The sequence below is a fragment of the Hordeum vulgare genome, chromosome 6H, assembly GCF_904849725.1.
Source record: "Hordeum vulgare subsp. vulgare chromosome 6H, MorexV3_pseudomolecules_assembly, whole genome shotgun sequence".
Lineage (NCBI taxonomy): Eukaryota > Viridiplantae > Streptophyta > Magnoliopsida > Poales > Poaceae > Hordeum > Hordeum vulgare.
The window spans coordinates 413,306,310-413,450,488 of record NC_058523.1 but is presented as its reverse complement, the minus strand read 5'-3'; the positions used below and the strand labels follow the sequence as shown (position 1 = coordinate 413,450,488).

The following is a 144,179-nucleotide window of genomic DNA, read 5'->3' as shown; positions in this document are numbered from 1 at the left end:
CTCGCCCAGGCCAGGAGCACCCCGACCCGAGGCCCACCAACAGCGCCCGACCAGCTCCAGCTTCGCCCCAAGCCTCGGCCCACTCCTCTCCTCCAGATCCGGCCCGAGGTGAGAACCGAGAACTATTCCTCGCCCCAGGCGAATGTTAGCTATGCTGCGCCTAGTTAGTTCGGCCCGTTAGCCTTTTTTCTATTTTTCCACGATACAATTAATTCCAGATTAATGCTAGATATTCAATCGTCCGTAGTTTTTAATACGTATGTCGGATCAGAGCGAGTTGTATATAGATCTTGTGTAGGTTTTCGTGTAGATTACGAATTTGTAACTTGCATGCATGTTTGACGTAGTTTGACCCTCCAACTGCCTAGTTTGGCGTGCTGTGTCAATAGGATAATTGCCCGTATTTATTTTCCGTGCGTGTACGGATTGCCCGAACTCCGTAGATAAAATGCTCATGTTTTAGGAACCCTTTTGCCATGTATTTTAGAGTAGTCGTTGGTATTTTTGCATGTAGGATTCCGTAGCTAGTTCGCTATACCGTGTTTAGGACATTATCTCACATATACGTGTGGCGATATTCTTGTGTTGCAACCCAACATGTTATAGATGTTTTCGGGGTAGAAAAATCCATAGGATTAAACTATGAATTTAGTTTTAGCTTTTGAGCAAGTTAGTTCGCGTGATATTTTGCAATGTTGCCCTTTTGTTTATTTTGTGGGATTTATTCCGTGCTTGATATGATTAAGTTGTCAACTAGAGAGTTGCTCTTGGATGTTTAGTCTAGCCCGTGGTAATGTTGGTTGCATAGAAATCCATGTTTAGGTGTGGTTTGTTTGTTCTTTACTTGCTAGGAAATAATGTTGTTTTAGAGATGCTGAAATATTTCTAAGTCTGAATCTGTTATATTTTGTTGCTGTCTTGTCTTGAGTTTATCTGGTGATCTATAGCTCTTTTGAGGTTGGTGCAATGGAGTTAGTTGTAGACTTTAGGATTCTCTAGCATGCCGTGAATTTTCATGCCATTCAGAGTCCTATAGTTTGTGGTTTTGCTGCTGTCAATATGCCTTCAGATCGAAAACTGCAGTTTCATAAACTATTATTTTCACTAAGTCTGAAATTGTGTGTGAGATGCCCTTTTGTGAGTTCTTTTCCTAGCGTTCCATGCTTCCATGCTAGGTGTTATTAGTTGTATGTGGTAGTGCTTCTTGTCCTCTATCGTCTCGTGCCTTGGTTGAGCATATTGGTTTTGTGTAGCTCGTAGTTGTGGTGTGTAGAAAATGCTATGTGGCTGATTTTGGCAGATTGTAGTGATTTCTTGTTTAGCTCGTAGTTGTTGAACCGTTGCTCCGTTTTGATCGTGTTCTATATGAAACTTGCTTAGAATCTCGTGTAGTTTCATATTTTCTTGCTGGTTGTGTGTTTTGAAATGCTTGTGACTATCGTTGCACACATATTGCATTCATATCATCATATCTTGCGGTGTCCGTATCTTTTGAACCGTAGCTCCGTTGGGGACGTTCTCTATGTGTAAATTGCTTGTAACGACGCGTAGAATCATGTGAACCCATTTATTTTGCTGGTTAACAACTATTTAAATGTGTTAGTTCAGATCTGGACAGAATTGTAAATTAACATGTGAGGTCGTTTCGGAGATGCTATATGTCATTTCCGACCTCATTTAAAATGTGTAGATAGGTAGTTTAATTACGCTTCACCTCTTACCATGTGTAACCACATTTAATATTGCCGTGTACCTAATCGGGATAGAACTAAATAACTCGTATGTGGAGTTTTTGCATATTGAACTTCATTTAATGTGTAGTATTTGGTTGTTGTGAATTGACATGCCGTGACTTGCATGTATTCAGATGATCATGCATTATATGTGGATTGCATCTTGTTGTGCATATGCCGTGGTGAACATCGTGTGTTGATGCTTATTTCCGGTTTCCTCCGTCTCGATAGAGTTCCGCAAGCGTGTTGGAAGTGAGGACCCGTTCGACTACATCGGTTCGTTTGCTTCACGGAATCATTCTTCTTCCAAGCAGGATCTTAGGCAAGATGACCATTTCCCCAGATACCAGTACTATCATTTCCATGCTAGTATTACCGTTTCTATCGATTATGTCTTGTTGCCTACCACATGTTAAATATCAGCCTCCCAACATTACCATGAAAACCTTCAACCTGTTCACAACCTAGCAAACCACTGATTGACTATGTTATCGCTTGCTTAACCATGTGTTAGCGTTGCTAGTTGCAGGTGCAGTTGCTTCCATGTGAAAACATGGGTTCCTTGTTATATCACCCTATTAAATGCTATCTAATTTAATGCACCTATATACTTGGTAAAAGGTGGAAGGATTGGCCTTTCTAGCTTGGTGTTTTGTTCCACCTTTGCCCCCTTAGTTTCGGCTACTGGTGTTATGTTGCATAATTGAGCGCTCCTAACACGATCGGGGTTGCTATGGGGACCCCCTTGATAATTCGTTTTAGATTAAAGCTGGTCTGGCAAGGCCCAACATTGGTACTACATTTGCCCAACATAATAATTTTGATAATACTGAAAGCATAGGGCGTCATGAACCCGAGGAGTAATTTTACATAATACAGGGAGGGCCAGTGCTGATGGTGCTGGTCCAAAATAGAGCAGCTTACTAACGCTACCCGGGGCAAATCGGCGTCTGGCGTGGTAACCATCGCTCATTCGTCGTGTTGTGAGAACAAGACACGCGGCTCCTATCGGGATCATCGACACACCGGGCGGCCTTGCTGGAGTAGTTTTACCTTTGACGAATGTCTTGTGCATCGGGATTCCGGTGATGCTTTGGGTAATCTCAGAGTTGAGGTTTCCCACTAAGGAGTCCGACGAGATCGCGAGCTTCGTGATCAAGGATTTCTATGCGGCTTGTGGTAATTTGTGATGGATTAGTTGGAGCACCCCTGCAGGGTTAAATCTTTCGGAAAGCCGTGCCCGCGGTTATGTGGCAACGTGGAAACTTTGTTTAACACTGGTTCTAGATAACTTGAAGTCAACTTAATTAAAATATGCCAACTGAGTGCGTAATCGTGACTGTCTCTTTTGCGAGTTCCTTCTCCGATTGAGGACACGGTGCGGTTATGTTTGACGTAAGTAGGTGTTCAGGATCATTCATTTGATCATCAGTAGATCACGTCCGCTATGCGTAGATCACCCCCCTCTTATTCTTGTACTCGTAAGTTAGCCACCTCATATATGCTTAGTCACTTGCTGCATCCTCACTAATTAACCATACCTCACCTATTAAGCTTTGCTAGTCTTGATACCTTTGGAAATGAGATTGTTCAGTCCCCTGTGGCTCACAGATTACTACAACACCAGTTGCAGGTACAGGTAAAGGTTACTTGACGCGAGCGCGTTGATTGTTCATTTGGAGTTGCCTCTTCTTCTTCTTCATCGATCTAGGATGGGTTCCAGGCCGGCGGCCTGGGATAGCAAGGATGTACGTCGTTCTTCTTTTCTCATTTGTTTTCGTCCGTAGTCGGACCCTGCTCTTCTTCGTGTTATTATGTATTGTACTGCTGTTACTCTGATGTAGCTTATGGTGAGTGTAAGCCAATTCTATATATATCTCTTCTTTTCAGTACGTGTACTTGTAACGATATCCATTCTTGCGAAACGACGAGATGCGCTTGTATCCCTGACGAGGCCCTCGTGCCAAATTGAGGATAGGATCGCATCTTGGGCGTTACAAGTTGGTATCACAGAACTACCGACCTAGGAGCCCCCTTGATTGATTGAACTTGGATGAGTCGAGTGATACGTCTCCAACGTATCTACTTTTCCAAACTCTTTTGCCCTTGTTTTGGACTATAATTTGCATGATTTGGATGGAACTAACCTGGACTGACGCTGTTTTCAGCAGAATTGCCTTGGTGTTATTTTTGTGCAGAAATCAAAGTTCTCCAAACGTCCTGAAAATTTACGGGGAGGAATTTTGGAAAATATCAAAAATACCTGCGCCAGAATCCACCTGAGGGGGTGGGCCAGTGGGCCACAAGCCCCTGCTCCGCCACCACCCCCTGGTGGCAGTGGACAGGCTTGTGGGGCCCACAGGCCTGTGCTGCCCCCAACTCCAGCTCTATAAGTTGTATTTCGTCCTAGCAAAAATAAAAAGAGAAGTTTTCGTCGCATTTTTGATACGGAGGCGCCGCCACCACGTGTTCTTCATCTGGAGGGCAGATCTGGAGTCCGTCTTGGGCTCCAGAGAGGGGAAATCGTCGCCATCGTCATCATCAACCTTCTTCCTTCTCCAATTCCGTGAAGCTCTTCGTCGTTCGTGAGTAATCTATTCGTAGGCTCGCTGGGCGGTGATGAGTAGGATGAGATCTATCATGTAATCGAGTTAGTTTTGATGGGGATTGATCCCTAGTATCCACTATGTTCTGAGATTGATGTTGCTACTACTTTGCCATGCTTAATGCTTGTCACTAGGGCCCGAGTGCCATGATTGCAGATCTGAAATTATTATGTTGTCACCAATATATGTGTGTTTTAGATCCGATCTTGCAAGTTGTGGTTACCTACTATGTGTTATGATCCGGCAACCCCGGAGTGACAATAACCGGAACCACTCCCGGTGATGACCATAGTTTGAGGAGTTCATGTGTTCACCAAGTGCTAATGCGTTGGTCCGGTTCTTTATTAAAAGGAGAACCTTAATATCCCGTAGTTTCCTTTTGGACACCGCTGCCACGGGAGGGATGGACAATAGATGTCATGCAAGTATTTTCCCTAAGCATGTATGACGACACACGGAATGCATGCCTACATCACATTGACGAACGGGACCTAGCCACTTATCTCTCCGTGTTAGAGCTGTTGCATGATGAATATCATCCAAACAAATCACCGACCCAATGCATATGAGTTTGTCCTACTGTTGCTACTGCCGTTACTTGTCTTGCTCTGCTGCTACTACTGTTGCTACTGCTGTTACTTGTTTTGCTCTGCTGCTACTGTTGCTACTACTGTCGCTTGCTACTGTTGCTACTTGCTACCGCTGTCACTACTGCTGTTCCTTGCCACTGCTATTGCTCGTTCCACTGCCGATACCCGTTACTCCGCTGTTACTACTTCGCTGTTACTATTGTGCTTGCAGATACTAATCTTTCAGCTGTGGTTGAATCTGACAAATTCAGCTGCTAATACTTGAGAGTATACTCTCACCTCCTGTGTGGCGTACCTACAAATTGGGTCGAATACTCTACCCTCGAAAACTGCTGCGAACCCACGCGCTGGTGGGCCATCAACAACATTCTTCCATTTTCATTGTCGGGGAGTGCTATCAGCATTCTTCTGGTGCCGTTGCAGGAGAAGGTTAGTTGTTTATAAGCATTCGTATAGCTAACACTAGAGATTGCAGGATCGGCCCTTTTCTGGAGCCATTGCTAGGGAAGCACAGCTGACGTCGGCATTTTTCTGGCGCTGTTGCCGGGGAGATATTGCTATATTCTCTGAGTTACTTGGGATTTATATCTGGTGATCACTATGAAGAATCTGAAGGATCCGAAGACCAAAGTCTTGCCCTCAACTATGAGGGGAGGTAAGGAATTGCCATCTAGCTCTGCACTTGATTCACCTTCAATTATGAGTAAGTTTGCGACATCACCTCCTGCTAGAAATCTTGATATGTCGCCTGTGCTTGATGATGCTTGTGATACTACTGCTAGAGATGCTATGCTTGATACTATGCCTGATACTATGCCTAATGATGCTATGTCTGATGATGCTATGCCTGATACTATGCTTGATGCTATGCTTGATACTGCTTTTCCTGATGATGTTAGAGATGCTATTTTGCCTGATGACGCTATGCTTGATACTGCTAGAGATACTCCTTTGCCTGATGTTCCACTGGGAGCGTTCCTTGATGCTCATATTGCTAGAGTTACTGCCAATGCTCGTGATGCTTCTGATACTGCCGATGCTATTGAGATAGAACCTGCTTTTGCTCCTGCTAGATCTAGCTCTCCTAGATATGAATTGCCTGATATACCTGAGGGTTACGTTATGGAGGGAGAGATAGCTGAGGATTTTCTTGCGTGTAAGGATGCCTATGATGCTGAGAAATTAGTTCTCAAGTGGAAGGAAAAATCTCGGGAAGTTAGGATGAAAAATGGTCCGAAGTTTGCCACTTCGCCTATCTTGGTCACCAATAAGGATTATGAATTCTCTGTCGACCCTGAGATAATCTCTCTAGTCGAATCTGATCCTTTTCACGGTTATGAGTCTGAGACGGTCATAGCCCATCTTGCCATACTATCCGAAATAGCCAACCTTTTCACTAATGAGGAGAAGATCCGCCACTACTATATCCTTAAGCTGTTTCCTTTCTCTCTAAAGGATAATGCTAAAGCCTGGTTCACCTCTCTTGCTCCTGGATGTGTGTGTAGTCCCCAGGAGATGGTCTATTACTTCTGTGAGAAATATTTCCCTGCCCATAAGAAGCAAGCTGCCTTGCAGGAAATATACAACTTTTCTCAACTCCAAGAAGAGAGTCTTCCACAAGCTTGGGGGAGGCTCGTCCAGCTACAGAATGATTTGCCTGATCACCCTCTCAAGAAGAACGATATACTTGATATACTCTATAAGGGACTTACTGATGCCTCTAGAGACCACCTAGATAGTTGTGCCGGTTGTGTTTTTAGGGAACGAACTGTAGAACAAGCTGAGACCTTGGTGAATAACCTCTTGATCAACGATAATGCTTGGGCTATTCCCGAACCACCTCCTAAGAAAAGAGGTATTCTATTCCCCAGTCCCGAAGATATGCAAGAAGCCAAGAAATCTATGCCAGAGAAAGGCATTAGATCTGAAGATGTAAAAAATCTACCACCTATCGAAGAGATCCACGGTCTCGATAACCCAATACAGGTAGTAGAAGTGAATTCTTTGCGTAGGTTTGACGAGAGTGATATTCCTTTTGATAAACTTGCTAGCCTATGCTTTGATGAATTTGACAACTTTGTTGCCAAACAATAGAGTTTCAATGATTATGTTAGCAGACATTTGGAACAAAGTGCTCGTATGCTTAGCCGTCTAAGTGCTTGTGTAGACAGAAATATCAATGCTCTGAAGCTTCTGAGTAAACATGCCTCTATGATTACTACTCAGGTAGAACAAGTACTTAAAGCTCAGAATGACCTTCTTAATGAATTAAATGACAACTTTGTCAAAGTCATTACTAGAGGAGGCAAAATGACTGAGGAACCTTTGTATCCTGAAGGTCATCCTAAGAGAATTGATCAAGATTCTCAAGGAATCAATGCTGATACACCTAGTCATCCTAAAGAGAAGAAGAAGGATGATAGAAACCTGCACGCCAGTTCACCAAATACTGTCACACCAGAAGAACCTAATGATATTTCTGCGTCTGATGCAGAAACACAATCTGGTGATGAACATGAACCTGGTGACAATGTGGACAACGATGTTCATAATAATGCTCAGCCTAGCAATGATGAGTATGTGGAGATTGAACCTACGGTTAATCCTGATAACCCACAACCTAAGAGATACGACAAGAATGACTTTACTGCTAGTAAGCATGGTAAAGATAGAGAGCCATGGGTTCAGAGGCCTATGCCCTTTCCTCCTAAGCCATCCAAGAAAAAAGATGATGAGGATTTTGAGCGCTTCGTTGAGATGATAAGACCCGTCTTTCTGCAGATGCGGTTAACTGATATGCTCAAGATGTCTCCGTATGCCAAGTACATGAAAGATATCGTGACTAATAAATGGAAGATACCAGATCTTGAGATCTCCACCGTGCTTGCCAATTACACTTTCAAGGGTGGAACTCCTAAGAAACTTGGTGATCCCGGAGTGCCCACTATACCTTGCTCCATTAAAGGAAACTACGTAAGAACTGCCTTATGTGACCTTGGAGCCGGTGTTAGTGTTATGCCACTCTCTCTTTATTGTAGACTTGAATTGGATAAGTTGACACCCACTGAAAGTTCTCTGCAAATGGCCGACAAATCAACTGCTTTCCCTATCGGCGTTTGCGAGGATGTGCCTGTTGTGGTTGCTAATACCACTATCTTAACAGACTTTGTTATCTTGGATGTTCCTGAGGATGATGCCATGGCTATCATCCTCGGAAGACCCTTTTTAAACACTGCAGGGGCTGTTATAGATTGCAACAAAGGCAATGTCACTTTCCATGTCAACGGTAATGAGCACACAGTGCACTTTTCGAAGAAACGATATCTAGTACATTGCATCAATGCTATCGAAAAGACTTCATCGATTCTCATTGGGAGCTTTGAATGCCCTATTCCTCATGTCAAGATGAAGTATGATTTGCTTGTCGGGGAGATACATATCCCCATTGAGGTGAGTTAGTGGCTATCCGAAAATTCTCCGTTCTCTCTTGCGATCCGAGAAGGTTTTGTCATAAGGACTTGATCAATCCCATTGACGGATTTCTTTCGATGACCAAGAAACGGATGAATCAGAGAGTCACATACCTCAGTTTTGAGTCTTCATTTTCTGTTGGTTAGAAGAAAAATGATAGAATTAGTTTAGTTTTTCCTGTTTCATGTTTTAGCGTCCCGGAGAAAAATACCTCGAAAATAAAAGTTCTCCGATGGTCCTGAAAATTTAGTATGATTTTTCTGGAATTTATGAAGATTTCTGAGCCTAAGAGCTGGTCAGGGGGCCTGACCAGTGGGCCACAAGCCCCCCCCCCCACCGCCACCTACCCCCTAGTGGCAGGGTGCAAGCTTGTGGGGCCCACAGGCACCCCCTCCTCTCATTGCAGCTCTCAGCCTCTTCTTCCACCTCCAGAAAAAATGTTTCGCAGCTCAAACCCGTGTTCTTGCTCATTTGGCTGTGATTTTCGATCTCCTTGCTCAAAGCACCATTCTCCGAACTGTTTTGGGGAAATTACTCCTTGGTAAGTGACTCCTCCATTGGTTCAATTAGTTTTTGCTCTAGTGCTTTATCCTTCGCGAATTCTTGCAACCTTGGTGACCCTGTTCTGGAGCTTAAAAGGTTGATTTTAGCTGGTCCCAAGTAGTTTTAGCGCGTGATATGGTCTCTAGGCACTAGTAGGAGTAGTTGCTACAAGTTGGGTTGATCCTTGTTCACTTTTCTTTCGAAGTCTCTAAAAATTTCAGAATTTTTTAGAGCTAGAAAAAGGAAAAGATGAGGAGGTTCTTGAGAGACTCTTCAAGCCGTAACCCCAAGAAGGATGAGAAGAACCACCCCAAGTACGCAGTCCCTCGAGTCACAGAAGTTCGAGCATGCGAGTGGCCAAGTGATGAATTTTTGCGGGCCGCCGGACTTTATGAAGACTTTTATTACTTGGTGGAGAATGCAGGTCTTACTGCGTTCGTTGAAGATAAGTGCCCACAATATCTCCTCCTCACCAACATTTTCGTTCAAAGCTTCAACTTTTATCTGAGGAAGAATCCTCCCATGGTTGAGTTCATGATATACGATGTCCCCAGTACATGACGCTGTAGGATTTTTGCAATGTATGCAAATTACCTTATGTTGGGGATATCCGTGACCCTCGTCCACGGGACTTGGAGGATTTCATTGGTTCTATTGCTATTGGAGAGGAGAGAGGAGTGTCTCGCGCTAGAATTGCTAGCATACATTTTCCTGTGCTTCGGTACTTCTCACTATTTGTGGGAAAATGTTTGATTGGCCGTGGGGAGGCTGGATCACTCAGTTCTCCAGACCTTGCGGTTTTACGCGAAGGCCTTTATAACGATAAGACTTATAGCTTGGGCGCTATAGTAGCTCAACGGTTGAACCTGAACCGTTCTAAAGGTATTGTCTATGGAGGTATCTACGCTACCCGTCTTGCCAGACACTTTGAGATACCCATTAGACTGGGAGAGGAAGGAGAGATTCTTCTTCCTGAGAGATATCTGGATTATGACAGCATGGTTCCCATGATTTTCTGGATAGAGCTGCTAGTAGACGGATGATTTATAACCTGGTGTTTAGTCAAGGTACTCGGGAGACTATTACTTTGCCTGCTCCTTCTTTGTTTGATCTTCATGCAGGCAGGTACACTATTATGCCCACGGACATCTACGCATATTGGGGCTTGGCCCAACCACAGGCGCCCGCGCCCGAGCCGCCAGTCGAGTACCAGACGCTAGTTTATCAGTGGGAGCCACAGGAGCTCACACAGCAGTGGCATCCACAGTCTGCTCCAGAGTATCCTGGAGCTGGTTATTTCCCACCTTGGGAGTAGACCAAGCTAGGCCAAAAGCCTAAGCTTGGGGGAGTACGTGTTCTCACCGACTTTACATTCATGCTTATGCTTTCACTTTGTTAGCCGGTGTTTACATTTTGCCAATGTATTATCCATGCTAGTTTCTTTTTGTTTTCTTGTTTTCTTGTTTTGTGTCCTTTTGAGAAAACCCAAAAAGATTTTCTTTCTTCTTTTGCTTGTTGGGAGCTTTCCCGTGTAAATAGTTTTCTTTTTCTTTGTGTCAAGGTAGCAGATATTGGTTACAATGCTTAGTGGTTCTTACATGCTTACCTGTTTAGCTTTCAAAGAGCTATATTATTTTGTCTTCTCCTTTGTGTTTGCTTGCAGATTCAGCTTAGTCCAATGCACTTATTATCGTTTTCATTGTTCGATCGTGCAAATAAAAGGCAACAATGATGATATATGATGAAGTGACTGAGACTGAAAAGCTGGTATGAACTCTATCTATTTTGTTTTTGTGAATATGACTAGCTTGTCGACCCAGATTTAGCTTTGTTGTGAGAGAACCATGTTTGCAATGACAACTTAGAGATCATAGTTTCTGATGCCATGCTTATTTAGTTGAGAGCTTATAATGGTTTGTCTTGAATGCCAACATAGATTTTGAGATGACTATGATGTAGTATGATAGGATGGTATTCTCCTTTGAATGTTTCAAGTGGCTTGACTTGGCGCATGTTCATGCATGTAGTTGAAACAAAATCAACATAGCCTCTATGATGTTCGTGTTCATAGTGATTTATATCCTGTTCATGCTTGCATTCAATGTTAGTCAAACCCATTGCATCTTGATGACTGTTGTCGCTCTCTAGTTGGTCGCTTCCCAGTCTTTTGCTAGCCTTCACTTGTACTAAGCGGGAATACTGCTTGTGCATCCACCTCCATAAACCCAAAAGTTTTTCCATGAGAGTCCACCATACCTACCTATTTGCGGTATCTACCTGCCGTTCCAAGTAAATCTGCAAGTGCTATTCTCTAAACCTTCAAGAAATAAATCTGTTTTGCATGCCCGAACCGCTCATGTGGTGACAGAGGGCTATTGGTATCTTCCATGCTAGGAGTGTTATCCTCGACATGTGTTTATTCACAGTCATTCAAGAGAAAGGGGTCGGTACTTGGGATGCCCAGTTCCATGCTTAAATCGAAAACATAACTGTAAAACAAGACTCCTCCTTGGATTGATGTTAGTATGGACGGTACGCGAGGATTCGTCTAGCCGTGGAGTGTGATTGATTGGTGGTGGGGGAGTTAAAACTTTACTTTTCTGTTTGGGAACCGCCTATAGCATGAGTAGCATGGGAGATATTGAGAACTCTTGGTCATTGCGTTGACAATGAAAGCATGCCACCCAAAATTATTATCTCTGTTTTCAAAGCTTGAGCTTTGGCACCTCTGCAAATCAATGCTTCCCTCTGCGAAGGGCCTGTCTATTTATTTTCCTGTCGAGTCATCCTCCTCTTATATAAGCACCAATTAGAGAGCACATGTGTCATTTTTATGCTTTGCTTTTGATTGATATTGAGTATGACTATGACTGGATCTTCGTTGCTATGAATTACAATGTTTAGTCAGCCCTTGATCTTTGAAAGTGCTCTGCATTTATGTTTTGCGGTCTCAGAAAGAGCTAGCGAGATACCACCTATTCATATTGCTTCATGCTTGTTTTGATTGAAGTGTTGGTATTTGAAACTCATTATTATTTGCTCGTTAGCTGATTATGCCATTGATATTAGTTTACCGTGAGACCTTTGTGTCATTTGCTTATGTGGTTAACTTGTGATCTTGCTGAAATTCTGGTTATGAGTTGGACATAGTTGCAACAACAAGATCAAACATAGTTTGTCAAAGTTTTTCTTTCTCTCTCAGTTTGTCAACTGAGTTGCTTGAGGACAAGCAAGGTTTTAAGCTTGGGGGAGTTGATACGTCTCCAACGTATCTACTTTTCCAAACTCTTTTGCCCTTGTCTTGGACTATAATTTGCATGATTTGAATGGAACTAACCTGGACTGACGCAGTTTTTAGCAGAATTGCCTTAGTGTTATTTTGGTGCAGAAATCAAAGTTCTCCAAACGTCCTGAAAATTTACGGGAAGCAATTTTGGAAAATATCAAAAATACCTGCGCCAGAATCCACCTGAGGGGGTGGGCCAGTGGGCCACAAGCCCCTGCTCCGCAACCACCCCCCTGGTGGTGGTGGGCAGGCTTGTGGGGCCCACAGGCCTCTGCCGCCCCCAACTCCAGCTCTATAAGTTGTCTTTCGTCCCAGAAAAAATAAAAAGAGAAGTTTTCGTCACGTTTTTGATACGGAGGCGCCGCCACCACGTGTTCATGTGGAGGGCAGATCTGGAGTCCGTCTTGGGCTCCGGAGAGGGGAAATCGTCGCCATCGTCATCATCAACCTTCTTCCCTCTCCAATTCCATGAAGCTCTTCGTCGTCCGTGAGTAATCTATTCGTAGGCTCGCTGGGCGGCGATGAGTAGGATGAGATCTATCATGTAATCGAGTTAGTTTTGATGGGGATTGATCCCTAGTATCCACTATGTTCTGAGATTGATGTTGCTACTACTTTGCCATGCTTAATGCTTGTCACTAGGACCCGAGTGCCATGGTTTCAGATCTGAAATTATTATGTTGTCACCAATATATGTGTGTTTTAGATCCGATCTTGCAAGTTGTAGTTACCTACTATGTGTTATGATCCGGCAACCCCGGAGTGACAATAACCGGAACCACTCCCGGTGATGACCATAGTTTGAGGAGTTCATGTGTTCACCAAGTGCTAATGCGTTGGTCCGGTTCTTTATTAAAAGGAGAACCTTAATATCCCGTAGTTTCCTTTTGGACCCCGCTGCCACGGGAGGGATGGACAATAGATGTCATGCAAGTTCTTTTCCCTAAGCACGTATGACGACACACAAAATGCATGCCTACATCACATTGACGAACGGGACCTAGCCACTTATCTCTCCGTGTTATAGCTGTTACATGATGAATATCATCCAAACAAATCACCGACCCAATGCCTACGAGTTTGTCCTAGTGTTGCTACTGCCGTTACTTGTCTTGCTCTGCTGCTACTACTGTTGCTACTGCTGTTACTTGTTTTGCTCTGCTGCTACTGTTGCTACTACTGTCGATTGCTACTGTTGCTACTTGCTACTGCTGTTGTCACTACTGCTGTTCCTTGCCGCTGCTATTGCTCGTTCCACTGCCAATACCCGTTACTCCGCTGTTACTACTTCGCTATTACTATTGTGCTTGCAGATACTAATCTTTCAGGTGTGGTTGAATTTGACAAATTCAGCTGCTAATACTTGAGAGTATACTCTCACCTCCTATCTGGCGTACCTACAAATTGGGTCGAATACTCTACCCTCAAAAACTGCTTCGAACCCACGCGCTGGTGGGCCATCAACAACATTCTTCCAGTTTCATTGCCGGGGAGTGCTATCAGCATTCTTCTGGTGCCGTTGCAGGAGAAGGTTAGTTGTTTATAAGAATTCGTCTAGCTAACACTAGAGATTGCAGGATCAACCCTTTTCTGGAGCCATTGCGAGGGAAGCACAGCTGACATCATCGAGTCTAGTGAAAAACTATTTGAGTCTAGTTATATAACGGAGAGTAGGATTCTTTTTTCTCCTCTTCTATGCTCTGGTGAGGAATCTTGACGTAATAATTTAATTCTACTCCTCTTCTCACTCATTTTTTTAGGATCACGCGGATATTTTTGGAATCTATATGATGTCAATGTGACGAAGTTCTTTCTTGGTGCCTCCTATCTGACTTGATTGCTTCTAGGGAGTTGAGCTCCAGGGGATTCTCGAGCACATCATTATCATTCAGATTTCTTAGTATCTCAGAACGAAGGATGTTCGTAATTGCTTCAATACTAGTAGTGGCGAGATAACCCCGATGTCCCTAGTACTGGTGCAGATTGTTCGGGAGTACTGCCATACTTTGTATCATTGTGATCACGAGGGTCTGTAGTAGATGAAGGTCCGATATTCTCGTTATGTGTTGACGGATGTGATATATTGGACGGGTTAGTATAGGAGTTGTGTGATATATTACTCCTTGTATCCGTGTACCAGATTGCATGACCAGAAATTTCAGGAGTTCTTAGGTGGGAATTCAAGTAGTTGCTTATATGAAAATCTTCCAACAAATGCATGATGTTAGGTTGGGGTTCGACATCTAGTTGATTCGTTTGTTCACGGTCGTCTTACAGCAGTTCTCGTTGTGTCTTAAAGATTCCTTGTAGCTTGCTACGACTCGGGGACGCTTCGTATGTCGTGTGCACTGCCTTGCACAGGATGGCTACTATAAGGATCGAGCCCGTGTGATCCTGTCCACGAAAACATCGAACGGAAATCTCTCTCATGAGTTTGTTCTGGCTTGTTTCATAAGTCTCACCCTTTGTTTTGTTAGAATATGGTAATTCGAGTTGCTTCGATGTCAAACGGTGAATTCGTATCCTTCCAAGAGGTGTTCTCATGTTTTATGGGAATGCTGATTCTTTTGCTCAATCAGGTGTCTTATCAGTTCTTGTCAACCGGAGTTGTCGTGTCAATTCTTTCCAACCGGTGTGTTTCTCTTCAAGTAATTCTATCCTCTCCAATTTTGCAAGATCGATCTCTCTAATCTTTCCGGAGTTGTCTCATCTATCCCAAGTTGTCTTTGTTTTTCCCGCCCTCCCGCCCTTTTCTTAAGTGTTTGGTTTTCATGCAAGTGCATTCCATTTCATTGTTACTTCCGCTATCTTTTATTCCGTGTCCTATCCGGTGGTTCGTTCTGAAGATTCTCATGAGCTTCATGTTCATCTTTATTTATTCTTATGGTTTTTTCCGGTGAATTCAATTTAGTTGTCCGTGTTCATCATATCCTTTTCATCCTTGTAATTCGTTCCCATGTTGAAAATTCTTATCAGCCATCGTGTTTATTCATTCCTCTCTCTTTCTATCCGGAGTGCTGAAGATGTCTCAGAGTCTCTTGTGTTCAATTCTTTTAATTATTTCGAGCTGCTAACCTCATCAAGTTTTCATTATAAAGGTGTAAAGGTGCATTCAATTCTTTTTTTCAATCTTTTCAACGGTGGCTTCTTTGAGTGGGCCCATAACCCACAGGTTTGTTCCAGGATCTTATCTGACTCCTATAGTTCTTCCGGAGTTATCTTGTTCTTTTCAACTATGACGTAAGTATGAATTTCACCAGTCATATTCTTTCTTCAAGATCCATTCGAATTAGTTCTCATATTTGGCTCAACCTTACATTCTTTGTTATTCCGGAGTGTCTCATTATTCTTGGTGTTGTTTCTCGTCATCATTCTGAGCTTGCAAATTCGAAGGAGTTTTCCTCATAAATCTTGGTCCATTCTCTTGAAGATTCATCATTTCATCTTTGTGGCATCATCTTGAATTGTTCCCAATCACGAGTGATTCATTTCTTGCTATTCGGTGCATTTTGAGTTGTTTTCATTCTTGATCCTCCGAAGGCCATCATTTCAGAAGACTTCTTCGTTCTCAGCTTTCAGCTTTCGTTCTCAAAATCTTCTCAATTGTTGCCTCTTCGTTCGTCTCTCGGTTATTCCGGCGCCTTGTTCAAAGTTTTCTCCCAGGTGGCTCATGATCTCTTCATTCTCATGTATCTCCATTAATTCGTGGTGTTCCCATTAAATTGTGAATTCTTACCGGCGCTTCCTTCAATTATGCTTCAAGTGGTGCTTATCTCTCTGTCTCTTCAAGATTCTTTCAAGAGGAATAAGTTGTATGCTAAATCCGTTGCTTGTCATCAATTTAATTTGATGAAGGATGAGCATAACATAATTCTTATTCTTGTTGCATCAAAGTGATCCCAATTCTTCTTCCGGAGTGGCTCATGATACCAATTCTTTTCTCAAGTGCTTATCTTTCTTTTACGAAGTTCCAAGTTCTATCAAGTATCTCTTTGAGTAGCTTCATCTAAATCATTGCAAGGCCTTTAATCTTATTCTTTCATCATTTCATTCCTGTGTTCCCCAAGAGGTTCGTCATGGTGCTGCATCAAGGTTTCAATTCTTTTTCTCAGGTGTTCTTGAAGATTTTGTGGTAGTAGTTCTCAATTTCTTCTTCGTTCATTTCTTCCAAGATCTAGTTCATATTCTCTTGTTCCAGAGTTGTGGTGATGTTGCTCATTTGGGTCAATCATGTTGTTCTGTCAAGATCATGGTGTTCTCTTGTTCTATTTAGTTGTTTGTTATGAATCTTGTCTAATTCTCCCATCTTATCAAATTTTTGTCCCCTTTTCCTACCGAAGTGCTGCCGAAATTTTCCGTGAATTCTTGCTTGTTTCTCATATCATTCCCATCGCTGTGCAACCTTCAAGGATCGTTGGTTTCACTCATTTGTCAAAGAAGCGATTAAGTTTTACCTCTTGCTTTCTCATCCTCTCCCCCTTTCATTCTTGGATCTCGGGTCGAGATCCTCTTGTAGTGTAGGAGAGTTGTGACAGCCCGAGACCGACGTTCCAGAACATTCCCCTTCTATTCCGTTTCCGTCGTGTGATTATTTTTATTTTTCGCATCATGCGCATCATCAGCATTCCATCGGCACCCTGTTGCCGCCAGTTTTCAAAAGTTGCATCCGTTGTTAGTTGTCGGTTCTCGTCGTTGTCCGTTCTGAGCCGACCACACACGCACGCGCCCGTGGCATCGTTTAAATCTTGTTTTTAAAAGTGCATGTAAAACTTTCTCTGATTGGGTTGGAATTTGACGCGCGGTCTTATTTAGATATAGGTAGGCCGCCTGTCAAATTTCGTCGCAATCGGAGTCCGTTTGGTACCCGAACGGTCGACCGTAGCAGCACCGTCGTCGGTCTACCGTTGGACGTTTTTCGGTGTTTTAAAATCGTGTTGCCGCGCCGCACCGGTTCCCTCTCTTCCCCAGCTAGCCTAATCTACACGACCACTTAGCCCGTCCCGCGTTCGGAATTGTTTGATTCCGACCGCGCGGTTGAAACCGTGGCGAAATTCCGCTAAACCTAGCCCCCCTTTGTCTATAAATAGACCTCCCGAGGCATTTTAGACAGCAAACCCTAGTCCACGTGGAGATCCGCGCCACCTACCCAGGAGCAGCCACTCCCACCTCCTCTCTCCTCCTGCGGGCCTGCCAGGCCTAGATCGGGCCCGATTGAGCCCATCTGCCGCCTCCGCTCGCGGGCGCCTCCCTGCTCCCGTCGCGACCTCCTCCTGTAGCGCTTCGCCGGACCCGCGCCGCCCGAGCTCCACCCGTGCCCCGCCGCTGGTAGCAGCTCGCCGGAGCAGGCAGCCCCGCCACCGCCGCTGTGCCCAGCCGCGCAACTCCTGGCCGCAACCCCGCCATGGTGAGCTCCCGTCGCCCGGTTACTTGGCCCCGCCGCCATGGATCCCGCTCCGCAGCCCCGCCGGCGGCCAGATCCGCTGCCCGAGCTCGTGCCAGCCGAGAGCCGCCGCCGATCCTAAAGCCAGGAGCCGCCGCCGCTATCCTCTGCTCGGCCACCAGCACAAAGACGAGACGAGCAGTGCCCGACCCTGCTCCTGGGCCTCGCCAGCCTCGTCACGCAGCGGCCCACCGCCCCGAGCCGCCGGCCTAGGTCCACACCCGCCCCGGCCCAGCTCGTGCTGCCCTCGCCCAGGCCAGGAGCACCCCGACCCGAGGCCCACCAGCAGTGCCCGACCAGCTCCAGCTCCGCCCCAAGCCTCGGCCCACTCCTCTCCTCCAGATCCGGCCCGAGGTGAGCACCGGGAACTATTCCTCGCCCCAGGAGAATGTTAGCTATGCTGCACCTAGTTAGTTCGGCCCGTTAGCCTTTTTTTTTTTTTCTATTTTTCCGCGATATAATTAATTCCAGATTAATGCTAGATATTCAATCGTCCATAGTTTTTAATCCGTATGTAGGATCGGAGCGAGTTGTATATGGATCTTGTGTAGATTTTCGTGTAGATTACGAATTTGTAACTTGCATGCATGTTTGACGTAATTTGACCCTCCAAATGCCTAGTTTGGCATGTTGTCTCAATAGGATAATTGCCCGTATTTATTTTCCGTGCGTGTACGGATTGCTCAAACTCCGTAGATAAAATTCTCATGTTTTAGGAACCCTTTTGCCATGTATTTTAGAGTAGTCGTTGGTATTTTTGCATGTAGGATTCCGTAGCTAGTTCGCTATATCGTGTTTAGGACATTATCTCACATATACGAGTGGCGATATTCTTGTGTTGCAACCCCTCATGTTATAGATGTTTTCGGGGTAGAAAAATCCATAGGATTTAACTGTGCATTTAGTTTTAGATTTTGAGCAAGTTAGTTCGCGTGATATTTTGCCATGTTGCCCTTTTGTTTATTTTGTGGGATTTATTCCGTGCTTGATATGATTAAGTTGTCAACTAGAGAGTTGCTCTTGGATGTTTAGTCTAGTCCCTGGTAATGTTGGTTGCAATAGAAATCCATGTTTAGGTGTGGTTTGTTTGTTCTTTACTTGCTAGGAAATAGTGTTGTTTTAGAGATGCTGAAATATATCTAAGTCTGAATCTATTATATTTTGTTGCTGTCTTGTCTTGAGTTTATCTGGTGATCTATAGCTCTTTTGAGGTTGGTGCAATGGAGTTAGTTGTCGACTTTGGGATTCTCTAGCATGCTGTGAATTTTCATGCCATTTGGAGTCCTGTAGTTTGTGGTTTTGCTGCTGTCAATATGCCTTCAGATCGAAAACTGCAGTTTCATAAACTATTATTTTCACTAAGTCTGAAACTGTGTGTGAGATGCCCTTTTGTGAGTTCTTTTCCTAGTGTTCCATGCTTCCATGCTAGGTGTTATTAGTTGTATGTGGTAGTCCTTCTTGCCCTCTATCGTCTCATGCCTTGGTTGAGCATATTGGTTTTGTATAGCTCGTAGTTGTGGTGTGTAGAAAATGCTATGTGGCTGATTTTGGCAAATTGTAGTGATTTCTTGTTTAGCTCGTAGTTGTTGAACCATTGCTCCGTTTTGATCGTGTCCTATATGGAACTTGCTTAGAATCTCGTGTAGTTTCATATTTTCTTGCTGGTTGTGTGTTTTGAAATGCTTGTGATTGTCGTTGCACTCATATTGCATTCATGTCATCATATCTTGCGGTGTCCGTATCTTTTGAACCGTAACTCCATTGGGGAAGTTCTCTATGTGTAAATTCCTTGTAATGACGCGTAGAAGCATGTGAACCCATTTATTTTGCTAGTTAACAACTATTTAAACGTGTTAGTTCAGATCTGGACAGAATTGTAAATTAACATGTGAGGTCGTTTCAGAGATGCTATATGTCATTTCCGACCTCATTTAAAATGCCTAGATAGGTAGTTTAATTACGCTTCACCTCTTGCCATGTGTGACCACATTTAATATTGCCGTGTACCTAATCAGGATAGAACTAAATAACTCGTAAGTGGAGTTTCATCAATATGCAACTCGTTGCATATTGAACTTCATTTAATGTGTAGTATTTGGTTGTTGTGAATTGACATGCCTTGACTTGCATGTATTCAGCTGATCATGCATCATATGTGGATTGCATCTTGTCGTGCATATGCCGTGGTGAACATCGTGTGTTGATGCTTGTTTCCGGTTTCCTCCGTCTTGATAGAGTTCCGCAAGCGTGTCGGAAGTGAGGACCCGTTCGACTACATCAGTTCGTCTCCTTCACGGAGTCATTCTTATTCCAAGCGGGATCTCAGGCAAGATGACCATTTCCCCAGATACCATTACTATCATTGCCATGCTAGTATTACCGTTTCTATGGATTATGTATCGTTGCCTACCACATGTTAAATATCAGCCTCCCAACATTGCCATGAAAACCTTCAACCTGTTCACAACCTAGCAAACCACTGATTGGCTATGTTACTCCTTGCTTAACCATGCGTTAGCGTTGCTAGTTGCAGGTGCAGTTGCTTCCATGTGAAAACATGGGTTCCTTGTTATATCACCCTATTAAATGCTACCTAATATAATGCACCTATATACTTGGTAAAAGGTGGAAGGCTTGGCATTTCTAGCCTGGTGTTTTGTTCCACCTTTGCCCCCTTAGTTTCGGCTACCGGTGTTATGTTCCATAATTGAGCGCTCCTAACACGATCGGGGTTGTTATGGGGACCCACTTGAGAATTCGTTTTAGATTAAAGCTGGTCTGACAAGGCCCAACATTGGTACTACATTTGCCCAACATAATAATTTTGATAATACTGAAAGCATAGGGCATCATGAACCCAAGGAGTAATTTTACATAATACAGGGAGGGCCAGTGCTGATGGTGCTCGTCCAAAACAGAGCAGCTTACTAACGCTACCCGGGCAGCCTTGCTGGAGTAGTTTTACCTTTGACGAATGTCTTGTGCATCGGGATTCCGGTGATGCTTTGGGTAATCCCAGAGTTGAGGTTTTCCACTAAGGAGTCCGACGAGATCGCGAGCTTTGTGATCGAGGATTTCTATGTGGCTTGTGGTAATTTGTGATGGATTAGTTGGTTCACCCCTGCAGGGTTAAATCTTTCGGAAAGCCGCGCCCGCGGTTATGTGGCAACGTGGTAACTTTGTTTAACACTTGTTCTAGATAACTTGAAGTCAACTTAATTAAAATATGTCAACTGAGTGCGTAACCATAACTGTCTCTTTCGTGAGTTCCTTCTCCGATCGAGGACACAGTGGGGTTATGTTTGACGTAAGTAGGTGTTCAGGATCATTCATTTGATCATCAGTAGATCACGTCCGCTATGCGTAGATCATCCCCCTCTTATTCTTGTACTCGTAAGTTAGCCACCTCATATATGCTTAGTCGCTTGATGCAACCTCACTACTTAACCATATCTCGCCTATTAAGCTTTGCTAGTCTTGATACCTTTGGAAATGAGATTGCTGAGTCCCCTATGGCTCACAGGTTACTACAACACCACTTGCAGGTATAGTTAAAGGTTACTTGACGCGAGCGTGTTGATTGTTCATTTGGAGTTGCCTCTTATTCTTCTTCTTCATCGATCTAGGATGGGTTCCAGGCCGGCAGGCTGGGATAGCAAGGATGGACGTCTTTCTTCTTTTCTCGTTTGTTTTCGTCCGTAGTCGGACCCTGCTCTTCTTCGTGTTATTATGTATTCTACTGATGTGACTCTGATGTAGCTTGTGGCGAGTGTAATCCAATTCTATATATATCTCTTCTTTTCAGTACATGTACTTGTAACGATATCCATTCTTGCGAAACAACGAGATGCGCTTCTATACTTGACGAGGACCTCGTGCCAAATTGAGGATAGAATCACATCTTGGGCGTTACACGCCGCCACCTCCTTCTCCCTCTTCTTCCCCCCTCTCTGCAGGTAGGATTCAAAGAGAGAGAGAGAGAGAGAGAGATAGAGAGAGAAGTTCAGAGGGAGCCGCGCCTTGCCGTCGTCCCTCCCCTCGTCACCGGCGCGTCTCCGTCAAGTTCGAGGCGTCCGCGAGAATGGGGGACCTTCCCCCGTTCCATTTCCGTCGCTAGCGGGGCTGTTCCCCCTCCCTGGCGTCTCCTCCACGACGACATCGCCGGAGCAGAGCATCGGGTCGTCGCAGACGTCCCTCCCCTTCTTCCTCTTCTCAGTAGCGAGCTCATCTCTAAGCACCCTAGGGTGAGCACCTCCTCCTCCCCTTCTTTTCCCGATGCAGCGTCCCCTCTCTCGCCGGAATTGCACCCACGTCGATGGCCTGTGTGTCCGGTTGCGCCGCCCCGTAGCGCCGCCGCCGTAGAGCTCTTCCGCGTGGATTAGCCACTGGAATGGAGTCCCCTATGTCTCCGCGTCCCTTCGCCAGTAGCCTCCGCGTCGATTGTAGTGTGTAGCGATGCCGTCGTCCTCCCCTGTTTCGATCTCCGCCGTGGTAGTGAGTAGCTGCAAAGGGGCTGCTCAAAAGAGCATGCTCCCCCTCTCTGGTAAGATATCTTACCTCAGTGCAGTGGCAACCGAGCGTACGCCAATGCAGGGCGTCGTGGGTTTGATCCCACGCGGGCGCTCTTTTTCTTTTTCTCTGTATTGCTAGTAGCAAGGAAGCTCCAGAGAGCTTAGCATGCTTAAGTCCTTCCCTCTGGCAAGCACCGTTGTCGTAGCCTAGTGGTGTGCCTATGGTGTGGTAACCAGGGGGATGTGGGTTCGAACCCCACACCCTCCCCCTTATTTTTTTGTTGATTTCTTTTTCTTCTTTTGCTGCTATGTGTATGTATGTGTTGCACTAGAGCTTGTGTGATGTTTCTTTCATTTGTTTTGTCCCATGTGCACTAGAGGTAGTGTAGAGTGTATGTGTGTGTGTAGATGAGTGTGTGTGTGCACATGAGTGTATGTGTGTAGACATGTGCGTGTGTGTGTGTGCATGAGGGTGCACATACACTTGTGCAAGAGGGTCTAACCCCTCATGTTGCACCTAGTCATGTGGTGTTGTGTGGTAGTGCTGATGTGTGTGCATGTGTAGGTGTAGATGGGGTGGTGTGAGTCCATATACACATGTGCATGTGTATGTGAGTGCACATGTATGTGTGTGTGTGGACAACCACATTTCTATATGATGGTGTGACATGTTAGAGAATCCATGCTATGCCTAGTTAGGTTCTTCTTTCCCTAGTGATGTGCATGTGTAGGTGATGCAATATGTGCTAGTTTTCACATGTGATGATAGTCATTGGTAGTTTGTAGGATTCTATGTGATATTTTCAAGCTAGCTTTGTGCAATGTTGTTGCATGCAAGTACCCATGTATGATATATGATTTTGGGGTAGAATCATCCTAGGAATACATTGGTGCAATCAGATTTCACTTTAGAGAAACTTCATAAAACTGTTATTTTCTGATATGATGCCATGTTTAGAGCTTCACATTTTGGATGGTTTTTGTCTCATATCTTGTTTGACTCATTTAGATGGCTGAAGCTACTTTAAATATTGTAGACAAACTGCTATGTTGCTGTTGAAAACAGATTGTATGTTTGTGTTGATTTGAAGCTTGTGTGGGCATTGTTGATGGTGTGGTGTGTTCCCATGCACCACCCCACTTACATTTTGTTGCTTGATCATGTGGAAACTTGGTAACACCAGGGAGTGCCCATTATAGTGTGTTTGTGGATGTTTTAAACCGTATGCCTTTGAAACTTGTTTTGTAGTTTCTGGTTGATCCGTGACTCCGTTCTCTATGTTCTTTGTATGCTTTTGCATCGTTTTCTCGTGATGCACATGCTCATCCCATATTCATGAATGTCAAGATAACTTAACATGAGGTTCTGTCCAGAATTCAATTAACTCAACTAATGCATATGAAAGTGACTAGAATAGTGATGCATGCTTCCTTCTTCACACATGTGTCATATTGATTGTTGCATTATGTCTTGCCGATGTTCATTGGCTATTATCTTATCTTGGGTAGCATCAGGAATGGAGAGCGTGTACATGGATTCTGGAGAGTATGTGCAGGAAGATCAAGAGCAGTGCCAAGCTGAAGACATCACATGCAAGATGACCGTGACCTTGACACTGTATCTAGCTTTGTTATGCTTAGATTCACGTTTCCTCCGTTACATGCTCGCTGCCTACCACTTGATATAAATGCCACCTGTCTTTTCCATGAACCCCAAACACCTCCCTCTCCTAGCAAATGTTGTTTTGCTAAGTAGGCTTGCTCACCCTCTAATGAGTAGCTTTGCTAGTTGCAGGTGCCAGTTGTCTCATGTGATAACGTGAGTATCTTGATATCATTAAGTTTTAAACTGCTATTTAATTAATGCACCTATATACTTGGTAAATAACTGAAGGCCTAGCCTTTTGCCAGGTGATTTGTTCCGTTGTTGCCGCCTTAGTTTCGGTTACCGGCGTTTGATTCCATAATTGATCGCTCCTAACACGTTCGGGGTTGTTATGGGGACCCCCTTGATAAATTTCGTAGTGTTAAGGTTCGTCTGGCAGGACCCAACATTGGTTTTAATCTGCTAATCACCTAATAATAATTTGCATAGGGAATAGCTACCCCAAGGATTTAATCAACAACCCTGGCCAGTGATCCTGGTGAGTGTTGGTCCAAAGTAGAGCACTGTGCGGGGCCAACTCAGGGCAACTTGAGTGATTTCTATCAGGCCACTGTACGCGTCGCTTATCCGTCGTGTCCTGAGAACGAGATACGAGGCTCCCATCGGGATCGTCGACACTTCGGGAGGTCTTGCCAGATTTGTCTTACCTTAGCGATATATCTTGCGTATAGGGATTCCGGTGAAACTTTGGGTCTCCTCGAAGTTGAGGTTTTCCTCTAAGGAATCCAACGAGATCACGAGTTTCGTGATAGAGAATTACTTTGCGGCCCATGGCAGTTTGTGATGGACTAGTTGGAGCACCCCTGCAGGGTTTAATCTTTCGAAAAGACGTGCCCGCGGTTATGTGGCAAATGCGGTTATCCGGTTCTAGACAACTTGACGTAACTCTAATAAAACTGCCAACTCGTGCTTAACCGTGACTGTCTTCTTTGGAGATCGTTCTCCGATTGGGAACATGGTGGGGTTATGTTTGACGTAAGTAGGTGTTCAGGATCACTTAGTGGTTATCTAGTCTTCGATCGCTCGCGTAGACCACCATATGATTACTCTGATCGTCGTAAGTTGGCCAGCATATATATATATATATATATATATATATATATATATATATATATATATATATATATATATATGTGTGTGTGTGTGCTTAGGATGGTGCAAATCCATACACTAAACCTCCCTCACCTAATAAATTAGCTAGATTCGATACCAAGGTCATCCGATTGCTGAGTCCCTGTGGCTCACAGTTTACTACAAACCCCAATAGGTCCAGGTACGCCCGACGCAGGAGATCTTGATGAGAACCAACTGAAGTGGGAGTTCGATAAGGACTCTGGCCGTCTGTATGTGAACTATCCGGAGGACTGAGGCCGTGGTCGTGATCGTGGGCGAGCATACGAGGTGTTTTAGTTCATCTGTTTTCTGTTTGAGGCTGGAGCTAGACCTTTTGGTACTCTGAATACTATGTGTGTAAGCTATATGCTATATTCTTAACAAATGGCAAGTGTATGCCCTACTTGTTACTCTTTTAATTATGTATTGTGATGATTATCCCGTTTGCGAAACACATAGATGCGCCCCTTTCCCCTTTTGAGGCCTCGCCCCCAAATAAGGAAAGGGCTGCATCTTAGGCGTTACAAGTTGGTATCAGAGCCTTACGACCATAGGAGCCTTTGTGTGATCGAACTTGGCCGAGTCGAGTCTAGTAAAATATTTTGAGTCGTAGTTATATCGGAGAGTAGTTTTATTTTTCTCCTCTTCTATGCTCTGGTGAGGTTCTCAACTTAAGAAATATTAATTCTACTCCTCTTCTCGCTCAAAAGTTTTTTAGGATCACGCGGGTATTTTGAAATGTATATGATATCGATGTGAAGGAGTTCTGTCTTGGTGTCTCCTGTCTGACTTGATTTCTTCTGGGGAGTTGAGCTCCAGGGGATTCTTGTGCACATCGCCATCATTCAGATTTCTTAGTATCTCAGGACGGAGGATGTTCGTAATTGCTTCAATATTAGTTGTGAGGAGAGGAGTCCGGCTTCCCCAGTACTGGTGTAGAGAGTTCCGGATGTATCACCACACTTTGTATCGTTGTGATTACGAGGGTCTGTAGTAGATGAAGGTCCGAGTTTCTGGTTATGTGTTGACATATGTGATACACTGGACGGGTTAGTATAGGAATTGTGTGATATATTACTCCTTGTATCCGTGTACCAGATTGCATGACCAGATATTTCAGGAATTCATAGGTGGGATATCAGGTAGTGACTTATAGGACAATCTTTCTACAAATGCATGATGTGAGGTTGGGATTCGACATTCAGTGGGTACGTTTGTTCATGGTCGTCTTACAGCGGTTCTCTTTGTGTCTTAAAGAGTCCTTGTAGCTTGCTACGACTCGAGGACGCTTCATAAGTCGTGTGCACTGCCTTGCACAGGATGGCTACTGTAAATTCGAGCCCGTGGGATCATATCCACGAAGATATCAGATGGAATCTCTGTCATACGTTTGTTCTGAGCAGTTCTAGCTCATACTTGGTTTGCAAGTGGTCTTTAATCATATGTTGTCGGCAGTCACTTTGAGAAAGCATTCTTACTATTTTGTTCGAGTGCAATTGCTAAATATTCTTGTTCAGATATTTCTGCCTATTGATTCAGCTTTTCCTTGAATGTTATTCTTTGGGATAATGTGTTGTCCGTCTTTAGGATGGCTCCACCAACTCGCCAGAATCCGGGTCGCGAGGGTGTTGATGCTCCGCCACCACCTCCTCCGCCTCCTCCTCCGCCGCCGCCTCCTCCTGCAGAGGCCTGGCAAGCGGTGATGGCTGCAACAAATACTAACACCCAGATGTTAATCCAGTTGTTTCAAGAGAGGACCAATCAGCAGTAGGGCAATTTCAACCATGGTGGTAATCAGTTTGCATCTCTGAATCAATTCCTGGCGAACCAGCCGAAGTCTTTCACGTCTTGCAACCAGCCGTTCGATGCTGAGGACTGGATTCGTGACATGATCAAACACTTTGAGTGCAGCAATGTCCGTCCAGAGGACTTCGTCAAGTTTACAACGTTTCAGCTCAAGGGGCAAGCAGCAGTTTGGTGGCAGTAGCTGAAGGAATCCAGGGGTGGCAGAATGATCAGTTGGGATGAGTTCTGCAGAGATTTCAGGTCTCACTATATCCCGTCTAGCTTTGTGGAAGAGATGCATGAGAAGTTCAGACGCTTGAAGCAAGGTGGTTCCTTGGTGTACAAGTACAACGTCGAGTACCATGAGCTGGCTCGATATGCTTTGCAGGACATTGCAGATCAGAAGAGCAAGATCTATCAGTTCAGAGGTGGTCTGAGAGAGGACCTGCAGCTGGCCCTTGCCTTGCATGATCCCGATGAGTTTGATAAGTTCTATAACTTGGCTCTCAGGGCTGAGGCAGCTTTGCTCAGGGTGGAGAATTCGAGGAAGCGTTTCAGAGAGTCCAGTTCGTCGCCCTCAACTCAAGTGGTCCAGAAGCAGTAGAAATACTGGGTGTCTCCTCCTCTTCCTAGGCAGACTCAACAGTTCAAGCAGTCAGGTGGTCTTGGTTCTTCCCACCCACCCAACCCAGCTTTCCAGCAGAGGTTTTAGCAGCAGAAGCAAGGGAATCCTCACGTGCAGTTCCGTCCGCTGTCAGATGTTACTTGTCACAAGTGTGGGCAGAAGGGTCACTACTCCAACAAGTGCACCCCTCAGCTGCGTCTTTCGCCCCCTCCTCCAGGGAAGCCTCCAAGCAATGCTATAGTGAAGTTCAACCCGAGGCCTACGAGAGTCAATATGGTGAATGCAGCTGAAGCAGACAACTCCTCAGACGTGATTATGGGTAATCTCCTCGTTAATGATATTCCTGCAAAGGTTCTGTTTGATTCTGGTGCTTCTCATTCATTCATGTCTAGATTGTTCTTTTCCGAGCATGATTTTGATTTTGAGTATTTGAGCAAGGCTTTGCATGTGGTTTCACCCAACACTCTTATGAGCGTCAACAAAGTGGTTCGGGATGTCACTGTCAAAATGGGTGATTATGCTTTTCTGGCTTTTCCTATTGTCCTTGGCAACTCTGATATCGATTTGATCCTTGGGATGGATTGGTTGTGAAAGGACGTGGATGTCGCCTAGAGGGGGGGGGGGTGAATAGGCGCTTTAAAATAATTACGGTTTAGGCTTGAACAAATGCGAAATAAAACTAACGTTTAATTTGGTAAGCACAAAACCTACAACAACTAGGCTCACCTATGTGCACCAACAACTTATGCTAAGCAAGATAAACAACTAAGTGATAGCAATATATATGACAATAAACAATATGGCTATCACAAAGTAAAGTGCATAAGTAAAGGGTTAGGGTAAGAGATAACCGAGGCACGCAGAGACGATGATGTATCCCGAAGTTCACACCCTTGTGGATGCTAATCGCTGTTGGAGCGGTGTGGAGGCACAATGGTCCCCAAGATGCCACTAAGGCCACCGTAATATCCTCACTCTCTTGCACAATGCAAGATGCCCTGATTCCACTAAGGGACCCTTGAGGGCGGTCACCGAACCCGTACAAATGGTACACCTTGGGGACAGTCCCTGATACCCGTACAAACTGCTCGGGGCAATCTCCACAACCTAATTGGAGACCCCGACACTTGCCCGGAGCTTTACACCACAATGATTGAGCTCCGAGACACCACCAAGCTTCTAGGACGCCAAAGCATCCATGAAGAACCATATCTAGGGTACTAAGTACCAAAGGTAATAAGCTTCTCAAACTTCACTTCCACGTATCACCGTGGAGAACTCAAACGATGCAACTAATGCAATGGCAAGGGCACACGGAGTGCCGAAGTACTTCTCTCCCAAATCCCACCAAAGCAACTAATGCTAGGGAGGAAAATGAGAGGAAGAACGAAGAAGAACATGAAGAACTCCAAGATCTAGACCCAAGGGGTTCCCCTCACTTAGAGGAGAAAGTGATTGGTGGAAATGTGGATCTAGATCTCCTCTCTCTTTTCCTTCAAGAACCAGCAAGAATCATTGGAGGGATTGAGAGTTAGCAAGCTCGAAGAAGGTCAACAATGGAGGAAGAACACGAGCTAAAGAGATAAGGTTCAATGGGGAGGAAGACCCCCTTTTATAGTTGGGAAAAAGTCCAACCTTTAAGCCTCACAGCCCGCACAGAGCGGTACTACTGCTCATGGGAGCGGTACTACCGCTCGGTAGGTTCACCAACCATGCTGAGGCAAAAAAGGATGCAAAAAACAGTCTGACGGAGTGGTACTACCGCTCCTGGAGCGGTACTACCGCTAAGGAGCGGTAGTAAAAAATTACTAACGCTCCGGGGGAGGTACTACCTCTCCGGGGGCGGTACTACCGCTACACGAGCGGTACTACCGCTGGCACGAGGAGCGGTACTACCGCTCGATACTGAAACTGCTGTAACTTTCGCATACTGACTCCAAATTCAACGAAACCAAGTTTGTTGGAAAGCTAACGACATGGGATAACACAATCTTGGTAGAAATATCAGTAATAAGCAAGTGATAAAAGTCCCATAAGAGAATGGGGAGAACCTTTCTTCGAATAAGACCGGTAAAAACTCCCAACATCGAAAACATCATAGAAGATGCATATGGACTCCGTTTTCGATGAACTCGAGCGTGTCATGAAGATGACCATAAGCTATAAAACTCACAAAGAGAAATACCAAACAAGAACCAAGAAGTATGATTCAAGGATGCAAATGGTTTGAGCTCTCAATGAACGATACGATCAAGCTACTCACTTGAGAGCCCCCCTTGACAGTACGACAATCTATCCTAAAACAAAAAACCAATCAAGGGCAAACCTATACCTTGCACCTCGTCCTCTTGAGCTAGATGACGATGATCTTGGATTCCTCAAGATGGATCACCTTTCTTGCTTGCGTTGGCTTGATGAAGACTAGTTGATTGCTCCCCCATACACACTATGGGTGAGCCGCTCTTCAGCATATCTTCACAAGTCCATTGCCACCATCCTCCATCACTTGACGTCATCCTCCATGGGTTGTATGAGATATTCCTCTTGCTTGTGTTGGCTTGATTAAGACTAGTTGATTGCTCCCCCATACACACTATGGGTGAGCCGCTCTTCATCATATCTTCACAAGTCCATTGCCACCATCCTCCATCACTTGATGTCATCCTCCATGGGTAGTATGAGATAATACTCTTGACGCAAGCCCATGGAAACATACCTAACCCCACACAGAACTCTCAAGAAGACCACGGGTTAGTACACAAATACGTACTGGACAATGCTTACCATACCATGGGATCACTTGATCCCTCTCGGTACATCTTGTACGCTTTGTGTGTTGATCATCTTGATTTACTCTTTGTGTGACGATCTTGATCAACCTTGTGTCTCTATGACCATTCTTTGGATAATACCTTGAATACCACCTTGGTCATCATATAAACTCCTTGAACCCAACAGATGGACTTCAAGAAGTGCCTATGGACAAATCCTATAAATATAACTTAAGGCAACCATTAGTCCATAGGAATTGTCATCAATTACCAAAACCACATATGGAGATATATGCTCTAACAGGTTGGCTATGAACAAGGCGTCTATTGATTGTGAAGCTAAATAAGTGAAGCTAACTCATTCTTTGGAGGACGTGATTATCTTCGCAGCACATGATGACACGGTCCGTCTGTTTTCCTTGAATGAGAAGGGGGAGATCTCTCCAATTTCGCAAGTCCTAGTGGTCTGCGAGTATGAAGATGTTTTCCCGGAAGAACTGCTAGGAATGCCTCTGCACCGAGCAGTTGAGTTCGTAATTGAGCTTGAACCGGGTACTGAGCCTGTGTGTAAACGACCGTACAAACTGGGTCCAGAAGAGCTGAAGGAGCTAAAGAAACAACTTGATGAGCAAGAGCGTCTGGGTCTGATCAGACCAAGCTCATCTCCCTGGGGTTGTGGAGTGCTTTTCGTCAAGAAGAAGGATGGCACAAAACGACTCTATGTCGATTACCGTCCAATGAATTAGAAGACGATAAAAAACAAGTATCCACTTCCTAACATCAATGAGCTGTTTGAGCAATTGAAAGGGGCTAAGTTCTTCTCGAAGCTTGATATCATGATGGGTAATCATCAGATTCGCATTCGCGAAGAGGACATTCCAAAGACTGCTTTCAGAACAAGCTTTGGCTCGTATGAGTACGCGGTGATGTCTTTTAGTCTGGCCAATGCTCCACCGACCTTCAGTCAGATGATGAATTATATCTTCTCCCCATTCAAGAATGAATTCATCTTGTTGTATCTTGATGCTATTTTGGTCTTTTCGGAAACTGAGGAAGAGCATGAAGAACATCTCAGGCTTGTGCTTGATAAGCTAAGAGAGCATAACTTCTATGCCAAGTTTTCCAAATGTGAGTTCTGGTTGAAGGAAGTTGTCTACGTTGGGCACATCATCTCTGCCGAGGGCATCAAAGTTGATCCATCGAAGGTGCAGGCCATTGTTGAGTGGGAACCTCCACAAAATGTGAAGCAGCTTCGAAGCTTTCTCGGCTTGCAAGCTATTGTAGAAGATTCGTTGAGAATTTCTCCAAGATTGCTAAGCCTCTCTCAAGTCTTCTTCAGAAGGGTGTGAAATATGTCTGGTCTCTAGACTGTCAGTTGGCTTTCGACACACTCAAAGAGAATCTCACTTCTACTCCAGTCTTGGTTCCTCCTGATGACTCCAAACCTTATCAAGTGTTCTGCGATGCCTCTCTTCAAGGTCGTGGTGCAGTTCTGATGCAAGACAAGAAAGTGGTAGCTTATACCTCGAGGCAGTTGAAGCCAAGTGAGAAGAATTACCCCACTCATGATCTTGAGTTGGCGGCAGTGGTACATGCTCTGATGACTTAGAGACACCTCTTGTTGGAGAGAAAGGTTGAAGTGTTCACCGATCACAAGAGTCTCAAGTACATCTTCACCTAGCCTAACCTCAATCTTCGGCAAACTCGTTGGGTGGAAATGCTCCAAGATTTTAATCCATGCGTTGAGTACACTCCAGGTAAAGCTAATGTCATTGCAGATGCTTTGAGTAGGAAGGCTTACTGCAACAGTCTCATTCTGAAGCCTCTCCAGTCTGACCTTTGTGAATCTTTCAGAAAGCTAAAACCTTCAGTTAGTACCTCAGGGATTTCTTGCTAATCTTCAGATTTCTCCTACCTTGGAAGACCAAGTCCGAAAAGCTAAACTTCTTGATGCAATGGTGAAGAAAGTTAAGATTGGCTTGGCAAAGGGAGTTCCCAAATATAAGTGCTTCTGTGTTGATGCCAGAGATACATTGTTCTTTGAGGATCGCCTTGTCGTTCCGAAAGGGGATCTCAGAAAGGTTATCATGGAAGAAGCTCATAAATTTCTTCTCTTGATACATCCAGGAAGTTCCAAGATGTGTCAGGATCTGAAACAGACCTTCTGGTGGACTCGCATGAAGTGTGAGGTTGCTCAGTTCATAAATGAATGTGATGTATGTCGAAGGGTGAAAGCAGAGCATCAACGTCAAGCAAGTCTTTTGCATCCATTGCCCATTCCCGAGTGGAAGTTCGACCATGTTGAGATGGATTTCGTCACCGGGTTTCCGAAGTCCAAGAAAGGTAACGATGCCATCTTTGTCGTCATCGACAAGTTGAGCAAAGTCGCTCATTTCCTTGCAGTCAAGGAGTCTATCTCAGCAGCTCAGCTTGCAGAGCTGTATACGTCAAGGGTAGTCCCATTGCATGGTGTTCCAATGCTGATTTCTTCGGATCGAGGAAGCATCTTTACTTCCAAGTTCTGGGATTCATTTCAGTCTGTGATGGGTACTAAGATTCGATTCAGTACAACCTTCCATCCTGAGACTAGTGGGTAAGTTGAGAGAGTCAATCAGGTCCTCGAGGATATGCTAAGAGCCTGTGTCATTTCCTTTGGCATGAAGTGGGAAGACTGCCTACCTTTTGTTGAGTTTTCATATAACAACAGCTATAAGGCAAGTTCAGGAAAAGCTCCGTTCGAGATTCTTTATGGCAGGAAGTGCCGTACCCCGCTCAATTGGACAGACACCAGTGAGCGTCAGATTCTTGGGAATGACATGATTGTTGAAGCAGAAGAAATGTGTCGTGTAATTCGAGATAATCTCAAAGCAGCGCAGTCCCGTCAGAAGAGCTACTACGATAGCAAGCATCGTGACATGGTTTATCAGCTCGATGACTTCGTCTATCTCAAAGTGTCTCCTATGAAGGGCACTCAACGTTTTGGCATCAAAGGGAAACTCGCTCCTCGTTTTGTTGGGCCTTTCAGAATTGTTGGCAAGAGAGGCTACCTTGCATATCAATTAGAGCTCTCTTCAATCTTCGCAAATGTGCATGACGTGTTTCATGTCTCTCAGCTCCGGAGATGCTTCAAGACTCCCGAGCGAACAGTTGATCTTTAGGATATCGACCTTCAACCCGACCTATCGTACCGTGAGCATCCAGTTGAAGTTCTTGAGACGACTGAGCGCAAGACTTGCAATAAGTCAATCAAGTTTCTCAAGGTGCACTGGCCACATCATTCCGATAAAGAGGCCACTTGGGAGCGTGAGGATCATCTCCGTTCCGAATTTCCAGAGTTCTTTCAGTCCTAGATCTCGGGTCGAGATCTTCTTGTAGTGTGGGAGAGTTTGTAACACCCCAGATGTAATCCTTTCCATATTTGGATCCTTTCCTATTTTGTGGAACATTGTTGTGGTTGTTATATAAGTTATCATTTCATGTGGCTCATTTCATGTCATCATTTTTGCATCATGGCATCCTCATCAAATGCATTGCTTTCATTCTAGAATACTAGTTGATCCATGATGTTTGTGATAGCTTGCCTTGTGTGGTGTGGAGTGAGGTGATGTTTTCAAACAAAGTTTGCCTACTATGCTTTTCACAACAATGCAGAGCCCTCCCCCCTTTTGTTATTTTAAACTTGCTTGTTAAACCTTGTTATAGCCTGTTTTAAAAATGTTATACTTCCAGAGAATTAACTTGTGGTTGAGGGGGTGATTGACTTGTTGTTTTGAAGCTTTAAGTCAACTGGGGTTTTTAATAAAACACTATATTAATTCCTGTTTTTAGGTATAATTTAATTGCTCCAAAAATCAGGTTTGCATTTTATTTAAATAGGGCATAAATCCCTCATGCCCTAGATGTTTTTTACTTTATTTTAAAAAACCTGTGTTGCTCTGGGTATTTCATGTGCTGTTGTGGTTATTTAAAAAAAGCAAAACCTTTTTTCCTTCTTTCTGTTTAGCCGGCTCCAGAGAGAAGCTGAGCTGGGCCTCGCCTCTCCCCCTCGCTAGCGCAGCCCGCTCGGCGTCCCTCTTCTTCCTCCTGACGCCGTTGCTTTTCCCCTCCTTTCGGTCAGAGACACAGAGCGAGATGTGAGAGAGAGGGGTCGACGCTGTGGCTTCACGGACATCGAGGCCGTCCCCTCGTCGCCTATTAATTCCCCTCACGTGCGGGACTCGTCTAGGGTTCCTCTTCCCCCGCTGCCACCTCCTTCTCCCTCTTCTTCCCCCCTCTCTGCAGGTAGTATTCAGAGAGAGAGAGAGAGAAGTTCAGAGGGAGCCGCGCCTCGCCGTCGTCCCTCCGCTCGTCGCCCGCGCGTCTCCATCAAGTCCGAGGCGTCCGCTAGGATGGGGGACCTTCCCCCGTTCCATTTCCGTCGCTAGCGGGTCTGTTCCCCCTCCCTGGCGTCTCCTCCACGATGACATCGCCAGAGTAGAGCATCGGGTCGTCGCATGCGTCCCTACTCTTCTTCCTCTTCTCGGTAGCAAGCTCATCTCCGAGCACCCCAGGGTGAGCGCCTCATCCTCCCCTTCTTTTCTCGATGTAGCATCCCCTCTGTCGCCGAAATTGCACCGACGTCGATGGCCTGTGTGTCCGGTTGCGCTGCCCCGTAGCGCCGGTGGCGTAGAGCTCCTCCGCGTGGATTAGCCACGGGAATGGAGTCCCCTATGTCTCCGTGTCCCTTCGCCAGTAGCCTCTACATCGATTGTATTCTGTAGCGACACCGTCGTACTCCCCTGTTCCGGCCGCCGTCGTGGTAGTGAGTAGCTGCAAAGGGGCTGCTCAAAAGAGCACGCTCCCCCTCTTTGGTAAGATCCTTACCTCCGCGCAGTGGAAACCGAGCATACGCCAGTGCAGGGCGCCGTGGGTTTGATCCCACGCGGGCGCCCTTTTTCTTTTTCTCTGTATTTCTAGTAGCAGGGCAGCGCTAGAGAGCTTAGCTTGCTTAAGTCCCTCCCTCGGGCAAGCGTTGTTGCCGTAGCCTAGTGATGTGCCTCTGGTGTGGTAACCAGGGGGATGTGGGTTCGAACCCCACACCCTCCCCCTTATTTTTTTTGATGATTTTTTTATTCCTTTGCTGCTATGTGTATGTATGTGTTGCACTAGATCTTGTGTTATGTTTCTTTCATTTGTTTTGTCCCATGTGCACTAGAGGTAGTGTAGACTGTATGTGTGTGTGTGTGCACATGAGTGTATGTGTGTAGACATGTGAGTGTGTGTGTGTGTGTGCATGAGGCTACACATACACTTGTGCAAGAGGGTCTAACCCCTCATGTTGCACCTAGTCATGTGGTGTTGTGTGGTAGTGCTTATGCGTGTGCATGTGTAGGTGTAGATGGGGTGGTGTGAGTCCATATACACATGTGCATGTGTATGTGAGTGCACATGTATGTGTGTGTGTGGACAACCACATTTCTATATGATGGTGTGACATGTTAGTGAATCCATGCTATGCCTAGTTAGGTTCTTCTTTCCCTAGTGATGTGCATGTGTAGGTGATGCAATATGTGCTAGTTTTCACATGTGATGATAGTCATTGGTAGTTTGTAGGATTCTATGTGATATTTTCGAGCTAGCTTTGTGCAATGTTGTTGCATGCAAGTACCCATGTATGATATATGATTTTGGGGTAGAATCATCCCAGGAATACATTGGTGCAATCAGATTTCACTTTAGAGCAACTTCATAAAACTGTTATTTTCTGATATGATGCCATGTTTAGAGCTTCACATTTTGGATGGCTTTTGTCTCATATCTTGTTTGACTCATTTAGATGGCTGAAGCTACTTTAAATATTGTAGACAAACTTTGGAAATGAGATTGCTGAGTCCCCTGTGGCTCACAGGTTACTACAACACCAGTTGCAGGTATAGTTAAAGGTTACTTGATGCGAGCGTGTTGATTGTTCATTTGGAGTTGCCTCTTATTCTTCTTCTTCATCGATCTAGGATGGGTTCCAGGCCGGCAGCCTGGGATAGCAAGGATGGACGTCTTTCTTCTTTTCTCGTTTGTTTTCGTCCGTAGTCGGACCCTGCTCTTCTTCGTGTTATTATGTATTGTACTGATGTGACTCTGATGTAGCTTGTGGCGAGTGTAATCCAATTATATATATATATCTCTTATTTTTAGTACATGTACTTGTAACGATATCCATTCTTGCGAAACAACGAGATGCGCTTCTATACTTGACGAGGCCCTCGTGCCAAATTGAGGATAGAATCACATCTTGGGCGTTACACGCCGCCACCTCCTTCTCCCTCTTCTTCCCCCCTCTCTGCAGGTAGGATTCAAAGAGAGAGAGAGAGAGAGAGAGAGAGAGAGAGAGAGAGAGAGAGAGAGAGAGAGAGAGAGGTTCAGAGGGAGCCGCGCCTCGCCGTCGTCCCTCCCCTCGTCGCCGGCGCGTCTCCGTCAAGTTCGAGGCGTCCGCGAGAATGGGGGACCTTCCCCCGTTCCATTTCCGTCGCTAGCGGGGCTGTTCCCCCTCCCTGGCGTCTCCTCCACGACGACATCGCCGGAGCAGAGCATTGGGTCGTCGCAGACGTCCCTCCCCTTCTTCCTCTTCTCAGTAGCGAGCTCATCTCTAAGCACCCTAGGGTGAGCACCTCCTCCTCCCCTTCTTTTCCCGATGCAGCGTCCCCTCTGTCGCCGGAATTGCACCGGCGTCGATGGCTTGTGTGTCCGGTTGCGCCGCCCCGTAGCGCCGCCGCCGTAGAGCTCTTCCGCGTGGATTAGCCACTGGAATGGAGTCCCCTATGTCTCCGCGTCCCTTCGCCAGTAGCCTCCGCGTCGATTGTAGTGTGTAGCGATGCCGTCGTCCTCCCCTGTTTCGATCTCCGCCGTGGTAGTGAGTAGCTGCAAAGGGGCTGCTCAAAAGAGCACGCTCCCCCTCTCTGGTAAGATATCTTACCTCAGTGTAGTGGCAACCGAGCGTACGCCAATGCAGGGCGGCGTGGGTTTGATCCCACGCGGGCGCTCTTTTTCTTTTTCTCTGTATTGCTAGTAGCAGGGAAGCTCCAGAGAGCTTAGCATGCTTAAGTCCTTCCCTCTGGCAAGCGCCGTTGTCGTAGCCTAGTGGTGTGCCTATGGTGTGGTAACCAGGGGGATGTGGGTTCGAACCCACACCCTCCCCCTTATTTTTTTGTTGATTTCTTTTTCTTCTTTTGCTGCTATGTGTATGTATGTGTTGCACTAGAGCTTGTGTGATGTTTCTTTCATTTGTTTTGTCCCATGTGCACTAGAGGTAGTGTAGAGTGTATGTGTGTGTGTGCACATGAGTGTGTGTGTGCACATGAGTGTATGTGTGTAGACATGTGTGTGTGTGTGTGTGCATGAGGGTGCACATACACTTGTGCAAGAGGGTCTAACCCCTCATGTTGCACCTAGTCATGTGGTGTTGTGTGGTAGTGCTTATGTGTGTGCATGTGTAGGTGTAGATGGGGTGGTGTGAGTCCATATACACATGTGCATGTGTATGTGAGTGCACATGTATGTGTGTGTGTGGACAACCACATTTCTATATGATGGTGTGACATGTTAGTGAATCCATGCTATGCCTAGTTAGGTTCTTCTTTCCCTAGTGATGTGCATGTGTAGGTGATGCAATATGTGCTAGTTTTCACATGTGATGATAGTCATTGGTAGTTTGTAGGATTCTATGTGATATTTTCGAGCTAGCTTTGTGCAATGTTGTTGCATGCAAGTACCCATGTATGATATATGATTTTGGGGTAGAATCATCCTAGGAATACATTGGTGCAATCAGATTTTACTTTAGAGCAACTTCATAAAACTGTTATTTTCTGATATGATGCCATGTTTAGAGCTTCACATTAGGTGGTGCTATGGCCCTTTGTGGATGATTCCTTGGTGGAATGGTAGTGGGTAAATCCCTCTACAACATGGGGTCTTTGTTTTGCTCTTAGGAATTTGTATGCACCTATTGTGCCCTGTCAAAGTGGACACTTGGCTGAAACTGACAGATTTGTGAAACCTTGTGATTTTCACTAAGTCTGGGAATCTGATGTTATTTTCTTCCCCTGTTGTCTTGTGTGAATTAGCTCCTGTGTTGGGAATCAGCCCATGCAACAAACTAAAGTTTGTGAGCTTTTATGTTTGTTTAGCTCCTTGTTAACTTTCATGCTTATGCACTTCCTGTAGATATCATTTTGGAGGCTGCCAAAATGCTTCAGAGCATAAGCAGTTGGTGAAAATCTGTGATTTTCATTAAGTCCCAGAATCTGTGATATTTTGTCCAAGTTAGTGTCTATAGATCTGCTCATGAGTGATTCCTTTGCATTAGCTTCTTGTATAGGGTTGCAGAGATTTTGGATGGCTTTTGTCTCATATCTTGTTTGACTCATTTAGATGGTTGAAGCTACTTTAAATATTGTAGACAAACTGCTATGTTGCTGTTGAAAACATATTGTATGTTTGTGTTGATTTGAAGCTTGTGTGGACATTGTTGATGGTGTGGTGTGTTCCCATGCACCACCCCACTTATATTTTGTTGCTTGATCATGTGGCAACCTAGTAACACCAGTGAGTGCCCATTAGACTGTGTTTGTGGTTGTTTTAAACCGTAGGCCTTTGAAACTTGTTTTGTAGTTTCCGGTTGATCCATGACTCCGTTCTCTATGTTCTTTGTATGTTTTTGCATCGTTTTCTCGTGATGCACATGCTCATGCCATATTCATGAATGTCAAGATAACTTAACATGAGGTTCTATCCAGAATTCAATTAACTCAACTAATGCATATGGAAGTGACTAGAATAGTGATGCATGCTTCCTTCTTCACACATGCATCATATTGATTGTTGCATTATGTCTTGCCGGTGTTCATTGGCTGTTATCTTATCTTGGGTAGCATCTGGAATGGAGAGCGAGTACGTGGATTCTGGAGAGTACGTGCAGGAAGATCAAGAGCAGTTCCAAGCTGAAGACATCACATGCAAGATGACCGTGACCTTGACACCGTATCTAGCTTTGTTATGCTTAGATTCACGTTTCCGCCGTTACATGCTCGCTGCCTACCACTTGATATAAATGCCACCTGTCTTTTCCATGAACCCCAAACACCTCCCTCTCCTAGCAAATGTTGTTTGGCTAAGTAGGCTTGCTCACCCTCTAATGAGTAGCTTTGCTAGTTGCAGGTGCCAGCTGTCTCATGTGATAACATGAGTATCTTGATATCATTATGTTTTAAACTGGTATTTAATTAATGCACCTATATACTTGGTAAATAACTAAAGGCCTAGCCTTTTGCCGGGTGATTTGTTCCGTTGTTGCCGCCTTAGTTTCGGTTACCGGTGTTTGATTCCGTAACTGATTGCTCCTAACACGTTCGGGGTTGTTATGGGGACCCCCTTGATAAATCGTGTAGTGTTAAGGCTTGTCTAGCAGGACCCAACATTGGTTTTAATCTGCTAATCACCTAATAATAATTTGCATAGGGGATAGCTACCCTGAGGATTTAATCAACAACCCGGGCTAGTGCTCCTCATGAGTCTTGGTCCAAACTAGAGCACTGTGCGGGGCCAACTCAGGGCAACTTGAGTGATTTCTATCAGCCCACTATACGCGTCGCTTATCTGTCGTGTCCTGAGAACGAGATACGCGGCTCCTATCGGGATCGTCGACACGTTGGGAGGTCTTGCCATATTTGTCTTACCTTAGCGATATATCTTGCGTATAGGGATTCCGGTGAAACTTTGGGTCTCCTCAAAGTTGAGGTTTTCCTCTAAAGAATCCGACGAGATGACGAGTTTCGTGATAGAGGATTACTTTGCGGCCCGTGGCAGTTTGTGATGGACTAGTTGGAAGACCCATGCAGGGTTTAATCTTTCGGAAAGCCGTGCCCGCGGTTATGTGGCAAATGTGGATATTTTGTTAACACCCGGTTCTAGACAACTTGAAGTAACTCTAATAAAACTGCCAACTGCGTGTGTAACCGTGACTGTCTCCTTCGGAGATCGTTCTCCGATTGGGAACACAGTGGGGTTACGTTTGACGTAAGTAGGTGTTCAAGATCACTTAGTGCTCATCTAGTCTTCGATCGCTCGCGTAGACCACCATATGATTACTCTGATCGTCGTAAGTTAGTTACCATATATATGTATGCTTAGGATGCTGCAAACCCATACACTAAACCTTCCTCACCTAATAACTTGGCTAGATTCGATACCAAGGTCATCCGATTGCTGAGTCCCCGTGGCTCACAGTTTACTACAAACCCCAACAGGTAGAGGTACGCCCGACGTAGGAGATCCTGATGAGAACCAGCTGAAGTGGGAGTTCGATGAGGACTCTGGCCGTCTGTATGTGAACTAACTGGAGGACTGAGGCCGTGGTCGTGATCGTGGGCCAGCATACGGGATGGTTTAGTTCATCTGTTTTCCGTTTGAGTCTGTAGCTGGACCTTCTGCTACTCTGAATAATGTGTGTCTGTAAGCTATATGCTATATTCTTAACAGATGGCAAGTGTATGCCCTACTTGTTACTCTTTTAGTTATGTATTTGATGATTATCCCGTTTGTGAAACGCATAGATGCGCCCCTTTCCCCTTATGAGGCCTCACCCCCAAATAAGGAAAGGGCGCATCTTAGGCGTTACACTCACTGACACCGGAGGAATGCCTTGTGTGTATCAAACGTCGCAACGTTACTGGTTGACTATAAAGGTGCTCTACACGTATCTCCGAAGGTGTCCGTTGAGTTAGCATGTATTAACACTGGGATTTGTCACTCCATGTGACAGAGAAGTATCTCGGGGCCCACTCGGTAATACAACATCACATATAAGCCTTGCAAGCAATGTGACTCAAGTGTTGGTCACGGGATCTTGTATTACAGAACGAGTAAAGAGACTTGCCAGTAACGAGATTGAAAAAGGTATAGGGATAACGACGATCAAATCTCGGGCAAGTAACATACCAAAGAACAAAGGGAGTGATATACGGGATTATATGAATCCTTGGCACAGAGGTTCAAATGATAGGATCTTGGTAGAATATGTAGGATCCAATATGGACATCCAGGTCCCGCTGTTGGATATTGACCGGGGAGTGTCTCAGGTCATGTCTGCATAGTTCTCGAACCTGCAGGGTCTGCACACTTAAGGTTCAGTGACGTTTCAGTATAGTTGAGTTATAGTTGTTGGTGACCGAAGGTTGTTCGGTGTCCCGGATGAGATCACGTATGTCATGAGGGTTTCGAGAATGGTCCAGAAATGCAGGTTGATATATAGGATTGTTTCATTTGGTCTCCGGAAAGAATTTGGGCATTACGGGGAAAGTACCGGGAGTGATGAATGGGTTCCGAGTTTTTACCGGGAGGGGCCCATCCACTCGGGAGTGAGCTTAATAGCCCAAGGGTGGCGCACCAGCCCTTAGTGGGCTTGTGATTCCAGCCCAAGTGGGCTATGTCGGCTAGGATAAGAAAACCAAAGGAAAAAAAGAGGGAGGTGTGAAGGAAGGAGGGGACTCCTCCTCCCCAAACCGAATTGGAGTTGGAGTCCTCCTCCTCCTCTCTCGGCCGACGCCCTTGGGGCTCTCTTGAGCCCCAAGGCTAGCCCCTCCCCTCCTCCTATATATACTAGAGTTTTTAGGGTTTTTGAAAAACAACTTTTGCCACGTGCAACCCTAAGCCTCTACTTCGTAGTTCTTCCTCTAGATCAGTTTTGTGCAGAGCTCGGGCGGAGCCCTACACGAATAGATAATCACCATAACCGGCACGCCGTCACCCTATCGGAGAACTCATCTACTTTCCCGTCTCTCTTGCTGGATCAAGAAGGCAGAGATCGTCATCGAGCAGTACGTGTGCTGAACGCGGAGGTGTCGTCGTTCGGTGCTGGATCAGAACGGATCTTAATGCTTCCCGCTTAGCGATCTACAAGGGTATGTGGATTCGATCTCCCTCTCGTAGATTAACATCACCATGATAGGTCTTCGTGTGCGTAGGAATTTTTTTGTTTCCCATGCAACGTTCCCCAACAAATCTAGCCATTACACACAAAGTGGCAAACTCGGTGACACCGAAGTTGAAAACTCGGTGGTACCGATATGCACAAAAGGTGTGAACTTTTGAATCTCGGTGAGACCGATATATGGCACTCGGTGGCACCGAAAAGGTGGCTAACGGTCAGATGGCCAAACTCGGTGGCACCGATACTTAAACTTGAAAATTCTGATTTTTGTGTATCGAGGCACCCGAAAGTTGGTCACCCAAACTCGACAGCACCAATATGGATTCAGTTTCACTGATTTGGTGGGAGTGGCTAGGGTTTATATGTCAGATCAAACTTGATTGGTCCAAAATATGGAAGTTGGTGATAGCAAATTTGTGTATGTGGAATTTGACAGAATGGTTATGTGGGAAAAATGACTAAGTATTTTGGTGGCTAACTTAGAGCACTTTGAGCAATCAGTTCATTTTACTACCTCACCCCCTTTTAATAGTATTGGCTTTCCTATGGACTCAAATGTGATTTCTCATGAATAGAAAATGAAGAGTCTTGTAGCTTGAAACTTGAGCCAATATTATTCCTTTCTTGCATCAAGAGGCATATCCACATAAGCCTTTAGCCATAGCATATTTTGTACTTTTCTAAAATATACTTGAAAAACATATTAGTCTAATGATGCATATGTTGTGATCAATTATCAAAAGCATCCTACAGAGCAATTGTGCTTTCATAATTTTTATAGAGTCCGGGTAAAGGTTGACATCACAAAGCCATTGAGGAATGCAGTATCTTTGGTTATCAAGAAAAATAGAGAAATCTTCCGGATCAAATACGAACGGCTGCCGAGCTGATGCATCATGTGTGGTCACTTGGGGCATTTGTTCAAGGAGTGTGGCACGGGCATTCACCGCCCTTTGACCCTTGTGTTTAGAAACTTGCGCGCTAATTGGCTTAAGGGGGTTGGACGAGGCCTAGGTGCAAGTCAAGGCGATGGAGGCGTCAGAGGTGGCGGAGGTGTTGGGCATGGTTCAAGACATGGATCATTGCATGAGGGCTACGAATGTACAAAAGATTAGGAGGGCTTTGAACATCCTTTGGGAGATGCTACAATGACAACAACAGATCATGGCAAGAAAAGGGGTGTCTCTCAGGCTGTTGATCTGAATGCAATACCTACAACAACCACAACTACATTAGAGGGGGGAGCAACACTCTTGCCCTCATGCCACCATGTGTTACTCAAAGCCCATCATCAAAGCATAATCCAAAAATGATGATGAATAACTAGGGGTCAAAGAAGGGTAGTGTGAAGCAGGATGCAATAAACAAACTTTCTGATGCGTGTTTGGTGGGCCTCCATGGGGCGTCACGCGTAGCGCAATGTGTGTACTTTGCTAGAACTTTCGTGGGGCTCACAAACCAACGAGAGTGTGAGAGCTTCGCGATTTAGTTAAGCAATATGCCCCATCTATAGTTTTTATTCTTGAGACTCAAATAGAGGGTTCACGTGTAGAAAGCTTGGTAGATACTTTAGACTGTAATAGAAGTTTTGCGATGAGTAGTTTTGGTCGGAGTGGTGGACTTGGTTGTTTTTTGGAAGGATGAAATAAAAGTTAAAATTCATGGTTACTCAAAGTACCAAATATATGTTTCTCTTGAGGAACTATGCCACATCAAGAGTAGAGTTACCTTGTATACAGAGAGGCTTGGGTACAAGAAAGGTATAAAATATCGAACATGTTGACGAGTATTACAAATATCAACCAACTCCCTTGGGCAGTCTTCGATGATTTGATGAAATACTCCTAGCACATGAGCATGACAGTGTGGGTAATTGCGGTCACGCCTAAATGGACGACTTTTGTGATGCAACTGTTATTTGTGGTTTGAATGACATTGACTAGAGAGGTATCTTTTGCTCTGATACGTCCATTTTGCGTCATGATTTTCTACTGTTATTTATAGTGTTTTTATGCATCATACCACTTTATGGAGTAATTCTAATGCTTTTTCTCTCATAATATGCAAGGTTTACACCAAGAGGGAGAATGCCGGCAGATGGAATTCTGGACCTGAAAAAGCTATGTCAGAGACACCTATTGTGTACATCTCCAAATGGGCTGAAACTTCACAGAGAATTCTTATGGAATAAATAAAAAATACTGAAATAAATAAGTACCATAGGGGGCTTTTCAGGTAGACACTAGGCACCAGGGCACGCCAGCCTCCCTAGCGCGCCCTGGTTGGTAGTGGGCCACCCCGCCCACTTCTGGCGACCATCTTCTGGTATATATTCACGTTTGACCTATAAAAAAATAAGGATAGTACTTTCGGGATGGAGCGCCGCCGTCTCGAGGCGGAACTTGGGTAGGAGCACTTTTGCCCTCCGGCGAAGCAATTCCGTCGCGGGAACTTCCCTCCCGGAGGGGGAAATCAAGGCCATCGTTATCACCAACAACCCTCTCATCTTGGGGAGGCCAATCTTCATCAGCATCTTCAACAACACCACCTCTTCTCAAAACCCTAGTTCATCTCTTGTGTTGAGTCTTATACCGGAACCTCAGATTGGTACTTCGGGGGTGACTAGTAGTGTTGATTACATCTTGTAGTTAATGCTTTGTGGTTTACTTGGTGGAAGATCATATGTTCATATCTAATATGCTATTTAATACCCCACTCATCATGAGCATGTTCATCACTTGTGAGTAGTTACTTTTGTTCTTGAGGCCACGGGAGAAGTCATGTTGCAAGTAGTCATGTGAAGTTGATATTCGTTCGATAGATGGTATGAATGTTGTGATTCCCTTAGTGGTGTTATGTGAACGTCGACTACATGACACTTCACCATCTTTGGGCCTAAGGGAATTCATTGTGGTGTACTTATTAGATGATGGGCTGCGATAGTGATAGAAACTTAAACCTCAGTTTATGCGCTATTCCATGACGGGATGATTTGGATCCCTATGTTTAATGCTATGGTTAGAATTTGGGCCATTTGCATTTCTATCCCTAACTCGAACTACCTACTCAAAATTTCCCCTAATTTTCAGCTATGCTCAAATTTACCTCATGCCTCAAGTCCCCTTAAAGAAATGCCCTTCTCTGTTGTTACCGTCCGGTCAATGAGCTTTGACCGTCTCGGTGAACAGTAACCCAATGAACAGTAAATTCGAAAAAATAGCAACAAAATCTAAATTTTTATGGGATCAAATATACTCATGTGCGCAAGATGCGTGCAAATTTTCATGGTATTTGAACATTCCAGGAGCTCGTACCAAAGGAAAACAAATTTAAATTGTACGTCTATGAACAGTAAATTTGAAAAATAGCAAGAAAATTCAAAAACAACTGAATTTTTTTGGCGTCCAAGTTGCTTGGTTGTGCAAGGTGCGTGCAAATATCTGTGATCAAATACCATGCTCCTGCCATGCGAGGAGCTCTAGCAAAAAAACAAAATAGTGCATTTTTTCAATGTTTTTTGCCGAACCAAATTTAGTTTTTTTCTCCATGGGCTCCTACAATGTCCAAACATAACAAAAATTTGCACGCATCTTGCGCACCTAAGCATCTTGGACGCCAAAAATTCACACGCGTACAATTTTAAAATTTTCCTTTGGTACAATCTCCTGGAATGTTCAAATAGCACAAAAATTTGCCCGCACCTTGCACACCCGTGTATCTTCAATCCTAGAAAATTTCAATTTTTTGAATTTGTTTGCTATGTTTTCAAATTTACTTTTCACCAAGTTACTATTCACCAAACGGTCAAAGCCCGTTGACGGGATGGTAACGACACAGAAGGGCATTTCTATAAGGGGACTTGATGGCAGAGGGGCAAATTTGAGCATAGATGAAAACTAGGGGAAAACTTGAGCATAGATGAAAACTAGGGGCAAATCTGAGAGTGTGCGCAAATTAGGAGCACAAATGTAAATGTCCGTTAGAATTTATTCTTAATACTTTTTTCGTAGTGGGAGGCTTGTTCAAGTAAGAATGGTACCCAAGCAACGATCCACCCACATATCAAATTATCAAAGTACCCAACGTGAATTAACCCGACATGACGAAAGTGACTAGACGAAATTCTCGTGTGCCCTCAAGAACGCTTTGCTTATTATAAGAAACCGTTCCGGCCTGTCCTTTTTCACAAAAGGATTGGTCTACCTTTCTTCACTTATTGTTAATATTGCTACTCGTTACTTGTTACAATTATCTTGCTATCAAACAACTTGTTACTGCTATTTCAGTGCTTGCAGAAATCACCTTGCTGAAAACCGCTTGTCATTTCCTTATGCTCCTCGTTGGGTTCGAAACTCTTACTTATCGAAAGGACTATGATCGATACCCTATACTTGTGGGCATCAAGACTATTTTCTGGCACCGTTGCCGGGGAGTGAAGCGCCTTTGGTCAGCGGAATTTGGTAAGGGAAAATTTATATTACTTGCTGAAATTTACTACCATTTGTCACTATGGAAAGTAATCCTTTGAGGGGTTTGTTTGGGGTATGTTCACCTCGACCGGAAACACAAAGAGTTTCCCCTCAACCTACTGAACCTATTGAAAATATTTATTATGAAATTACTTCGGGTATAACAGAAAAACATCTAGCTAATCCTTATGCAGGAGATGGAACAAAACATCCCGATATGCACCTAATCTATGTGGATGAAGTTTGTGGATTATTTAAGCTTGCACGTTTATTCACAGATGAAGTCAATAAGAAGGTTTTCCCTTTATCTTTTGGGGGAAACATTGACATGGTATAGGTCATGTGATGATACAGGATCTTGGAACTGGAATCGATTGAAATTCGAATTTCACCAAAAAAATATCCTATGCATCTTGTTCGGCATGATCAGAATTATATCTATATTTTTTGGCCTCGTGAAGGAGAAAGTATCGCTCTAGCTTGGGGGATGCTTAAGTCAATGTTATATTCATGCCCCAATCATGAGCTCCCGAGAGAAATTATTATTCAGAATTTTATACTTGGCTTTCACGTAATGATCAAACCATGTTTGATATTTCTTGTTCTAGTTCTTTTATGAAGAAGACTATTGAGTTCAGGTTGGATCGTTTGGAAAGAACTAAGCGCAATTCTGAAGATTGGGAACTCGACGAAGGTAAAGAGTCAGGTATAAAACTTGAGTTTGATTGTGTTAAATCTTTTAAGAATATCGACACTTTCAAATATTTTAGCACCAAATGTGGACTTGACTCTGAGATAGTAGCTTGATTATGTGAAACCTTTGCTACTCATGCTGATCTCCCTAAAGAGAAATGGTTTAAATAGCATCCACCTATTAAGAAAAAGTTGAAGAACCAATTAGAGTTGAGGATGAAACTATCATTTACAATGTTTACCAGTTGTGCCTACTACTTATATTCAGAAACCACCTTTCCCTGTTAGGATAAAGGTACATGTTATAGCTTCAACCATGGTTAACAAAAGTTATGTTAGAACAACCAAACCCTGTGAGCAAATCAAGGTAGAACCTAGTATTTCTATGGTTAAATATCTCTTGGTCGATAATATTGATGGGCATGTTATTTATTTTTGTGATCAAGCTGCTAGAACTGCCAAACCTGATACTAAAGATAAAAATAAACCCATTGTTGGCATGCCTGTCGTCTCAGTGAAAATAGGAGATCATTGTATTAATGGTTTATGTGATATGGGTGCTAGTTTTAGTGTTATTCCTTTTACCTTGTGTCAAGAAATTATGCATGAGATATCACCCGCTGAAATAGAAGACATAGATGTTACTACTAAACTTGCTAACAGAGACACCATCACAACACTTGGGATTGTTAGAAATATTGAAGTCTTGTGTGGAAACGTAAAATATCGTACTGATTTTCTAGTACTTGGCTCAACACAAGATGATTTTTGTCCCATAATATTTGGTAGACCCTTCTTGAACACTGTCAATGCTCAAATATATTGCAAAAAGGAAACCGTCGGTGTTAATTTTGGTGGTATGTCTCATGAGTTTAATTTCTCCAAGTTCAGTAAGCATCCCCATGATAAATAACTACCTAGTAAATATGAAATAATTGGTCTTGCTTCTATTGCCATTCCTCCTACTCATCCATTAGAACAATATTTGTTAGACCATGAAAATGATATGCATATGCATGAAAGAAATGAAATAGATAAAATGGTCTTTGAACAACAACCTATCCTTAAACACAACTTGCGTGTTGTAACAGTAGGAGGTCCTCCTCCACCCACGAGTGATCCCGTGTTTGAACTAAAGCAATTACCACACACTTTGAAATATGCTTATCTTGATGATAAGAAGATATATCATGTTATTATCAGTGCTAACCTTATAGAGCATGAAGAAAAAAATTGTTAAAAACTTGAAGGAAGCATTGAGTTGCTATTGGGTATACTCTCTACGATCTTAAGGGCATTAGTCCCACTCTCTGTCCGCATTAGATTAATATGGAAGCAGATGCTAAACCCGTTATTTATCACCAACGAAGATTGAATCCCAAGATGAACGAAGTGGTATGAAATGAAATATTACATTTTCTGGAAGCAGGTATATTTTATCCCATAGCTGATAGTAGATGGGTAAGTCCCGTTAAGTGTGTTCCTAAGAAAGGAGGTATTACTATTGTTCCAAATGATAAAAATGAACTCCACAAAGAATTGTGACTGGCTATAGAATGGTAATAGATTTTAGAAAATTAAACAAAGCTACTAGAAAAGATCATTATCCTTTACCTTTAATAAACCAAATGCTAGAAAGATTATCGAAGCACACACATTTTTGCTTTCTAGATGGTTATTCTGGTTTTTCTCAAATACACGTGTCACAATCGGATCAAGAGAAAATCACCTTTACTTGTCCTTTTGGAACCTATGCTTATAGACGCATGCCTTTTGGATTATGCAATCCACGTGCTACCTTTCAAAGATGTATGACTGATATATTCTCTGATTTTCGTGAAAAGATTATTGAGGTTTTCAAGGATGATTTTTCCATTTATGGAACTTCTTTTGATGATTGCTTAAGCAACCTTGATCGAGTTTTGCAGAGATGTGAGCAAACTAAACTTTTCTTGTATTGAGAGAAGTGACACTTTATGTTAAATGAAGGTATTGTCTTGGGTCATAAATTTCCGAAGGAGGTATTGAGGTGGATAAGGCTAAAGTTGATGCAATTGAGAAGATACCATGAACTAAAGATATTAAAGGTATCTGTAGTTTCCTTAGTCATGCTGGTTTCTATAGGAGATTTACTGAAGACTTCTCTAAAATTTCTAGACATCTTACCAATTTTTAACAGAAAGATGTTCCTTGTGTTTTTATAATGATTGTGTAGAAGCCTTTGAAACACTTTAGAAAGCCTGAACTTCTGCACCTATTGTTCAACCACCTGATTGGAACTTGCCTTTTGAAATTATGTGTGATGCTAGTGATTATGCTGTTGGTGTTGTTCTAGCACAAAGAGTTGATAAGAAATAAAATGTTATCCATTATGCTAGTAAATCTCTAGAGACAGTGCCCAGAGAAATTATGCTACTACTCAAAAAGAATTCTTAGCAGTTGTATTTGCTCGTGATAAATTGAGATCTTACATTGTTGATTCTAAAGTAATTGTTCACACTGATCATGCTGCTATTATATATCTTAAGGAAAATAAAGATGCTAAACATATAGCTACTATATTTTGATATCTTCCCCAGCAACGGCGCCAGAAATCCTTCTCGCTACTTCTTGAGCTTGCGTTGGGTTTCCCTCGAAGAGGAAAGGGTGATGTAGCAAAGCAAATAAGTATTTCCCTCAGTTTCTTGAGAACCAAGGTATCAATCCAGTAGGAGGAACAAGCAAGGCCCCAATCGTAGTACCTACACAAACAATCAAACACGTGCACCAAATGCTAAAAAGGGGTTGTCAGTCCCTTCACAGGTATTTGCAAGGATGAGATCTGATAGAGATAGATATAAAATATTGCTAGATCTAAAAGTAAAACAAAAGTAAATAACTAGCAGCAATATACTTTTGGTATTTTTGATTTATAGATCTGAAAGTATAATATGGAAAATAGACCCGGGGGCATAGGTTTCACTAGAGGCTTCTCTCATAAAGGAAAACAATACGGTGGGTGTACAAATTACTGTCGAGCAATTGATAGAAAAGTGAATAATTATGAAGATATCCAAGGCAATGATTATGCATATATGCATCACGTTTGTGTCAACTAGACCAAAACGATTCTGCATCTACTACTGCACGCTTGTCGTCTCCCGGTAGGTGTCCTGCCCCTTTCTCCAAGTCTGGCAGGTTTCTTCTGTTCCAAGAAAAATCATTCCGGAGATTTTATTTTGTTTGGACTCCGTTTAATATTCCTTATCTGCAATACTCAAAAACATGAAAAAACAGAAGCTGGCACTATGCTCTAGATTAATAGGTTAGTCCCAAAAATAATATAAAATAGCATATTAATGCATATAAAACATCCAAAACAGATAATATAATAGAATGGAACAATAAAAAATTATAGATACGTTGGAGACATATCAAGCATCCCCAAGCTTAATTCCTGCTCGTCCTTGAGTAGGTAAATGATAAGAACAGAATTTTTGATGTGGAATGCTACCTAACATATTTATCCATGTAATATTATTTATTGTGGCATGAATATTCAGATCCATAAGATTCAAAACAAAAGTCTAATATTGACATAAAAACAATAATACTTCAAGCATACTAACAAGGCAATTGCTTCATTTCGAAATAACATGGTCTTAGAAAGTTATCCCTACAAAATCATATGATCTGGCTATGCTCCATCTTCCCCACACAAACTATCTAAATCATGCAGAACCCCAATGAAAATCAAGCAATTGTTACATACTTTTTATGTTCTCAAACCTTTTCAACTCTCATGCAATACATGAGCGTGAGCCATGGATATAGCACTATAGGTGAAATAGAATATGGTGGAGGTTGCAAAAAGAAAGAGGAGAAGATAGTCTAACATCAACTAGGCGTATCAATGGGCTATGAAGATGCCCATCAATAGATATCAATGTGAGTGAGTAGGGATTGCCATGCAACAAATGCACTAGAGCTATAAGTGTATGAAAGCTCAAAAACAAAACTAAGTGGTTGTGCAAAAGATGAACTTCCACTAGTTATATGAAAGTGACAAAATAGGAGACTCTCTATGAAAAAGATGGTGCTACTTTCAAGCACTAGTGTGGAAAAAATAGAGCATTGCCCCTTCTATCTTTCTCTCATTTTTTTCTCTTTTTTTCTTTTTTTGGTGGGCATCTTTGGCCTCTTTTATTTTTTTATGGGCTTCGCTGGCCTCTTTTATTTTTTGTAAAATCCGGAGACTCATCCCAACTTGTGAGGGAATCATAGCTTCCATCATCCTTTTCTCACATGGGACAGTGCTCTAATAATGCGAATCATCACACTTTTATTTACTTACAACTCAAAGATTACAACTCAATATCTAGAACAAAATATGACTCTATAAGCAATATGGAAGTTATGGCGCGTGTCATAAAAACAACGGGACGGTGATGTTGCATGGCAATATATCTCAGAATGGCTATGAAAATGCCATAATAGGTAGATATGGTGGCTGTTTTGAGGAAAGTATATGGTGGCTGTTTTGAGGAAGGTGGGTTTAATGTACCGGCGAAATTTGTGTGGTACTAGAGAGGCTAGCAAAGGTGAAAGGGTGTGAGTGCGTATAATCCATGAACTCAACATTAGTCATAAAGAACTGACATACTTATTGCAAAATCCTATTAGTTATCGAATCAAAGTATTATACGCATGCTTCTAGGGGAAGCATTGGTAGGAGTTAACCATCGCGTGATCCCGACCTCCACACAAAGTTTGACAATCATAAAACAAATCATGCTCCGACTTCATCACATAACGGTTCACCATACATGCATGCTACGAGAATCACAAGCTTTAACACAAGTATTTTTTCCAATTCACAATTACTTACTAGCATGACTCTCATATTACCATCTTCATATCTCAAAACTATATGCAAGGAATCAAACTTCTCATCATATTCATGTTGGAAATATGCCCTAGAGGCAATAATAAATTGGTTATTATTTTATTTCCTTATTCATGATAATTGCCTATTGTTCATGCTATAACTGTATTAACCGGAAACCATAATACATGTGTGAATACATAGACCACAACATGTCTCATATTACCATCTTCATAGATGGTCATGGTTTCCTGATCATGGACATTGGATGTCAATGATAACGGGATCATATCATTAGGAGAATGATGTGATGGACAAGACCCAATCCTAAGCATAGCACAAGATCGTGTAGTTCATCTACTAAAGCTTTTCTAATGTCAAGTATCATTTCCTTAGACCATGAGATTGTGCAACTCCCGGATACCGTAGGAGTGCTTTGGGTGTATCAGACATCACAACGTAACTGGGTGATTATAAAGGTGTACTACAGGTATCTCCGAAAGTGTCTGTTGGGTTGGTACGAATCGAGACTGGGATTTGTCACTCCATGTGACGAAGAGGTATCTCTGGCCCACTCGGTAATGCAACATCATAATGAGCTCAATGTGAATAAGGAGTTAGCCACGGGATGATGTGTTACGGAACGGGTAAAGAGACTTGCCGGTAATGAGATTGAACAAGGTATAGGGATACCGACGATCGAATCTCGGGCAAGTGTCATACCGGTAGACAAAGGAAATTGCATAAGTGAATCGCTGACCTCGTTGTTCATCCGATGAGATCATAGAAGAACTTGTGGGAGCCAACATGGATATCCAGACCCAACTGTTGGTTATTGGCCGGAGATATGTCTCGGTCATGTGTCCATGTTTCCCGAACCCATAGGGTCTACACACTTAAGGTTCGGTGACGCTAGAGTTGTTATGGGAATTGTATATGCGGTTAACGAAGGTTGTTCAGAGTCCCGGATGAGATCCTAGACGTCACGAGGAGTTACAGAATGGTCCGGAGGTAAATATTTATATATGGGAAGTCATATTTTGGGTACCGGAAAAGTTTCGGGTTTTCCAGTATTGTACCGGGAAGCTTCTAGAAGGTTCCGAAAAGTTCCTTGATGGTGTGGCACACCAACCATTTGGCTACGCCGATCCTTCGCATTCTCGTGGACGGCTCGCCAGCTGCGTGTGCACCACTCATCAACCAACGCCTCCCAACAATCCATCTTATCCGCACACCATCTCGGGGGCACCTGTAAGTTATTAGAAAGAATTTTCAGCGCTACGCCTATGAATGAAATCAAGAAAACTACGTAGAAGGACTTAAGAATAGGTAATTACCTTCATGTATTGCTCCTTCTTCAGAAACTTTCCGCGGCAATCCTTCTTCTCCTTCTTAATACCACGCGTGGCGTAGTAATCTCGAATAGCCTGCGGCCGAGCCTCATGGCGCAAGTTCTATAGTAACCGCCTACACTCAACCTCGAGAACCCTGGCCGCCTCCTCCTCATATCCATCCTCACACCTATAGAAGGTCTGCAATGAAACGTGAAAACACCGATTAGTACAATAATTATTAATACTGTTAATTTTAGATTCTGTAAAAGGATAATTTACCCAAAAGCTCCTGATCACCATCTCGGCCCTCGTGTGGCACAAGACACCATCTATAATCTCCTCCGGCGGGGCCTGCGCAGCCTGGTAGTGCTCCCAGGTAAATCCTAGTGTAGGAACCTGACCCTCACCAGGCAACGTGGCAAACCCCGGGAAATTTGTCCGGCAAAGCACACCAAGGACGGAGTTCGGCCTGCGGACTCCAAGAGGGTGTACCCATCCCCTGCAGTATGATAAGGTCAGCGCATTAGATATTTGAACAAACTTGAAGGCAAAAGCTAAAAAAAGGGTAAATGTACTTACCTATCTCCTTCAGGTTTAATCACCGGCCTCTGCTCGCGGGTAGCCGGGGCGACCGGGAGACGTGTACTACCACGCTTGTACACGGTGGCCCCGTCCACCTGCACATCGCCCTCACTATCCGTAAGCTCATCCCCGCCATCCCCACCCCCTGAGCCACCCGGACCCTCGGTCCAATTCGGCAACTCGGTACGATCCAGCCAAGGCTCCCATCCGGGCCTCTCCACGTCGGGTGAAGCCTCCGGAACTGCAGTCTCCTCCGGCTGCTCCTGGGCCGAATGCACCTCGACCCGAGGCTGCTCCTGGACCGGAGTCTCATGGGACGAATGCCCGTGAACACCAGGCTCCTGGACCGGAGTCCCCGTAGCCTCCTCCGCAAACGGGTCGACCATACTAGTCCTATGCTCGGGTGAATGAGCTGGTGGTGGTAGCGAGGACGGCTCAACCGTCCTCTTGGATCTTCCGCGGCCCCCACCTCTCCCTGTACCCTTCCCCTTCCTCCCTACCCGACCAGCACCTCTCCCAGTCGGCAATGCCGACGACGAACAAGAACCCCCGGCTGGTGTCGAAAGACTGTCTGCCAAGGCTCTACGGAGAGATAGGGGTGGAAGGGAAGTACCACCCCTCGTGCGGGGCGCCTGGGAAGAACCCGTCGAGCGCTCTGGACCCGCGCCCACCATCTTTCAACACCTGCCATGATAAAGATTAAAAGAAATTAGTACAACATAAAAAAATTGAATGACTGACATGAATAATAATATGTACATGAATAATAAAGATTAAAATATATATAATTTAAGTTGTGAATCTTAGAAACTAATAATCATCATCAATAAATGCATCATCATCATCACTATCACACATGTGTTCATGAATGACGTTCTCATCGGGTTCAACGACGTGAAGTTGTGAAAGGCCTTCCTTTAATCGTTGAAGCATTGAGAGGTCATCCGCATCAGTAACCTCTACGAGTTCCAGGTCTTCTAGTTCCGGCTCAGGGCTGGAGTCGGATTCATTGTTGCTGTCTACTTCCATGTTCTTGGATCAAGCACGGCGGTTCTTGAAACGTTTCTTGGAAAGATGTGCTTCTTGGAAGAATTCTCCATCATATGTGTTTGGGTTAATGTGAGGTTCATAATCCTGTTCATTTGGGAGAGGTGGTCTGACATGTGGCGGCACTTCATAAACAACATACCAACCTTCCAGCTTCTTATCCGTTTGGCATGCCCACGGTAGATAGAAAACTTGGGTCGCCTGTTGAGCCGTAATATAGACATCGGGAACATCCAAATGGGTGTTTGGATTGATTTCGACTAGTCCTATATGTTCATGAGTCCTTCTAGTCTTTTTCGGCTGGAACCAATAACATTTGAAGACTACGACGTTCGGTGGGTTTTCACCATAGAATTGAAGTTCATAAATTGCTTCAACTCTTCCATAATACTCGATAACACCTTCGCCGATAGCAGAGACACCACAATTTGTAGATTTCCGGTCGGGCATAGATAGCTCTTTGCCAAAGGTACGAAAGAGATACCCGTTGATGTTGTATTTCTCAAATGAACGGACCTTATAGTCAAAACCATTAGCGGTTTGTTTCAATTCGGCGTCCATAGACTCTGAATTAGCCTACAAGTTTAATACGAAACGGTTGTTGCATTAGCCGCAAGTTAGACCAAGAATGAAATGGTCCATTATTGATAATTACCATTTGTTTGAACCAAGAGATGAAACCGGGATAGCGGCCTCCTGTCTTTGACAGAAGCTCATACTCTTCGACGGAATCATTTTCGATCACCGCTCCATCCGAGAATTTGACGACGTAACGGCTGTTTGAAATATCCGGGAATAAGAGCAGTTCAAATGAATTAGAAGTTACGGGAAAATGTGCCGAGAACTCACTCGATGTATGGCCGCACTTCTGTTAGGTTGTTGAAGATATACAACGAAATGTTCCGCCATTCTTCGATATCCAACGTTATTGGTTTCGAAGCACCGGCTGGTGCGAGCTTCCCTTTGAATAGGCTGAGGTTGGAACCACCTTTTTTAGGGTCTCCATCATTGTGCCGAGGCTTCGGATTATACAAATGATGATTTTTGGCTTCGTAGTGTGCTGTCACAAAGTTTGCCACCTCCTCAGTAATGAATGCCTCAGCCATCGATGCTTCAATTCTACGCTTATTTTTACATTTAGCTCGAAGTGTCTTCTGCATCCTCTCAGTTGCATAGCACCAACGATCTTGCACGGGCCCACCCAATCTTGCCTCGGTCGGTAGATGTAAAATCAAATGCTGCATTGGATTAAAGAAGCCCGATGGAAAGATCTTCTCTAACTTGCACAACAACTCCGGTGCAAACTCCTCCATGTCTTCTACCACGCCACGCGACAATTCTTTCGCACAAAGAACATGGAAGAAATATCTCAGCTCCGCCAGTACTAGCCATTCATCCTTAGGAATAAAGCCACGTAACATCACCGGCATTACCCGCTCTAGCCATATGTGCCAATCATGACTCTTGAGACCAAAGATTTTTAATTTTTCAAGACTCGCTCCCCTCTTTAGATTCGCTGCATACCCATCGGGGAACATCAAGTGCATTTTGACCCACAAGATAATTTCCCTCATAGCTGGCCTTCCAAGATTGAACCAGGCCTTTGGCTTCGACCACTTCTGCTTTCCTTTGCCTTCTCGCATGTTTTGTAACGGTCTATGACATAGTGTCTCTTGATCGACTCTAGCCTTAATATTATCCTTTGTCTTCCCATCTATGTCGAACAATGTACCAAAAATAGCCTCTCCAATATTCTTTTCAGTGTGCATCATGTCGATATTGTGTGGAAGAAGGAGGTCTTTGAAGTAAGGCAGATCCCAGAAGCATGGCTTGTGAGTCCAGGCATGTTTTGAATTATACCCCTTGAAATACCCTGGACGCTCTGGATCAGGCTCGAGGGCGTTTAACTAATCCAGGATCTATTGGCCTGTGAACGCATGTGGTGCCAAGTTTTTGACAACTTTACCTTTGGTAAAGTTCTTCTTGTCTTTTCTGAACTGATGGTTAGGATCCAGGAACTGTCTATGCAAGTCAAAGCAAGAATACTTCCGACCCTCCTGCAACCAATGAAACTGAAGAGCTGTCTTGCATTGGGGGCACGGGAACCTTCCATGCACACACCATCCAGAGAATAGCACATACGCTGGCAAGTCATGCATAGAGTACATGTACCACACATGCATTTTGAAGTTTTCTTTTCTAGCGGCATCGTATGTCTTGACCCCATTTTCCCAAGCTTCTTCCAATTCATCCTTAAGCGGTTGCAGGTACACATTCATATTCTTCCCCGGATAATTGGGCCCTGGAATTATCAACGTCAGAAATATGTTCTTTCTTTGCATAATCTGCCCGGGGGGGGGGGAGATTGAGTGGAATGACAAATACAGGACAACAACTGTATTGGGTTGTGGTCATGCCGAAGGGATTAAAACCATCCGTGGCGGCGCATACTCGAGGATTCCTTGGATCTGCCGGTTTATCCTGATGCAATCCATCGAAATGTTTCCACGCTTCCCCATCCGATGTGTGTACCATCATCTTATTCCCATCCGCATCTAGTTCGGTTCTTTTGCCCAATTTGTGCCATGTCATCTGTCTGGCTGTCTCTTCAACCATGAAAAGACGTTGAAGTCTTGGTACGATTGGCATATACCGAAGAACACTAACTGCGATTTTGGTCTGCCTCTTCTCACCCATACCGTTGTCTACCAGAAGATACCCGCAAGACTCGCAATTGGGACAATAGTCCAAGTGTGCATACTCCTTCCTAAATAAGACACATCCTTTCTCACATGCATCTATATTCTCATAGGGCATCATAAGTACACGAAGTATTTTGTCCGACTGGTACAGGTTTGCAGGCATGACATGGCCTTTGGGTAGGAAACGTCCAAATAGTGTCATCATCGCGTCGTAGCATTCTCTTCCCAAGTTGAACTGAGCCTTCAGAGCCATTACGTGTGCAATTGCATCTAGCTGACAGAGCTCAGTGTGCTCATGGAGAGGACGTTTTGAAGACTCCAACATTTCATAAAAGGCCTTTGCAGATTCCTCCATCTCATCTTCCGAATCCCGAGCATCATCAAAGTCTTGCACCATGTCTTCGATCCCAGTACCATGCTCGTCCGTGCGACGACGGACCACCTCAGCTCTTGTGCGTTGTATAGACTCACCATGAAATGTCCACACCGTATAATTTGGCTTAAAACCCCTCCTCTGCAGGTGTTTAATCATTACAGCCTCTGTCGTCTTTTTATAGTTGTCGCAGCCAGGACAGGGGCAATAGTTTCTTTCCTGGCCATTTGCGAATGCGGCTTTCACAAATTCCTTTGTTTTTAAAAACCATTCTTTCGTCATCTCTTTCTGACTAGGGTGACCGGTATACATCCACACACGATCACTCATCTTGCGTAGCTACTAAAGATAGAAGAAATATATTTATATATAATTTAGCATTTATATTCATCGGTTAATCAGGTTCGCCATTTTTATTACGTCCAGGCAACCTACATGCTAATAGGTAAAGATAGGTCCTAATCCCACCCGAGTATGTGTAGATTGGGTTCGTTTTCCCATGCTCTGCTCCGGATCCAACGCAAAATTTCGGCAGCACCTCCCCGCTGTTCTCCTGATACACGTCTCCGCAATAAACAGAGAGGATGTGCATCCGGACAACAAAGGGAGGCACTGACGAAATTCCGCATCGGATCCAGAGCACAACATACGGGAAAACGAACCCAATCTACACATACTCGGGCTGTCCATGGATAATGTTGGACAATTCGAAAGGATGGCGGGTATAAATATGCAAAGACATGCATATTTATAGATGTCGCCCTTTCGAACGGGAGACGCATACTGGTCACGCATACTGATAAATTAATTGAATTACCTAAATCTAGGAAGTTTCATCCGGAAACCGAGCCACAGTAAATGAAGGGGCGGGGAGGAGATGAAATTTGTACTGACCCACGAATGCAGGGGCTGAGCTCGTACAACGCACGGGCAGGTCTTCGCACAACAGACCTCACAGCGACGAGATAACTATCACATGTAAATCCACCCGATCAACACAAATATTCCAATTATGTCATTTTAGAGGAAAACAAGCTAAGTATATAATATTCATGAGCTAACCAAGGTTCTTGTGCCATTTTGAGCTTATTATGGTATTTTGGAGCTAAATGGGCTAATTATGTCATTGTTGGGTTAATTAAAGCAAGGATAATATGAAAGAGGAGAAGAAAGAGGAGGAGGAGGAGAAGAAGAAGAAATCAAGAAGAAGGAGGAGGAGGAGGAGAAGGAGGAGGAGGAGAAGGATAGAAGGTCCTTGGCCTTCTCCTCCTCCTCCTCCTTCTCCTTCTTCTCTTCTTCTTCTTCTTCTTCTTTCTTTTCATTTTGCCTATTTCTTCTCCTCTTCTCCTCTTGTTGGAGCTAAATTACCTAATTATGTCTTTTTTGAGCTAAATGGGCTAATTATCCCATTTTAGAGGAAAACAAGCTAAGTATATAATATTAATGAGCTAACCAAGGTTCTTATGCCATTTTGAGCTTATTATGGTATTTTGGAGCTAAATGGACTAATTATGTCATTGTTGGGGAAATTACCCTGCTGCATGGACCTGCACCTACCACGCAAAGTTCGCAGGTCCAAAAGTTGCCCTTTTGGTCCAGAGGACTTTCCAGGTTACCTATACTACTTTTAAGTTTATATAAAACTTTTCGATATTTTCTACATTTGAGGATGGCAATATTATTTAAGTTGTCCTGTTTTGCTCCGGTACCAATAAATATAGACGATACATTATTTTGACAGACTTGATTTCAACAAAAGAGCATGTGATCTTCTTTGAAGTAGTCTTGAACCTAAGCAATAATGATGGGCGAATAAACTAACAGAATCTACCACTAAATCTACTAATTAACTAACAGAATCTACCACTAAAACTACTAATTAATTCCAAAAAACTAAATACCAAACATGTGATCTTCTTTTTGTCTTCTCCTCCTCCTATTCTTCTTCTTCTTCTTCTTCTTCTCCTCCTCCTCTTCTCCTCTTCTCCTCCTCCTCCTCTTCTTCTTCTTCCTATTCTTTCTAGTAAGCTAACTAACTAACTAACCTAACTAACCAAGCTAACTAAACCTATCGCTAAACCTAGATAGCACTAAACAGCAAAAAAATAACAAAAACAGAATCTACCACTATAACAAAAACAGAATCTACCACTAAGTAACTAAAAAGGAATCTAGCTACCACTAAATACCAAACAATAAAAAATCAACTTCTTCTTCTTTTTTCTCTTCTTCTCCTTCTTATTTTTTTCTTATTCTCTTCTTCTCTTCTTCTTTACTTCTTCTCCTTCTTATTTTTTTCTTCTCTTCTTCTTCTTTTTCTTCTTCTTCTCCTTCTTATTTTTTCTTCTCCTCTTCTTCTTCTTTTTCTTCTCCTCCTCCTCCTCCTCCTACTCCTCTTCTTCTTCTCCTCTTCTTGTCCTCCTCCTCCTCCTCCTAACTAAATCTACTAACCTAACTAAAACTACTAACCTTACTAAATCTACTAACCTAACTAAAACTACTAACCTAACTAAATCTACCACTAAAACTACTAACAATAACAACTACTAAAAAATAATAAAACTAGTAAAAAATAATGCGGGTGGGGGGTGGGGGTGGGGGTGTGGGGGCTCACCGAGAGGGACGGCTGTGGAGGGGCCGGGGTGGCGGGGGTGACGGGGCGGCGCCGGGGGCGCCAGGTGCGGCGGCGCGACGGTGGTGGGGCAGCGGCAGCGGCAGTGGGGGCGAGGTGGGGAGAGAGAGAGGGGCGGCGGCGGGGGCGACAGGGCCGACAGGGGCGGTAGTGGGGCGCGACAGGGGCGGCGGCAGGGGCGGCGACGCGACGGGGGCGGCGGAGCGACGGTGGTCCTGGCGGCCGTTACAGAGAGAGGAGCGCGCGGGGTGGGGAGAGAGCGAGGGGCGCGCGGGGATGAGCCGTTACAGAGAGAGAGAGGGGCGGGGTGGGGGGGGGGGAAGGAGCCGTTAACGGAGTTAGCGCTTTGCCGTCTGCCGGCGGACGGCAAAGAGTCTAGACTCTTTGCCGTCTGCCTCCGGACTCCTTGCCGTCCGCTAGCAGACGGCAAAGGTCCGACTCCTGTTTGACCTAGCCACCCCGCGGTCAGGTGGGCCTATCTACATCTTTGTCGTCTGCCTCTGGACTATTTGCCGTCCGCTAGCAGACGGCAAAGAGGTGACAGATGGCAAAAAGACTGTATGCCATCAGCGTGTGCTTTGCCGTCTGTTTTGCTGAAGCTGATGACAAAGACAATCTTTGCCATCAGCTAGCAGACGGCAAAGACTAGGCTGATGGCAAAATACTGATTTCCAGTAGTGTATAGATCTTAATGCCTAGAATGTAAGTAGCTTCTCCTAGGTCCTTCATAGGGAAAATTTTATTCAAGTAATCCTTTATGCTCTCCAAAAACTCCATGTTGTTTCCAATGAGCAATATGTCATACACATATAATATTAGAAACGCCACAGAGCTCCCATTCACTTTCTTGTAAATACAAGATTCTCCAACCACTTGTATAAACCCAAATGCTTTGATCACCTCATCAAAGCGCTTATTCCAACTCCGAGATTCTTGGGCCAGTCCATAAATGGATCGTTGGAGCTTGCATACTTTGTTAGAATTCTTTGGATCGACAAAACCTTCGGGTTGCATCATATACAACTCTTCCTTTAGAAAACCGTTAAGGAACACCGTTTTGACATCCATCTGCCAGATTTCATAATCGAAAAATGCAGCTATTGCTAACATGATTCAGACGAACTTAAGCATCTCTACCGGTGAGAACGTCTCACCGTAGTCAACTCCTTGAACTTGTGAAAAACCCTTTGCCACAAGTCGAGCTTTATAAACGGTCACATTACCATTCACGTCTGTCTTGTTCTTAAAGAGCCATTTGTTCTGAATAGCCTTGCGGCCTTCAGGTAATACTTCCAAAGTCCACACTTTTTTGTCATACATAGATCCTATCTCGGACTTCATGCCCTCCATCCATTTGTTGGAATCCAGGCCCACCATTGCTTCTTCATAATTCGCGGGTTCATTGTTGTCTAACAACATGATTGATAAGACAGGATTACCGTACCACTCAGGAGTAGTACGTGATCTTGTTGACCTGCAAAGTCAGATAGGAACTTGATCCGAAGTTTCATGATCATCATCATTAACTTCCTCCTCAACCGGCGTCGCTTCGACAGGGGTTTCCCCTTGCCATGCGCCACCATCTAGAGGGACTAGAGGTTCGACAACCTCATCAAGTTATATCTTCCTCCCACTCAATTCTTTTGAGACAAACTCCTTCTCAAGAAAAGCTATGTTTTTGGCAACAAACACTTTGCCCTCGGATTTGAGATAGAAGGTGTACCCAACTGTCTCCTTTGGGTAACCTATGAAGACACACCTTTACGCTTTGTTTTCCAGCTTTTCACGCTGAAGGTTTTTGAGATGAGCATCACATCCCCAAACTTTAAGAAACAACAACTTCGGTCTTTTGCCGCACTGAAGCATCACATCCATACCTACTCAAATCGTCAGTGAAGGTGATAAAATAACGATATACGCCGCACGCCTCCACACTCATCGGACCGCACATATCGGTATGTATGATTTCCAACAAGTCACTTGCACGCTCCATTGTTCCGGAGAACGGAGTCTTAGTCATCTTGCCCATCAGGCATGGTTCGCACGTGTCAAGTGATTCAAAGTCAAGTGAATCCAAAAGTCCATCGGTATGGAGTTTGTTCATGCGCTTTACACCAATATCACCTAACCGGCAGTGCCACAAAAACATGGCACTATCATTGTTAACTCTACATATTTTGGTCTCAATGTTATGTATATGTGTATCATCGCTATCAAGATTCAATATGAACAATCCTCTCACATTGGGTGCATGACTGCTATGGCAACAAAAGTCCTTCCTTGGCGCTAGGAATTCTTCTTGCTACTTCTCTTGTTTTGCGTCGGTTTTTCCCTTGAAGAGGAAAGGGTGATGCAGCACAGGAGCAGTAAGTATTTCCCTCAGTTTGAGAACCAAGGTATCGATCCAGAAAGAGGGTCTCGTCAAGTCCAGAGTACCTGCGCAAACACAAACAAGCTTGCACCCAACGCTTCAAAGTGGTTGTCAATCCCTTCAAGATTGTTTGCAAAGTGAGATCTGAAGGCAGAAAGTGCAATGAAGTAAAAAGTGTAAGGCTGAAAATATGGTGTGGAGTAGACCCGGGGGCCACAGTGTTCACTAGAGGCTTCTCTCAAAATAGCAAATATTACGGTGGGTGAACAAATTACTGTCGAGCAATTGATAGAACCGCGCAAAGTCATGACGATATCTAAGGCAATGATCATACATATAGGCATCACGTCCGAGACAAGTAGACCGATACTTTCTGCATCTACTACTATTACTCCACACATCGACCGCTATCCAGCATGCCTCTAGTGTATTGAGTTCATGACGAATAGAGTAACGCTTTAAGCAAGATGACATGATGTAGAGGGATAATCTAAACACCAATGATGAAAACCCCATCTTTTTACCCTTGATGGCAACAACACAATGCGTGCGTCGCTACCCCTTCTGTCACTGGGTGAGGTCACCGCATGGTATGAACCCAAAACCAAGCACTTCTCACATTGCAAGAATCATAGATCTAGTTGGCCAGACAAAACCCACAACTCGAAGAGAATTACAAGGATATGAAATCATGCATAAGAGAGATCAGAAGAAACTCAAATAAGATTGATAGATAATCAGATCATAAATCCACAATTCATTGGATCTCGACAAATGCACCGCAAAAGAAGATTACATCGGATAGATCTCCATGAAGATCATGGAGAACTTTGTATTGAAGATCCAAGAGAGAGAAGAAGCCATCTAGTTACTAGCTATGGACCCGTAGGTCTATGGTGAACTACTCACGCATCATCGGAGAGGTCATTGTGTTGATGAAGAAGCCCTCCGTATCCGAATCCCCCCTCCGACAGGGCACCAGAACGTGCCCCAGATGGGATCTTGCAGAGACAAAAGCTTGCGGCGGCGGAAAAGTACTTTCGATGATCGCCTGATTTTTTTGGGATTTTTAGGGAATATATAAGCGCAACCCGCAGGGGGCCCACAAGCCTGTGGGTCGCGGCCTACCCCCCTGGCTGCGGGGTCGGGGTTTGTGGGGCCCCTGAGGCTCCCCTGCCTTGGCTCTCAAGCTTCCCGATCTTCTTCCGTTACGGAAAATATCTTTTCGGGGATTTTCTTCCCTTTGGACTATGTTTCAAAATCTCCTCTGGAAGGGGTCAAAAACATGGAAAAAACAGGAACTGGCACTTGGCACTGAGTTAATAAGTTAGTCCCAAAAAAAAAGGCATGCAAAACATCCAAAGTTTGACAAGATAATAGCATGAAACCATCAAAAATTATAGATACGTTGGAGACGTATCAATGACCGTAAAAGATATTACTCATAGAAATAGAACAACAATTATTCTCTGACTTAAACGAGTAACCGTCTTGCAATAAACAAGATCCAGATATAATTTTCATGCTTAACGCAGGCACTAAATAACAATTATTTAAGTTCATAACTAATCCTGATGGTAACTGGAGTGAAACTGTGCCGACGGCGATTGCATCAACCATGGAACCATTTCCCACGCGCATCGTCAGTTCATCCTTCGCCAGCCTTCGTTTATTCCTCAGTTCCTGCTTCGAGTTGCAAATATGAGCAACAGAACCGGTATCGAATACCCAGGCACTACTACGAGAGTTGGTTAAGTACACATCAATAACATGTATATCGAATATACCTGATTTTTCCTTGGCCGCCTTCTTATCAGCCAAATACTTGGGGCAGTTGTGCTTCCAGTGACCCAGTCCCTTGCAATAATAACACTCTGTTTGAGGCTTAGGTCCAGCCTTGGGTTTCTTCGTCGGATTGGCAACTAGCTTGCTGCTCTTCTTCGAGTTACCCTTCTTGCCTTTTCCGTTTCTCTTGAAACGAGTGGTCTTATTGACCATCAACACTTGATGCTCTTTTCATAGTTCTGACTCTGCGACTTTCAGCATCGCGAATAACTCGCCGGATGACTTGTTCATCCCTTCCATGTTATAGTTCAACACAAAGCTCTCATAGCTTGGTGGCAGTGATTGAAGAATTATGTCAGTGATAGCTTCTTGCGGGAGTTCAATCCCTAGCTCAGCTAGACGGTTTGAGTACATAGACATTTTGAGCACATGTTCACTGACAGACGAATTCTCCTCCATCTTGCAAGCATAGAATTTATCGGTGGTCTCATACCTCTCGATCCGGGCGTTCTTCTTGAAAGATAAACTTCAACTCGTGGAACATCTCATATGCTCCATGATGCTCAAAGCGACGTTGAAGTCCCAGCTCTAAGCCATACAAGACTGCACATTGAACTACCGAGTAGTCCTCCTTCCGTGTTAACAAGGCGTTCTTAAAATCTTGGTCAGCCGTAGCGGGTGGTTCATCTCCTAGCGCAGCATTAAGGACGTAATCCTTCTTCCCAGCTTGCAGGAGTAGCTTAAGATTACGAGCCCAGTCTACAAAGTTGCTTCCATCATCTTTCAACTTACCTTTCTCTAGGAACATATTAAAATTTAGGGTTGCTACTGCGTGAACCATTGATCTACAACACAAATATTGCAAAGTTGACTTAGACTATGTTTAATATAATTAGAGTTAAACTCCCACTCAAAAAGTACATATCTCTAGTCATTTGAGTGGAACATGATCCAAATTCACTAACTCAAGTCTAATCATTACATGAGTTGAGAATAGTTTCAGTGGTAAGCATCCCTATGCTAATCATATGAACTATATGATTCATGCTCGACCTTTTGGCCTCATGTGTTCCTAGGCCATGTCTGCACATGCTAGGCTCGTCAAGTTTAACCTGAGTGTTCCGCGTGTGCAACTGTTTTGCACCCGTTGTATGTCAACGTTGAGTCTATCACACCCGATCATCACATGGTGTCTCGAAACGACGAACTATCGCAACGGTGCACAGTCGGGGAGAACACAATTTCATCTTGAAATTTTAGTGAGAGATCACCTTATAATGCTACCGTCGTTCTAAGCAAAATAAGGTGCATAAAAGGATTAGCATCACATGCAATTCATAAGTGACATGATATGGCCATCATCTTGTGCTTCTTGATCTCCATCACTTAAGCACCGACATGATCTTCTTGTCACCGGCGCCACACCATGATCTCCATCATCATGATCTCCATCAACGTGTCGCCATCGAGGTTGTCGTGCTATCTATGCTATTACTACTAAAGCTACGACATAGCAATATAGCAAACACATCTGCAAACACAAACGTTAGTTTAAAGACAACCCTATGGCTCTTGTCGGTTGCCGTAGCATCAACGTGCAAGTCGATATTAACTATTACAACATGATCATCTCATACATCCAATATATCACATCACGTCATTAGCCATATCATATCACAAGCATACCCTGCAAAAACAAGTTAGACGTCCTCTAATTTGTTGTTGCATGTTTTACGTGGCTGCTATGGGTATCTAGTATGATCGCATCTTACTTACGCAAAAACCACAACGGAGATGTGCAAATTTATATGTAACCTCTCTCCAAGGACCGCCGCGGTCAAAACCAATTCAACTAAAGTTGAAGAAACCAACACCTAACAGTCATCTTTATGCAACGAGGTTGCATGTGAGTCGATGAAACCAGTGTCTCGTAAGCATACGAGTTATGTCGGTCCGGGCCGCTTCAATCCAACAATACCGCCGAATCAAGAAAAGAGTAAGGAGGGCATCAAATCGAAGATCACCGTCCACAAAAACTTTTGTGTTCTACTCGAGATAACATCTACGCATGAACCAAGCTCATGATGCCACTGTTGGGAACGTTGCATGGGAAACACAAAATTTCCAACGCACACGAACACCTATCATGGTGATGTCCAACTACGAGGGGAGAGTGGATGTACGTACCCTTGTAGATCGCTAAGCGGGAAGCGTTAAGAAATGCGGTTGATGTAGAGGTACAGTTTCGTGATTCAAATCACCGTCGGCCCACGATCCATCCCGGTCTAGCGCCAAACGGACGACACCTCCGCGTTCAGTACAAGTACAACTCGATGACGATCTCGGCCTTCTTGATCCTGCAAGAAAGATGGAGAAGTAGATGAGTTCTCCGGCAGCGTGACGGCGCTCCGGTGGTGGTGACGATCTACTCCTGCAGGGCTCCGCCTGAGCTCCGCAGAAATCCGATCTCGAGGTAAAACTATGTGGAATAGGCTTGAGTTGCACGTGGCAAAGTTGTATCTCAAAAGCCCTAAACCACCAATATATATAGGAGGAGGGGAGGGGCTAGCCTTGGGGTACAAGGGACCCAAGGGTGCGCCGGCTGAAGGGTGGAGGAGGACTCCTCCTCCAATTCGGTTTGGGAAGGAGGAGTCCTCCTCTTCCTTCCCACCTCCCTCTTTCATTTTTTTCTTTGTTATTTTTACTTGTGGCGCCATAGCCCTCTTGGGATGACTCCACCAGCCCACTAAGGACTTGGTGCGCCACCCTAAGGCTATGGGATCACTCCCGAGTGGGTGGGCCCCTCCCGGTAAACACCCGGAACCCTTTCATCACTCCCGGTACATTGCCGGAATTGCCCGAAACTTTCCGTGACCAAATGAAACCATCCTATATATCAATCTTCATTTCTGGACCATTCTGGAAACCCTCGTGACCTCTGTGATCTCACCCGGGACTCCGAACAACATTCTTTAACCACACATATAACTCAACTATACTAAAACATCATCGAACCTTAAGTGTGCAGACCCCGCGGGTTCGAGAACTATGCAGACATGACCCGAGACACCCCTCGGTCAATATCCAATAGCGGGACCTGGATGCCCATATTGGATCCTACATATTCTCTGAAGATCTTATCGATTGAACCTCAGTGTCAAGGATTCATATAATCCCATATGTCATTCCCTTTGCCCTTAGGTATGTAACTTGCCCGAGATTCGATCGTAGGTATTCGCATACCTATTTCAACCTCGTTACCGGTAAGTCTCTTTACTCGTTCTGTAATACAAGATCCCGTGACTTACAATTAGTCACATTGCTTGCAAGGCTTGTGTGTGATGTTGCATTACCGAGTGGGCCCCGAGATAACTCTCCGTCACACGGAGTGACAAATCCCAGTCTTGATCCATACTAACTCAACGGACACCTTCGGAGATACTTGTAGAGTACATTTATAGTCCTCAACGGACACCTTCGGAGATATTGTGACGTTTGGTACACACAAGGTATTCCTCCAGTGCCAGTGAGTTATATGATCTCATGGTCATATGAATAAATACTTGACATGCAGAAAACAATAGCAACGAAATGACACAATCAATATGCTACGTTCATAGTTTGGGTCTAGTCCATCACATGATTCTCCTAATGATGTGATCCAGTTATCAAGTGACAACACTTGCACATAGTCAGAAAACCTAGACTATCCTTGATCAATTGGCTAGCCAACTAAAGGTTTGCTAGGGACATTGTTTTGTCTATGTATCCACACATGTATCTATGTTTTCATTCAATACAATTATAGCATGGATAATAAACGATTATCCTGTAACAGGAAATATAATAATAAGTATTTTATTATTGCCTCTAGGGCATATTTCCAACAATAACATATCAGGGATAGATATCATGATCCTTGAGCTATTAGCGATGTTTGACACTGCAAAAGTAGCAATCGAAAAGGAGCATCAATTGTTGATGGTTAGTAAAACCACTAGTTTCAAGAAGGGCAAGGGAAAGAAGGGATAATTCATGAAACAGAAAACCAGATGCTACTCTAGTGAACAGACCCAAGGTTGAACCCAAACCCGAGACTAAGTGCTTCTGTAATGAGGGGAACAGTCACTCAAGAGGAGCTACCCTAGATACTTGGTAGATGAGAAGGCTGGTAAAGTCGACAAAAGTATATCGGATATACATGATATTGATGTATACTTTACTAGTATGCCTAGTAGCACCATGGTATTAGATACCGGTTCAGTTAGTGTTAGTAACTCGAAATAAAATCTACGGAATAAACGGAGACTAGCTAAAGGCAAGGTGACGATGTGTGTTGGAAGTGTTTCCAAGGTTGATGTGATCAAACATCGCACGCTCCCTCTACCATCAGGATTAGTGTTAAACCTAAATAATTTTTTATTTGGTGTTTGCGTTGAGCATGAACGTGATTGGATTATGTTGATTGTAATACGATTATTCATTTAAAGAGAATAATGGTTATTCTGGTTACTTGAATAATACCTGCAATGGTCTTGCACCTAAAATGAATGGTTTATTGAATCTCGATCGTAGTGATACACATGTTCATAATATTGATGCCAAAAGATTTAAAGGGAGTACTGATAGTACCACTTACTTGTGGCACTGCCATTTGATTCATATTGGTATAAAGCGCATGAAGAAGCTCCATGCTGATGGATCTTTGTACTCACTCATTTTTGAAACGTTTGAGACATGCAAACCATGCCTATTGGTATAAACCCATGAAGAAACTCCATGCAGATGGATCATTTTTGATTCACTTGATTTTGAATCACTTGAGATATGCAAATCATACCACTCATGCAAGATGACCGAAGGCCTAGTTTTCCAGTGAGATGGAACAAGAAAGTAACTTGTTGGAAGTAATACATTTGATGTGTGCAGTCCAATGAGTGCTAAAGGCACGCAATGGATATCATTATGTTCTTTTACTTCACAAATGATTTGAGTAGATACTAGTGTATTTACTTGATGAAACACAAGTCTGAATTATTGAAAGGTTCAAGTAGTTTTAGAGTGAAGTTGAAGATCATAGTGACAAGAGGATAATATGTCTATGATGTGATCGTGGAGGTAAACATATATATCTGAGTTATGAGTTTGGTAAACATTTAAGACAATGTGTGAAAATAGTTTCACGTGAAAATTGTTTCACAACTCATGCCACCTGGAACACCATGGTTTGATGGTGTGTCCATATGTCATAATCGTGCCCTATTAGATATGGTGCAACTATGATGTCTCTTAAAAATTACCACTATCGTTTATGGGTTAGGCATTAGAGACAACCGCATTCACTTTAAAGAGGGCACAATGTAATTATGTTGAGATGACACCGTATGAACTACGATTTAGAGAAACCTAAGCTATTGTTTCTTACAAGTTTGGGCTGCGATGCTTATGTGAAAGAGTTTCATCCTGATAAGCTTGAACCCAAAGCGGATAAATGCATCTTAATAGGACACCCAAAAAAGTTGGGAATGCCTCCTCTCTCAGATCCGAAATGATGTAGAATTTCTGAAAAGCATAAAGGGTTGTTTAAAGGAGTTTTTCAAAGGAAAACCTGGATTAAGGTACTTGAACATTGAGCGTCAAGATCTGTGGAGATAGATCAAACTGCTTAATAGAACTTTCAACAAAATGCATGCCTTGACAAGTTTTTGAAGGAGTTCAAAATAGGTCGGCAAATAAGGGGTTTTTGTCTGTGTTGTAAGGTATGAATATTGAGTAAGACTCAATACCCGACCACAGTAGAAGAAATAGAAAGGACAAAGGTCGTCCCCTATGCTTTATTTGTAGGCTCTAAAGTATGTCATGCTGAGTACCGCACGTGGAGTGTGCCTCGCCATGAGTCAGTTAAGGGGTACAAGATTGATCCAGGAATGGATCACCAGACAATGGTCAAAGTTATCCTTAGTAAATAGTGGACTAAGGAATTTTTCTCGATTATGGAGCTGGTAAAAGGAGTTCGTCATAAAGGATTATGACGATGAAAGCTTTGTCACTAATCGAGATGACTCTAAGTAGTAAACCGGATTCATATAGTGGAGCAGTCATTTGGAATGGTTCCAAATGGCATGTGGTAGCAGCATCTATAGGATGACATAAAGATTTGTAAAGCACACACGGATCTGAAGGGTTCAGACCCGTTGACTAAAAACCTCTCTCAAGCAAGATATGATCGAACCCCAAAACTATATGAGTGTTAGATTCATTACAATCACATAGTGATGTGAACTAGATTATTGACTCTAGTGCAAGTGGGAGACTGTTGGAAATATGCCCTAGAGGCAATAATAAAATTGGTTATTATTTTATTTCCTTGTTCATGATAATTGTCTATTGTTCATGCTATAATTGTATTAACCGGAAACCATAATACATGTGTTAATACATAGACCACAACATGTCCCTTGTGAGCCTCTATTTGGCTAGCTCGTTGATCAATAGATGGTCATGGTTTCCTGATCATGGACATTGGATGTCATTGATAACGGGATCACATCATTAGGAGAATGATGTGATGGACAAGACCCAATCCTAGGCATAGAACAAGATCGTGTAGTTCGTCTGCTAAAGCTTTTATAATGTCAAGTATCATTTCCTTAGACCATGAGATTGTTCAACTCCCGGATACCGTAGGAGTGCTTTGGGTGTATAAAACATCACAACGTAACTGGGTGATTATAAAGGTGCACTACAGGTATCTCCGAAAGTGTCTATTGGCTTGGTACAAATCGAGACTGGGTTTTGTAACTCCGTGTGTCGGAGAGGTATCTCTGGGCCCACTCGGTAATGCATCATCATAATGAGCTCAATGTGACTAAGGAGTTAGCCACGGGATGATGTGTTACGGAACAAGTAAAGAGACTTGCCGGTAACGAGATTGAACAAGGTATAGGGATATCGATGATCGAATCTCGGGCAAGGGCCATACCGGTAGACAAAGGGAATTGCATACGCGATTAATTGAATCCCTGACATCGTGGTTCATCCGATGAGATCATCGAGGAACTTGCGGGAGCCAACATGGATATCCAGATCCCACTGTTGGTTATTGGCCGGAGAGATGTCTCGGTCATGTCTGCATGTTTCCCGAACCCGTAGAGTCTACACACTTAAGGTTCTATGACGCTAGAGTTGTTATGGGAATTGTATATGTGGTTATCGAAGGTTGTTCGGAGTCCCGGATGAGATCTCGGACATCACGAGGAGTTCGGGAATGGTCTGTAGGTAAATATTTATATATGGGAAGTCATGTTTTTGGTACCGCAAAAGTTTCGGGTTTTTCCAATATTGTACCAGGAAGCTTCTAGAAGGTTCTAGAAACTTCTGAAGGAGTCCGAAAGTCCACCAAGGGTTCCACCACGTCCCAAGGGTGTGCATGGGGTGAGGGGAGGTGTTGTGGCATTATTGGGGCAAGCACACAAGTCCCTCAAGGCCCATGCAGTTGGGAAAGGTGGAAAGTCCACCTTTGTATGGAAGGGAAGGAAGGGGATTAGGATTCCACCTCCTACCCCCTTGGCTGCGCCCTAGGGCTTGGAGGGTCTGTTCCCCACAACCCTCCACCTATATATATAGAGGAGGGGGTGCCCCAAGAGCATACACGAAGCCCTTGGCACCCCTCTCTCTCTCCCTAGATCGTTTTCTCCTCTGTTTGCGGTTTCGATAGCACTAGGCGTAGCCCTGCTGGGATAGCACCACCACAACCGGCACGAAGCCGTCGTACTGCCGGAGTTCTCCCTCAACTTCTCCTCCCTCCTTTCTGTATCAATAAGGAGGAGACGTCCCTGGGCTATAGGTGTGTTGAACGCGGAGACACCGTACGTTCGGTGTTCGGATCGGATCTTCCGCGATTTGAATCGCCACGAGTACGACTCCATCGATCGCGTTCATAGTAACGCTTCCGCTTTGCGATCTTCAACGGTACGAATATGCTCTACCTCACTCATTTCTGGTCTCTCCTAGATGATCTTGGTGTGACGTAGGATTTTTTTTTTTGAATTATTACTACGTTCCCCAACAATTCAATGCACTTAATACGAAAGTTTTTATCATATCCCTCTTGGATGCCTATTTTATTAGGACCAAATTTGTAACCTAAACCAATTACCACGCTGTTTAAAAGAACTCTCAAAATAATATTAGTGAGGTACGAGAGTTTAAAAATTTCTATAAAATAAAATACCACCATGCTCTAAAAGATATAAGTGAAGCACTAGAGCAACATTGCCTAGAACAAAAGATATAAGTGAAGCACATAGAGTATTCTAATAAATTCACGATTCAGCATGTCTCTCTCAAAAGATGTGTGCAGCAAGGATGATTGTGGCAAAATAAAAAGTAAAGACTCATATCATACAAGACGCTCCAAGCAAAACATATATCATGTTGTGAATAAAAATATAGTCTTAAGTTAATTTACCGATGGATTGAAGACGAAAGAGGGGATGCCTTCCGGGGCATCCCCAAGCTTAGGCTCTTTGGTATCCTTCAATATGTCTTGGGGTGCCTTTGTAATCCCCAACCTTAGTCTCTTGACATTCCTTATTCCATAGTCCATCAAATCTTTACCCAAATCTTGAAAACTTCACAACACAAAACTCAACAGAAAACTCATGAGATCCGGTAGTATAAGAAAAAACATCACCACCTTATGTACTGTTGTGTACTCGTTCTTTATTTATATTGGTGTAATATTTACTGTATTCCAACTTCTCCATGGTTCATACCCCCGATACAACCCATAGATTCATCAAAATAAGCAAACAACACAAAGAAAACATAAGCTGTCAAAAACAGAACAATTTGTAGAAATATGTATACTTCGAATACTTATGTAACTCCAAAAATTCTAAAAACTTAGGAAAATCAGGGAAATTTGGAAATACATATTGTGTAAAAAATTCAGATAAAAAAGACGTTCCAGTGAATTTACAAAATTCCTGGACTGGGAGAGAAAGTTTCTATTTTTCAGCAAAATCAACTTGCAAACACCGTAGACCACCCAAAAGGTTTTACTTGGCTCAGACACTAATTAAAACAATAAAACGCAATTATTATAGAGGTAATAATGTGTGCAACACTCCAAAACAGAAGCAATAATAAAAGCATAAAAATAAAATTGGGTTGCCTCCCAACAAGTGCTATTGTTTAACGCCCCGAGCTAGGCATAATGCAATAGATCTAGGTATTGTCATCTTTGGTATGCAATCCTTCAATAGCTCTCATAATAGATACATAAGGTAATTTTATTTTCTTTATAGGAAAGTGATCCATGTCTTTCCTTAATGGAAATTGGAATCTAATATTTCCTTCTTTCATATCAATAATTGCACCAATCGTTCTAAGGAAAGGTCTACCAAGAATAATAGGACATGTAGGATTGCAATCTATATCAAAAACAATGAAATATATGGGCACATAATTCCAATTTGCAATAATATGAACATTATTAATCCTTCCTGTAGGTTTCTTAATTGCAGAATCCACTAGATGCAAATTTAAGGAGCAATCATCAAATTCTTGGAATCCTAGCACATCACATAAAGCTTTTGGAATCGTGGAAACGATTGCACTCAAATCACACAAAGCATAGCACTCATAATCTTTAATTTTAATCTTAATAGTAGGTTCCCACCCATCATAAAGCTTTCTAGGTATGGAAACTTCCAACTCAAGTTTTTCTTCAAAAGATTTCATCATAGCATCCACAAATATGTTTAGTAAAAGCTTTATTTTGATTATAAGCATGCGGAGAATTCAATGTGGATTGCAACAAGGAAACACAATAGATCAAAGAACAACTACCATAATTAAAGTCCTTGAAATCCAAAAAAGTGGGTTCATTTCTATTTAAAGTTTTGACCTCTTCAATCCCACTTTTATCAATTTTAGCATTAAGATCTATAAACTCTGAATCATTGGGACACCTTTTAACTAAGGTTGACTCATCTCCAGTCCCATCTTTTCAAGATTTATACTAGAAAACAAAGATTCAATAGGAGTCACATCAATCACTAGAAAACACCTTTTCAAGCCATTCACGCTTAGCACGTATTCTAGCGATTCTTTGCTTACACTCATTAATAAAAAATATCATAGCTTTTGAATACTCATTAATACCATGCTTGGATGGAATAGATCTAATTTTCAAAAATCAATCTCAAAAGAAATTCTATCAACGTTTCTAGCCAAATCATCAATCTTGAGCAATTTTTCTTGAGTCATAACATTGAAACCTTTTTGAGAGATAATGAATTCTTGAGGGCATATTATTATAATTTCCATAAGAATTGTTGTAGTAATTACCATAATTGTTAGAGCAATTACTAGTAAACGGCCTAGGATTGAAATTATCTCTATACACATTATTGCCAAAATTATTCCTACCAATCAAAGAAGACAAAGGCATATTACTAGGATCAATAGGAGCACTCTTACTAGCAAACAATTTCATCAATTCATCCATCTTTCCACTCAAAGTATTTATTTGTACAATAGCGTGCACTTTTTTACTAGTAGGAGATCTTTCGGTATGCCAATGAGATTAATTTGCCATAATATTATCTAGGAGTTTAGTAGCTTCTCCTAATGTGATTTACATAAAAGTACCACCCACGGCGGAATCTAAAAGATCTCTAGAATGAAAATTCAATCCCGCATATTTCTTTTATATAATCATCCATAAACTCAAACCATGCGCGGGGCAATTCCTAATCATTAGTTTTATCCTCTCCCAACATTGTACAAAATGCTCATGATAAAGTTGCTTAAAAGTCATTATATCATTTCTAAGGGAGATAATCTTAGCGGGCGGAAAGTACATGGAAATAAAAGCATCTTTACACTTATTCCACAAATCAATACTATTTTTAGGTAAAGATGAAAACCAAGTTTTAGCACAATCTCGTAGTGAGAAAGGAAATAGCTTCAATTTAACAATTTAATTATCCACATCTTTCTTACTTTGCATATCATATAACTCAACGAAAATATTTGGATGGGATGCGACATCTTCACTAGGAAGGCCAGAAAATTGTTCTTTCATAACAAGATTGATCAAAGCGGCATTAATTTCATAAGATTTTTCACTAGTGGTGGGATAGATCGGAGTACTAATAAAATCATTATTATTAGTAGTGTAAAAATCACATAGCTTGGTATTCTCTTGAGTCATTGTGACAAAACAAGCAATCTAGCACACAAGCAATCGAACAAAAAGACGAATGGAAAAGGGCGAATAAGAAGACAAATCTTTTTGGTATTTTCGGAAAATTATTTTAGAAGTGGGGGAGAGGAAAACGAGAGGCAAATAGAAAATAAAGTAAATGCAAGAGATGAGTTTGTGATGGGTACTTGGTAAGCTTGATTTTGCTATGTATCCTCCCCGACAATGGTGCCAGAAATCCTTCTTGCTACTTCTTGAGCTTGCGTTGGTTTTCCCTTGAAGAGGAAAGGGTGATGCAACAAAGTAGATAAGTATTTTCCTCAGTTTGTTGAGAACCAAGATATCAATCCAGTAGGATGAACAAGCAAGGCCCCAATTGTAGTACCTACACAAACAATCAAACACTTGCACCCAACGCTAAAAAGGGGTTGTCAATCCCTTCACAGGTATTTGCAAGGATGAGATCTAATAGAGATAGATATAAAAGATTGCTAGATCTAAAAGTAAAACAAAAGTAAATAAATAGCAGCATTATATTTTTGGTATTTTTGGTTTATAGATCTGAAAGTATAATATGGAAAATAGACCCGGAAGCCATAGGTTTCACTAGAGGCTTCTCCCATAAAGGAAAATAATACGATGGGTGAACAAATTACTGTCGAGCAATTGATACAAAAGCGAATAATTATGAAGATATCCAAGGCAATGATTATGCATATAGGCATCATGTCCGTGTCAAGTAGACCGAAACGATTCCGCATCTACTACTAATACTCCACACATCGACCGACTCCTGCGTGCATATAGAGTATTAAGTTCATGAAGAACAGAGTAACACATTAAGTAAGATGACATGATGTAGAGGGATAAACTAAAGAAATATGATGAAAACCCCATTGCTTTATCCTCGATGGCAACAATGCAATACGTTCCTCGCTACCCCTAATTCGTCACTGGTGAGGACACCACAATATTGAACCCAAAACTAAGCCTTCTCCCATTGCAAGAATTACCAATCGAGTTGGCCAAACCAAACGAATAACTCGAAGGGACTTGCTAAGTTATGAAATCATGCATATAAGAATTCAGAGAAGATTTAAATAATATTCATAGATAATCTGAATATAAACCCAAAATTCATCGGATCTCGACAAACACACCACAAAAGAGTATTACATCGGATATATCTCCATGAAGATCATGAAGAACATGGTATTGAAGTAAAAAGAGAGGGAAGAAGCCATCTAGCTATTAGCTATGGACCAGTAGGTCTATTGTGAACTACTCACGCATCATCGGAGGGGCAATATAGTTGATGTAGATGCCCTCCATGATCAATTCCCTCCCCGGCAGATTACCGGAAAAGGCTCCCAGATTGGATCTCACGGGAACAAAGACTCTCGACGGCGGAAAAGTATTTTTCTTGTCTCTTTTTGGCAATGGGGGAATATTTGGGAATTTATAGGACGAAGATTAGGGTTAGGAGACCTGCAGGGGGCCCACAAGCCAGGGGCACCCCCATAGGGTGCACCCTACAGGCTTGTCGTCTCCCGGCTGGTGTCCTGCCCCCTTCTCCAAGTCTAGCAGGTTTCTTCTGGTCCAAAAAAAATAATTCCGGAGATTTTTATTCCGTTTGGACTCCGTTTAATATTCCTTATCTGCAATACTCAAAAACATGAAAAAACAGAAACTGGCAATAGGCTCTAGATTAATAGGTTAGCCCCAAAAATAATATAAAATATCATATTAATGCATATAAAACATCCAAAACAGATAATACAATAGCATGGAACAATAAAAAATTATAGATATGTTGGAGACGTATCAAATAACATGCCCATCAATATTATCGACCAAGAGATCTTTGACCATAGAAGTACTAGGTTCTACCTTGATTTGTTCAGAGGGTTTGGTTGTTCTAACATAACTTTTGTTAACCATGGTTGAAGCTTTAGCATGTTCCTTTATCCTAACAAGGAAAGGTGGTTTCTCAATATAAGAAGTAGGCACAACTGGGTCAACATTGTAAATGATAGTTTTATCCTCAACTTTAATTGGTTCTTCAACTTTTTGTTTAATAGGTGGATGATATTTAAACCATTTCTCTTTAGGGAGATCAACATGATAAGCAAAGGTTTCACAGAATGAGGCTACTATCTCAGAGTCAAGTCCATATTTAGTGCTACAATCGGTGTTCATAAAAGAGTTAACACAATCAAACTTAAGTTTTATACCTGACTCTTTACCTTCACCGAGTTCCAATCTTCAGAGTTGTGTTTAATTCTTTCCAAAAGATTCCACCTGAATTCAATAGTCTTCTTCATAAAAGAACCAGGACAGGAAGTATCGAGCATGGTTTGATTATCACGAGAAAGCTGAGCATAATTTTTTTGAATAATAATTTCCCTCGGGAGCTCATGATTGGGGCATGCATATAACATTGAATTCAGACTCCGCCATAGGATAGAGTGATATTTTCTCCTTCACGAGGCTAAAAATTATAGATAAAATTTCAATCATGATGAACAAGATGCATATGGTAAAACTTTTGGTGAAAATCTAATTGCAATCGATTCCAGTTCCAAGATCGTGTATCATCACATAGCCTATACCATGTCAATGCTTTTCTCCCAAAAGATAAAGGAAAAACCTTCTTCTTGACTTCATCCCCAGATAAACTTGCAAGCTTAAATAATCCACAAACTTCATCCACGTAGATTAGGTGCATATTAGTATATTTTGTTCCATCTCCTCCATAAGGATTAGCTACAAGTTTCTCTATCATACCCAAAGGAATTTCATAATAAACATTTTCAGTAGGTTCAGCAGGTTGAGGGACTACTCTTGGTGTTTCCGGTCGAGGTGAAGATACCCCGAACGAACCCCTCAAAGGATTACTTTCCATAATGACAAGTAAAAATAAGTTTCAACATCTAATATAAATTTCCCTTACCAAATTCCGCTTACCAAAGGCGCTTCACTCCCTGGCAAGGTGCGAGAAAATAGTCTGACCCACAATTATAGGGGATGAATCATAGTCATTTTGATAAGTAAGAGTGTCGAACCCAATGAGGAGCAGAATGAAATGACAAGCGGTTTTCAGCATGATAATTTCTGCAAGCACTGAAATAGCGGTAACAAGTTGTTTGATAGCAAGATAATTTTAACAAGTGACAAGTATCAATAGTAACAATAGGTGCAACAAGGTAGTCCAATCCTTTTGTGGCAAAGGACAAGCTGGGACAATTTCTTATAATAGGCAAAGCGTTCTTGAGGGCACACGGGAATTCCATCTAGTCAATTTTGTCATGTTGGGTTAATTCGCGTTTGGTACTTTGATAATTTGATATGTGGGTGGACCAGTGCTTGGGTGCAGTTCTTACTGGAACAAGACTCCCACTTATGATTAACCCCCCCCTCGCAAGCATCCACAACTATGAGAAAAGTATTAAGAATAAATTATAACGATAGCATTAATAATAGGGATCCAAATCAGCCCCTTACAAAAGAGCGCTTAAACTAGGGTTTAAGTTTCTATCATCCTCGCAACCCACCATTTAATTACTACTCCACAATGCATTCCCTTAGTTGATGTTTACATAACACCACTAAGGGAATCACAACATTCATATCATCAAAATATCAAACGAATATCAACTTCACATGAGTACTTGCAACATGACTTCTCTCATGGACTGGAGAACAAAAGTAATTAGTCACAAGTGATAAACATGATCATGATCAGAGACGTATTAAATTGCATATTGGATCTAATCATATGATGTTCCACCAAATAAACCATGAAGCATCAACTACAAAATGTAATCAACACTACTAGTCACACCCGAGGTACCAATCTAAGGTTCCGGTAAAAGATTGCGCACAAGAGATATACTAGGGTTTTGAGAGGAGATGGTGCTGATGAAGATGTTGATGAAGATTGGCATCCCCAAAATGAGAGGGTTGTTGGTGATGACGATGGCTTCCATTTCCCCCTCCGGGAGGGAAGTTCCTCCTGTGGAATCGCTCTGCCGAAGGGAAAAGTGCTCCCACCTATGTTCCACCTCGAGAGAGCGGTGCTTCGTCCCGAAAGTCCTCTCCTAATTTTTTTCAGGTCAAAAGACAATATATACAAGAAGATGGTCGCCAAAGGTGGGCCACAGGGCCCACTACCCAACAGGGCGCGCTAGGGGGGCTGGCGCGCCCTGGTGCCTAGTAGCCGCCTGGTGGCCCCCTTTGGTACTTCTTTCCTCCAGTATTTTTCATTTATTCCAAAATAAGTCTCCGTAAACTTTCACCCCATTTGGAGATGTGCTGAATAGGTATCTATGACGTAGCTTTTTCAGGTCTAGAGTTCCATCTGCCGACATTCTCCCTCTTGATGTAAACCTTGCATATTATGAGAGAAAATGCATTAGAATTACTCCACCAAGAGGTACAATGCATAAAAATACTATTAATAACAATAACAAAACATGATGCAAAATGGACGTATCAGAGGCGCACGGGCCCCCCACAAGCCATCACGGTGTCGCTTGGGGGCGCGACCTCATGCCTTATGGCGGCTTCGTAGCTCTCCTGACCCTGTTCTCTCGCTTATAAATTACTATTTATCCTAAAACCTTTAGAGGAGGTCCCGAAACACTTTTTACGCTGCCGCAAGTCTCTGTTCCGACGGGAGGAATTCTAGAGCTTTGTTCCGGCACTCTACCGGAGGGGGGATCGATCACGAAGGGATTCTTCATCAACCTTGCTGCCCTCGGGATGATGTGTGAGTAGTTCACATAGACCTATGGGTCCATAGTAGTACCTACATGGAATCTCTCTCTCTCTCTCTCTCTCTCTCTCTCTCTCTCTTTGATTTTCAATACAATGATCATCGCATCTTCACTTTGATCCATATGATGTAACTCTTCTGTACGATGCGTTTGTCGGGATCCGATGAATTGTGGGTTTATGTTTTGATTATTAATGAGAAATATTTGAGTCTCCTCTGACATATAATATGATTCTTATGTGCAAGATTATGATAGCTTTATAATTCTCTCTGATCTATTTAAATAGTTTGGCCAACTAGATTGATATTTCTTTAATGAGAGAGGTGCATTGTAGTAGGTTAAACCTAGCGAGTTTCTATATCCCAGTGAGACAAGGGGACAAGTTGTGTCTTTATGTTGGCGCTACTAAGGGCAAAACCATGGGGTTTATTCATATTGGTTGAGTTTACTTTGTCTACAACATGTCATCTTACTCCAAGAATTATTTCCTTTGTCATGAACTTAATACGTAGAGAGGCAAGCATAGACGCGCTCTTGAAGTGAAGTAATAGTAGTAGGTGCAGGAAGGAGTCGGCCTATTTGTTTATGGATGTGATGGCTATATTTACATAATCATTGCCGTGAAAATCACATAACTATCCGTTCTTCTATCAATTGCCCAAAAATAATTTGTTTACCCACCATGTGCTATTTCTATGACAGATGCCATTTTGGAAAGCTATGGTCCCCTGGGTCTATTCACAACTTATTGCTGAAACCTCCAATACCTTGCTGTCATTTATTTGCATTTTACAATTATCTACACACCTCATTAGGTTGCAAATAAAGAGACCAAGGGGATTGACAACCCTGTTGCCCTCGTCGGGTGCAAGCTATTTGTTCTTTTGTATGCAGCCACTGAAGACAGTTGTGGTTGATATTCCTATTGGTTCGATAAAACTTTGTTTCATCACTGAGGGAAATTCTTACCCACTTTGTGCTGTGATCACCCGTTCACGGAAAACCCAACGCAGACCACGAGTATCATGGGCCGCTGACCCACGCTACTCCTAACCCACCTTATCTCCAGCCGCATGCGTGCACGACCTCACTCTCCCTCTCCATCTCCCCTGGGCGCAACCACCGCCTGCTACCGCCACCGTCGTGCGATGCCACCATCGCCCCCAAATATGTCTCCCTCCCTCCCTTCTCCCTCCACCAGTCCGTCCATCATACCCCTCCATTTGCCCTCCGTCCCTCCTACTCTCTCCCTCCATCCCTCCCTCCCTCCCTCCCAGCCTCTCCCTCTGACCTTAGTATGGATAGATGTTAGGGTTAGTTGTAAGGATTTTTCTTTTGAAATGGATAGATGTTAGGGTTAGAACTAGGATAGTCTTATATTTTTTTGAAATGAAAATGTGAATAAGGTTCTTTTTTAAATGAAAATGTTTGAAAATTTGAAGAAATGAAAATGAAAATGAAAATGTGAATTGAAAATGAAAATGTAAATGAAAATGAAAATGTGAAAATGAAACCTCCGACTTGCCTAAGTTTTGCCGGAATGTTGATTCGTGTCCGGTCCGGCCAATTTTAGCCGCTCGATATGTCTTTTTTTTAGAAAAGGTTATGCCAAAATTTTGTCAGAATAGGAATTATATGACATTCTGGCAAAACATAGGTCATTTTTATGTCGTTGCTCCATAAATGTAATGTTAATTGACTAATGATTATAGGGTTGACTTTCAATCTGTCGGAGCTCCTTGTGCGACTTTTAGTATGTTCTTGATGGAGGAATATCGACTGTTGTCATGGGGGTCGCTTCCTCTTCTTCTCTTATCCCGATGTATACCTTGGCTTAATGCGTGAGGTGAGAAGAAGAGGTGCGACCATCACCGACAGTCGAAATAGAAGGAGGAGGGTGTGTCCACCAACATACACCAAAATATCAATGCGAGAGAGTTTGGATCATATACACCATGGGATATGAGAGTTTTTCAAGGAAAGCCTCGACATACTGAAACTCAACCCATGCTGATTTTTCATATACACCAATAGTTGTCGTCATTTTTTAATCTTTGAATCATGAACATCGAAAATGTCGTCTCACGACGAGGGGTCCCTGAGCGTGAATTTGGGGCGAAGATCGGGGTCTGTACGACAGTCCTCACTTGTGAAATGGCAGGTTCTTCACCATCAAGCTTGATGAGACCTTTGTTGTTTTTACGACATGCAATGATGACAACTATTTTTGCTTCTTTGCTTCATAGTGTAATTTTTGTTTTTTACAATTTGACTAATGCATCCATGTCATGCAAGATGGTATGCCTTGGAGAAGCTCGGTTTCGAGGAAATGGAGAATATGGAGACTAGGAGAGCTCACATGAGGACTAAACACGGTTTCACATTTCTAGATAAACTATACAATGCAGTTAATCACTTGCATTTTGGTTTCTCAAATTGGGAAGCTCTAGGCAAGGCATATGGATTTTAGGAGGATATGGAAATAACCATCGATATTGGTCTTGAAGATGATATTAAAGGTAATATCGACATTTTGGTGTATGTCGATATGCTTCTAGTTTTACTTCTATGTGAATTTGTTAAGTAATTTGCATTGTTCATTTAAAAATAGTTGGTGTTCATCCCTACTTAACTTGGTTATTTTTGTTGACAACTTATTTCTCTTCTTAAAAAAACTCAAAAGATAGTAGACATGACCTACTGCAGTCCTTGCTCCGATCTAACTTGGTTGGAGAAAATCATATCATCTCATTTATCAATGATATTGAAAATTTTAAGATTAATCATGAAGATATTGGTGAAACTTATTCTGAATACGTGCCACTATTGCACGAGTTGAACCCTAATAAATTCCATGTAGATAGCATGGTAAGATTACTTTTACTATTTTCTCACTAATTAGTCCATCTTTTTCATACAATTTTTTTCTTAAGCTAAATTAGATTGCTAACTATGTTATTATTATGTTATTCAACAAAAATTCCCACCAGAGATTGTGCATGAACTGATGATTATAGAAGGTCATTATTTGAATGTTATCAACTTATTGCCACGATGGCCTACATGTCTCCGCAAAGCATACTCAATTTCTAGAAGGGATGGAAGCCTGGAACTCAAAGGATTCCGCAAGGTAATTAAAGACAGTAAAACTGAACCATTTCCGAGCATTCTCACGACTTCACTGATTTTGGCCATAAGATTTTGTAGCTCGTCGTTTTCTGACCGTTCGATAGGCCTCCTCTCGTGCGTGAGCTGCTCCTGGGCCAAACTGTTTGTGGGCAGCTACTCCCGAAGCCGAATCGAGGCTTTCTCGGTCCCCTGTACGATGAAATGCTCGATCTCAGATGTGCGATCATCAAACATTATTAAAGACAGTAAAACTGAACCATTTTCGAGCACTCTCACGACTTCACTGATTTTGGCCATTAGATTTCGTAGCTAGTCGCTTTCTGACCGTTCGATAGGCCTCCTCTCGTGCATGAGCTGCTCTTGGGCCAAACTGTCTATGGGCAGCTACTCCCGAAGCCGAATCGAGGCCTTCTCGTTCCCCTGTACGATGAAACGCTCGATCTCAGATGTGCGGTCATCAAACATTATTCCCTTCAATTCCACACTGATCTCTCGTCTCTCTTGTCCAATTCCGATCCCCGATCTGTCCTCTCTCTCTCCACACGACACAGGTTACGCGGCCACCGTTGTTTGTTCGCCTCATAGTGCCGCGATCCTCGACCTTCCCGTCGTAATTTCGCCTCTGTCTCCGTCTAGCCGTCGATGTCCTCCTTCTCCTACAAAGGCGCAACAGGGGGCATATTTTTTCTTAGGGCCGTCAAAAGTTCTCCAAACCTAACTTAGCTGCACCGATGACGGTCAAGTGAATGGCGGCGATGAAGGCCAACCATTACCATGGGCGGACAGGCAGTCCTGTCCGCATCTCGTTGCTTTGAACCTCCGCCAACCCGCCCATAGTGCGCATTGCCCTCGATCCATCTGCCCAACCGCGGATCACATCCGGCGACAGACAATTCTGCGGCAGATCTATCACGCCACTCTCTCTGCTTCCCCAAATTCTTGGGGGAGGCAGATCTCCCGTCGGCTCTGGGGTTCCGTGATGTAGGGCCTGCAATCGACTGATGGTAACCTCGTGGTACTTTGCTCTGCACTCACCTACCCAGAAGCAAAGCAGAGCAATGGTGTCGATAAAAAGGGCAAATGCACGGCTCTGCTTTTGCCACAAATTTGAATTCTGCTGTTTTTGGCAACGTAATAATTGTTTGGATATGTAAAGTGGCATGCTTCTACCGTAGAGTTTCTAGTTCTGTACTAAATTCTGTGTCCACCATTCTTTTTTCTTTTCTGCTCCGATTACATGCTGCAGCCTTCCAACTTCTGTTCGGCATGGTGCTACTTTCTACAACCTTCCAGGCTCATGGGGATCTTGTTTGTTTGTTTATGTGATCACCCTTTTATATATTTCAGCTTGTTTTACCTAGGCGCTAGATTTTGGATAAATGATGTGCAAATTATGAAGTAACCTGCGTGCCTCTGTGATTATCCTTTTTGATCTTTTGCGGTTGTTCAGTCCAAAGATGGTACTATTTCAGTAGCTTCTGCATTTCCCTCCGCCCTTCTTGCTGCAATTCAAAACATGACATATCTGAGGGCCGCAGGACTGAATACAACATTTGTTTTGAGGACAGTTCAAAAAGGGTTTCTTATTTATGCTTATGTTTTGCTACCATTAACAGCTGTACAAGATAGGGATCACAAGTTCCTGTCGAAAGTAGTAGAAGAGGCTTACAAAGGGGTCAAATGACTTAGGTGAGGGGGATCAGCACCTTGTCGACACCCACGCCCTCCCCTCACCTTGACATCGAACAACAGAGCCCACTATGAATTGCCATCTCTCCTAGCGTAGAGGCAGTGTAATCAGCGTCGCAAGGCAAGCAGTTGCCAAAGATGGTTGGTGCGCTTCTGCCTTCCCTCCACGTCCATTCCTTCCCCTGCATGTATAGTTTGCCCATCATCTCGTGATCCACCCCGCATGCAATTGCAGATGCCATTCTCGATCCGACAGTTTGGCCATGCAAACAAGAAACTAACAGACAATGGCTATAAGTCCAGCAGCGGTATTAGATTTTGTTTTGACGTTTTTTGAGGATTGGTATTAGATTTTCTTCTTCTTGATTTCGTTTAGCAAGTTTGTTCATGTAAATGCTAACTTATATAGGTTTTCATATGTAAATGAAATCAATGGTTTTGAGAACATGACCTTGATTTAATTGAACACGTGAGGTGGGCAACTCCCTGAATGCATTCATTCAGCCAAAAAATCATGGTCTCTAATGATTTACTCATCCTAGATGCCCACTCTATGCAGATTACCATAAAGCCTATGTATTATTGCGTATTTCATTTGATTATACATGTTTTGTCCTTTATATTACCTATTTAATTTAATCTATTTGAATGTTATCTAAACAACGCTGAGATGGTGGAGCCATTTTCCAATCAACTCATGCCCTCAGCATTTTTGGCTGTTGGAGCATTTTTGGACATTGGATTTCATGTTCTGGATGCTTCTATTCATGTGATCTTCATTCAGTTCTAATTTTTTCATGAGATGGGCTAAATGTTCTATGGATGGCTACTCCTTTAGATTTCTTTGGAGCACCCCAGTTAATTGGGTTGTCCGCCCCATTTTCGTTGCCCGGCCTAGAGGGTGAGTCTGTCTCTTGTTCTCCTCGTCTCCCTTCCCATCCCCTCCCTATCGCTGTCTCAGCTCCACGAGAAACCATAGCCACATTGCTGGAGAAAGTGGCGATTACCTTGGTGCTCTATTGTGCTGCTCCTCCAGCCTTGCCTCCCCTAATTCACAAAAGCAAGCAAAGACGCCAGGCGATGCTGGCACCTCCTCACCCGTCGGACTGGCCTTTGCCCTTCGCAGTGGCGCTGGTGAGTGCTGGAGGGAGAGGATGGTGCATGAAGTAATCTTAGGCGTTGGTGCATATTTTTTACGACCCAAGCAGCGGCATAGGGTGCACCAGATGTGAGGTGACACCTCCGTAAGGTGCACCTTGTCCTGGTTTGCCACCGTGTATCACCAAATATATTGCAAGTCTACATGTATGCCCTCTCTGGTTAACGATCGTCCTCTCACTGTCTTCTCCCATGCTATTTTTCTCTTGTTATTTGCAATCTCTGATCTTACATTAATTTCTTTCTACCAATGGACATGGTAATCTGCAAGAAGTGGGCATCTAGGGAGAGTGAAGTGAAAAATAATAGATGCACATGCACTGATGTTAATAAAAGAACAGTACAAAATGGCAGTTCCTAGTTTGTACAAAAACAAAGTGAAGAGGTTTGACTTGTGTTTATGGAAGTGTCACAAAGACAAATAGTTCAGTCTTATACTGTTATAGTTGATCAAGTAGTTAATTTGGAATTTGATTGTGACTTGCTGATTCAAATTTAATTAATTTTTATAGTCCATAAGAATTATAAACTGCATAGTCTGTACAATGTTGTTCAAGACAAGACTCTGTACATCTGGACATAGCACGTTCATGTGACTTAGGATGTAAATAGTCTTACAATCTTGAAGCTTGATGACAGTTGATTCTTATAGCCTTTGTTTCCTGAATTGTATCAACTGATTCCTTATATTCTTTCTGCTCTCGCATATTTGCATGCATCCTTAAATGATGCTTATTTTTCCTTGAGATGCTATAACACAATGTTTTTGGCCACTACAACGATGTATATTTTTTGATTCCATTTTTTGTTGATGCAGTGGAAAGCGGGATCAAGAATTGAATATTGTTATGCTAAAACGTTTCTTGCTGGTGTGTCCTTTTATTAGAAAAATGCATGTTTCTCAAGAGACACAAACTGCAATTGATTCAGAATGAGAATAGCAACCTTTGCTTCTGGTACATGCTTCCATTTATTGGCATTCAACTATTTTTGTCGTTTTCATTTAGTTTCTAAATTCCAGATAAGAATTCTGGAAGTGTACTAGATCATAATTTGAGACATGGAGAAATACTTACGCCTTTGTTTCTTCGTATTTGGTACTTCCGTATGGTGCATGGAGAAATACTTACACCTTCAGATTTCAGATCTGGACTTTACACTTAAGAAGTTCCTTTGGCCATTCTTTGTCAAGTCTTTGTTTCTTCTTCTCTTGCACTGCATTTCAGATTTGAACTTCTGTACATTTGCTACCCGCATCTTAGATCGTTATTTCTGGTACTTTTTGTGCATTTTATATATCACATTCTTTGTCTAGTCTTTGTTTGTTTTTATCTTGCATTACATTTCAGATTTGGACTTCAATAAATAGGTGTCCTATCTTAGATCATTATTTGTTGTACTTTTTGTGCATTTTTCTATATCATTACATTGGTCCATTGATTATTGTTTTTCACTTCGTTCTTCCTCAATAGCCGTACAAAGTTTCTACACAAATTTGGAAGACATGTTTTACTTTGCTCTTTTTAGTTCATTCTTCCATGATTCTTTTCACTTCATTCTTAAAATTGGACTCCAGGTTTACATTCATTTCTAACACTATGATACAACATTCAAAATAGACGGGCGCAGCAACGCGTGCAATGAATGACCTAGTGAAACAATGTAGACAACCACTTGGCAGAGACGCGAAGGATTTGCGCATGCCACATGTCGGAGATAGGTGGATCTCTATTCATCACAATGGAGAGAGAGAAGCTTACCTGTTTTATACTATTTTACCTAGTAGAGAATAGTAATTTCTACGCCAGAGAGAATAATATGTGCTAGGTAAGAGAGAGGACCTTTTTCTAGTTTATGACATTATGTAGTGCTGGTTAACTTGTAATGAGTTGTTAGATGACCAAGATAATGATAAGTTGTTATGTGACCAAGGATGATGAGTTGTTAGATGACATATATTAGATTAAAGTGTATGGGTGCGAGTGATTAAGTTGCGTTAGTAGGAAAATATGATGATACGATGGCACAAAAGTGTCAAATAAAGGGAATCCTTTCATTCGACACTTGTGTGCCGTCGTAACATCATATTATCCCTCTAAGCCAACTTGATAACTTGCACACATCAACTTTAATATAAATGTTTTTTTGCACAATTATTATTGATGTTGTATATTAATATGTATAACTATGTATAAATACAATATAAATATAAAAAAAGAGATACACGTGTTTAGTAGTCGTGCGGTTTCTAAAAGCTCGCTATTACTAGTGCACAATTAGTAGTAGCACGGGTTATAAAAGCACGCTACTGCTAAACAGTTCCAGTAGCGCTGGGCAATCCACACTACTGCTAAAAGTTAGTTGTAGCGCCGTAGCAGCAGCGAAGGCTCCCATGCTACTAATATGGGTATAACCCGCACTACTTCTAGGCTTTTTCCTAGTAGTGTCATATAATCATCCCTCAACGTGGGACAAAGCATCACGCCGAAGTTCATAAGTAGCAGAGAACATAAGATGAAATTGTTGTAAGTAGTAGAACCCATATATAAAATGCACAAAAATACCAGAAAGAATGATCTAAGATGCGGGTAGCAAATGTACACAATTTCAAATCTGAAATGCAGTGCAAGAGTAGAAGAAACAAAGACTTGACAAAGAATGGCCAGAGGAACTTCTTAAGCGTAAAGTCGAGATCTGAAATCTGAAGGTGTAAGTATTTCTCCATGCACCATACGAAAGTACCAAATACGAAGAAACAAAGGCGTAAGTATTTCTCCATGTCTCAAATTATGATCTAGTACACTTCTAGAAGGCTTATCTGGAATTTAGAAACTAAATGGAAACGACAAAAATAGTTGAATGCCAATAAATGGAAGCATGTACCAGAACCAAATGTTGCTATTCTCATTCTAAATAAATTGCAGTTTGTGTCTCTTGAAAAACATGCATTTTTCTAATAAAACGACACACCAGCAAGAAATGTTTTAGCATAACAATATTCAGTTCTTGATCCCGCTTTCCACTGCATCAACAAAAAATGGAATCAAAAAATATACAATGTTGTAGTGGCAAAAAACATTGGGTTGTAGCATCTCAAGGAAAAATAAGCATCATTTAAGGATGCATGCAAATATGCCAGAGCAGAAAGAATATAAGGAATCAATTGATACAATTCAGGAAATAAAGGCTATAAGAATCAAGTGTCATCTAGCTTCAAGATCCTAAGACTATTTACATCCTAAGTCACATGAACGTGATATGTCCAGATGTAAAGAGTCTTGTCTTGAACAACTTTGTACAGACTATGCAGTTTATAATTCTTATAGACTATAAAAATTAATTAAATTTGAATTAGCAAGTCAGAATCAAATTCCTAATTAACTACTTGATCAACTGTAACAGTAACACTGAACTATTTGCCTTTGTGACACTTCCATAAACACAAGTCAAACCTCTTCAGTTTGTTTTTGTACAAACTGGGAACTGCCATATTATATTGTTCTTTTATTAACATCAGTGCATGTGCATCTATTCTTTTTCACTTCATCCCTAGATGCCCACTTCTTGCAGATTACCATGTCCATTGGTAGAAAGAAATTAATGTAAGATCAAAGATTGCAAATAACAAGAGAAAAATAGCATGGGAGAAGATAGTGAGAGGACGATCGTTAACCAGAGAGGGCATACATGTAGACTTGCAATATATTTGGTGATACAAGGTGGCAAACCATGACAAGGCGGACAAGGTGCAGCTTGTACAGGTGTCACCTCACATCTGGTGCACCCTATGCCGCTGCTTGGGTCGTAAAAAATATGCACCAATGCCTAAGATTACTTCATGCACCATCCTCTCCCTCCAGCACTCACCAGCGCGACCGCGAAGGACAAAGGACAGTCCCACGGGTGAGGAGGTGCCAGCATCGCCTCGCGTCTTCACTTGTTGTTGTGAATTAGGGGAGGCAAGGCTAGAGGAGTGATACGTCTCAAACGTATCTATAATTTTTGATGGTTTCATGCTGTTATCTTGTCATCTTTGGATTTTTTATGTACCTTTCATATCTTTTTTGGGACTAACTTATTAATTCAATGCCAAGTGCCAGTTCCTGTTTTTTCTGTGTTTTTGGCTCTTTTCAGATCTGATTTTGGAACGGAGTCCAAACGGAATAAAATCCCCGAAATGATTTTTTCCCGAACGGAAGAAGATCAGGGGGCCTGTGGGCCAAGCCAGGAGGACTCCTGGGAGCCCACAAGCCCCCACTCCACCACCAGGGGGAGGTGGCGGTGGCAGGGCTTGTGGCCTCCCTGGCCGCCCCCTGGCCTAGATCTTTGGCCTATATATTCCAAAAAATACAGCAAAAAATCAGGGGAGCCTCGAAAATACTTTTCCGCCGACGCAAGCTTCCGTTTCCGCGAGATCTCATCTGGAGACCCTTCCCGGCACCCTGCCGGAGGGGACTTTGGAGTTGGAGGGCTTCTTCACCATCATCATCGCCCCTCCAATGACTCGTGAGTAGTTCACTTCAGACCTACGGGTCCGTAGTTAGTAGCTAGATGGCTTCTTGTCTCTCTTGGATCTTCAATACAAAGTTCTCCATGATCTTCATGGAGATCTATCTGATGTAATCTTCTTTGGCGGTGTGTTTGTCAAGATCCGATGAATTGTGGATTTGTGATCAGATTATCTATGATATATATTTGAGTCTTTGCTGATTTCTTATATGCATGATTTGATATCCTTGTAAGTCTCTCCGAGTCTTGGGTTTCTTTTGGCCAACTAGATCTATGATTCTTGCAATGGGAGAAGTGCTTGGTTTTGGGTTCTACCATGTGGTGACCTTTCCTAGTGACAATAGGGGCAGCAAGGCACACATTAAGTAGTAGCCATCAAGGGTAACAAGATGGGCTCTGTCGTTGATAGGAGATTGTCCATCTACATCATGTCATCTTGCTTAAGGCATTACTCTGTTCTTTTGGACTTAATACACTAGATGCATGCTGGATAGTGGTCGATGTGTGGAGTAATAGTAGTAGATGCAGAAAGTATCGGTCTGCTTGTTTTGGACGTGATGCCTATAGATATAATCATTGCCATAGATATCGTCACGACTTTGCGCGGTTCTATCAATTGCTCGACAATAATTTGTTCACCCACCGTATACTTGCTTTCATGAGAGAAGCCACTAGTAAACACTACGGCCCCCGGGTCTATTCACATCCATCGTTTACAAGTCTGCTTTTACTTTGCTCTGTTTCTTTGTTGCTTTCAGTTGTCACTTGGCAAACAATCTATAAGGGATTGACAAACCCTTCATAGCGTTGGGAGCAGGTTCTTTGTGTTTGTGTAGGATCTTGTGGTACTCCTCCACTGGATTGATACCTTGGTTCTCAAACTGAGGGAAATACTTACCACCGCTGTGCTACATCACCCTTTCCGCTTCGAGGGAACACCAACGCAAGGCTCCATAGCCGTAGCAGAAGGATTCCTGGTGCCGTCGACACGACTATTCCTGTCGTCGTTGCCGGGGAAGCACAGCTGACATCAGAAATATTTCTGGCGTCGTTGTCGGGGAGGAGAGATCAAGATCTATCCAAGTAGGTCTCACAAACTCATCTCTTGCATTTACTTTTTTTCCAGTTGCCTGTCGTTTTCCTCTCCCCCACTTCACATTTGTCGTTTTCATTTGCCTTTTGCCTTTTTCGTTCGCCCTTTTCTCTCGCTTGCTTTCTGTTCACATGTGTGCCACGTGCCTTGAATATGCTTGCATCTTCGCTTGCTTAAAATCTATTGATATGGATCCTCATCCACTAGCTAATCTCTTTAAGAGACCCACTTATGTGGAATGAATTGCTAGTAAGTTGAGGGCACTTGACTATTTTTATGGAGTTTTGCTTGAGATGCGTGAATCTGAAAATCGTGATGAAGAAATTCATGAAGTGATTCACGAGGGTTCCTTGGATGAAAAGCATGATTGCAATGATTTCACTATAAATTCTATTAGTGACAATCATGCTAAAAATATGCAAAACCCTAAGCTTGGGGATGCTAGTTTCGCTATGTCCACTACTTGTTGCAATAATCATGATTGGGGTGATGATCTTTCTTATGATCTTGAAAATTTGTTTAAACCTCATGATGAATATGATATTTGCAATAATATTGAAAGTGGGTTTGGAGAAGTCATGACTTTAGTTGATGATACTCCCACTATTTTTGAAGAGCATCAACTTTGCATGCATGTGGATTATGAAAAGAATATCCTATGGGATAGCTATATTGTTGAATTTGAATATGATCCCACATGTAATTGCTATGAGAGAGGAAAATATTTTGGTAGAAACTTTCATGTTACCAAATTACCTCTCGTTATGTGGAAATTGCTATTGTCTCTTTCTTCTTCCTTGCATATGGCAACTATTGGTTGTCTTGACAATACGTTTTCCTATAAAATGCCTATGCATAGGAAGTATGTTAGACTTAGATGTGATTTTCACATGCTTTAGGATGCTCTCGTTGTGCTTCAATTCTTTTTTTTTGTGAGAGCTTCATTGAATGCCTAGCTAAGGGCGTTAAACAAAAGCGCTTGTTGGGAGGCATCCCAACAAATATATCCTTTTTATTTCTGTTTTTGTTTTCCACACTTTCATAATTCTGTTATGATTGTGTTTCTTTTTGCGTTTTTGCCAAGCAAAACCGTTATGATTAGTCTTGGGGATGATCGTTTGGTCATGCTGGAAAAGACAGAAACTTTCTGCTCACGAAAAGAATTTTCATTTTTTTCTGTAAGAGCTTTTGAGTTGATTCTTTTTGATGCTGATTACTACGCAAATTCTTCAGACGGTCGTAATTTTTCACAATTTATTAAGTACCAGAGGTATACGAAATATACAGATTGCTACAGACCGGTCTGCTGTTAACAGATTCTGTTTTTGTTGTGTTGGTTGCTTATTTTGATGAAACTATGTATAGCATCGGGGGGGTATTAGCCATGGAAGATTGAAAATACAGTAATCCAACATCAGCATAAGTACAATTTAAGTTTTCTACAGTATCTAAGGAAGTGGTGGTTTGCTTTCTCATACTAATGTTATCACGAGTTTCTGTTTAAGTTTCGTGTTGTGAAGTTTTCAAGTTTTGGGTGAAGTTCTTATGGACAAAAAGATAAGGAGTGGCAAGAGCTCAAGCTTGGGGATGCCCAAGGCACCCCAAGAGATTCAAGGATGCCGTAAAATCCTAAGCTTGGGGATGCCCCGGGAAGGCATCCCCTCTCTCGTCTTCAATCCATCGGTAACGTTACTTGGGGCTATATTTTTATTCAGCACATGTTATGTGTTTTTGCTTGGAGCGTCTTGTATCGTAGGAGCCTTTTATTTTTGTTGTGTCACAATCATCCTTGCTGCACACCTAGAGAGAGAGACATGCACTCACCGTGATTTTGTCAAGCTTCACTTATATCTTTTGATAGACAATTCAGCTCACATGTGCTTCACTTATATCTTTTGAGATAGATACTTTTGCTCTATGTGCTTCACTTATATCTTTTAGAGCGCAGCAGTGCATGGCTTGGTAGTTTATCTATGCTTTGAAAGTAGTCTCAAAAGGGGTAGTTATCCAAAGGGATACGAAAAGTTGCACCTTCATGTGCATTGAATAGTTAGAGAAGTTTGATTCATCTCAATTAGTTTTGAATTGTGGTTATGGTAATATTGAAGTCATGTTAGTAAGGTGTTGTGGATCTAGAAATATTTGTGTTGAAGTTAGTGATTCCCGTAGCATGCACGTATGGTGAACCGCTATGTGATGAAATCTGAGCATGATTAGTCTATTGATTGTCATCCTTTGCGTGGCGGTCGGGATCGCACGATGGTTTATACCTACCAACCCTTCCCCTAGGAGTATGCGTTGAATGCTTTGTTTCGATTACTAATAAAATTTTTGCAACAAGATATGAGTTCTTCATGACTAATGCTGATTCCATGGTTTAGATGCACTTTTATCTTCCACCATCACTATCTTCTTAGTGTCGTGCAACTTTCGCCGGTGCACAAAACCCACCATTAGCCTCCCTCAAAACAGCCACCATACCTACCTACTATGGCTTTTTCAAAGTCATTCCGAGATATATTACCATGCAAATACCACCATGACATGTGCCACCACGTCTACATTTCCATTGCATGATCGTAAGATAGCTAGCATGATGTTTCCACTAATGTCTATGCCATGCTAGATCATTGTCACGGTACACTACCGAAGGCATTCCATATAGAGTCATCGTTGCTCTAAGTTTTGAGTTGAAAGTGTGATGATCATCATTAATGGAGCATTGTCCCATGTGAGGAAATAAAAGAGGCCAAAGAAGCCCACCAAAAAAAGAGGCCAAAGAGCCCACCAAAAAAATAAAAAAGAAGAGAGAAAAAGAGAGAAGGGAAAATGTTACAACTTTTTCCACACTTGTGCATATTAAGCACCATGATCTTCATGATTGAGAGTCTCTCGTTTTGTCACCACCATATAGCTAGTGGGAAATTTACATTATATAACTTGGCTTGTATATTCCAATGATAGGCTTCCTCAAAATTGCCTTAGGTCTTTATGAGCAAGCAAGTTGGATGCACACCCACTAGTTTTCTTTAAGAGCTTTCACATACTCTTAGCTCTAATGCATCATTTGTATGGCAATCCCTACTCATTCACATTGATATCTATTGATGAGCATCTCCACAGCTCATTGATATGCCTAGTTAATGTGACTATCTTCTCCTTTTTGTCTTGTAACATCCACCACATTCCACACCATCTATAGTGCTATAACCATGGCTCACGCTCATGTATTGCATGAGAGTTGAAAAGGTTTGAGAAAGTAAAGGTGTGAAACAATTACTTGGCCAATACCGGGGTTGTGCATGATTTAAATTCGTTGTGCAATGATGACAGAGCATAGCCAGACTATATGATTTTGTAGGGATAACTTTCTTTTGGCCTTGTTATTTTGAAAGTTCATGATTACCTTGCTAGTTTGCTTGAATTATTATTGTTTCCACGTCAATAGCAAACTATTGTTTTGAATCTAATGGATCTGAACATTCACATCACATAAGAGGAGTTACAAAGGACATCTATGCTAGGTAGCATGAAAGCATAAAAAATTCATTCTTTATCACTTCCCTACTCGAGGACGAGCAGGAGTTAAGCTTGGGGATGCTTGATACGTCTCAAACGTATCTATAATTTTTGATGGTTTCATGCTCTTATCTTGTCATCTTTGGATGTTTTACGTACCTTTTATATCTTTTTTGGGACTAACTTATTAATTCAGTGCCAAGTGCTAGTTCCTGTTTTTTCTCTGTTTTTGGCTCTATTCAGATCTGATTTTGGAACGGAGTCCAAACGGAATAAAATCCCTGAAATGATTTGTTCCCGAACCGAAGAAGATCAGGGGGCCTGTGGGCCAAGCCACGAGGGCTCCTAGGATCCCACAAGCCCCCACTCCGCCACCAGGGGAGGCGGCAGTGGCAGGGCTTGTGGCCTCCCTGGCCGCCCCCTGACCTAGATCTTTGGCCTATATATTCCCAAAAATACAGCAAAAAATGAGGGGAGCCTCGAAAATACTTTTTCGCCGCCGCAAGCTTCCATTTCCGCGAGATATCATCTCGACACCCTTCCTGGCACCCTGCCGGAGGGGACTTTGGAGTTGGAGGGCTTCTTCATCATCATCATCGCCCCTCCAATGACTCGTGAGCAGTTCACTTCATACCTTGGATCTTCAATACAAAGTTCTCCATGATCTTCATGGAGATCTATCCGATGTAATCTTCTTTGGCGGTGTGTTTGTCGAGATCCGATGAATTGTGGATTTGTGATCAGATTATCTATGATATATATTTGAGTCTTTGCTGATTTCTTATATGCATGATTTGATATCCTTGGAAGTCTCTCCGAGTCTTGGGTTTTGTTTGGCCAACTAGATCTATGATTCTTGCAATGGGAGAAGTGCTTGGTTTTGGGTTCTACCATGTGGTGACCTTTCCCAGTGACAGTAGGGGCAGCAAGGAACACATTAAGTAGTTGCCATCAAGGGTAACAAGATGGGCTTTGTCGTTGATATGAGATTGTCCATCTACATCATGTCATCTTGCTTAAGGCGTTACTCTGTTCTTTTGGACTTAATACACTAGATGCATGCTGGATAGCGGTCAACGTGTGGAGTAATAGTAGTAGATGCAGAAAGTATCGGTCTACTTGTTTTGGACGTGATGCCTATAGATATAATTATTGCCATAGATATCATCACGACTTTGCACGGTTCTATCAATTGCTCGACAGTAATTTGTTCACCCACCGTCTACTTTCTTTCATGAGAGAAGCCACTAGTAAACACTACGGCCCCCGGGTCTATTCACATCCATCGTTTACACCTCCGCTTTTACTTTGGTCTGTTTCTTTGTTGCTTTCAGTTCTCACTTGGCAAACAATCTATAAGGGATTGACAACCCCTTCATAGCGTTGGGAGCAGGTTCTTTGTGTTTGTGCAGGATCTTGTGATACTCCTCCACTGGATTGATACCTTGGTTCTCAAACTGAGGGAAATACTTACCACCGCTGTGCTACATCACCCTTTCCGATTCGAGGGAACACCAACGCAAGGCTCCATAGCCGTAGCAGAAGGATTCCTGGTGCCGTCGACATGACTATTCCTGTCGCCGTTGTCGGGGAAGCACACCTGACATCAAGGAGCAGCACAACAGAGCACCAAGGTAATCGCCACTTTCTCCAGCAGTGTGGCTATGGTTTCTCGAGGAGATGAGAGAGCGATAGGAGGGGATGGGAAGGGAGACGAGTAGAACAAGAGACAGACTCACCCGCTAGGCTGAGCAATGAAAATGGCGCAGACAACCCAATTAACCGGGGTGCTCCAAAGAAATCTACATTAGTAGCCATCCATAGTACATTTAGCCCATCTCACGAAAAATTTAGAATTGAATGAAGATCAGATGAATAGAAACGTCTAGAACATGAAATCCAATGTCCAAAAATGCTCCAACAGCCAAAAATGTTGAGGGCATGAGTTGATTGGAAAATGGCTCCACCATCTCAGCGTTATTCAGATAACATTCAAATAGATTAAATTAAATAGGTAATATAGAGGACAAAACATGTATAATCAAACGAAATACGTAATAAAACATAGGCTTTTATGATAATCTGCACAGAGTGGGCATCTATGATGAGTAAATCATTAGAGACTGATACGTCTCCAACGTATCTATAATATTTGATGGTTCTATGCTATTATCTTGTCAAACTTTGGATGCTTTGCATGCCTTTTATATATTTTTTGGGACTAACTTATTAACTCAGTGCCAAGTGCCAGTTCCTGTTTTTTCCATGTTTTGACCCCTTTCATAGGAGATTTTGAAACGGAGTCCAAATGGAAGAAAATCCCCGAAAAGATTTTTTCTGGAAAATATCAAAAATACAGGAAGAAAAAGATACCGGAGAAGAGTCCAGAGGAAGCCACAAGCCTGCGGGGCGCCCCCACCCCCTGGCCGTGCCCCAAGGGCTTGTGACTCCCTCATGGGTCCCCCTGACTTGTTCTTGATGCCATCTGGTCTTATAAATACGGAAACCTCCAGAAAGAAACCTAGATCGGGAGTTCCGCCGCCGCAAGCCTCTGTAGCCACCAAAAACCAATCTGGAGCCCGTTCCGGCACCCTGCCGGAGGGGGAATCCATCTCTGGTGGCCATCTTCATCATCTCGGTGATCTCCATGACGAGGAGGGAGTAGTTCACCCTCGGGGCTGAGGGTATGTACCAGTAGCTATGTGTTTGATCTCTCTCTCTCGTGTTCTTGAGATGTCTTGATATCGATGTACCGTGGGCTTTGCTACTATAGTTGGATCTTATGATGTTCTTCCCCCTCTACCTTCTTGAAATGGATTGTGTTTCCCCTTTGAAGTTATCTTATCGGATTGAGTTTTTGAGAACACTTGATGTATGTCTTGCACGTGTTTATTTGTTGTGATCAACTTGAGGGTTTGTGACAATTGGGAACCTATGCATATGGGTTGGCACACGTGGATTCATGTGAGTACTCGATGTATGTTTTGGTGATCAACTTGCGGGTTCGTGACATTGGGAACCTATGCATAGGGGTTGGCACACGTCTTGACTCTCCTGTAGAAACTTCGGGGCACTCTTTGAAGTCCTATGTGTTGGTTGAATAGATGATTCTGAGATTGTGTGATGCATATCGTATAATCATGCCCACGGTACTTGAGGTGACAATGGGGTATCTAGGTGACATTAGGGTCTTGGTTGATATGTATCTTAAGGTGTTATTCTAGTACGAACTCTTGAATAGATTGATCAGAAAGAATAACTTTGTGGTGGTTTCGTACCCAACAATAATCGCTTCGTTTGTTCTCCGCTATTAGTGACTTTGGAGTGACTCTTTGTTGCATGTTGAGGGCTAGTTATATGATCCAATTATGTTATCTTTGTTGAGAGAACTTCACTAGTGAAAGTATGAACCCTAGGCCTTGTTTCCACGCATTGCAATACCGTTCGTGCTCACTTTTGTTACTAGTTACCTTGCTGTTTTTGTAATTTCATATTACAAAAACCTATATCTACAATCCATATTGCACTTGTTTCACCATCTCTTCGCCGAACTAGTGCACCTATACAACTTACCATTGTATTGGGTGTGTTGGGGACACAAGAGACTCTTTGTTATTTGGTTGCAGGGTTGCTTGAGAGAGACCATCTTCATCCTACGCCTCCTACAGATTGATAAACCTTAGGTCACCCACTTGAGGGAAAATTGCTACTGTCCTACAAACCTCTGCACTTGGAGGCCCAACAACGTCTACAAGGAGAAGGTTGCGTAGTAGACATCAGATACCATGTTTTTTTGGCTGAATGAATGCATTCAGGGAGTTGCCCACCTCACGTGTTCAATTAACTCAAGGTCATGTTCTGAAAAACATTGATTTCATTTACATATGCAAACCTATATAAGTAACATTTACATGATCAAACATGCGAAACGAAATCAAGAAGAAGAAAATCTAATACCAATCCTCAAAAAACATCATAACAGAATCTAATACCGCTACTGGACTTATAGCCATTGTCTTTTAGTTTCTTGTTTGCACGGCCAAACTGTCGGATCGAGAATGGAATCTTCAATTGCATGCGGGATGGATCACGAGATGATGGGCAAACTATACCTGCAGGGGAAGGAATGGACGTGCAGGGAGGGCAGAAGCGCACCTACATCTTTGGCAACTGCTTGCCTTACGATGCTATTTCCACTGCCTCTGCACGAGGAGAGATAACAATTAGTAGTGGGATCTATTGTTCCATGTCAAGGTGAGGGGAGGGCGTGGGTGTATACAAGGTGCTCATCCCCCTCATCTAAGTCATTTGACCCCTTTGTAAGACTCTTCTACTGCTTTCTACATGAACTTGTGATCCCTATCTTGTACAGTTGTTAATGGTAACAAAACATAAACATAAATAAGAAAGCCTTTTTGAATAGTCCACCAAACAAATGTTGTATTCGGTCCTGCAACCCTCAGACATGTCATGTTTTGAATTATAGCAAGAAGGGCGGAGTAAAATGCATAAGCAAGTGAAATAGTACCGTCTTTGGACTGAACAACCGCAAAAGATCAAAAAGTATAATCACTAAGGCACCCAGGTTACTTCATAATTTGCACATCATTTATCCAAAATGTAGCGCCTAGGTAAAACAAACTGAAATATATAAAAGGGTTATCACATAAACAAACAAACAATATCCCCATGATCCTGGAAGGTTGTAAAAATTAGCACCATGCCGGACAGACGTTGGAAGGCTGCAGCATGTAATCGGAGCAAAAAAGAAAAAATAATAGTGGACAGAGAATTTAGTACAGAACAAGAAACTCTACGGTAGAAGCATGCCACTTTACATATCCAGACAATTATTACGTTGCCAAAAACAGCAGAATTCGAATTTCTGGCAAAAGCAGAGCCTTGCATTTGCCCTTTTTATCGGCACCATCGCTCTGCTTTGCTTCTGGGTAGGTGAGTGCAGAGCAAAGTACCCATGAGGTTACCATCAGTCGATTACAGGCCCTACATCACGGAACCCAAGAGCCGGCGGGAGATCTGCCTCCCCCAAGAGTTTGGGGAACCAGAGAAAGCGGCATGATGGATCTGCCATAGAATTGTCTGTCGGCTGATGTGATCCACGGTCGGGCAGATGGATCTAGGGCAATGCACACTGTAGGCGGGCTGGCGGAGGTTCAGAGCGACGAGATGCGGACGGTGCTGCCTGTCCACCCATGGTAATGGTTGGCCTTCATCGCCGCCATTCACTTGACCTTCATCGGTGCAGCTAAGTTAGGTTTGGAGCACTTTTGACGGCCCTAAGAAAGAGACGCTCCCTGTTGCGCCTTTATAGGAGAAGGAGGACATCGACGGCTAGACGGAGTCAGAGGCGAAATTCCGACGGGAAGGCCGAGGACCGTGGCACTGTGAGGCAAACAAACAACGGTGGCGGCGTAACCTGTGTCATGTGGAGAGAGAGAGGATCGATCGTGGATCAGAATTGGACGAGAGAGACGAGAGATCAGCATGGAATTGAAGGGAATAATGTTGGATGACCGCACATCTGAGATCGAGTGTTTCATCGTACAGGGGAACGAGAAGGCCTCAATTCGTCTTCGGGAGTAGCTGCCCACAAACAGTTTGGCCCAGGAGCAGCTCACACAGGAGAGGAGGCCTATCGAACGGTCAGAAAACGACTAGCTACGAAATCTAATGGCCAAAACCAATGAAGTCACACTATGATACAACATTCAAAATAGACGGGCGCAGCAACGCACGCCATCAATGACCTAGTGAAACAATGTAGACAACCACTTGGCGGAGACGTGAAGGATTTGCGCATGCCACATGTCGGAGATAGGTGGATCTCTATTCATCACAATGGAGAGAGAGAAGCTTACCTGTTTTATACTATTTTACCTAGTAGAGAATAGTAATTTCTACCCCAGAGAGAATAATATGTGCTAAGTAAGAGAGATGACCTTTTTCTAGTTCATGACATTATGTAGTAATGGTTAACTTGTCATCAGTTGTTAGATGATCAAGATGATGATAAGTTGTTATGTGACCAAGGATGATGAGTTGTTAGACGACATAGATTAGATTAAACTGTATGGGTGCGAGTGATTAAGTTGGGTTAGTAGGAAAATATGATGATACGATGGCACAAAAGTGTCAAATAAAGGGAATCCTTTCATTCGACACTTGTGTGCCGTCGTAAGTTCATATTATCCCTCTAAGCCAACTTGATAACTTGCACATATCAACTTTAATATAAATGTTGTTTTTTGCACAATTATTATTGATGTTGTATATTAATATGTATAACTGTGTGTATATACAATATAAATATAAAAAGAGAGATACACGTGTTTAGTAGTCGTGCGATTTCTGAAAGCTCGCTATTGCTAGTGCACAGTTAATAGTAGCATGGTTTATAAAAGCACGCTACTACTAACGCAGTTGCCAGTAGGGCTGGGTGTAACATCCCAAAATTATAAATTTTGGAATGTTAATATAATTATTAGATTGATTATTTGTTTGTTTGAGTGATTGAAACTTGAGTGGAATTTGAAACTTCTCAAAAAAATGAGAGGGAATAAAATGAGTTTCCCAAAATTTTCTATTTTGAATCCCTTTTCATTTTTGAGTTTGAATATTTTCAAAACCATTTGATTAAAAAATATCAAACGAGAGGAGGAAAATGACCCTCCAAAATCAGAGACAATGTCTTGATTCAAATTTTAAGTATTTGCAATTTATTTGAAATTCAAATTCCTTTTCATTTTAAAGTTATTGCAAAAAAATATATTTTTTTAAAAAGTATTTTATCTGGTTTTGAAAATATGTTCATGTTTTAGAAAATTTTATTCTGAAAATTTTGATATATAATATGTCTATATAAAATATTCTCTCTTTTTCATTTATACGTTTTTCTTCTTTATTTTTTTAAAAAAATGTTCGTCTGCAAAAAAAAGATAAAAAACAAAGGGCACGGCTCCTCTTGCGGCCGGCCGAACCATTACTTGGCCCATGAGAGGCTTTGTTTCTTTTCTCTCCACGTTACGTATATGTTTAGTCCCACATTGCCTATCTATGGACATTTAGACCTCCCTTTCACTTATAAATATAGACCCATAGGAGCATCCAAAAAAATCATCTATTTCGGGTTAAATCAATATTTTGGTTTGACTAGGTTTATTAAATAAAAATATTCTTTTCTCTTCGGCGGGATTTCTCGAAGTCGTCTCCTCATTAGAATTAATTCTTACTCTCCATTCTAAAGGTATTTCTCTTCGTAATTTTTTTATACTCCCGTAGTTTATTATTTCTAGACTAGTATTCCTACACTAGTATACCGTAGAGTAATTAGATATATTAATTAGTCTTCGTATTTCCACATTAGTACTAGAATTCTTTTAGACGTAGCACTTTTATTCCGTAAAACAGCTTGGCCCTGATTTTTCAAATAGCCATAACTTTTTACTCGTTTATCCGAATTAGATGAAACCAACGCCTAGAGTTTCGTCTTGATCCCACCTATCCGATGAACCTATCATATCAACTTTTTTGAAATTTTTAAATTTCGAAATTTGTTCATATTCATATTCAAACTTCTTTTGATCATATATTTTTTATCCGTAGCTCCGTTTTAGATGAATTCAATTGCGTCGGATTCGTATCAAAGTAATCTTTCCGTTTGTATCATTAGTTTTAACTTTTAAACTTATAATTTTGATCAAATCAGATTTATCTATTAGTGCCCAAAAGTGTTCACATCATTGTAAGCCGATTCAATGTTATATTGACGTATTTGTATCTTTTGATCCGCTAGTTCAAATCTAGTAATTCTTTTTTCTACACGCTCATATTGATCTCCTATATCCAGTAGCATCATTAGTTTTGACCTTTGAACCTTACAAATTTGAGCGATTCAAATTTGTATTCGAACATTCATTTGATCTTATCTTGCAAATCGTACCACCTTTTCAATTGATTCCTTTTACCCCTAAACACTCATGTCATATATTTTTGTATGTAACCATCGTACTTCAGTTCAACTTCTCTTGACCTTTTGAATGCAAATTCAATTGATACTTCAATTCGCTATAACTAGCGTTGTAGTGCTCCATTTCAAGAAATTCTTTCTACAAATAAATTCTTATGTCTTATACTATTTGTCAAACAACATTCATGTTGTTCTCCTAATATTTTTGATCATCTTCCATAGTGTATGCAAGTCGAGATTATATAGCGTTAGTGGATCATCCTTTGACTCTTTTGAGTTGACCCCTTTCATCGTTCCTTTTACAACACCATAAGGCCCTATCTTTTTTATTAAACCTTAGTACGTTGTTATTTTTGCACCAAGACATGTTTTGTTCTTATGTTCTCTTGGTTCTTCCTTTTTGGCATGAATGTTTATTGAATGCTATTTGTTTACGATAGATTGCTCGTAGTGTGGCGAGTAGAATTATCAGGATTATGAGAGCGACTATCTTCATCAAGTAATACCAGGCAAGTCATTTTGATCATACTATCACCTATGTTTTATGCGTCGTAGTTCTACCATCCTATGCCCAATTGCATGCTGCTTAGGTACTTGGAAATTTTAGTAAAGGTTGTAGTATCATGTGGTAGGCACACAACAACCCCGATACTTGGCCCCGGGACGACAAATTTCATATTGCTATGCTTGAGTAGACGGGATTTCGGTTGAGTGCATAACACGAGTGATGCAAGGTTGATTAAATAATCAAGACCGGTTAAGACAAGATTTTCAAGACCTCGGACGCAATGCAACTCTGGGTGAAGGGCGGTTGATCGGCTCCCTAGAGAACCCAGTGGATGACCCGGGATGCTGGAGAGGCCATGACATCCTGCGGAAAGCTTCACCCAGGCTCAAAGAGACGGACGGATATTTAAGACCCAAGGCTTACCTGCACAGCCACAAGTCATTATGGGCTCTGGCTTGGTTGGACAACGCGGCGACTCTGGACAGGCGGTGCTAGCAGATGTAGACAAACGGTAGGAATGGATGGGCACCGACGGGGATTCAGAGGGACCCGTTGAAAGACCATGTTTTGATCATCCGTTCTTCAAACACCCTGAAGTGCGAGGACATACACGGAGGCGATCAAATCTTGTGGGGAACGTGTGCAAAACTCTGCAGAGTACTCAAACCTAATCGATTAGCCGTGTCCACGGTCATGGACAACTTGAGCCAAAGGAACTGAAGTTATCTGAATTTCTCAACACCATTAAATATATTTTATGAGGGTAATTATTGACAACATGGGTACGAGAATTGGTTGGTGGAACCATCTCGTTAACAACCAACAATGTAGTAACATTTTGCTTTTAGCCCTCTCTTGATGTAGGAGAAAACTTGCTTTTCGCTAAAGACTTATAGCCCCACCCGCCATATATGCATATAGTATAGATGATTACTTTTCACCCCTCTCTTATGTGACTTGCCGGCATATTCAATATGCTGACCTACACGGCTGCAACGTCTTATGTTGCAGATAATTTTCTTCGACGAGTAAGAGTATGATTCAGGGTTACGGTCTACACTCAACTTGCCGTTGGTGTTTATTGGGACTCCACTCCCTTGACTGCTTCCGCTGAAATAATTAAGGTATATATCAGTTTTACGCTATTTACATGTGATTGCACTTTGATATATACATTGATGTACTGTGTGTGCCAGCATACTGATCCAGGGATGGCACAGAAACACAGAGGCTTGACTCGTTTTGAGTCGGGTCGCTACACTGGGCATCTGATAACCCACAAGTATAGGGGATCGCAACAGTTTTCGAGGGTAGAGTATTCAACCCAAATTTGTTGATTCGACACTAGGGGAAGCCAAAGAATATTCTCGAGTATTAGCAGTTGAGTTGTCAATTGGACCACACCTAAAAGACTTAGTATCTGCAACAAAGTTTCAGTAAGACAGTAGTGTGATAGTAATAGTAGCAACGGTAACAGTAGCAACAGTGACAACAGTAGAGGTAACTGTAACGTAGCAAGGACCAGTAGGACAAGACTCGTAGGCATTGAATCGGTGATGGATAATTATGTCGGATGACATTCATCATGTAACAGTTAGAACATGGGGAGATATGTAACTAGCTCCAGTTCGTCAATGTAATGTAGGCATGTATTCCGTATATAGTCATACGTGCTTATGGAAAAGAACTTGCATGACATCTATTGTCCATCCCTCCCGTGGCAGCGGGGTCCTAATGGAAACTAAGGGATATTAAGGTCTCCTTTTAATAGAGAACCGGAACAAAGCATTAGCACATAGTGAATACATGAACTCCTCATACTATGGTCATCTCCGGGAGTGGTCCCGGCTATTGTCACTCCGGGGTTGCCGGGTCATAACACATAGTAGGTGACTACAACTTGCAAGATAGGATCAAGAACAGACATATATTGATGAAAACATAATAGGTTCACATTTGAAATCATGGCACTCGGGCCCTAGTGACAAGCATTAAGCATGCTAAAGTAGTAGCAACATGAATCTTAGAACATAGTGGATACTAGGGATCAAACCCCATTAAAACTAACTCGATTACATGATAGATCTCATCCAACCCATCACCGTCCAGCAGGCCTACGATGAGATTACTCACGAACGGTGAAGAGCATCATGGAATTGGCGATGAAGGTTGGTTGATGATGACGACGGCGTCGATCTCCCCTCTTAGGAGCCCAGAACGGACTCCAGATCTGCCCTCCAGAGGAAGAACAGGTGGTGGCGGTGGCTCCATGTCGTAAAACATGATGAACTCTTCTCTCTTAATTTTTCCTAGGCGAGAGAGACTATATAGAGCTGGAATTGGAGACGGTGGAGCCACGAGGGCCTCACAAGCCTGCCAGGCACGGCTAGGGGGGGCCCGCGCCTCCTGGGCTTGTGGGCTCCTGGTTTCGTCCCTCCACGTAATTCTTTCGCCAGTATTTTTTATATATTCCACAAAAAATCCTCGTAAAGTTCCAGGTCATTCTGAGAACTTTTGTTTATGCTCAAAAACAACACCATGGCAATTCTGCTGAAAACAACGTCAGTCCGGGTTAGTTCCATTCAAATCATGCAAATTAGAGTCCAAAACAAGGGCAAAAGAGTTTGAAAAAGTAGATACGATGGAGACGTATCAACTCCCCCAAGCTTAAAGCCTTGCTTGTCCTCAAGCAATTCATTTGACAAAATGAAAGAGATAAAAGAAAAACTTTTACAAACTCTGTTTGATCTTGTTGTTGTAATTATGTCTAACTCATATTCAGATTTTCAGAAAGATCATAAGCTAAGCACATAAGCAATAACATTTAGATCTCATGGAGTACTCATATCAATGGCATAATCAACTAGCGAGCAATAATGATAAGTTTCAAATGTCAACACTTCATTCAAAACAATCATGAAGCAATATGAACAGATGGTATCTCGCTAGCTCTTTTTTGAGACCGCAAAACATAAATGCAGAGTACCTTCAAAGACCAAGAGCTCACTGAACATTGTAATTCATGGCAAAGAAGATGCAGTCACAGTCATACTCAATAACAATTAAAATCAAAGCATAAAAATGACGGAGGTGCTCTCTAATTGGTGCCTTTATAAGGAGAGGATGACTCAACAGAAACATAAATAGATAGGCCCTTCGCAGAGGGAAGCATTGATTTGCAGAGGTGCCAGAGCTCAAGCTTTTAAAAGAGAGATACATAATTTTGGGTGGCATGCTTTCATTGTCAACGCGATGACCAAGAGTTTTCACCATCGTCCATGCTACACATATTATAGGCGGTTCCCAAACAGAAAAGTAAAGTTTTGACTCCCCCACCACCAATCAATCACACTCCACGACTAGCCGAATCCTAGGGTGCCGTCCATACCAACAACAATCCAGGGGGAGTTTTGTTTGCAATTATCTTTTTGATTTGAGTATGGAACTAGGCATTCCAATTACCGGCCCCTTTCTCGGGAGCGATAGTGAATAAACACGTATCGAGGATAACACGCCTAGCATGGAAGATACTGACCGCCCCTTGCCACTGTTAGGAAGTATTAGTATTAGTCTAGGAGTCCTCATTAGTCTATTAGTATTAGTCTAGGAGTCCTTATTAGTCTATGTTTACTTTCCTTGCACCTCAAGTCTTGTGTAATATATATATGCCCCTTGGGCCTTCAATAAAGATAAGTTGCTTTCCTAACATGGTATTAGAGCCTAGGTTTAGGTCTTCGGACGCCGCAACTCATCCTCATGATCCAATTTTTTTTCGTTCCCGTCGCTGGATCCCGTCTCAGCCCCCCGCTGGATCCCATTCCCTTCGCTGGATCCCGTCTCGCCCTGCTGAATCCATCGCCCCGATTGGATCCCGTCTTCCTGCTCCAGATCGCGCCAGGCTCCTTCCCGTCAGCCGTGCTTCTGCTTTGTTGACTCCCTGGCTGCTTTGTTCAGATTCGTAGGCGTCCCATCAGCCGTGCTCGCGATCTGGCCGTTGGGCTCGATCTGCTGTCCTCCAGCCGGATCCCGTCACCGGCCGCCGTCTCTCGTGATCTTCAGTCGGATTCCGTCGTCGGCCGCCGTGTTCCACCGCTTCCAGCCGGATCTTGCAGCAGATCGCGGTGTCTCGTCTCCAACAGGATTATAGGCAACAGACAAGCATCTAGTACGGGTGTTGTTGCTTTCCTAACATGGATGTGCCTGCCATCCACCTCCACGCTGCTCAACTTCCCTGCTGCTGGCCTAGACAGCTCCTGCACCTCCAGCCTACTGTGGCTGCTCACGTGTTACTCTCTTGCTGCGTTCTGCTGCTACTGGCATGTTGCTGCGTTCTGCTGCTACTCTCATGTTACTGCGTTCTGCTGCTACTGGCATGCTGCTGCTACGTGCTGGTGCTAGTTGCTTCCTCCTATACATGCTCCTGCTAGCTGCTTCCTCCTATACGTGGTGATGTTTCCTGCTACTACGTGGTGCTTATGTCCCTGTTGTTCCTTGTTGTTCCTAGTTTTTTAGTTTTCTTTGTTTTCTGCTGCGTCCACCAAATCCGTTCTTATTTTTTGTTTTCTCATGCCATCCGAGTCCAACATACCTTAGTCCGTCAGCCTTTCTCCGGTCCTGATCCTTTCTATGCAAATTTTTTGGCCTACTTGCCCTTGTTGTTTTCTATAGGATTTTTTGGACTTCTTTTGCATTGTCGATCTACGTCCATCGTGCCTTATCATCCGAGCTTCTTTTTCCGACGGTTGTCGAGGACTATGATTTTCTGCACAATGTTTCTTCCTCCTGATGTGCCATCTTCTTTTGACAACCCATCTTTTCTTGATACTTTTGTTGTATCTTCAAGTGATGCGGTGTCTTCCTCTGATGTGCCATCTCTTCGGTGTCTTCCTCTTGATGTGTCATCTTCTTTTGACAACCCATCTTCTCTTGATACTTATCTTGTATCTTCAATTGATGCGGTGTCTACTGATGTGCCATCTCTTCGTTCTCTCCTTTGGCGACTCGACAAGTTTTGAAGACTCTTCATGCTATGACGACACTCTCAAGACGCGGATTTGGATTATGATTGTTTTTTTAGTATTACACTTCTTCAAATGCAATGCTATTGCATACGCTTTGCATTTGAGGGGAGGTGTTAGGAAGTATTAGTATTAGTCTAGGAGTCCTCATTAGTCTATTAGTATTAGTCTAGGAGTCCTTATTAGTCTATGTTTACTTTCCTTGCACCTCAAGACTTGTGTAATATATATATGCCCCTTGGGCCTTCAATAAAGATAAGTTTCTTTCCTAACAGCCACCACATGAGCGGTTCGGGCATACAAAACAGATTATTACTTGAAGGTTTAGAGAGTGGCGCATGCAAATTTACTTGGAACGGCAGGTAGATACCACATATAGGTAGGTATGGTGGACTCATATGGAACAACTTTGGGTTTATGGAATTGGATGCACAAGCAGTATTTCCGCTTAGTACAAGTGAAGGCTAGCAATAGACTGGGAAGTGACCAACTAGAGAGCGACAATAGTCATCAATATGCATCGAAATTAACCAACATTGAGTGCAAGCATGAGTAGGATATAAATCACCATAAACATGAATATCATAGAGGCTATGTTGATTTTGTTTCAACTACATGCGTGAACATGTGCCAAGTCAAGCCACTTGAATCATTCAAAGGGAGATACCATCCTATCATACTACATCATAATCATCTTGAAATTCATGTTGGCATCCAAGACAAACCATTATAAGCTCCTAGCTAGTTAAGCATGGCATCAGAAACTATGATCTCTAAGTTGTCATTGCAAACATGTTTCTCTCATAATAATGCTGAATTAGGAATAATGAGCTAGTTATATTTACAAAAACAAAATAGGTCGAGTTCATACCAGCTTTTACAGGCTCAGTCACTTCATCATATATCGTCATTATTGCCTTTCACTTGCACGACCGAATGATGTGAATAATAATGAGAGTGTTCGTGCATTGGACAAAGCTGGAATCTACAGGCAAACTCAGAGGAGAAGACAAGGTAATATGGCTCTTTGACGGATAAACAATAATGCGTACGAGAGCCACTAAACATTTTAATCATGGTCTTCTACCTCGACCCAAAGACAAAGAAAACTATTTACATGGGAAAACTCCCAACAAGCAAAAGAAGAACGGGAAATCTTTTTGGGTTTTATTTTTAAAAACCACTAAACAAGTTGGAAACTAAACTTACAACTATTTTTTTTGTTTTTCTCAAATTTAAACAAACACGCAGGACGAAAGCGAGAAAAAGAAATAAACTAGCATGGATGATATAATGGCAAGGTGTGAACACCGACTAACAAAGTGAAAGTGTGAGCATGAATATAAAGTCGGTGAGAAACACGTACTCCCCCAAGCTTTAGGCTTTTTGCCTAAGTTGGTCTACTCCCAAGGAGGGAAGTAACCGTCTCCGGGGTACTCCGGAGTGTACTGAGGGTGCCACTGCTGGGTGAGCTCCTCTGGCTCCCATTGATAAACGGGCGTCTGGTACTCGACTGGTAGCTCGGGCAAGGGCGCCTGTGGTGGCGCTATGCCCCAATATGCGTAGATGTCCGAGGGCATAATAATGTACCTGCCTAGATGAAGATTGAACAAAGAAGGAGCAGGCAAAGTAATAGTCTCACGAGTACCCTGGCTAAATACCAAGTTATAAATCATCCTCTTATTTATATCTTTATCAAGAAAGTCATTGCGAACCATGCTATCATAGTCTAAATATCTCTCAGGAAGAAGCATCTCTTCTTCCTCGTACAGTCTAATAGGTATCTCAAAATGTTTAGCAAGACGACTAGCATAGATACCTCCATAAACAACGCTTTAGTATGGTTCGTGTTCAACTGTTGAGCCACTAAAGCGCCCAAGCTATAAGTTTTATCATTATAAAGAGCTTCGCGCAAAACCGCAAGATCTGGGGAGCTAATAGCCCCAGCTTTCCCACGGCCAATCAAACATTTTCCCACGAATAATGAGAGATAACGAAGAACGATAAAATGTACGCTAGCAACTCTAGCGCAAGATACTCCTCTCTCCTCTCCTACAGCAATAGTATCAATGAAAGCCTCCAAGTCCCATGGACGAGGTTCATGAATATCCCCAACATAAGGTAAATTGCAAACATTGCAGTAATCCTGAAGTGACATGCGCTGGGGGATATCATATAACTTGAACTCAACCATAGGAGGACTCTTCTTTGGATAAAAATTAAAGCTTTGCACGAAAATATTAGTGAGGAGGAGGTATTGTGGACACTTATCTTCGACAAATGCGGTAAGGCCTGCGTTCTCCACCAAGTAATAAAAATCCTCATAAAGACCGGCGACACGTAAGAACACATCACTTGGCCACTCACACGCTCGAACTTCTGCAACTCGGGGGGACCGGATACTTGTGTTTCTTCTTCTCATTTTCATCTTCCTTGGGGTCACGGCTTGAAGAGCCTCTTAGGAACTTCCTCATCTTTTCCTTTTTCTTTCTCTGAAATTTTTAGTGACTCAAAAGAAAAGTGAACAGGCTCAACAAAACTCATAGCAACTACTCCTACAAGTGCCTAGAGGCCAAATCATGCATCAAAACTACTTGGGACCAACTAAAATTAACATGCAAAGCTCGAGAACATGGTCACCAAGACAACAAAAAAACGCAACGAATAAAGCACTAGAACAAAAACTAATTGGACCAATGGAGGAGTCACATACCAAGGAACAATTCCCCAAAACAGTTTGGTGAATGGGGCCTTGCACAAGGAGATCGAAAAATGCAGCAAGAAGAGCAAGAACACGGGTTTGAGCTGTGGAATGATTTTTTCTAGAGGTAGGAGAAGGAGATGGGAGCTGGAATAAGTGGAGGGGGCCACGTGGGACCCACAAGCCTGCCAGGCGCGACCAGGGTGGTGCCCGCGCCTCCTGGGCTTGTGGCCCACTGGTGCATCCCCCTAACTAGCTCTCTATCTCAGTATTTTTCTAATATTCCAGAAAAAACATACTTGAATTTCAGGGCAATTGAAGAACTTTTATTTTCGGGACACTTTTCTAAGGGACGGAAAACAGGAAAAATAAAGCTAAATTTATCATTTTTCTTCTAAACAACAGAAAGTAAAAGTTGGGAGCAGAAGGTTGTGACTCCTAGATTCATCCATCTCATGGTCATCAAAAGAAATCCGTCAATGAGGTTGATCAAGTCTCCTTGACAAACTTTTTCGAATCACATAAAACCGGAGAATTTTCGAATAATCACTAGGTTACCTCAATGGGGATGTGCATATCCCAACAAGTAAATCATACTTCATCTTGATAGTAGGTATAGGGCATTCAAAGCTTCCAATAAGAATTGATGAAGATTTTTCAATAGCATTGATACAATGAACTCGATACTGTTTCTTCGGAAAGTGCACCGTATGCTCATTACCATTAACATGGAAAGTGACATTGCCTTTGTTGCAATCAATAACAGCCCCTGTAGTGTTTAAAAAGGGTCTTCCAAGGATGACCGCCATGGCATCATCCTCAAGCATATCCAAAATAACAAAGTCCGCTAAGATAGTAACGTTAGCAACCACAACAGGCACATCCTCGCAAATGTCGATAGGAAAAGCAGTTGATTTGTCGACCATTTGCAAAGACATTTCAGTAGGTGTCAACTTATCCAATTCAAGTCTACGATATAAAGAGAGAGGCATAACACTAACACCGGCTCCAAGATCGCATCAATCAGTTCTAACATAATTTCCTTTAATGGAGCAAGGTATAGTGAGCACTCCGGGATCACCTAGTTTCTTAGGAGTTCCACCCTTGAAAGTGTAATTAGCGAGCATGGTGAAAATATCAATCTCAGGTATCTTCCTTTTATTAGTCACAATATCTTTCATGTACTTAGCATAAGGAGACATTTTGAGCATATCTATCAAACGCATTTGCAAAAAGACAGGTCTAATCATTTCAACAAAGCGCTCAAAATCCTCACCATCCTTTTTCTTGGATGGTTTGGGAGGAAAGGGCATGGTTTCTGAACCCATGGTTCTCTTTCTTTACCATGCTTCCTAGCAATAAAGTCGTTCTTATCGTACCTCCTGTTCTTAGGTTGTGGGTTATCAAGATCAACAAGAGGTTCAATCTCCACATCCTTATCATTACTAGGTTGAGCATCAACATGAACACCACTATCAATATTATCACTAGGCACATGTTCATCACTAGATTGTGTTTCGGCATCAGAAATAGAGACATCATTTGGATTCTCGGGTGTAACAGCAACAGGTTTGCTAGCATGCAAGTTCCTATCGTCTTTCTTTTTCTTCCTAATACCAGGATGACTAGGTGCATCAGTGTTAACTCCTTGAGAATCTTGTTCAATTCTCTTAGGATGACCCTCAGGATACAAAGGTTCTTGAGTCATTCTACCACCTCTAGTGACAACTCTAATAGAATTGTCATTCAACTCATTGAGCAAGTCATTTTGAGCCTTAAGTACTTGTTCTACTTGAGTAGGTGACCATAGAGGCATGTTTACTCAAAAGCGTAAGATCATTGACATTTCTATCCACACAAGCACTTATCTGATCAATCATATGAGCATTTTGTCTCAATTGTCTGCTAACATAATCGTTGAAACTTTGTTGTTTGGCAACAAAGTTATCAAATTCATCTAAGCATAAGCTAGCAGGTTTATCATAAGGAATATCACTCTCATTGAATCTATGAAGAGAATTTACCTCTACTACCTGTGTCGGGTTATCAAGACCATGTATTTATTTGATAGGTGGTAGATTCTTAACATCTTCAGATTTAATACCTTTATCTTGCATAGACTCCTTGGCTTCTTGCATATCTTTAGGACTGAGGAATAGAGACCTCTTTTCTTCGGAGTTGGCTTCGGAGGTGGTTCGGGAATAGTGCAAGCATTATCATTGCTCAAGATATTATTCAATAAAGTTTCAGCTTGTTGCAAAGTTCGTTCCCTGAAAACACAACCAGCACAACTATCTAGGTGGTCCCTAGAAGCATCGATTAGTCCATTATAAAAGATATCAAGTATTTCATTTTTCTCAAGAGGTTGATCAGGCGAAGCATTCAGTAACTGGACAAGCCTCCCCCAAGCTTGTGGGAGACTCTCTTCTTCAACTTGCACAAAGTTATATATATCCTGCAAGGCAGCTTGTTTCTCATGGGCAGGAAAATATTTCTCAGAGAAGTAATAAATCATATCCTGGGGACTACGCACACAACCAGGAGCAAGAGAAGTGAACCAAGTCCTAGCATCACCCTTTAGCGAGAAAGGAAACAACTTAAGGATATAGTAATGGCGAATCTTTTCCTCATTCGTGAATAGGGTGGCTATATCATTCAGCTTGGTAAAATGTGCTACAACCGTTTCAGACTCATAACCATGAAAAGGATCAGATTCGACCAAAGTGATTAACTCAGGATCGATAGAGAATTCATAATCCTTATCAGTAACAAAGATAGGCGAAGTAGCAAACTTACGATCGTATTTCATTCTAGCATTCAGAGATTTTTCTTTCCACTTGCGCAATAAATTTTCAAGATCATAGCTATCCTTACAAGCAAGAAAGTCCTCAGCTACCTCTCCCTCCATAACATAACCCTCGGGTATACCAGGCAATTCATATCTAGGAGAGGTAGTTCTAATAGGTGAAACAACAGGTTGTACTTCAATAATTTCAGGAGTTTCAGAAGTATCATCACATTCACCAGCAACTCTAGCAATTTGTGCATCAAGGAATGCACCCAGTGGAAAAGCAGTATCAAGCAAAGCATCATGGATAGCAGAAGTAGCATCATCAAGCACAGGCGACATATCAGAATTACCAATAGGTGGTGGTGTCGCAAACTTACTCATAACTGAAGGTGAATCAAGTGCAAAGCTAGATGGCAGTTCCTTACCTGTCCTCGTAGTTGAGGGAAATACTTTAGTTTTTGGATCTCTCGGATTCCTCATAGTGATCAACAGACGTAAATCCCAAGTGACTCGGAGAATAGAGCTAGGCCTCCTCGGCAACGGCGCCACAAAATAGTCTTGATAACCCACAAGTATAGGGGATCGCAATAGTTTTCGTGGGTAGAGTATTCAACCCAAATTTGTTGATTCGACACAAGGGGAAGCCAAAGAATATTCTCGGGTATTATCAGTTGAGTTGTCAATTCAACCACACCTGAAAGACTTAGTATCTGCAGCAAAGTTTCAGTAACACAGTAGTGTGATAGTAATGGTAGCAACGGTAACAGTAGCAGCAGTGACAGCAGTAGCGGTCACAGTAACGTAGCAAGGACCAGTAGGACAAGACTCGTAGGCATTGGATCGGTGATGGATAATTATGTCAGATGACATTCATCATGTAACAGTTATAACATGGGGAGATATGTAACTAGCTCCAATTCATCAATGTAATGTAGGCATGTATTCCGTATATAGTCATACGAGCTTATAGAAAAGAACTTGCATGACATCTATTGTCCATCCCTCTCGTGGCAGCGGGGTCCTAATGGTAACTAAGGGATATTAAGGTCTCCTTTTAATAGAGAACTGGAAAAAGCATTAGCACATAGTCAATACATGAACTCCTCATACTATGGTCATCTCCGGGAGTGGTTCCGGCTATTGTCACTCTGGGGTTGCCGGGTCATAACACATAGTAGGTGACTACAACTCGCAAGATAGGATCAAGAACACACATATATTGATGAAAATATAATAGGTTCAGATCTAAAATCATGGCACTCGGGCCCTAGTGACAAGCATTAAGCATGGCAAAGTAGTAGCAACATCAATCTTAGAACATAGTGGATACTAGGGATCAAACCCCATCAAAACTAACTCGATTACATGAGAGATCTCATCCAATCCATCACCGTCCAGCAAGCCTACAATGAGAATACTCACGAACGGTGAAGAGCATCCTGGAATTGGCGATGAAGGATGGTTGATGATGACGACGGCGTCGATCTCCCCTCTCCGGAGCCCAGAACGGACTCCAGATCTACCCTCCAGAGGAAGAACACGTGGTGGCGGCGGCTCCGTGTCGTAAAACGCGATGAACTCTTCTCTCTTAATTTTTTCTGGGCGAGAGAGACTATATAGAGCTGGAGTCGGAAGCGGCGGAGCCATGAGGGCCTCACAAGCCTGCCAGGCGCGATCACGGGGGCGCGCCTCCTGGGCTTGTGGGCTCCTGGCTCCATCCCTCGAGGTAATTCTTGCGCCAGTATTTTTTATATATTCCACAAAAAGTCCTTGGAAATTTCCAGGTCATTCCGAGAACTTTTTTTTCTGCGCAAAAATAACACCATGGCAATTCTGCTGAAAACAGCATCAGTCCAGGTTAGTTCCATTCAAATCATGCAAATTAGAGTCCAAAACAAGGACAAAAGAGTTTGAAAAAGTAGATACGATGGAGACGTATCAGCAACCCACACTACTGCTAAAAGTTAGCTATAGCGTCGTAGCAGCAGCGAAGGCTCCCATGCTACTAATACGGGTATAACCCACGCTACTTCTAGACTTTTTCCTAGTAGTGTCATATAATCATCCCTCAACATGGAGCACAGAATCACTCCGAAGTTCATAAGTAGCACATAACATAATATGAAATTGTTGTAAGTAGTAGAACCACCTGAAAGCTATTCTTTCTGATCAATCCATTGATCTATTCTATAAGTGTCACAAACAGCCCTAGAATTCATACTAGAATAACACCTATGATACACATCAATCAACCCTAAAATCACCTAAATACTCCGATGTCATCTCAAGTATACGTGGGTTAATTATTGGACATGCATCAAATAATTTCAGATTCATCATATTCAATCCAACAAAAACAACTTCAAAGAGTACCCCAAGATTTCTATCAAAGAAAGTAGGACAAGAACGTTTAAATACCTCTATGCATAGATTACCCCATTGACGCCACAAGAATTTGCAAGTTGAGTACCAAAACATATGACAAGTGAATCAATAGAACACCGCATTGTCACCACGGGTATCCAAATGCAAGAAATACATCAAGTGATATTGATATCTCTCCAACATATGTGTAATTTATGAAGTATTCATGCCATGTTTACAACAATTTTATATGGTTCTGGTATGGTTTGCATGGAACTAACCCGCACTGACCCTGTTTTCACCACAACACCCCCGGGGGCGAATGCCAAACCTCTGTGGTTTGCCCCCGTGTTTTGGTTGAAATTGAAGGATTAGAATTCCTTGCCAACCCCATCCTACTAAAGTTATCCAACATTGATCTCATACTGGGGATGGAATGGTTGAAAGCTCATACGACATCGATCGTTTGTGCCACCAGGACCGTCCACCTCCTACACCCTTGAGATGAATTAATAAGCTACCATGCTCATCTCGTCCGAAATGCTGAGGCACGGCTACACGCCTTCAATGCATTAAATGTGTCGCCTCTTGAAGGGATTGAAAACATTCCAGTGGTCCGAGAATTCCAAGATGTTTTTCCAGAAGAACTTTCGGGGATTCCCCCTGCTCGAGCTGTCGAGTTTGCCATTGACTTGGTACCCGGTACCACTCCAATTGCCAAGCGTCCTTATAAAATGCCACCACATGAACTTCTTGAACTTAAGCAAGAAATTGACAACTCGCTTCATCCGGGTTTCATTCGTCCGAGTTCCTCTGCTTGGGGAGCACCTTCTCTCTTTGTTAAGAAGAAGGATGGGACAAATCGATTGGTTCAAGACTATCGTGCTATCAACCAGGCCACTATTCAAAACAAATATCCTCTCCCTCGGATAAATGATCTGTATGATCAACTTCATGGTTCCACCGTCTTCTCTAAGCTTGACTTGAGGTTGGGATACCACCAGATCCGTGTTCGCAAACAGTATATTCCAAAGACCGCCTTTGTTACTCGTTATGGATCATATGAGTACACCATCATGTCCTTCGGCTTAACCAATGCACCGGCAACCTTCTCTCGATTGATGAACTATATATTCATGGACTACCTCGACAAATTCATCGTGGTATATCTGGATGATATTCTGGTATTTTCGAAGAATAAAGAAGAACATGCCGAACATCTTCATCTTGTACTGGATAAGCTTCAGGAACATAAACTCTATGCGAAGTATTCCAAATGTGAATTCTGGCTGGACGAAGTAACTGTTGGAGAACGTCGCATGGGAAACAAAAAATTTCCTACGCGCACGAAGAACTATCATGGTGATGTCCATCTACGAGAGGGGATGAGTGATCTACGTACCCTTGTAGACCGTACAGCAGAAGCGTTAGAGAACGCGGTTGATGTAGTGGAACGTCCTCACGTCCCTCGATCCGCCCCGCGAACAATCCCACGATCAGTCCCACGATCTAGTACCGAACGGACGGCACCTCCGCGTTCAGCACACGTACAGCTCGACGATGATCTCGGCCTTCTTGATCCAGCAAGAGAGACGGAGAGGTAGAAGAGTTCTCCGGCAGCGTGACGGCGCTCCGGAGGTTGGTGATGACCTTGTCTCAGCAGGGCTCCGCCCGAGCTTCGCAGAAACGCGATCTAGAGGAAAAACCGTGGAGGTATGTGGTTGGGCTGCCGTGGAAAAGTCGTCTCAAATCAGCCCTAAAACCTCCGTATATATAGGTGGGAGGGAGGGGACCTTGCCTTGGGGCTCAAGGAGCCCCAAGGGGGTCGGCCGAGTCCAAGGGGGGAGGACTCCCCCCCCCCAAACAGACTTGGACTTGGTTTCGTGGGAGGGAGTCCCCCTTCCTTCCCACCTCCTCCTTTTTTTTCTTTTCTCTTGATTTTCTTTGCTTGGCGCATAGAGCCCTTTTGGGCTGTCCCACCAGCCCACTAAGGGCTGGTGTGCCACCCTCAAGGCATATGGGCTTCCCCGGGGTGGGTTGCCCCCCCCCCCCGGTGAACTCCCGGAACCCATTCGTCATTCCCGGTACATTCCCGGTAACTCCGAAAACCTTCCGGTAATCAAATGAGGTCATCCTATATATCAATCTTCATTTCCGGACCATTCTGGAAACCCTCGTGACGTCCGTGATCTCATCCGGGACTCCGAACAACATTCGGTAACCAACCATATAACTCTAATACGCATCAAACAACGTCGAACCTTAAGTGTGCAGACCCTACGGGTTCGAGAACTATGTAGACATGACCCGAGAGACTCCTCGGTCTATATCCAATAGCAGGACCTGGATGCCCATATTGGATCCTACATATTCTACAAAGATCTTAATGTTTGAACCTCAGTGCCAAGGATTCATATAATCCCGTATGTCATTCCCTTTGTCCTTCGGTATGTTACTTGCCCTAGATTCGATCGTCAGTATCCGTATACCTATTTCAATCTCGTTTACCGGCAAGTCTCTTTACTCGTTCCGTAATACAAGATCCCGCAACTTACACTAAGTTACATTGCTTGCAAGGCTTGTGTGTGATGTTGTATTACCGAGTGGGCCCCGAGATACCTCTCCGTTCACACGGAGTGACAAATCCCAGTCTTGATCCATACTAACTCAACTAACACCTTCGGAGATACCTGTAGAGCATCTTTTTAGTCACCCAGTTACGTTGCGACGTTTGATACACACAAAGCATTCCTCCGGTGTCAGTGAGTTATATGATCTCATGGTCATAGGAATAAATACTTGACACGCAGAAAACAGTAGCAACAAAATGACACGATCAACATGCTACGTCTATTAGTTTGGGTCTAGTCCATCACGTGATTCTCCTAATGACGTGATCCAGTTATCAAGCAACAACACCTTGTTCATAATCAGAAGACATTGACTATCTTTGATCAACTGGCTAGCCAACTAGAGGCTTGCTAGGGACGGTGTTTTGTCTATGTATCCACACATGTAAATGAGTCTTCATTCAATACAATTTTAGCATGGATAATAAACGATTATCTTGATACAGGAATAATAATAATAACTCTATTTATTATTGCCTCTAGGGCATAATTCCAACAGTCTCCCACTTGCACTAGAGTCAATAATCTAGCCCTCACATCACCATGTGAATTACATTGTAATAAATCTAACACCCATACAGTTCTAGTGTTGATCATGTTTTGGCCGTGGAAGAGGTTTAGTCAGCGGGTCTGCTACATTCAGATCCGTGTGCACTTTGCATATATTCACGTCCTCTCCCTCGACGTAGTCGCGGATGAGGTTGAAGCGTCGTTTGATGTGTCTGGTCTTCTTGTGAAAACGCGGTTCCTTTGCTAAGGCAATGGCACCAGTGTTGTCACAGAACAAGGTTATTGGATTCAGTGCGCTTGGCACCACTCCAAGATCCGTCATGAACTGCTTCATCCAGACACCCTCCTTAGCCGCCTCCGAGGCAGCCATGTACTCCGCTTCACATGTAGAATCTGCTATGACGCTTTGCTTGGAACTGCACCAGCTTACTGCACCCCCATTAAGAATAAATATGTATTCGGTTTGCGACTTAGAGTCGTCCGGATGTGTGTCAAAGCTTGCATCGACGTAACCTTTTACGGCGAGCTCTTCGTCACCTCCATACACGAGAAACATCTCCTTAGTCCTTTGCAGGTACTTCAGGATATTTTTGACCGCTGTCCAGTGATCCACTCCTGGATTACTCTGAAACCTACCTGCCATACTTATGGCCAGGCTAACATCCGGTCTAGTGCACAGCATCACATACATGATAGAACCTATGGCTGAAGCATAGGGGACGGAGCGCATATGCTCTCTATCTTCATCAGTCGCTGGGCACTGAGTCTTACTCAATCTCGTACCTTGTAGAACTGGAAAGAACCCTTTCTTGGACTGTTCCATTTTGAACCTCTTCAAAACTTTATCAAGGTATGTGCTTTGTGAAAGTCCTATCAGGCGTTTTGATCTATCCCTATAGATCTTAATGCCTAGAATGTAAGCAGCTTCTCCTAGGTCCTTCATAGAGAAACTTTTATTCAAGTAATCCTTTATGCTTTCTAAAAACTCTACGTTGTTTCCAATCAACAATATGTCATCCACATATAATATTAGAAACGCCACACAGCTCCTACTCACTTTCTTGTAAATACAAGATTCTCCAACCACTTGTATAAACCCAAATGCTTTGATTACCTCATCAAAGCGTTTCTTCCAACTCCGAGATGCTTGCACCAGTCCATAAATGGATCGCTAGAGCTTGCACACCTTGTTAGCATTCTTAGGATCGACAAAACCTTCGGGTTGTATCATATACAATTCTTCCTTAAGGAAACCGTTAAGGAATGTCGTTTTGACATCCATCTGCCAGATTTCATAATCGAAAAATGCAGCTATGGCTAACATGATTCTGACGGACTTAAGCATCGCTACGGGTGAGAAAGTCTCATCGTAGTCAACTCCTTGAACTTGTGAAAAACCCTTTGCCACAAGTCGAGCTTTATAAACGGTCACATTACCGTCAGCGTCCGTCTTCCTCTTAAAGATCCATTTGTTCTGAATGGCCTTGCGGCCCTCAGGCAGTACCTCCAAAGTCCACACTTTGTTCTCATACATGGATCCTATCTCGGACTTCATGGCTTCCAGCCATTTGTTGGAATCTGGGCCCACCATTGCTTCTTCATAATTCGCAGGTTCATTGTTGTCTAACAACATGATTGATAAGACGGGATTACCGTACCACTCTGGAGCAGCACGTGGTCTCGTCGACCTGCGTGGTTCGACAGAAACTTGAACTGGAGTTTCATGATCATCATCATTAACTTCCTCCTCAACCGGCGTCGCAATGACAGAGGTTTCCCCTTGCCCTGCGCCACCATCCAGAGGGATGAGAGGTTCGACAACCTCGTCAAGTTCTATCTTCCTCCCACTCAATTCTCTCGAGAGAAACTCCTTCTCGAGAAAAGCTCCGTTTTTAGCAACAAACACTTTGCCCTCGGATTTGAGATAGAAGGTGTACCCAACTGTCTCTTTTGGGTAACCTATGAAGACACACTTTTCCTCTTTGGGTTCCAGCTTTTCAGGCTGAAGCTTTTTGACATAAGCATCACATCCCCAAACTTTAAGAAACAACAACTTTGGCCTCTTGCCATACCACAGTTCGTATGGTGTCGTCTCAACGGATTTTGATGGTGCCCTATTTTAAAGTGAATGCAGCTGTTTCTAATGCATAGCCCCAAAATGATAACGGCAAATCAGTAAGAGACATCATAGATTGCACCATATCTAATAGAGTACGATTACGACGTTCGGACACACCATTACGCTGTGGTGTTCCAGGCGGTGTTAACTGTGAAACAATTCCACATTGTCTTAAGTGAGCACCAAACTCGAAACTCAGATATTCACCCCCACGATCAGACCGTAGGAACTTGATCTTCTTGTTACGATGATTTTCCACTTCACTCTGAAATTGCTTGAACTTTTCAAATGTTTCAGACTTGTGCTTCATCAAGTATACATAACCATATCTACTTAAATCGTCAGTGAAGGTGAGAAAATAACGATATCCGCCGCGTGCCTCCACGCTCATCGGACCACACACATCGGTATGTATGATTTCCAACAAGTCACTTGCACGCTCCATTGTTCCTGAGAACGGAGTCTTAGTCATCTTGCCCATGAGGCATGGTTCGCACGTGTCAAGTGAATCAAAGTCAAGTGACTCCAAAAGTACATCAACATGGAGTTTCTTCATGCGCTTTACACCAATATGACCTAAGCGGCAGTGCCACAAAAATATGGCGCTATCATTGTTAACTCTAACCCTTTTGGTTTCAATGTTATGTATATGCGTATCGTTATCAAGATTCAATGTGAACAATCCTCTCACATTCGGTGCATGACCATAAAAGATGTTACTCATAGAAATAGAACAACCATTATTCTCTGACTTAAAAGAGTAAGCGTCTCGCAATAAACAAGATCCAGATATAATGTCCATGCTCAACGCAGGCACTAAATAACAACGATTTAAGTTCATCACTAATCCTGACGGTAACTGAAGTGACACTATGCCGACGGCGATTGCATAAACCTTGGAACCATTTCCTACGCGCATCGTCACTTCATCTTTCGCCAGCCTTCACCTATTCCGTAGTTCCTGTTTCGAGTGGCAAATATGAGCAACAGAACCGGTATCGAATACCCAGGCACTACTACGAGAGCCGGTTAAGTACACATCAATAACTTGTATATCAAATATACCTGATTTTTCTTTGCCCGCCTTCTTATCTGCCAGATACTTGGGGCAATTGCGCTTCGAGTGACCCATACCCTTGCAATAGAAACACTCTGTTTCCGGCTTAGGTCCAGCTTTGGGTTTCTTCGTCGGATTGGCAACAGGCTTGCCGCTCTTCTTCGAATTTCCCTTCTTTCCTTTGCCGTTTCTCTTGAAACTAGTGGTCTTATTCACCATCAACACTTGATGCTCTTTACGGAGTTCAGACTCTGCGACTTTCAGCATCGCAAACAACTCGCCGGGAGACTTGTTCATCCCTTGCATGTTGTAGTTCAACACAAAGCTTTTATAGCTTGGCGGCAGTGATTGAAGGATTCTGTCAGTGATAGCTTCTTGCGGGAGTTCAATCCCCAGCTCAGCTAGACGGTTTGAGTACCCAGACATTTTGAGCACATGTTCACTGACAGATGAGTTTTCCTCCATCTTGCAAGCATAGAATTTATCGGAGGTCTCATACCTCTCGATCCGGGCGTTCTTATGAAAGATAAACTCCAACTCCTGGAACATCTCAAATGCTCCATGACGCTCAAAGCGACGTTGAAGTCCCGGTTCTAAGCCATACAAGACTGCACATTGAACTATTGAGTAGTCCTCCTTACGTGCTAACCAAGCGTTCTTAACATCCTGATCAGCCGTAGCGGGTGGTTCATCTCCTAACGCAGCATTAAGGACATAATCCTTCTTCCCAGCTTGTAAGATTAGCTTAAGATTACGAGCCCAGTCTACAAAGTTGCTTCCATCATCTTTCAACTTAGCTTTCTCTAGGAACGTATTAAAATTCAGGATGACTGTCGCGTGAGCCATGATCTACAACACAAATACATTCAAAGTGGACTTAGACTATGTTAAAGATAATTAGAGTTTAACTTAATCAAATTATTCGCTAAACTCCCACTCAAAAAGTACATCTCTCTAGTCATTTGAGTGGTTCATGATCCACTTACACTAGCTCAAGTCCGATCATCACGTGAGTTGAGTATAGTTTCAGTGGTAAGCATCGCTATGCTAATCATATCATCTATATGATTCATGATCGACCTTTCGGTCTCATGTGTTCCGAGGCCATGTCTGCACATGCTAGGCTCGTCAAGCTTAACCCGAGTGTTCCGCGTGCGCAACTGTTTTGCACCCGTTGTATGTGAACGTTGAGTCTATCACACCCGATCATCACGTGGTGTCTCGAAACAACGAACTGTAGCAACGGTGCACAGTCGGGGAGAACACAATTTCGTCTTGAAATTTTAGTGAGAGATCACCTCATAATGCTACCGTCGTTCTAAGCAAAATAAGGTGCATAAAAGGATTAACATCACATGCAATTCATAAGTGACATGATATGGCCATCATCACGTGCTTCTTGATCTCCATCACCAAAGCACCGGCACGATCTTCTTGTCACCGACGCCACGCCATGATCTCCATCAACGTGTTGCCATCGGGGTTGTCGTGCTACTCATGCTATTACTACTAAAGCTACATCCTAGCAAAATAGTAAATGCATCTGCAAGCACACACGTTAGTATAAAGACAACCCTATGGCTCCTGCCGGTTGTCGTACCATCGACGTGCAAGTCGATATTTCTATTACAACATGATCATCTCATACATCCAATATATCACATCACATCATTGGCCATATCACATCACAAGCATACCCTGCAAAAACAAGTTAGACGTCCTCTAATTTTGTTGTTGCATGTTTTACGTGGTGACCATGGGTATCTAGTAGGATCGCATCTTACTTACGCAAACACCACAACGGAGATATATGAGTTGCTATTTAACCTCATCCAAGGACCTCCTCGGTAAAATCCGATTCAACTAAAGTTGGAGAAACCGACACTTGCCAGTCATCTTTGAGCAACGGAGTTACTCGTAGCGATGAAACCAGTCTCTCGTAAGCGTACGAGTAATGTCGGTCCAAGCCGCTTCAATCCAACAATACCGCGGAATCAAGAAAAGACTAAGGAGGGCAGAAAAACGCACATCACCGCCCACAAAAACTTTTGTGTTCTACTCGAGAAGACATCTACGGATGAACCTAGCTCATGATGCCACTGTTGGAGAACGTCGGATGGGAAACAAAAAATTTCCGACGCGCACGAAGACCTATCATGGTGATGTCCATCTACGAGAGGGGATGAGTGATCTACGTACCCTTGTAGACCGTACAACAGAAGCGTTAGAGAACGCGGTTGATGTAGTGGAACGTCCTCACGTCCCTCGATCCGCCCCGCGAACAATCCCGCGATCAGTCCCACGATCTAGTACCGAACGGACGGCACCTCCGCGTTCAGCACACGTACAGCTCGACGATGATCTCGGCCTTCTTGATCCAGCAAGAGAGACGGAGAGGTAGAAGAGTTCTCCGGCAGCGTGACGGCGCTCCGGAGGTTGGTGATGATATTGTCTCAGCAGGGCTCCGCCCGAGCTCCGCAGAAACGCGATCTAGAGGAAAAACCGTGGAGGTATGTGGTCGGGCTGCCGTGGAAAAGTCGTCTCAAATCAGCCCTAAAACCTCCGTATATATAGGTGGGAGGGAGGGGGACCTTGCCTTGGGGCACAAGGAGCCCCAAGGGGGTCGGCCGAGTCCAAGGGGGGAGGACTCCCCCCCCCCCCAAACCGAGTTGGACTTGGTTTCGTGGGAGGGAGTCCCCCTTCCTTCCCACCTCCTCCTTTTTTTTCTTTTCTCTTGATTTTCTTTGCTTGGCGCATAGAGCCCTTTTGGGCTGTCCCACCAGCCCACTAAGGGCTGGTGTGCCACCCTCAAGGCCTATGGGCTTCCCCGGGGTGGGTTGCCCCCCCCCCCCCCGGTGAACTCCCGGAACCCATTCGTCATTCCCGGTACATTCCCGGTAACTCCGAAAACCTTCCGGTAATCAAATGAGGTCATCCTATATATCAATCTTCGTTTCCGTCCCATTCCAGAAACCCTCGTGACATCCGTGATCTCATCCGGGACTCCGAACAACATTCGGTAACCAACCATATAACTCTAATACGCATAAAACAACATCGAACCTTAAGTGTGCAGACCCTGCGGGTTCGAGAACTATGTAGACATGACCCGAGGGACTCCTCGGTCAATATCCAATAGCGGGACCTGGATGCCCATATTGGATCCTACATATTCTACGAAGATCTTATCGTTTGAACCTCAGTGCCAAGGATTCATATAATCCCGTATGTCATTCCCTTTGTCCTTCGGTATGTTACTTGCCCGAGATTCGATCGTCAGTATCCGTATACCTATTTCAATCTCGTTTACCGGCAAGTCTCTTTACTCGTTCCGTAATACAAGATCCCGCAACTTACACTAAGTTACATTGCTTGCAAGGCTTGTGTGTGATGTTGTATTACCGAGTGGGCCCCGAGATACCTCTCCGTTCACACGGAGTGACAAATCCCAGTCTTGATCCATACTAACTCAACTAACACCTTCGGAGATACCTGTAGAGCATCTTTTTAGTCACCCAGTTACGTTGCGACGTTTGATACACACAAAGCATTCCTCCGGTGTCAGTGAGTTATATGATCTCATGGTCATAGGAATAAATACTTGACACGCAGAAAACAGTAGCAACAAAATGACACGATCAACATGCTACGTCTATTAGTTTGGGTCTAGTCCATCATGTGATTCTCCTAATGATGTGATCCAGTTATCAAGCAACAACACCTTGTTCATAATCAGAAGACACTGACTATCTTTGATCAACTGGCTAGCCAACTAGAGGCTTGCTAGGGACGGTGTTTTGTCTATGTATCCACACATGTAAATGAGTCTTCATTCAATACAATTATAGCATGGATAATAAACGATTATCTTGATATAGGAATTATAATAATAACTATATTTATTATTGCCTCTAGGGCATAATTCCAATAGTGACATACCTTGGTCATTTTATTTCCAAGGATGGTATTGCAGTTAACCCCAAACGAATTCAAGCTATTCTTGACTGGACTCCCCGAAGAATGTCAAGCAAGTCAGAAGTTTTCTCGGACTCGCCAGCTATTGTTGTCGATTCGTCGAGAACTTCTCCAAGATTCCAAAGCCCTTAACTAATCTGCTTCACAAAGGTGTTAAGTATGAGTGGACTGATAGATGTTAGGAAAGTTTCCACGCACTCAAGGACAAACTGACATCCGGTCCAGTACTTGCTCCTCCGGATACGGAAAGGGATTTCGTCATATATTGTGACGCTTCTCGTCAAGGAATAGGCTGTATCCTAATGCAGGATCGCAAGGTGATTGCTTATGCCTCACGTCAGTTGCATGCTCATGAAGAGAACTACCGAGTTCATGATCTCGAACTTGTTGCAGTTATTCATGCACTGAAAGAATGGCGACAATACCTTGTTGGTAATCGCTGTGAAATCTTCACCGACCATGAAAGTCTGAAGTATTTGTTCACTCAGCCGGAACTGAATCTACGTCAACAAAGATGGATGGAGCGTATAGCATATTTTGACTTTAGTATATCATATACCCCCGGCAAGGCTAACGTAATGGTCGATGCCTTGAGTCGCAAGTCATACTGCAACCACCTCCAGGTTCATAAGGTTCATGATCGTCTGCAAGAGGAATTCCGTAAGCTGAACCTCCATATTGTTCCTCAGGGTTACCTTGTTCCCCCTCCTGAATAGTATCGAAAATTGAACCTTCGTGTTGTTAATCAAGGTTCCCTCAGTAACCTGGTTGTTGAACCAGATCTTGTGGGCACCATCAAGAATCTGCAAGGCTTTGACGATGATGTCGACGGGATTAAAAGTTATATTACGAAGGGTAAACCCTCCTTTTACACTGTTGCTGAAGAAGGCGCCTTGTACTTCAAGGGTCGCCTATTCGTCCCAAATAAGAAGGAAAATCTCAGAATGACTGGAAGGGTGATTTAAGAAGCTCACACACACCATTGTCTATTCACCCGGGTAGTACCAAGATGTACCAAGACATCTGCCAAAGATTCTGGTGGCCCAACATGAAGCAAGACATTGCACGCTATGTGGCAGAATGTGATATTTGCCGGCGTATCAAAGCAGAACATCAAAAGCCTGCTGGAACTCAGCAACCTATCTCTATTCCTGAGTGGAAATGGGACCATGTTGAAATGCACTTTGTCACTGGTTTTCCCAAATCCCAGAAAGGTAATGATGATATTCTTGTCGTCATTGACCGACTATACAAAGTTGCACATTTCCTGGCCGTCAATGAAACAATTAATGCTAGTCAGCTGGCAGATCTTTATATGTCAAGGATTGTTTCACTTCACGGCATTCCATTGCTAATCAACTAGGACCGTGGCAGCTTGTTCACTTCAAAATTCTGGGAAAGTTTTCAGAATGTTATGGGGGCTCATCTGTCCTTCAGCACTGCATTTCATCCTCAATCCTAGGGACAAGTTGAATGAGTCAACCAAATTCTCGAGGACATGCTTCAAAGTATTGTATGGACGAAGGTGTTGAACTTCTCTCCCGTATGCCGAGTTCTCCTACAACAATAGCTATCAAGCTAGTCTGAAGATGGCCCCTTTTGAAGTATTGTATGGACGAAGGTGTCAAACTCCTCTCAATTGGTCAGAAACTGGGGAACGATCCCTCTTCGGTCTGGATATTATTCAACATGTCGAAGATCAAGTCCGCATTATTCATGAGAATCTGAAGGCTTCTCAGTCTCGTCACAAGAGTCAGTATGACCGTCATCATCAAGATATGGTCTATCAACCTGGAGAAAAGGTTTATCTTTGTGTCACACCAATGAGAGGTGCACATCGTTTCGGGATCAAGGGCAAGTTAGCTCCTCGCTATATTGGTCCTTTCACTGTTCTTGAAAGGCGTGGAAGAGTGGCTTATCAATTGGAACTGTCAGCGAACCTTTCTCAGGTTCAAGATGTCTTCCATGTGTCTCAGCTCTGCCGCTGGTTCAAGGATCCTATTCCAGCAGTGGATCATGATATGCTTGAGTTTCAACAAGACCTCTCTTATAAAGAGCATCCGGTCCGCATTCTCGACCAAGTTGAACATTCTTGTTAGTAGGGGAGAGTTGTGAGATCCTCAGATTTTGCTACAGTGTCGAATGTAATTAAGCTACAGCAAATATATGCAATGAATGCCACGTCATCGTAAATTATATCGTTGATCTCGCGTTCTTTGAAACCGAGTAAAAATTCGAAGTTTAAAAATAAGTCGAACAAGAAAAGTTTTATATTGTTGAAATAAAAATGTCGGGAGAGTTATAAAATTTCCCTAATGAATTATAAAAGTGAACACGGAATTTTTAAAATTATTATAATCATTATATATTTAAAACAGGAGCTATATATAAAAAAGTAATAAAAAAAGGTCCCTGGCCCAAGCGGGCCAAAGTGGCCCAGCTGGCGAGGCCCCCCAATCCAGCCCACTCCATCACGGGGGTTATAAAGCCCCACTGTGAACCCTAGCATTGGCCCCGCCTCCCACTCCCTCCTGCCGCCGCCGCCCGTTGGGACGAGGGAAACCCCCTCGGCCCACCTACCCCACCTATCGCCACCAACCCCCGCACCGCACGACCCCAGCGCCACCAACCCCTCCCGTCGCTCCTCTTGCCCCACTTCCCCCGTCACACACCTCGCCAGCGTCCACCCCGCATCGCCAACCCCCGTCGCCCCAGTCTCCTCTCCCTCGCGCGGCGTCGTCACCCTCCCCATCCAGCATGCGCCGTCCCCGTGCCGAAGCCACACCGGGGGCTGCACCGGCGCCCTCGGCCGACCCTTCTCCAAAAACCGACCGCCTCCCTTCACCGCACCACCGGCTTCACCATCCTCCTCCTCAATGGCTCCACCGATCCTCGCCGCCCCATTCCCCGGCAATGCCGGTGAGCCCTTTTTCGGGATCCTCCCACCTATACCTCCCTTTCCCCATCCTGGCTCCATTTCGGCGATCGTCTCCGTGTTTCGACGTCCTTAGGCTTCGTTAGGAGGAGGTGGAGGTTTCCTCCACTCCCTCTCTGTTGACAGAGTTTGAGAGAGAAGCCACAGAGAGATAGGATAGAAAGAGGGAAAATAAAAAATGAAAAGGTGTATATGTGTGTGTATGTATGTATATATGTATTAGATGCATGTATGTATTTTGTATGTATGTATGTATTATTATGTATGTATGCATGTATAGAAAAATACATTATGAATAGGTGGTTGTGTGTGTGTTTTGTGTATGTGTGTGGCCATTGTGCCACTTACCGGTGGGGCCAGCCCCACCCCACTGTCTATGACAGGGAGGCCCCACACCCTGTGTAGAAGAATTAAATAATAAAACAAAAAAATATAAAAATATAAATATAAATGTGTTTTTACTAATATAATAAATAAATAGATATATTATTTAATTAATTAGTTAATTAAGTAAATAGATTAATTAGTTAATCTATTAATTAGGATAATTAAATTATCCTATTAGAGTATGACACGGGGTCCCCCATTTAAATTAATCTGATTAATTAATATTAAACCTAATTAAAAACTTGTGTCTATGACACATGGGACCCACTGGTTAGTTGACCAGTCAACTACTGATGTCAGCATGACATCATGCTGATGTCATAATAGTTTTTTAATAATTAATTAAAATCTGTTTTTAATTCCAAATTATTGAATAAACTTTAGAAATTAATGTTAAATAAACCGTAAGTCAGATCAAAATATTTTCAACATGTAAGTTGATCAGCAGAGCGAGACGAACCAGGATACACGGTCCATTCGTCTGTCACGCGTCCCTGGCATAGCAAACGTGGAACTTTTCCATCATTTTCAGTCTAACCGGTAGTAGTGTAACGCCCAAGATGTGATCCTATCCTTATTTTGACACGAGGGCCTCGACAGGGATAGAAGCGCATCTCGTCGTTTCGCAAGAATGGATATCATTACAAGTACATGTAGTGAAGAGAAGAGTATATGGAATTGGCTTACACTCGCCACAAGCTACATCAAAGTCACATCAGTACAATACATAAATATCACGACGCAGAGCAGGGTCCAACTACGGACGAAAACAAACGAGAAAAGAAAACGACGTCCATACTTGCTATCCCAGGCTGCTGCCCTGGAACCCTTCCTAGATCGATGAAGGAGAAGAAGAAGAAGCAACTCCAAATGAACAACCAACGCGCTCGCGTCAAGTAACCTTCACCTGTACCTGCAACTGGTGTTGTAGTAATTTGTGAGCCATAGGGGACTCAGCAATCTCATTTCCAAAGGTATCAAGACTAGCAAAGCTCTTGGGTGAGATATGGTTAAGTGTGAAGCTGCAACAAGCGACTAAGCATTTATCTAGTGGCTAACTTACGAGTACGAGAATAAGAGGGGAATCATCTATGCATAGCGGACGTGAACTACTGATGATCAAATGAATAATACTGAACACCTACTTACGTCAAACATAACCCCACCGTGTCCTCGATCGGAGAAGGAACTCGCGAAAGAGACAGTCACGGTTACGCACTCAGTTGGCAAGTTTTAATTAAGTTAACTTCAAGTTGTCTAGAACCAGTGTTAAACAAAGTTTTCAAGTTGCCACATAACCACGGGCACGGCTTTCCGAAAGATTTAACCCTGTAGGGGTGCTCCAGCTAGTCCATCACAAATTACCACAAGCCGCATAGAAATCCTCGATCACGAAACTCGCAATCTCGCCGGACTCCGTAGTGGAAAACCTCAACTCTGAGATTACCCAAAGCATCACCGGAATCTCGATGCACAAGATATTTTGTAAAAGGTAAAACTAATCCAGCAAGGCCGCCCGACGTGTCGACGATCCCGATAGGAGCGGTGTATCTCGTTCTCAGGACACGACGGATTATGCAAACTTCCGGAAGGCCAATCACAGAGTTGCCCCTAGTAGCCACCGGTGGTTGACAGGTTGGACCAACACTCATGCGGAGCACTAGCCCGGGGGTTGATTAATTACTCCGCGGGTGTCGATGGGTCCATATGCATTTTTATTAGTTATTAGGCAAATGTAAAACCAAACTTAGGCCTTGCCAGACCAGTTTTAATCTAAGACAAATTATCAAGGGGTCCCCATAACAACCCTGATCATGTTAGGAGCACTCAATTACGGAATATAACAACGCTAGCCGAAACTAAGGGGGGCAAAGGTGGAACAAAACACCAGGCTAGAAAGGCCGAGCCTTCCACCTTTTAGCAAGTATATAGGTGCATTAAGTTAAATAGCATTAATTGGGTGATAAAACAAAGAACCCATGTTATCACATGGAAGCAACTGCACCTGCAACTAGCAACGCTAACACATGGTTAAGCAAGCGGCAACATAACAAATCAGTAGTTTGCTAGGTTGTGAACCGGTTGAAGGTTTTCATGGCAATGTTGAGTGGCTGACATTTAACATGTGGTAGGCAACGAGACATAACGATAGAAATGGTAAAACTAGCATGGAAATGATAGTAATGGTATCTCGGGAAATGGTCATCTTGCCTGAGCTCCCGCTTGGAAGAAGAATGACTCCGTGAAGAAGACGAACCGATGTAGTCGAATGGGTCCTCACTTTCCGACACGCTTGCGGAACTCTATCAAGACGAACCAAACCGGGAACAAGCATCAACACAGATATTCACCACGGCACATGCACAACACAAATGATGCATGAGCGGTCTAATGCAAGCCATGACATGGGAATTAACTCCAATCAAACACTACATATTAAGTGAAGTTCAATATGCATCGAGTTGCATATTGACGAAACTCCACATACGAATTGTTTAGTTCTATCCCTATTATTTAAACGCCAGAATTAAATGTGGTTAAACATGACAAGAGGTGAAGCGTAATTAGTCTACCTATCTATTCATTTTAAATGAGGTCGGAAATGACATATAACATCTCCGAGATGACCTCATACGTTAATTTATAATTCTGTCCAGATCTGCCTTAACACATTTTAATATTTGTTAAACAGAAAAATAAATAGGTTCACGTGATTGTACACGTCGTTTCAATCAATTTACACAAAGAGAACATCTCCAACGGAGCTACGGTTCAAAAGATACAAACACCGCAAGATATGATGGCATGAATGCAATATGTGTGCAATGACAGTCACGAGCATCCCAATACATACAACCAGCAAGCAAATATGAAACTACACTAGATTCTAAGAAAGTTTCATATAGGACACGATCAAAACGGAGCAACGGTTCAACAACTACACACTATACAAGAAATCACTACAATCTGCCCAAATCAGCAACATAGCATTTTCTACACCCTCGAACAACTAGCTACACAAATCTAAAATGCTCAAACAAGGCATGAGACAGCAGAGGTCAAGATGCACTACAACATACTACTAACAACATCTATCATGGAAGTATGGATCACTAGGAAAAGAACTCACAAAATGGCATCTCACACACAGTTTCAGACTTAGTGAAAATAACAGTTTTAGACAGTGCATTTTTCGATCTCAAGGCATATTGACAGCAACAAAACTATATGCTACAGGGCACCAAATGGCATGAAAATTCACACCATGTCATAGAATCTTAAGGACCACAACTAACTCCATTGCACCAACCTCAAAAGAGCTGCAGATCACGAGATAAACTCATGGAAAGACAACAACAAAATATAACAGATTTCATACTTGGGAATATTTCAGCATCTCCAAATCAGCACTATTTTCTAGCACGTTGGCAACAAGCAAACAACACCTAAACATGGATTTCTATTGCAACCAAAATTACCAAGGGCTAGCATACATATCCAAGGGCATATCTCTAATTGACAACTCATTCATGTCATGCATGGAATAAATCCCACAAAATAAACAAAAGGGCAACATGGCAAAATATCACGCGCACTAACTTGCTCAAAAGCTAAAACTAAATGCACAGTTAAATTCTATGGATTTTTCTACCCCGGAAACATATATAACATGTGGGGTTGCAAAATAAAAATATCGCCACACGTATATGCGAGAATATGTCCTAAGCATGATATATTAAACTAGCGACGGAACCTACATGCAAAAATGAAAACAACTACTCCCTCCGTCCCGGTGTATAAGTCATTCGCGTAGTTCTAGATCACCAATTTGAGGAATTAAATATGTGTTATATGTCATGGAAAGTATATCACTAGATTTCTACATGGATGTAGTTTCTAAATATATATTTTTCGTCACATATGATACATATTTAGATAGTTAAATTGTTGACCTAGAACTACGTGAATGACTTATACAACGGGACGGAGGTAGTATTCTAAAATACATGGCAAATGGGCACAAATAACACGAACATTTAAACTACGAGATTTGAGCAAACCGGACACATGGAAAAATAAATACGGGTTAATTCCCTATTAGGACATCATGCAAATCTAGGCATACGACAAGTCAAACTACTCCAAACCTGCCTGCAAGTTGTAAATTCATAATCTACACGAAATTCTACACGAGATACATATATAATACGTCGCGATGCGACACACGGTTAAGAAACTACGAGCTTTTGAAATATCTAATATCCCTGAAAATACATAAATCCGAAATCCTAAAAAAATAACTGTCGGGCCGAATCTGGCGCTATTGGGCCTACATAGGGCGGCGCAAAATACTAAATCCCGCCAGGTGCGAGGGATAAGGGGCAGGGGCGGTGCCTCACCTTGGGCCTGACCTGGCCTGGAGAGGAGTCGGGCCGGGGGAGGCAGTCGGTGGACCTGGCCTTGGGGAGGCGTGGAAGAAGGGGCGACGAGCTAGGCCGGTCGGGCTGGTCGGGCGGGGCAACCCACGCGCATGACGCCAACCCATCCTCGAGTCAACACGAGGGCAGCGCCGATCCAGATCCGAAATGGCGCGGGGAGGCAGGAGCGAACGCGGGGACGATCGGCGGCAGGAACACGACGGCGACGGCTGGGGCTCCGGCGAGCTCGCCATGGCGGCTCCTCGCGCCTGCGGGAGGAAGAGGGACATGTCGGTTAGGGAGAAAAAGAGAGAGGAAGAGGGAGAAGAAGATGACACCGGGGCTGGCTTGGAGGTCGGCGGCGACTGCTGCGAGGCAGCGTAGCACAAGGCGCGACGGCGAGATGCGGGGCCGGCGGTAGATCTGGCCGGCGGTGGCACGAAGTGCGGCGAGCTTGGAGGATCTGCTCAGCTGCGGCCACCTCGGGCGCCCGTGCAGCAACTCGAGGAGGAGCTCGGTGCGGGGCTGGATCGCGACGAGCGGCGGCGGCTGCGGGCAAATCGGGCTCGGGTGGGCATCGCGTGGGCTCACGGGCCCGGCGGCGGCGCTGAGGAGGGAGGGAGGAGAGAGAGGTGGGAGGTGGCGGCAAGCACGGGTTTCGAGGTGGGGATTAGGGTTAGGCTAGTTTAGGTAGGTGGGGCTATTTAAATAGGGAAGGGGGCTAGGTTTAGAAGTTTTTTGCCCCGGTTTCAACCATACGATCGGAATCGAACGGTCTCACACGCGAGGATGGATAAGTGGCTGTGTAGAGTGGCTAGCCGGAGACGAGAGGGAAAGCGGGCGACCTGACAACGAGTTTTAAAACATCGACACAAGTCCGACGAATAAGCGAAGACGATGCCTCTACGGTCGACCTTTTGCGTACCAGACGGACTCCAATTGCGACGAAATTTGGCAGGCGGCCTACCTACAACTAATTAAGACCGCACGCCAAGTTTCGACCCAATCCAAGAATATTTTACACACACTTTTAAAAACAAGATTATGACGATGTCGCGGGCGCATGCGTGTGTGGTCGGGCTCAACACGGTCAACGACGAAAATGGCGGGAACCGGCAACTAACAACGGATGCAACTTTTGAAACTGGCGGCAACGGAGATACCGATGCAATGCCGATGATGCGAATGATGCAATGATGATGCGACAATTAAAATAATCACACGGCAGCAACGTAATAAAGGGGAAATCTTCTAGAGCATCGGTCTCGGGCTGCACAACTCTCCTACACTACAACAGGATCTCGACCCGAGATCCAAGAATGTAAAGGGGGGAGGATGAGAAAGCCAGAGGTAAAACTTAGTTGCTTCTTTGACCAACGAGTGAAAACAGGAATCCTTGAAGGTTGCAAAGAGATGAAGAATGACATAAGAAAAAAGGAAGAATTCACAGAAAATTTCGGCAGCACTTCGGTAGGAAAAGGGGGAGAAAAATTCGATACAATGGAAAGATCTTGAGAAGATTCACAACAAACTAACTAAATTGAGCAAGGGAACAATAAGATATTGAAAAGACAAAATGATATATTGAAGAGAGCAACATCACAAAGCCTCCGTTAGAAAGAATAGAAACTAGATCTTGGCAAGAAAAGAGCGAAGAAGAAAATGAGAACTACGACCACAAGAATCTTGAAGAACATCTTGAGACAAAGAATTGATATCATGAGCCACTCCGGAAGAATAATTCAAATCACTATGAACAAGAATAATAATTATGTTAGGCTTATCCTTCATCATGTTTAATTGATGACAAGCAACGGATTTAGTGTACCACTTATTCGTCTAGAACTGATTGAGGAGAGATATGAGCACAAACTTGAAGAAGTCCTGAGGAGACACCGGTAAGAATTGGATTGAATGGGGATATAACAAGAATGAATGGAGATACATGAGAACGAAAAGATCATGAGCCACCTAACAGAAAAACTTGGATGAGAAACCGGAATAATTGAGAGACTAACGAAGAGACAACAATTGAGAAGAATTTGAGAACGAAAGCTGAAAGCTGAGAATGAAGAGATCTTCTGAAATGATGGCCTTCGGAGGATCAAGAAATGAAAACAACACAGAAATGCACCACATAGCAAGAAAGGGCTTCTCATGATTGGGAATAATGAGAAGACACACAAGCTAAGATTAAAATCTTCAACGGAATGGACAAAATACTTGAGAAAAACACCTCTTCGGTCTTCCAAGCTGAAAATGATGAGGAGAACACCACCAAGAATAACGGAGACACTCTGGAATAACGAAGAATGAAAGGTTGAGCCAAATATGAGAATAAATGTTTGAAGCGACCTTGAAGAGGGAATATGACTGATGAAATTCAAACTTACGTCATATTTGAAAAGAATTAGAGATCTCTAGAAAAGATTAGATGAGCGAGATAAGACCTTGGGAAACAACCCGTGGGTTATGGGCCCACTCAAAGAAGTTACCGTTGAATAGATTTCTCAGAAAGGGAGATATTGCACTGGTCCAAATGAAAACTTGATGGGGTTATCACCTCGAAATAATGGAAAGAATTGAAAACAAGAAACTTCTGAGATAACTTCAACGGTCCCGATAGAATAGAGATAAATGAGTAAACAAGAAGACTTGATAAGAATTTCCAACACAAAAATCATTAGAGGATGAAAAAGGATAAGATGAACATGAAGCTCTAGAGAATCTTCACAAAGAATCACCAGATACAAATGGAAGAAGATAGCGGAAGCATCACTGAAGAGAAAGACACTTGGAAGAGAATGAATCACTGAAGAAAAAGGGTGGGAGGGCGGGAAAAACAGAGACCACTTGGGACAGATGAGACAACTCCGGAAGAAATGAGAGAATGATCTTGCAAAATTAGAGAGGATTGAATTCACTTGAAGAGAAGCACACCGGTTGGAAAAGAGTTGACACAACAACTCCGGTTGAGAAGAATTGAAATGACAACTTGATTTGAGCAAAAGAATTAGCACTCTCATATGAATATGAGAACACTTCTTGGAACGATATGAATTCACCACTTGACATCGAAGCAACTCAAATTACCATATTCCAACAAAAACAAGACTGCGGCTTATGAAACAAGCCAGAACAAATTCATGAGAGAGATTCCGTTCGATATTTTTGTGGACAGGATCGCACGGGCTTGATCCATACAGTAGCCATCACGTACAAGGCAGTGCACGCGACATATGAAGCGTCCCCGAGTCATAGCAAACTACAAGGACTCTTTAAGACACAACGAGAACCGATGTAATTCGACCGTGAACAAACGAATCCACTAGATGTTGAACCCCAACCTAACATCATGCATTTGTTGGAAGATTGTCCTATAAGTAACTACTTGAATTTTTTCCTAAGAACTCCCTAAATTTCTAGTCATGCAATCTGGTCCATGGATACAAGGAGTAATATATCACTCAACTCCTATACTAACTTGTCCAGTGTATCACATCCGTCTACACATAACCAGAATCTCGGAAACTCATCTATCTCAGACACTCATAATCACAACGATACAAAGTATGGCGATACATCCGGAATTCTCCGCACCAGTACTGGGGAAGCCGAACTACTCTCGCCACTACTAGTATTGAAGCAATTTCGAACCCCCTTCATTCTGAGATACTAAGAAATCTGAATGATAACGATGTGCTCAAGAATCCCCTCGAGCTCAACTCCCGGGAAGAAATCAAGTCAGACAGAAGGCACCAAGACAGAACTCTGTCACATCGACATCATATAGATTCCAAAAATATCCACGTGATCCTAAAAAAATTTGAGAGAAAAGAGGAGTAGAATGAAGATTCCTAAGTCGTGAACCTCACAAGAGCATAGATGAGGAGAAAAAGAAACCTACTCTCCTATATAACTAAGACTCAAAATAGTTTTTCACTAGACTCGACTCGGCCAAGTTCGATCAATCAAGGGGGCTCCTAGGTCGGTACTGCTCTGATACCAACTTGTAACGCCCAAGATGCGATCCTATCCTTGTTTTGACACGAGGGCCTCGACAGGGATAGAAGCACATCTCGTCGTTTCGCAAGAATGGATATTGTTACAAGTACATGTACTAAAAAGAAGAGTATATGGAATTGGCTTACACTCGCCACAAGATACATCAGAGTCACATCAATATAATACATAAATATCACGACGAAGACCAGGGTCCGACTACGGACTAAGACAAACGAGAAAAGAAAACGACGTCCATCCTTGCTATCCCAGGCTGCCGGCCTGGAACCCTTCCTAGATCAATGAAGAAGAAGAAGAAGAAGCAAATCCAAATGAACAACCATCGCGCTCGCGTCAAGTAACCTTTACCTGTACCTACAACTGGTGTTGTAGTAATCTGTGAGCCACAGGGGACTCAGCAATCTCATTTCCAAAGGTATCAAGACTAGCAAAGCTTATGGGTGAGATATGGGTAAGTGGTGAGGCTGCATCAAGCGACTAAGCATTTATCTAGTGGCTAACTTACGAGTACGAGAATAAGAGGGGGATGATCTACGCATAGCGGACGTGAACTACTGATGATCAAATGAATGATCCTGAACACCTACTTACGTCAAACATAAAAACACCGTGTCCTCGATCGGAGAAGGAACTCGCGAAAGAGACAGTCACGGTTACGCACTCAGTTGGCAAGTTTTAGTTAAGTTAACTTCAAGTTGTCTAGAACCAGTGTTAAACAAAGTTTCCACGTTTCCACATAACCGCGGGCACAGATTTCCGAAAGATTTAACCCTGCAGGGGTGCTCCAAATAGTCCATCACAAATTACCACAAGCCGCATAGAAATCCTCGATCACGTAACTCGCGATCTCGTCGGACTCCATAGTGGAAAATCTCAACTCTGAGATTACCCAAAGCATCACCGGAATCCCGATGCACAAGATATTTCGTAAAAGGTAAAACTAATCCAGCAAGGCCGCCCGACTTGTCGACGATCCCAATAGGAGCCGCGTATCTTGTTCTCAGGACACGACGGATTGTCCAAACTTCCGGTAGGCCAATCACAGAGTTGCCCCTGGTAGCCACCGGCGGTAGACAGGTTGGACCAACACTCATGCGGAGCACTGGCCTGGGGGTTGATTAATTACTCCGCGGGTGCCGGCGGGTCCCTATGCATTTTTATTAGTTATTAGGCAAATGTAAAACCAAAGTTGGGCCTTGCCAGACCAGTTTTAATCTAAGACAAATTATCAAGGGGGTCCCCATAACAACCCCGATCGTGGTAGGAGCGCTCAATTATGGAATATATACCGGTAGCCAAAACTAAGGGGGGCAAAGGTGGAACAAAACACCAGGCTAGAAAGTCCGAGCCTTCCACCTTTTACCAAGTATATAGGTGCATTAAAATAAATAGCATTAATAGGGTGATAAAACAAAGAACCCATGTTATCACATGGAAGCAACTGCACCTGCAACTAGCAACGCTATAACATGGTTAAGCAAGCGGTAACATAGCCAATGAGTGGTTTGCTAGGTTGTGAACAGGTTGAAGGTTTTCATGGCAATGTTGAGAGGCTGACATTTAACATGTGGTAGGCAACGAGATATAACGATAGAAACGGTAAAACTAGCATGGCAATGATAGTAATGGTATCTGGGGAAATGGTCATCTTGCCTGAGATCCCGCTTGGAAGAAGAATGACTCCGTGAAGCAGACGATTCGACGTAGTCGAATGGGTACTCACTTTCCGACACGCTCGCGGAACTCTATCGAGACGAAGCAAACCGGGAACAAGCATCAACACAGATATTCACCACGGCACATGCACAACACAAATGATGCATTAGCGGTCTAATAAAAGTCATGACATATTAAGTGAAGTTCAATATGCAACGAGTTGCATATTGACGAAACTCCACATATGAGTTGTTTAGTTCTATCCCAATTATTTACACGCTAATATTAAATGTGGTTAAACATGGCAAGAGGTGAAGCGTAATTAATTTACCTATCTAGGCATTTTAAATGAGGTCAGAAATGACATATAGCATCTCCGAGATGACCTCATACGTCAATTTATAATTCTGTCCAGATCTGACTTAACACATTTTAATACTCTTAAACAGCATTATAAATAGGTTCACGTGATTCTACGCGTTGTTTCAATCAATTTACACATAGAGAACATCTCCAACGGAGCTACGGTTCAAAAGATACAAACACCGCAAGATATGATGGCATGAATGCAATATGTGTGCAACGACAGTCACGAGCATCCCAAGACATACAAACAGCAAGCTAATATGAAACTACATGAGATTCTAAGCAAGTTTCATATAGGACACAATCAAAACGGAGCAACGGTTCAACAAGTACAAACTATACAAGAAATCACTACAATCTGCCCAAATCAGCCACATAGCATTTTCTACACCCTCAAACAACTAGCTACACTAATCCAAAATGATCAAACAAGGCATGAGACAGTGGAGGTCAAGATGCACTACAACATACTACTAATAACATCTAGCATGGAAGCATGGATCACTAGGAAAAGAACTCACAAAATGGCATCTCACACACAGTTTCACACTTAGTGAAAATATCAGTTTTAGACTGTGCAGTTTTCGATCTGAAGGCATATTGACAGCAACAAAACTATATGCTACAGGGCACCAAATGGAATGAATATTCACAGCATGTTAGATAATCTTAAGGATTACAACTAACTCCATTGCACCAACCTCAAAAGAGCTACAGATCACCAGATAAACTCATGGAAAGACAACAACAAAATATAACAGATTTCAGACTTGGGAATATTTCAGCATCTCCAAATCAGCACTATTTTCTAGCACGTTGGCAACAAGAAAACAGCACCTAAACATGGATTTCTATTGCAACCAAAATTACCAGGGGCTAGCATACATATCCAAGGGCATATCTCTAATTGACAACTCATTCATATCATGCACGGAATAAATCCCATAAAATAAACAAAAGGGCAACATGGCAAAATATCGCGCGCACTAACTTGCTCAAAAGCTAAAACTAAATGCACAGTTAAATTCTATGGATTTTTCTATCCCGGAAACATATATAACATGTGGGGTTGCAAAATAAAAATATCGCCACACGTATATGCGAGAATATGTGCTAAGCATGATATATCAAACTAGCGACGGAACCTACATGCAAAAATGCAAACAACTATTGTAAAATACATGGCAATTGGCACAAATAACATGAACATTTAAACTACGGGATTTGAGCAAACCGGACACGCGCAAAAATAAATACGGGTTAATTCCCTATTAGGACAGCACGCAAATCTAGGCATACAGCAAGTCAAACTACTCCAAACCTGCATGCAAGTTGTCAATTTATAATCTACGCCAAGTTCTACACAAGATACATATATAATACGTCGCGATCCGACACACGGTTAATAAACTACGAGCATTTGAAATATCTATTATCCCTGAAAATACATAAATCCGAAATCCTTAAAAAAATAATTGTCGGGCCGGATCTGGCGCTGTTGGGCCTACACAGGGCGGCGCAAAATACTAAACCCCGTTGGGTGCGAGGGATAAGGGGCAGGGATGGTGCCTCACCTTGGGCCTTACCTGGCCTGGAGAGGTATCGGGCCGGGGGAGGCAGTCGGTGGAGCTGGTCTTGGGGAGGCCTGGCAGAAGGGGCGGCGAGCTGGGCCGGTCGGGCTGGTAGGGCGGGGCGGCCTAGGCGCACGAGGCCGGCCCATCCTCGAGTCAACGCCAGGGCGGCGCCGATCCAGATCCGAAATGGCGTGGGGAGGCAGGGACGGACGCGGGCACGACCGGCGGCAGGAACACGGCGGCGACGGCTGGGGCTCCGGCGAGCTCGCCATGGCGGCTGATACGTCCATTTTGCATCATGTTTTCTTGTTGATAATTATCGCTTCTTTGGCTGTTTTTTCACTTCATGGTACAATTCTGATGCCTTTTCTCTCTTATTTTGCAAGGTTTACATGAAGAGGGAGAATACCGGCAACTGGAATTCTGGCCTGAAAGTGGAGCAATGTTGAGATACCTATTCTACACAACTCCAAACGCCGTAAAAATCAACGAGGATTTTTTTTCATATTTATCAAAAATACTGGGCCGAAGAAGTGCCAGAGGGGCACCAGGGGGTACCCACAAGCCTGCACGGCGCGACCACCCCCCCAGGCCGCGCCATGAGGGCTTGTGGGCAGCGCACTAGCCCACTTGCTCCCCTCTTTTGCTATATGCAGGGTTTCGTCCAGGAAAAAAATCAAGGAGGAGCTTTTTCGTGGTTCCGCCGCCGCCACGAGGCGGAACTTGAGCAGAACCAATCTAGAGCTCCGGCAGGACGATCCTGCCGGGGAAACTTCCCTCCCGGAGGGGGAAATCGTCGCCATCGTCATCGTCATCACCAACACTCCTCTCATCGGAGGGGACTCATCACCATCAACATCTTCATTAGCACCATCTCATCTCCAAGCCCTAGTTCATCACTTGTAACCAATCTCCGTCTCGCGACTCCGATTGGTACTTGTAAGGTTGCTAGTAGTGTTGATTACTCTTTGTAGTTGATGCTAGTTGGATTACTTGGTGGAAGAGTTTATGTTTAGATCCTTGATGCTACTCATTACCTCTCTGATCATGAATATGATTATGCTTTGTGAGTAGTTACTTTTGTTCCTGAGGACATGGGATAAGTCATGCTAATAG

General features: G+C 43.0%; 1 pseudogene; it reads left to right on the top strand.

Annotated features, from left to right (window-relative positions):
• Window positions 1-26,847: 26,847 nt before the first annotated feature.
• On the top strand, window positions 26,848-108,937 carry LOC123405543 (annotated as a pseudogene).
• Window positions 108,938-144,179: the final 35,242 nt, after the last annotated feature.